The following is a 108925-nucleotide window of genomic DNA, read 5'->3' on the forward strand; positions in this document are numbered from 1 at the left end:
GGAGGAACCTGATGTTCTATGTGTAGTGGGGAGGAACCTGATGTGTGGTGGGGAGGAACCTGATGTTCTATGTGTAGTGGGGAGGAACCTGATGTGTAGTGGGGAGGAACCTGATGTGTGGTGGGGAGGAACCTGATGTGTGGTGGGGAGGAACCTGATGTGTGGTGGGGAGGAACCTGATGTGTGAAAGGATGCCAATGTGTATCCAGTGTGCTCTACTGTACTGTGATCAAACAAGATGGTTCGGGTAACCATTCATTTTAATACATTTATTGAGATTCTATTTGAAAGGTTTCAGGAGTGGAGAGGGATGTTTATTATGTAATATTATCAAGACCAGTGTTTGTTTAAAGTATTTAATCCTTGCTCATTTTATTTAGCCTGTATCATAGCTTAAGCTCTAAAAGGGCATGTTCAGGTACAAGCCTACATGCCAGCCAACATGATATACTGGTGGCTGCGCTATGCACACACTACACATCCTTTTATTCAGAGGATTTATTTATTTGAAATATCTACTGACAAAGCATAAATTACTCTCCTGTCCAAACCCAAATAAGTCAGAACAATCACTGTACAGTCAGATTTCACAGTATTTCTTACAGTATTTACACCTTTCTCAATGCTGTAGCTCACCCTTCAGGAACGGATGACTCCTAATACATCTATAAACCAGCTAACACTCCCACCTTAAAATGCTACCCCCCTCCTTTACAGTATCTAGTAAACACTTTTCTTAGAGTAAATCCAAATCAGTCAAAAAACAAAAGCATTGTACAAAAAGTAAAGAGACATAGAAAGAAAAAATCTAGTTATTTGTACAGTGTGTTTTCAAGTTAAGTCAGTTTAGTACATTCGCAAACGCAAAAAAGTTAATCTCAAATGAACTGCAATGCAAGCCTTATGAAGCTAACCATTTTGGTATGTTTATAGAAAAAGGAAAATCCACAACACAGAAAACGGGAGAGAAACCATGACAGATTCCAATAAATATCCTTTTCAAAACTGCTTAAAACATCTCTACTCTAAAAAAAAAATACCTACATCAGGATTAAAGCCTTTCATAGCCAGCACAGAATAGGATTTTCACAGGACTCATCCGTAAAAAAAAAAAAAAAAAAACACCCCATCAACAAGTTGGCCTATAAAATAGGTACTATCTTTTACTTCATTGAACCGATTTTGAACTTATTTTGAGTGTTGTCTGGAATGCTTTCAATAATGACAGCTTGATGAGCTCTTCTCCAAAGGTCAGGTCAGGTCAGGAAACACAAATGCTGTGCCCTATCTCCATATTCCAAGTGATATCTCTTCCCCTGAAGTACAACATACTGTCATATAATCTAATGGATATGATTTAGGGCGCTTTCAGCAAGACAATTAATTTGGTCACAATCTGTCTCTTTGGGAGCAAGGAAATGTCAGTCACTAATTATAGCCCATAATATTTCAACAATAAAGCTCCCAAGAATTAATAATCATTCTAGCAAAAACTCTGCTTAAAGCTTATAGCTTTCTGAGAAAGACCAGAAATGAACAGCCTAATCAATCAGCTAAACGTGCCTCTTGAAGACCTGTGCTTTGGTGAATCCAATATGTCCTCATGCTCATTTCATCCTAAACATTCAACTTCTCCCCAGCAGTCGGGAGGTGATAAGCAACAATCCCAGGTGGAGAGTTTTCTTCGATCTTCACAAATAGGAAACACGGCAGGGGTAACGTACCTTGGATGGGGACCTCGCTCTCACCTGTCCAGTCTCACGTGACAGGAGTGACAAGATGAGGAGAGGGAGCCAGTTCAGAGTGTTGGCATTTATCCCACGAGGGGAGACAGTAAGACTAGGAGGTACACGGCTCCTTCAGAGAACAGTAAAAAGCATTGACACTACATCAGGAGGGACTTCATTTAAATCTCGTCAGTGTCACCTCTAGGTGGCCTACTGGCCACTGGGCAGACTAATGGGTGCACCTCCTTTGTGTGGCTCTGTGGTCCTGCTGTGCTAAATTATTGATAGGCCCTCCTCTGTGACCAGGCCCTGGTGAATTATTCACCCTGACAGTAACAGAAGACATCCAGAGGAGGGGACAGAGTTCACAGCTCACTGTCTCCCCCTGAAGGGCCTTAGGGGGAAATGACATCATCCGCTTGGGGAGGGAGGGACTGGTTGTAAGTCATCGAATCAGATGACTTTATGGGGCCACACTTGTTTTAGTGGTATACATTTTTCTTTAGAAGAGTATGTGTTTGGAACAGGGAGAACATGGATGCAGAGGCACACCAGAGGGAAATGTCTGGCTCTCATAACTGGCAACCTCCAGTTCATATAGGTAATCACTGAACAATTAACTGGGATTACACATTCCTGCCCGTTTGAAAGCTTGACTGGCTCTGACCTGGACACACAGATTACACAATGCCTGGTTACATAAGAGTCTGGCTCCATCTTTGGTAAACTGAGGCAAGGTGAACACATAGGGAATAGGGGAGGGAGTAAAGTGACCCTACCAAGAAAGATGAATGTGGAAGTGGTGGTGAGGAGGGAGGGGAGGTGTAGAAGGAGGTCAGAGAAGTGAGGGGAGCAAGGGAGAGTTCAAAATGACATGGAGGGGGGGAGGGTTACATAGACAGAGGAGGCCTGGGCAACTGAGGTTGTGATTTTCCAAGTGGTCTGTGCACAAAGTGGAAAGTTTAACAGAGTGCATCGCTGTAACCATAAAAGCTAAAAAGGTGGAAAGCAGCCGGGAGATATGACAGGGCCAGACGGTGCTGTCCTAGAGCAGCTTCTGTGCTTTTAACACAGCATCCATCCACAAGGCAGCCCTCATCTACAGCAAGATCCTTCTACGGTGCTCTTATTGAGCACATACTGTCACTAGCACACCCCTCCCTGTCTAGGTCTTCTAGGTGCATATTCAGACTAGATGGAGATGGTCTAGGCTAGTCTTCAGCAGGTCCCACTATGCATGGAAATCTACCAAGGCTTCATCACAGACCTATTGGTGCTCTACAGCACAGTTTTGGTGAATGGATGGCTGTCACTCAAGAGTGTCATGGAAACAAGTTTAACTTCAGAGAAACTAAGGTGGCGGTTTAGCTGCCTAACTGGGTAATGCACATGACTGGGACAATCACTTCTTTCCAAATATAAATAAATATGAATAAACACACACAAGCAATCATGGCGTTTTTTGGAAACTATGAGCTTGAGTTTGGAGACTGAGGTGGAGCGAGAGCAGGAGGAATGAAAGAGTAATCGCGCTTGTGTTTTCAAGGGGGCCGGGTTTGGCTAACTTGTTGCGGTCCAACCAGACCCGGCCCCCCCAAGAGTGTTCTCACCCCTCACCCCACCCCAAAGCATAAGCCCTGACCTCCCCACACACCCACCCCCGCTGCTCTGCTCAGCTGAAAGTGCATCTGCTCCCCTAGTCAGAGTGCCAGTGATGGGAGCCCCTCTCTTCTTCTCCTCTTTCTCTTTTCTCCTCCTCTCATTCTGGGATCTGGAGGGCCATCACTGTAGGCTTGGTCTTGAAGTACTGGTTGAAACGCAGCACAGCGTAGCTGTAGGAGAGAGAGAGAGAGAGAGAGAGAGAGAGAGAGAGAGAGAGAGAGAGAGAGAGCAGACAAAATGTAACGAAAGATGGCAGAAAAGAGAAAGGTCTAAAACAGTTCAGACTGGAGGAAAGGCTGCAGCAGCTCAAACAATAACCCAGACCGCCACACTGACTGCATGTTAAACTATCTGACTAGCTTTCTCTGGTGGCTGAGGTACCACTCCCTCAAGTCATGACTGATAGAGTTGCAGACAAAGGGAGAGGTGAGAGAGAGAAAGAGAATGAGTTGGGAGAGAGAAAGGTGAGAAAGAGAGGAGGTGCTTGTATTTCATTCTTTCATAGCCTGTTCAACCTATGCTAACAGATCCATTTCCCCCATCCAGATGAAGCATGCACACAAAGACTATCTTACCCCAGGAAGTCAAAATCGATGGAGGAGTACTTTGCCTGGATGAGTGCCCAAAAACCCCAGAAGAAGTGAGATGCCTGCATGAAGAAGTATCAGTGGTCAGACAAAGGCACATAAACACAGGTTCACACACAACATGAAGGACCACTGTGTTGTTTTGTGGTGTGTGTGTGGGGGCGCACACACAGGTGTTCCTCACCAAGGCAAACTTGTTGACCTGGACGTAGAGTGTCTCCAGGTCACGCGGGCTGACCTCCTCTCCTTTCTTGGCAAACTGTTTATAGGCTTGCAGATACACTCGGAGCCACTCTAACTGCATCTCACGGCTAGGGTACAGCCCATAGTCCAGCTCACTCATCCCTGAAAACACACACACACACAGGTCAGCACATGCACACACATAGGCACACGCCCATATTCAAAGAAGGTGCTTTTGCTCACCTGCAAACTCATTAAAGTGGTTCCCGATGTCGAAGGCCTGGTAGTTGTAACTGGAGTATTCATAGTCTATGAAGCGAACATGACCTGGGTAACAGGCAGAGGACAGCAGAATAAAAAACCCACACATCCCATGAATAGGACACACTGGTGGTCCTCATTCTCTCAGCAAATGTCTGGGGGGTGGGGGCTGGGGGGCTGGAGCATTCCTGCCGCTGACAATGAGGTTGTAACCAAGGTTCTAGAGTACATGTGCGTACCCTCCTTGCTGTTGTGTATGATGTTCTTGCAGAGCAGGTCGTTGTGGCAGAGCACTACAGGGGAGCCCAGGGTGGAGAGGTGCTCCTTCATCCACGCCATCTCCTGCTCCAGCACGGCCTGGCTAGGAACCTCCTGGCGGATCCTGTCCACAGAGCCATGGGGCGGGTCGAGAAAGGAGAGAGGGTGAGGGAAGGAAGGAGGGAGACAGGGACAGATAGAAAAGGCTGCTTCACGACACAAATCTGTGTATCAGTTTCTTCCCTGGAAATGTTTTGACAACTAAAGTCATTGTATTAATACTAATTAAGAAAAAACGTGTGCAGGGGTAATGGATGAAGCTGACAGTTTTACTGCCACGTTATCCGTCAAAGTGTGTGAACATAAACAGCTTTTGTTTTTGCTTCAACAGAGTAGGTCTGTCTCTCTGTGGTGCTGATCTTCTAGGGAACGGAGTGTGTGTGTGTGTGTGTCATCAACGGGCTGAAGATGAACGTTTAACCCTTTGTGAGTGTGTGTTGTCAGCTATCAGTTTGCTGCAATGAGGAGACCATGTATGTGGTAATGGGCTTAATGGCTAATCCAGAGACTGTCACAGAAGGGAGGAGATGAGGAAAAAGACGAGAGAAGATATTCCCCAAGTCTTAACCACACCCTGTCACCAACAGACTAGCCCCTGTCCCTCTCCTAACACACTCCCCTCTCTCCCCCTGACTCGCCCAGCACTCTCCTCTCTTCCTCCAAACACTCCCATCTCCCTCACCCTTTGCCAACAGACTCCCATCTCCCTCACCCTTTGCCAACAGACTCCCATCTCCTTCTCTCTACCAATAGAAGTTCCCCTACCCTGACTCCCAAAAGATTCTCCCAACAGACTGCCCTGTCCCTGACTCTCCCAGCAGACTCTCCACTCTCCCTCCAAACCACTCCCCTCTCCCTCAATCTCTTCAAACAGACTCCCCCCCTGCCCCTGACTCTCCCAACAGACTCTCCCCTCACAATGTCTCTCTCCAAAAAGACTCTACCTGACTCCACATCCTTCTCCCAACAGAATATCAGCTCTGGTATTCCTGGGGGGAGTTGTAACTGGCTTGTGACTGTGTGTGTGTTTGACACAGCTGGACTGTACTGTGGAAGCGACTAATTGGGTGCTCAAGGGACCATTTCCCCACAGGGACAGCTTCATATAAAGATGGCCTCCTTTTTTTCTCCTTGCTCTGAGATGAGACAACTGGACAGGCCAAAGCTTGATGACGCATTAGCTTAATGTGTTACCCAAGAGAAGGAGCCTGGATGGTGTGTGTGTCTGTGTCGTCCAGGACAGCTACTGTATTCTAGCTGATAAACTCAGGTATGCAAACATCTGCTGGCAGGACACGTACCACTGCCTCCCTAATCTAGCCCATGGTTCTGATAACACTTGCATAATTGTTAGTACAGTAGACCTAATAGCCATTAGAATAAGAACAACTCCCCACAGAGTCCAGCTCAGCACAGCACAGGCAGGTGGCTCGGTTATGAAAAGGCACTTGGTTAACAGGAGGAGACCAGAGCCACAGACTGTGTGTCTGTGTGTGTTTTCCAACAGTGTGTGTGTGTGTGTGTGTGTGTGTGGGGGGGGTTGTTTCCAATAAAGGGGGCCATGTAAACCCTCAGAGAATGGCGAACGACAGTGCTACACCACGCTGGTCATGTGACTCTCCCCACCTGGCGTTGGAGGCTTGCTCGGTGAACTCGGTGGCGACCAGAGATAAATATTTCCGCATCTTTATCCATAGGTTGGGTTTGGGAATGCAGCCGTTGTGTGCGTGGATGGCATGGATGCGAGCCATCTCTCCGGCAATGAGTCTAAGGACAAACAAAAAACGTATACCATGTAGATTTGAATGCGGACACCATATCAGTAGATAAATAAGACATTGCCGTATTGATTCAAACAGACTGCTCCACTCTGGGGAGGGGCCTTTTGACAGGACTCGGGCGTTCCTACCTGAGCAGCGTGGGGTCCCTGACATCCTGCGTTCCCAAGGCGTCCCCCTGCATGAACTCATAGCAGATGCCATTCTGGAAGGTGCAGTAGAGACGTGGGGCACAGCCGTTAGCATGCAGCACCTGGGAACAAACACACACACACACACACGGGTTAACCGCTACACTTGGATACTAGACGAATGACAATCCAAGGCTCAACAGGAGTACACGGACAGGGATAGGCCACCTGGAAGCTCTTGAGCTCATTGTCTCGGTCCACTATGAGTTCCGTCTTGTTGCCGTACACCCGCACCAGGACCACATCTTCTGGACTGTCATCCACGTAGCAGCCTACCAGCTTATTGGTGGTTCCATCGGTGAATAACTGAGGCAGACAAGGAGAGAAACAGGAAGTAGGGGAGATGTTCTGATTACAGCTGCAGTGATCACGGAAGGTTCTAACAGTAGGAAGGGCAGTGTTTATTTCACTGGATCGTATGATGTGTTCCAATCAATATCATGCGGCATACAGTGAAAGGCTAACTGGAGGCATACAGTGAAAGGCTAACTGGAGGCATACAGTGAAAGGCTAACTGGAGGCATACAGTGAAAGGCTAACTGGAGGCATACAGTGAAAGGCTAACTGGAGGCATACAGTGAAAGGCTAACTGGAGGCATACAGTGAAAGGCTAACTGGAGACATACAGTGAAAGGCTAACTGCTCAAAAGCCAATGACTCAACTCCTCTGATGCAGAATACCTTTCAAAAAGGCCATAAGCTGGTCCGCTATTACAAACTATCCTGGTATTTTTACCAATGTGTTAAAAACAATGTAGGCCTATTATACATGATTCATGACACTTTAACAATGTTTTATTATTGATCATCATTGCCACCTTTCTGTGAAGTGTTACCAATAAAACCAAATGTGTGTGAATGGGACCAGATGACTGGAATTCCCCATTCTGCTGTGAATTCCACTGATGAGTGGGCCTTCAGATATCCCTGCAGCGAGATACCACACACACGGGTCCTCTTTCTGGCTCCACAGACCACACAGCCTGGCCACCCACTCATGCATACCAAGCATACCTCACATTGCTGACCACAAAAATGGGCACACGGGCACCCTGTTACAACCCACACACACACACACACACACACACGATTGTAGCCACATTATTTAACCCATAGGGCCTAGGCTATACCCAGAACACAATACAACACTAAGACCTCCAATATGGCACTGTTTAGCGCATGCTAGCGTGTGTGTGTGTGTGTGTGTGTGTGTATGAATGTGCATCCTTATGTGTTTATCACCTTCCACGTGTCAAAAGAGATAAGCTTTAGTAAGACTAAAGGTAAATATTAACTTCAGACCCGTAAATGACGACACACACATCAGGTTTGGCTGTGTTTGTGTAGCTTATACGATGGGAACCGAATTTATACTGGGTTTAACACAATAACCTTCTGTTGTAATCTCTTCTTAACACTGATTTAAAATCTCCATCAGAAATAGGCCTACAGGAGAAAAAGAACTGGGGCTACAATTGAGGAATGAGGTTTTGACGGGGCTGAATCCCATGCTATGTTGTAACAATAAGCAGGTGAAAGGTTATTGATGACGTGTGTATGTGTGTGTTGGCAGGTCTGCTGTTTTCAAGACCTGGGAACGGATGTTTGGGAATTGACACTGGATATTTACAGTAAAAGCAGTGACACACACAGAGACACACACACACAAAACGCATCCTGTTTAGGTGCTCTGGTCAGTCAGGTGTTCCTGTAAACATGTCTGCCCTTCTCATTACCTTTATCCTTTCAAATACTTCTCCAAAACAGATCCATTTCATTCTCCATATTTCCCTTCCCCTCTCTCTAACCATTTCCTCTCTACAAGCTGGCATCTGACTGTGTACAGCTGTCGGGCTATGTGACAGTGAGGCCTGACTGAGAGACAAAGCCAGGGTAACAAAGCCTGTTTGGGTGACTAGGTGTTGTCATTGAGAAAAACACTTCAGGCCTATACAGGCTGCAGACGGAGGTAAACACTGTCATGCTTCCAGTTGAAGGGGCGACAAATTCCTGGGATTATCCTCAACTGTATGAGGGCGGTTGCTTATGTGACCTAGGCAAATGTAAAATGTATGACTACTATGTGAACACTCATTCAAGTGGCAGACCATTGATCATATCATGTTTGATCATTGGTTATGAGCCAGCACCGGGGTTCCTCATGAAGTTAAGAGTGATCGGGAAGGTAAATAGTAAAATCTGTGGGATAATGTCTGTGATGTTTCGATGGCTAGATAGACAATACCAAAACATCTCATGCTACACTAGGTGGTGGCACAGTGGTCACTTGATCCACTTAGTTTGAATGAATTATGCAGTTCCACTTTCCATGACCGATGGATTCTAAAGCAGAGCAACAAATCTAACAGAGACCAGTAAGAGAGAGATGTGTGATTAGGGTTGTCTAATGAGTTTAAATGGGGATCCACAGGTTGTTGGAAAGGTCACAGGCAACGTTACAACTGCAATCAAACTCTGAATCAATCAACAATATGCAATCATAATTTGAGATACATGGAGGCCCCATTTACATGCAACCATTTAAAACCTTTAGGGAACGAAAGAAAGATAGGCTGCCTATGTCCATAACTTGGGGAAACAGCCTGGTTTTGATCCAGAACATACTAGGTTTTCTAGAACAATACTATCACCACGTCACTTACAGCTGGTTACTAACGTTGAGACAGATGAAGCAGTCAGCTGCCTGGCACAAGCCTTCATTATAGGCTACAACTCATCGTTTTCAGATTTCAATTGGCCTAATAAAATAACTTTATAGCCTAGCAGAGATAAGAGAGATTCGCACGGTACGTTTATACAATCGAAGACGATGACCGTGACGTTCCAACTCCTATTAGACCTTGCTTGGGTGGGGTGATGACAGCTTGTTAGCTAGCAATGTTAGTGGAGTGCATTTTGTCTAGCTAGCTAGCTAAGTAGTTTCAGCACTTTGAAAGCTTTTTATATTTGCACAAACTATTCATATTTACTTTCTCCAAGGCATAAATGATTATAGAAACAAAGACGAAGCTAGTTGGCCATCATTGGCTTGCTACCTGCTAAAATAGCTAGAGCTAGCTAGCTAGTGCTAACATTTGGCTATCCTATGCCGAGCCAGTTGAGGCTACAGCTGCATCACAGCTAATGTAACCTGCTAGCTAGCAAAGCTGTCAAACTAGCATCCCCAGCAGTTAGCATAACATCAATGTTACCTTGGTCTTGACATGGTTCTTGTCCCACGATGGGCGAAGCTCCTTAATGAGCTTCATTGCCCCATCCGTAACTTCGAGCTCGTCCACGAAAATCGGGAATTTTCTAATCACAGGCGACCCAACCGGCACGTGTATTTCCGTCTCCATAATATGGTTGATTGTTGTGTTCTTTAGCTAGCTAGAGATGTGTCTATATTTATTTTTTATAATTTACGACATGCATATGCAAGCTAGCTAGTAGGTTGAAACAGACTGAAAGAGTTTGCAAGAGGAGCTTAGTGGTGTATTGACGCTAAGCCGATGAGGATGCAGCTACGGATGTGAATACCGGTGATGACTCTCGTCGTCGGTTTTCTAGAGCCGGGTCAGTCAACGACACGATTTCCTACTCCTTAGCACCGCCCTCGCAGAATCATTCGATGCCGGTGGTACGAGGGAAGCTCTAGATGTAAACCAAATTAGTCTAGTAACCGGTGAAAGAGGTGACGCCCCCTTTTCAAAACACGAGTTCACCCGGGAAGAGCCGAAGTGGCTAAGTCGGTAGGACTGCCCGTGTTTTAAGGATCATCGGGTTCAATTTTGTCTGAATTAGAGTCTGTGAGTGTCAGAACAGCTTCAGTATGTGAACTCATGGCGCTCTAATGATGTAGACGTTCACAAAATACAGCATGTAACTTGCAACAGAATGCAAATCCGCCATACGTTAATCGGTGTGGGGCACCGCTGGCTGGTCCCGGTGTGCCGGAGAATTCAGTTCCCCGGTTCCCCCTTCCTTGCACGTGCGCGAAATCATTACGTTTTTTCTTGCTTGGTTGAGCTGAATGTGATTTATATAATCGCGTGTGTTAGTTTATAGTGTAGGCTACTCTACCTACTTTCCATGAGCATAAGGGACATTTCTTGATGTTGGTTAGTTAATTTGCACTCAAATACAGGCTTTAAAGTATAGTAAATTGTATTGCTCAATCGTTAGTCAGTCCCTGTTTTCAGAGTCTGTAACAGCTAGACTAGTGCTAATCCGTCTATTGGAGCCTAGTAGTAGCCTACTGTAAATTACAGTAGCGTATTTGAGTGTACACTGTATTTGAGTGCAAACCAACATCAAGAAATGTACCTTATTCTCATGGAAAATAGGTAGAGTAGCCTAAACTATAAACTAACACGCGATTATAAATCACATTCAGCTCAACCAAGCAACAAGAGAAAACGTCATGATTTTGCGCACGCGCAAGGAAGGGGAACAGGGGAACTGAATACTCCGGAACACAGGCAACCTAAACGGAAATATTATACTTGTTTAGGGAAATGAACCAGACACTGGCAGAATCTCTAGTCCGCTCAAAGAAAACGGACGAAATTGATTGGCGAAAGTTTGAAAAATCATGATGCCAGTGGAAATTAGGTGTTGATGTGGTTAATAGCTATAGCCTGTTTTCAATTGGTATCTAAAAACATTTTGATCCGACTGTCAGAAATATCCCCACCAAACTTGCCAGCCAGCTAGCTAAACATGTCAGAAGAATGGGTCATTTTGTGTGTGATCATTACCCTGCTATTGAGTCTTATTTTAACTACACTAGCGTACGTCATGTACTCGGGACTTATGTCGGAGATCAACATCCGGACGGGTTCACCGCCAATCAAGAATATCACAATTGCCTACAAATTTAAACAGGGACCATACAAAGAGTGTGGACAACTTTTTACTGAAAGTTGCAGTATTGGACCCAAGCTCACGTGTCTTGGGGTGTTTTACGATGATCCCGAAAAGGTAAAGCTTGTCAAAACTGAACCATAATGTTACCACACTCAAAGCATTTGATCCACACCAACACAATCTGGTTATTAATGGGTAACTGGTGAGATGAATGCAAATGCATTCAAATCATGGATTAAGGGCCGAAAGGCAGCATATACTGGAGCAATGGTGGTGCGCTATATGATGTGAATATTACGCAAATGTTTGCTGAAAATGTTGTCAAAGAAATATGCCTATATCCTTACCATGTAACGTCTGACTGAAACCAGTAGATGGCGGTAATAGCATGTGCTGTTTAAATTATTTCAAGGGGGAGGGTAGCTCATCTGGATTTCAAAATGACTACAGGCTCTATGCAATGCATATAGATTAGATCACGGTTGTCAGCATTCCATGTTATCTAGGATTTGAGACTGAACCTTTGCTTTCCTATTCATGAAATTATGAGAATATAAAGAAACTGCATTCATTCGTACAATGCATCACTGAGGCTGCCATTGTTTGACAACAGAGCTATGTTAAACATAAGAGTCAACACCAGACTAATGCTGGGCTAGGGTAATCACATAGTACCTTTGATACTTCAACAAATTTAGTTTATTCTGCTTAAAATCCCAAACCACTGGGAGGGAGGGAGTTGAAATGATTGAGGCTAGAAAAGTCAGATAGTTTAGATCAGAGAACATCTGGAGAAGGGTGTGGTGTGTGGATGGATGGATGGTTATCCACCTTCTCTCTGCGGTCGGTCTGTCAGCACTATGACCCCTATGGTGTTGAGATGTAGGGATCTCCCTACCCTTGGTCTGTGCATGCAGAACAGGGGGTCAAGGGCTAGCCTTTCTAAACACACCTTTTTCTGGGGCCTGTGAAAGAAGCTTCACTGTGGTCCCCTCCATTCCCCCACCTATGGCGCAGTCAGTGTAAACACCATCAACCTGTTGGACGTCTCTCTGTTGTTTCCTTTAGGTGTTTCCTTTAACCTCCTCCTGGTCCCCATGTGAACCCCTTGAGGGCCTCAGTCTTTGTATCTGTCTTCAGCAGGAAGACTCTTGTCTGTTTGATCGGTAGACTCCCAGATACCTAATCCCCCTCACTCTTTGAGGTCCTCCATGACACGCAGCACACGTTTAATTTAATACATCTTCTAAAGGCTCTTCTACATGTCTTCTTCTACAGTTATATTGTTTTGGCCTGAAAGACATGAGGTAAGGGTTGGGCCGGCCTATGGCGGCTCATGTTCATGTTGTTTAGCCTGCATCGTGATTAGGTAGATGCTATTAGCACCTATTTGTCAGTAGCCAACAATGTTATGCACCCAGGGTGAATAGCTAATGTGGCTATTTACACCCAGGTGTATATATAATGGCTATGACAATTTGTGCCCATGTGTCCGTAGCCAACCATGCTATTTACACCCGGTTGTTATTTTATGATATTTGCACCTGAACTGATCACTCTCCATTCCTGTTTGCATCCATCTACATTACTTTGCCTTTTACATGGTAAACATGCCTTTATTTGTTGAGGTAATGCGTTCATTAATCTATACTTTTCAAAATCTTGGGTACCCAAGACTTCTGCCCAGCACTGTATAGTATATCCAGGCTATCTATCTATAACAGTCTGATGAAAAGATAGGAGACGTGATATGAAAGTAAAGTTTTCGTTTATTTTGTTCAGAATAGTTGTTGTTGTGCCCTATCAGGTCGATCTAGTATGTTGCTTATTCCCTGGGGCTCTCCTGCTGCTGCTGGGCCATGGTAGGATCAGCATCTTTTAGCAGGGCTTCAGCATTCTAAAAGATACCATTCGAAAACATCCAGTGGCTCAATCCCATGGCACTTAGATCATCTACAAAATATATAGTACATAAAAAAATGAACAGTTTACTTCATGCTCCACCTTGTGTGGCATGAAGCAAAAATACTCCAAAATACACATTTTAAATCTGTGCTTTTATAATCAATACTTTTCATCAGAACAAAAAGGCAACAGCTTGAGCCATCTTGTTCAGAGAATATTGTATCGCATTGCATTGTCTTTTTGGACCAAAAAGAAATCTAAACTTTAGAAACTTTTTTGGGGGAAACTTTTTTTCATAAAATATTTTTCCAACCTTAAGCAGAAAAAAAAATCCCCCAAAATTCCAACCTTTTAGAAGCTTTTTCTTAAAAGTTTTTTTTCAACCAAAAAAAATCCAACCTTCCAAAACTTCAACCTTCAACCTTAAAGAATTCCAACCTTCCAAAACATTTTATTGGACCTTATTTTTTTTTTAAGAAATTCCAACTTTTAGAACGTTTTTCTTCTAAAGTTTGTTTTCGAAAATATTTTTCCAACCTTTAGAAAAAAAAAAATATCCTCAAAAATTCCAACCTTTTAGAAGCTTTTTCTTAAAAGCTTTTTTTCAACCAAAATAAATCCAACCTTACAAAACTTCAACCTTCAACTTAAAAGAATTCCAACCATCCAAAACATTTTATTGGACCGTAATTTTTTTTTAAGAAATTCCAACTTTTAGAAAGTTTTTCTTCTAAACTTTTTTTTGGAAAATATTTTTCCAACATTTTGAAACTTTTTGGGCAAAACATTTTTTCGAAAATATTTACATCAATATTCAATTCAAGAGTACTGCCAGATGAGCGAAGAGAGGGATGGGCTCTAAATGAGCTCAAATGTGCCAACAAATATTGTAATTAGCCTAATATGAAAATCGAAAATCGGTAGACATCCTCCAACACTAACATGAAAAGTTCATACTACACACATAAAACAAATTTTTCTTTAAGGTCTAAGTCCACTCTTCAAGCACATGATCAGACCCATGCCGGCCAGCATCAGCTTTGTGTCTTCATACAGTATATGTGCCTGGCCCACAGCATGGTCCTCCACAGCAACCCGATTGTATACTACCAGAGCTGAATGACTCTTCCCAGCTCTGCTTCAAAACCCCTTTTGTTTTAGTCACCCTCTTTTTCCCAAGCTTGCAATTAGCATTGGGTCCTAGCTTCTCTCCACCAAGTCACTCACAGCCAAGTCCTGATCTAAGTTAAGATAATTGGCATAATGATCTCAGCTCATTAGTGTTCAAGCTTCAGGATGTCATCCGTTCCCAAGGTCAGAAGCCCCTGTGAGTGCTCTGGGTCCCCTGGAGTGGGACAGACAGAGGAACAAAGAATGAATGGTGTTTTCCACTGGGACAAAACGCATTGATTGTCCATCACAGAATGTACAAAAGCACAACTGTGAAGCGGGTAAGAGGTTTCGAAGTGGCTTCCTCCTCCTGAGATTTTACACTTGGTCCCTTCTTTATTCACTTGCTCTGGAAAAACTAAAGACTCTATGAGAGCTCAACTTGGTTCTTACATGGTTGCCATAGATACAGTGTGGAGCAGCTACTCCTTTGCATTAAAGCAGCTGACAGATATTGTTGGCCCCTGCCCCTCTCACTAATCCCATCCTCCCCAACCCCCATCTTCTCGAGAAGTTCAAAGGCTGTGACTCTCTCTGGTTCTGCCCACCCTAGCCCCCTCCCTTTTGTTTCCAGCCTTTCTAGTAGCAGAAAGCAGGGAGATCACCACAGGGGCATATAGAGACAGGCATAAACGTCAAGTATTTTTTTTGTTGACATTCCCCAAGACTTTGGCCCAGGCCACGGTTTGAGGTCCTTGTGACCCACGGCTGTCATGCCACAGTGGTAGGGAAGGGTGAAGGGTGGTGAGATGACAAATCTGTCTGCTAGTCCCAGCAAGTGTTAAGGTAGGGTACTTGGGTCACAACAGTCAGTCACACAAAACTGGGTAAATGTGAAAAACAAATTACATCTCTGCTAGCTACTTCAGCTTGAATTTTCTTTTGTAGTGACAGTTGAATTGTGAGAAATGTTGAAACTTGAATGCTAAATATAGAAGAAATAATAGGCCTGTATCTTAGACCTGCATTTTGCTCTGCAAAGTTAGCCACAGAGTGTAATAGGACCAAGTAGTGGGAGTGTCAGGACTCAGAAGGTGTCGCGAGTAATACATAAGCAAAGTGGTGCATAAGCATAAGCAAAGTGGTGCTCCATTTCAGAGGGACATAGCACAAAGACAGAATGAGACAGGCATCGCTTTGTGCCTGATGGGATGTTTTTCTCCGGATGGCTGTGACCTCTATGTCCCCAGAATGCACCACCACATCTTTGTCAACAGAACTAAGGTCTTCTAGGAAGTGGCTCTCAGAGACCAGCTTAGTAGTAGGCTACATTTGTAGATGGAAGGAACATGAAAAGGCAGCTTGTGTACCAGGATGACTTGGCTGGACAGCAGAGGCTCAGAAAAAAGAAAGTGCTTTAAAGTAGATGTGAAATGATGACTGAAAGTGATTGCGTTTAGAGATAGTTTTTTGAAGTGTATGTCCCAGAGGGCTATGCTGGTGGCTGTGGCTATCTGTCCTGAGTCCTGCCTGTCCTGCTTTGAACCCTGGGATATGGGTAACTAATCCTCTCAACAGGAGCCTGCCACTGTGCCAACCGAATAACAAAAAAGAAGCTCCAACACTGTGTATTTTCCTCTATGCATGAAAACTAGGGCAAGGCTTATTGTTGACTGGAGACACCTTACTGTGGTGATATTACAGTTTTGTTTATCTTGTTACTCTTATGATTGACAGTCAGCATTTATTTAGAGCAGAGAGTCTGCTGTTGGGCAAGTTTAAGGCGGCTTGGCTGTCATTAACTGATGAAGAGAATCTCCACTCGCCAGAATATTCTTTCGCTTCCCTGCAGGGGTATTGGCCGGCCCTGTAGATTGGTGGTGTTCTGTGTCCGTCTTGTTTGGAGGATAGACACTGGTTTTAGCCCTGTGTGTGCGCTCTTGTGTGTGTAAGTATGGAGCCACAGGCGGAGCAAGGACAGCGCTGCACTGACAGGATTGTTTGTTAGCCCCACGCTCTGTTCTCAGCCCTCCTTGGGAGACAGGAGAGAGAGAGAGTCCTGCACTCCTGCTGTCCCTCCCCAGGCCTGGCAGTGAGAGGCAGAAGAGCCATGAGGGGTGGGGAGACAAAATAAAAGCTAGAACCTTGTAAAGGATACAGTTAGGAATGAGGAAAGATAGATTGATAAGGTTCCAGCCACTTGTGAAGGTGGCACAAGGATGACTTGTGACTTAGCTGTGCTGGTGGTGTCCTGGGTCATAGTGAGCCTAGTAGTGAGCATAGTGAGTAGCAAAGATTTCATGTAATGGGGAGGGGGGCATTACGGTACATGGAATTCTTGCTACTGGAAAATATAATTTCTGAAGGATTTCGCCTCGGTGTAACACTTCCTTACTCTTATACCTAGTTATAGAGATTTTACACCCATGGCATGACCCAGCTAGCACCGCAGTGTCTGGAGAAGGTTCGAATAGATCCTGGAGGGATTGCTTTGGTGGGAGATGTAATCTGTCTACACACTAAACTAGGCTGAGGTCTGGTCATTATGCAGATTCTCCTCTCTTGGGGATTGGAGTGTGTGTATGTCCCTATGAGTGAGTGTGTGTGTGGGAGTCTTTGTAATGAAAAATGACTGTGTGCTCTGCAATCCCTGCCTGCCTCTTATCGCGGTGCGCTGGCTTTGGCTAATGGGGACTGAGAGTGAGAACACTCTTTCCCAGGGGCCTTGGCTGGCAGGATTCACGGGATGGGAGAGATGGGACTCCTCATTACCTGCATCTTAGTGAGTAAGCACCACACTCTGCAGTTCTGCCCTCTTTACAACCAGAGCCTTCATCTGTTGAATGAAGGGGAAACCATAAAGGAGCTTTGTATAGAGAACCCCTCCTGGTGTTGACCCCTGTTAACCTGCAGGCCCCTGAGAAGGGACGGAGAAACGGAAGGAGTCCTTGTTGGAGGGAGGGATAACTTTAGTAACGGGAGCAGAATACCCACTTAGCGCTATACCACACAGAGAACATTTTCTGGTGTCCCTCGAGTCCTCATTTGTAATCAATTGCTTCTCTTTTTATCTCCTCCTAAATTGAGAACAGGATGCCCAGATCAGAGGAAGCAGGGACAACTTGCTAAGCAGCCAAGTGCTGCAATTAGTGCAGCTCAGGCTACTGAGAGTCTCTCTTAACACCTGTATTTCATTACAAAGCTGGTTTCTTTCTTAGTTTAGGATCCTTTGATGTATCCTCCTAGCCTGGCATCACCAGATCAATTGGAAAATAAGTATTCGTCTGGAACCTCTCAGTTCATTTTCCATACTCAAGGGGCGTTATCAATAGGCACAGACCAACGTGAAACATCATCTTGGCCGTTGATGAAACTGTGTTCCTCTGTACAGTCATGTCATTAATCCCACCCTATATCAGATAAACAGATGTGATTGGCCCGGCACTTTCCATGGTGGAGGGAAATCTGTTTGAATGGGAAGGTAGCCAGACCCATCTGCCAGGCCAAATAAACCATGAGCTCTCAGATTGGTCTGGTTCCCAGGCTAGTATCCTAGAGTTTTTTTTTTTCCTCAAAGCCCCTTTATTATTGTAATTTGTCTTTGTTACTCATCTGGTTTTGAAGGAAAAATCCAAATTGGTCATGTGGTTGACCATTTCTCATAGCAGGGAAGAATTTTTTTATATTCTTTCTTCAGCCTTTTTCCCTAGAGGATGGGCACAATTGAAGATGGGGCATAAGGGTTGTGTTAGTCCTCCTAATTGCTGCTTGGAATGGTGGCTGAATGAGTTTGTCTGTCTGCTAGAACACAGCCTTGCAGCCATGGAGAGTGTTCTGCCTGTTTAATTAGAGCTTTCGGACAGTAATGAGTCAGAAAGACATTGCAAGTGGGACAGGAAATAAAGACGACAGAGTGAGAGAAAGCTATTTTTAGACTTTACAGTTTTAGACTTTTAGACTAACAAAAGTGAAATGTGAATGGTACACCTCAACCAATAGTTTATCAAATTTGATCTGAAAAACATCCCTTGTCGCTCACTGTATCTCTATCTTTTTCTCTCCTGCTCTTAATCCCCCCCCCTTTTCTCTCCCTCCCCCACTCTCTCTCTTTCTCTCCCTCCCCTACTCTCCCAGGTGTCGAAGCTGAAGTGTCGCTATGCTGTGGGCAGTATCCTGAGTGAAGGCCATGGCAGTCCCAGTGAGGAGCTGCTAAAGCTCTATCAGAAGTTTGGCTTCCAGATCTTTTCCTTCCCAGAGGTTACCCATGTGGTCACCACTTCCTTCCCCCACAGGACCCCCCTCTCTGTGCTGCTGGGGGTGAGGCGGGTCTACCCTCGGCTTCATCGCTACATCAAGGTACAGTATGGCCACCTCTGACTGTATTATACAGTGTTTTCAACATCTATTCTGAGCGAGCAATATCTTTCCTATGGCCCCACTGGAAGTATTGTTGACTCACACCAACATTACACGTCTCACTTACTCCCTAGAAGCTTCCTGCATTTAGAAAATAAGAAAAGTACACTATCAATAACATTGACTGATCATAACACTGATGAAAACACCAGTGACTTATAAATGAACTCGCTCTAGGACAAACAGCTCCCAGAGAGTGGTGAGGTGATGTGGAGTGAGGTGAGATGGTGAGGTGGAGTGAGGTGAGATGGTGAGGTGATGTGGAGTGAGGTGAGATGGTGAGGTGATGTGGAGTGAGGTGAGATGGTGAGGTGAGGTGAAATGGTGAGGTGATGGGTGATGTGGAGTGAGGTGATGTGGAGTGAGGTGAGGTGAGATGATGAGGTGATGTGGAGTGAGGTGAGATGATGAGGTGATATGGAGTGAGGTGAGATGGTGAGGTGGAGTGAGGTGAGGTGGTGAAGTGATGTGGAGTGAGGTAAGATGGTGAGGTGATGTGGAGTGAGGTGAGATGGTGAGGTTAGGTGAGGTGATGTGGAGTGAGGTGATGTGGAGTGAGGTGAGATGGTGAGGTGATGTGGAGTGAGGTATGATGGTGAGGTGATGTGGAGTGAGGTGAGATGGTGAGTGGGGTCTCATTATTGCAGTCTGTCTAGGGTTCTTTTTTTGGTACACAGACACTGTAGCACCTGAGAGATCTCACATGCACTTCTAACATGCACTGTTCTAACAGATGGCTCTGTGTTAGGGTTGGTTGTTTATGTTTGATAATAGTCTTAGACCAATGGTTCATGAGAGAGGAAGAAGTCCTGGGGCTGGGAGTGAGAGAAATGTCCCCATGTCATTAGCCTGGGGGACAGGAAGAAGGGGTGAAGGACACAGAGGAGAAGGAAAGGGGGATGGGAGAGAGGAAGAGGAAGTCAGCAAGGGAATACAAATACCAGATGGAAAATGTGAAGAAAGAAAGAATTAAGCAATTTTACAGATGAAAGACTTGGCCTGAGAGATTGAGAGGATGAGAGCTAAGGACACAGAGATATACAGGGAGTAAAGGAAGTCAGGAGCCAAGAAGAAATCCCTGCACTCCTGTCAGCAGCTTGTATACACTCACTAGGCGCGACCCTGAGGCAGCTGGGAAAATGAGTCATTTAGGAGGAGCCGAGGGTTTGTTGAGAAGCTTTAATTATACAGCGTGGTTGCACAGGTGGCATCGCCGTGGGTAATCTTTGCTTGTTCATTTCTAGTTAACACTAGAAACGTTGAAAGGAACTGTTGAGACCAAATCCATTGATTTAGAGCTCCAGACTGCTGAGGACCTTGATTGTTGGTCTGACCCTGTTACCAGACCTCCCCTGACCTTTCTTGCAGGCCGAGACTTAAGGTTAGTCATATCCCAACCCCGATCCCAACCCTGACCCTGTTTTTAGGGTTGGGGGATTAGGGCTAGGGCTAGGAATACCCTAACTCTCATCCAACAGGCATTGGTTGAGGTGTGGTAGCATGGTCAGAGGTAGGATAAGGGGGTCACAGGTAACTATAACCCTTATCCTAATCTGGTTTTTCTTTCTCTCAATAGTAGTTGATATAGTAGCATCTTGAGACTAGTGCAGTAGAGTTGCAAAACACTCATTTTAATTTCTACCCCATTTGATGATACTAACATCATTTTTCTGAATAGCACAACCCTGTTTCCTTGATTATACTAAAGGGGGGAAACTAATGTTTTCATGGATATAAAACATGTATATCCTGTATATCTGTGTATAACAGTGTCCTAATTTTTCTATTATGGTCTGCAATCTCAGAATGCAGTGGGCTAAATGTTGTTTAATCATGTGCCTTGCTCTCTTTAAGTAATTTACCTATTTATAATATATACACAGTGTGTCATCTCCATCCTGCAAGAACATAGCCGTCCATGAGTCATTTCAGAAACGACAGTTTTCCTCTGAAGTTGTGGTCACGTGTCCAGTTATCCTCTCAGATGCTGTTATCTGGATGGAGCTCCCCCGTATATTAAATATTAAAACATTGAATTAGAATAATGCTTCATTTATTTCTTGTGATGCATTATCCATGAGAAAGAATTGGGCTTGACTCAGTCAGGGGTCATCGTAACCCTTGACCTAAGCACATGTCCAGAAGAGTTATTAGATGAGAGAGGGAAGAGATCATCCCAGCGTTAGGTTTGGATAAAACATTTTATAAGGGTGCTAGGCGATCCCCATGGTTACGCATCCAAACTAGCCTGACCATCCTCCCTAGTGGGAAATAATAAGTGGGATGGAAACCTGGGTTTGCTGAATTGCTAACGAATGGATGATAAACAAGATTGGTAGACCTTTTGATTTGACTGTAGTTCTGCCTGTTGGAGTCACTTACTGCAGATTGTGGGAACTTATTTAGCCATAACCGCATATGCCCCAGTGAAACACTCCCACTGATACATGTCAGCCTTTTACTACACACTCCTCCATATCTATGACCTGTACCTTGGGCTCAATTCAATATGTAGACAGGCTGACCCTGCTCTATTCTGCAATGTGACCCAGAGCCAGGTTGGTGGATCCCATAGGTTCTCAAGCCTTCAGATCTCTTTAATTTTTGATGCGTTTTAAGTCCCCTGTACCCTGGCCCTGCATTACCCAGGCTTGCTGGCATCACTCTGTCACAGGACATGAGCCTCCTGCCCTGCAGTCGGGTAAAATTATTAATGTTGTCGTCACATAGCGTCATTCCCACCGTTCCTATGTTATTGGCAGATATCAGGCCTCTCTCCAGGGAGGCTCCTCCTGCTCCCTTAGAGTTGAAGCATTGAGGTCTTTAAGGCTTTTAGTTGGTTATACAACAAGTGTTTTTGAGGGCCATACTGTTATTGGCTCATTGTGTTTGCATTGTACTGAAGAGGTCTTTTAGGAAAATCTGTGTCTGCTAACTTAACTTTTTGTATCCACTTATGAGAAACAGGTTGATATAAAGCACACTGCCCACCAGTAGTCTGGTCTCTGATGGTTGGTGTTCAGCTGAGGATTTTATGTTTTATATCCCGTGATTAGACGAAAGAATAAGAAATCCAATTCAGTTATGCAGCTTTTTAAACATATAGCTAGAATAGTTCTGGTGCATACCCAAGATGCTCTTGTTGTGGCTCAGGGACCTGGGGAAGGAGCAGATGAATCAGAAGGGTCTTCTGCCATACTGGAAAGGTCAGAGCGCAGACATGAACAGGTTCACTTGGACAAGTCCACAGGAAGGGGTTCCAGAGTTGTGTGACGTAGCTATATGTTGATGAACTGCGTGGAGCCCCATCTCATCCACTTCATACCTCATTGGCTATGATGGTTCACAGTAGTCTTTTATGTTAACGGCTAAAAATAAACAATAAAATGTTGCCGTGTTATATCTGTTTATCATTTCTAGTTTGTATATGGGTCACCGGTGTCATTGTGTCACTTGCCAGTATTGCTTCGTCCCTCACTTTCCCTCTCCAGGGGTCAATCTTGCTGTAGCCAGCTATGCCACAGAGACGCAATTGGATTGTACTGGTGGGAGGTATTTTTTATTATTATTTATTTACACATGGAAGATTATCTAGGCCATGCAGTCTATCAAAGGGATAAATACCTAATAGCAGGACTTTTCTAACTAGATGTTTTGATTTTGAAATGGCCTCTCATGAAAGATGCCAATAAACACAATTGAAATGCACGTCCTGTCTGATTGGCTCTGACTGAAGTGAGCTGGGTGATATTGTGTGCTGAGCATGTCTGTGGTGGTGCAGAGTCCCCCATGGAGGGACCTTTACAGCGCTGCTCATCTGCATTTAGCCTGCTGTCTGACAGACTCTTTGACTGGGCCTGATATTTGGCCGCCCACACCATTGGCCGGCCCTAATGTTTACTGTCTGCACTTTGCCTTTTATGAGACAAGCATGCTCACAGCCAGGCCTGGCATCTTGAGACACTGTTATGGTGGTGGCGGGCTAGCGGAGGATGAGGGGGGGCGTAGTTGTAGGGGGCAGTGTTGACATTCACGCAGATCTGAGGGCCTCTGAAACTCTGGCGACTAAACATTTGTTTGCTCCGGGGCACTGAAGTCTCTCACCAGTGCAGAGACTCTGAGCAGAATCTAAAGTTAGATTGTCTTTGTATTTTTGACTTTTTCAGATGATTGTCACCTATGGTATGTAGTGAACCTGCAGCGTTACCCAAACAGACGCCCACTGTCTGATAGGGCCTCATCAGTAGGGCAGGCTGGTCTGGCTGCTGGCCTCCTGGGTCAGACTCTTTCCCCAGCACAGCTGTTAGTCTGCAGGGCCTGCTCTACACTGGGGAATTCTACCCAATAAGAACACAGTTGCAAAGGTCAGGAAAGGACAGTGGGCGGGTTGTACAGCCAGAGATAGATGGATACACAGTGTTTTGTGAAGTCTCTACTCCTAAACTTTAGGTTTTATTTATCTTCGCCTGCCAGTAACGTTACGTATTTTCCAATCTAATTTTAACTTCACTTGGAAATGTTTGAGGTATGACTAGCCAAACACGTATAGTGAGGAAATGTCCTTTTTTTTTTTTTGTCAAATTGTAATGAGCCACACTAACAGTACCACCACATAGTGCTTTCCTGCCATCACAAAATATTTTCATTCAATACAACTTTATTGTAAGAACAATACACTGAGGAGGATAACAATACCTTGTTTGACTTATGAAAGATGTTTGCTTCTTCTAGCTTAACTCCAAAATCATCCTATGTCCCTTTAATTAGGCATGAGGTGTTGCGAGGGGAATCAGTCACAAATGGCTGTTCTCTAAAGAAGGAGATGAACAGATGTGTTTGTGTTCCTCCACCATGTTTTTGTTCCTTGGCAAGCAGCACCAGATTGATGTCATTTCCTCTCCTTGTCTTCCACCCCTCTTGGATCATCTCACAGTGGAAAGCCTCAGATAAGATATTACCATCATCTTGTCTAGATCCACGTAATCCCAGGCTCAGACTTGCCTTCTGCAGCCCTGCAGAATATACACAGGCCTCAAGGGCTGCTTGGTTCCTGATTCTCTTTTCAGAAATACAATAATATTTGATTGAATTTAGATTATTTCATAGGCTTTGCCCTAAAGTGTTTATAACATATGGGGTGGATGTGAAATAGCCCATTAAGGCAATATGGAGATTGCCCTAATTTACAAAATAGGGTTGTTCAGTATCCTGAAGTTGGTAGCCTATTTGTAATTATAACTGAGAACAGTGGATTACTCTTGACAAAGATATTCTTTGTTCTTCTTTACTCCCTCAAAAAAATGGTTTCCATCCAGCTCTAAGAGTGGACATTCTTCTTCTGTCAGGTAGTGTTACAGCAGGTGTGTGTGTGAGCAGGCAGGGTTGGTTCTGTTTGGCCCAGCCTGGGTCCACCGTGGCTGGCTGAATGACAGCCAGACCCCTCTCAACCACATGGGGCTGAGGACAGCTTGCCAGTCAAGTGCTCAAACATGACTTTTGTACCCGGGCCACTGGGAACCTGTAGACATTTGTCAACGCCAAATGTCACATTACAATATGATTGATCCAATTGAGATTTTATTCTGAACTGATGTGGCTCTGAATTAAGATAAGGCAGCAGGGCGCACCAGCATATTAAGAGGCCATTTGTGTGTGAGACAGCTTGCCATAGCAATCACTCATGGATGTAGTGGTACAGTGGAATGTTACAAAGGATAGGATGTCTGGTATCGGGAGAGGGAATGAGAGACTGAGAGATGGAGAGAGTACACAGGAGAAAGAGAGAGTGAGAGATAGAGTACACAGGAGAAAGAGAGAGATAGAGAGTACACAGGAGAAAGAGAGAGTGAGAGATAGAGAGAGTACACAGGAGAAAGAGAGGTATAGGCCAGGACTTGTGTGAGGAACATGGGGAGTGGATCTGGTGTGAGAAGGATATGTTCGCTGACCAAGGTGTAAATGAAAAAGGACACTGACCTCTGAGGTGAGAATGAACTGAGAGATTTCCTCTGCTGCCCGCTCCTATCTCTTCTCCCGTCTACACACTCTCTCTCTCTTTCTCTTTCTCTCTTTCTCTCTCTCTCTCTTTCTTTCTCTCTCTCTCTCTCTCTCTCTCTCTCTCTCTCTCTCTCTCTCTCTCTCTCTCTCTCTCTCTGTCTCTCTCTTCTTAACTCAAGTCATTCCAGACTATCTTGTTTCTCTACTGGATGTGGGAATTCCCTCACTCTTGGTGGTCCTGAGGACAATGGTAAACATCAACATTACATGACTCTCAGAAAGTACACCCAACTCCTTTTTGGATTTACATCTGTTTTCTGAGGGCTTATGAATACTCCTCAGTTCATTATTTCAAGTGGAAGAGTCAGACAGTCACTCTTCACATGGATATTAGACATTTCAGAGTTCCAGACCCCTCAGTGAATAATATAAATATCTCAAGTCTGAAGAGCTCACTTGATGGTCTGATGACAGCGCTGTTGGAGTTGAATGCAATCTTCTCTTCAGTACACAAGTCTGAGTGGGGCTCACGTCGCTCTGTGGCTTGAGAGGAGCACATACTAGAGGGCTGAGGGGAAACGAGGATCTAGTCTGTACCCCACTCAAGCCCTCCGTATGACAAGCTCCACATTTGACAGCCAGACACGTCAGCTATGCTTCACTCCACGCCCGCTGTGCTCGCTCTTGGTTTGTCTGAGGTATTTGGTTTTATTACCGGAAGGTTTGTCACTATTCACTGCTGCCATGCACTACATGCATAGCTAAGCTTCCAGGTAGCATGCCCTTCAATAGTGCTATCCTAATCAGCCCTGTGTGGTGTTTAAAGGCAGAGTTGGGGGGTAAGTTAGCAGACAGGCCCTTTTGTGTGTGTATTTAAACTGATGCGAGTCTCTCTTTCTCTGTTTCTGTCTCTCTTGCTCTCCCTCTCTTGCTCCCTCTCTTTTGTTTTTCATTCTCTCATTAACACGCTGTTGGATTCTGTTTATCACCCATCACAGTACAATGTCTGGCATCACTACAGTGGTTTTAACACACAGTCTCAGCATGGACAAGTGGTATTTGTCTCTTATTGTTCATGTTCATTCTGATACTGTCTTCCATCTTGGAAATAAAATAACAGGATATTTATTTGTGCTCAAAGGTTGCATTGACACTGTGGTCGCTGTGTATAGTAGCATGTTACATATCGAAATATGACTAATGGTCATATTTGTTTCAGATGGTGTGGGATATAGTGTTGGTGTTCCCTCTGCACACAGTTCCAGAAATCCTCAGTCTGTTGAGATGTTTCCAAGGCTTGGGTAGATGTTTGACCGTTTGTGAGCCCTCCAGTGGAGAGGCTCACAGACCACAGCTGTGCTGTAGGAAGCCACGCTGCATAGCCAGAGAAAGGCTTGCATCTCTTAATGCGCCAATTGCATCATCTACGTGTAATATCTTTCCATGTCAATGTAGTATAATCAGGTTTGTTTCTGCACAGTCATTGTTTCTCACATGGATCATGGTGATAGGAGTATAGTAGTGAGTGGTGACACACACACACATAATGTCATAGATTACCTTACTTTAAGACCAACCATGTTACTGTGGCTGGACAGCAAGGTAGCCCCCTTACTGAAAAAAAAGTACATTCATGGGATTTTCTGCAGGGTCCTCTTGAGGGATTTTCAGGAAACCAATTCAGAAGGCAATTTGGAACCAGTCAAGTATGAGCCCAACTGGAGGGGGTGTGGGTGCTAACAAAGAGAGGGGGGGGGGACCTCGTGCTTTAGCGACAGAAAACAGCAAAGATAAACAAGCTTAAGACTGTTCTGTTTTATTCAGGTCAGTGCCTTTCAAACATCCCTGTCTCCCTGTTTGGTCTATTTAGTGTGGCTGATAGAAGTTAATGGAACAGGATTTTTTGTTGTCATTTAAGTAAAGAGTCTATTGTGGATGGTAATCAAAAGATGAGTCAATTAGTATGTCATCAGAGACCCCTGTGTAGAATACCGGGGAACTTTTAGCTGTTGCACTGAAAACATGTTGCACTCTTTTTGTCTAGGGGTTTAAAGAACAGAAGAAGAGAGATGGACAGGTGAAAATCAACACATGCAGGAGTATGGGAGAGATAATGAAAAGAGTGATAGAGAAAGAACAGGGAGATTGAGAGAGAGAAGGAGAGAAGCTGTCTTGAGTCGTGCCTATTCTTGTGTCTTCTCAGATTGAGTGGTGTGTGTATCCCATAATCTAAGGGATTACAGTAATTACGGACACATTATGCGGCCATGTGTCACCAGACCCTTGAATTAGACTCTTGTTCATGTTGAGAACCAGCCTTCAACGTTGGCCTCCAGTTTTCCGCTCATCTCAGACACGGTCAGATAAGTGCAGGCTTTTAAGGCATCTCCTGTTAGCTGTCTCACCCTGACCTGGCATTCGAGAAGTTTAACTCCCGAAAGCCCTCTTAAATTCCACCAGAAGTCAGTTTAGACAATGTCTGTTATTAAGAACAGCTCCATGTCACCATGAGTTGTCTTCCCAACTGCTGTCAGCTTTGTTGAGTCCAGTGTCCCGTTCACTGTCACAAACGGGCAAAGAGGGTCGTTTTGGGTGCTGATTGTTGTCTTTTGTGTCAATGTCAACATCAGTCATTTGTCAGCACTTTTTTTCCTCTGTCAGAACCCCCCCACCCCCTGACAAAGAACTGAACTCTGCTTTGCCCCTGCTGCTCTTTCACTCTCTTTCCTTCTCTTATTGGTTCTTTCCTCAAATCAACTTTTCACGAAGCCTTTTCAGAAAATACTTTTCAGAAGTCTTTTCGCTTGCTTTTTTATTTTGTGTCCTTGTCGTGTAGAAGATGGGAACCCTGTCCTGCTCTCTTTAAAATCCTTCTGCCAAAGCCCTGGCCAGCGGTGAACGGACATGACTTGGTGTCCTACAGTCAAACCTACTGTATTCTCTCTCTCTTTCAGGGCCAGTGTTCTTGGGAAACAATGTATCAAATCAAGTCAGTGTTTGTATATTGCATGTACCACCAGTGGGAACAGAAGTCTTGTTTTAAAGCTAAATAAGTACGTTTTAATTTATTTATCTGAAGACGTGTTGTATTTGTCCTGAGCATCTGTGCAGCTGTTCCTCCCCAGGCTAGGAACCTGGAGTGGGAGGACACTGGCCCTTCCTCATCTCTTGTTCATCAGCTCCCTTGGGGAAGCTGGGAACACACAGCCTGGACACAGCCGAGGAGAGTGAGGCTGTGTGGAACTGCTAGTCCTCCGAAGTGAAAAAAGATTACACTAAAGCTCTCACTTAATACATTTAAATGAGTATGTAAGGATACACTTTTTCCTCCTAGGCTATTATGATAACCATGGCTTCTTGCTCATTCTTACTGGATGTTTTTTTTTCTTTTCTTCATATACCGAATGTTTTCAGGAATACACAGAGGACTTAATTGGAATGTTTATCTCAGTATGTTATGTTGTGCACATAATAAACTGCCTGTGACCTGTTCCTGTGTTTGGCTGAGAGAGCTCTCTGTGAGAAAGCCTGTTCAGGGTGCTGTGGGCATGCAGAGGGGATACTGCATGTCCACGCGTCCAGATGCTCTCTATGGAGAAGCCGTAGACAGAGGTTGATGAGATGGGTTAGGTTTAACATCCCTGTAATTATCAGACATGTGAGACCGGTGGTGATTGACTAGCTGGTGGTCTGTATATCAGTTATCGGTTATCAAACACATATTTCGGCTGCGTCTTGTAGAGATACCGTAGTGAGAGATTACAGTGAAAAGGAAATCTGTATTGTGTGTGTGTTTGTTTGTTTGTGAGCACCAGAGCCTGAGGTTGTGTACTGGCTATGCGAGACTGGAGCTGGGCTGTACCTGCAGCAGCTGTTTGTCCACACTCAGTCACGACATATCCCCTAGAGACCAGCACTGTCTGTCTCTGTCTTTCTCTCTCTCTTTCTCTCTGTCCCTCCCTCCCTCTCTCCTACTTTTTCCTCTTCTTTCTCTCTTCCTTAAAAAGCGAAACACTTATTAATGAGAAGCCATTATTGTCATCTCATTTTCGGCATGGTCAGACAGAAAAACAGCCAATTAGACACTCAGCAAACTGGGAGAGAGGAAACTGTCATGGACATTGGAATGTATCATGCCACCCACCCTCACAATGCTTCCTCTAGGCTGAACTTTGAAATCTTTACCCACCACCTCCTGCTGTTGACCACTTTTAACATTCTTGCTAATGAAGGGGACATCTCTGCATTAGCTTCTCTCTGCTAGCGTGCTCTAGATTGCTTTGTGCCAGCCTCAGTGTACACACCGCTGACATCATAAGGACTCAGGCATTGCTGCCACACCAAATATGGTGGACTAGCTTCCCAAAGCATGTGGAATTCTGTCAGAAAAGCCTACTAATTTTGGTGTTGTACTGTAGGTGAATAACTTGCGTACAAAAATGCGTGACAGCCTATGGTCATATGCAGATGTTTTCATACAGTAAAGCCATGAATATTTTATAGTGTTGTAATTACTGCCAGTGTTGTTTCTGCCAACTGGAGTTCTGTACCCTGGCAGTCACGGAGGAGAGCTCAATGCTGTCAAACGGGGGTTTGGAGACAGATGGTCAAAAACATGATGGAACTGAGTTATAAAGAAGTCTGCTGCTTTGCACACTGTGAATGCCTGTGTATGACGCATTCACATATACATTTATTCACCAATTCACCGACTCATTAATTCCATATTATTCAAATACATTAATACATTTGCTACATGGATATTGAAAGCATGATGTTCCGGCATAGCTGTTTCATAGTAAAGTATGCAGTGTATACATGCTTTTAGGTGTGAGCTAAAGGATGAACATGGCAATTAGGGCTGTGTGTGTGTAGAATACCAAAATGCGATGAATTAAAAGTTAATGAGCCTAGAGCAGTGAGTAGGTCCACCCCCCACTCTGGAGGCAGAGCAGCAGGGTCCAGCCAGCCAAGCACAGCTGAAGCTACAGAGATGTACTCGTACATTAATGACAGAGTGTGAGGATGGGGTGTGGGTGGCTGTGTGTTTGTGGGGAGTGGTGAGTAAGAGAGACACATAAACACACACTGACCAGTAACCCTCTGGCATCTATTTTAATAAACAGCATGTACCAAAGATAACTAAGAAGATGTGCAGAAGCTTATCTTCAATTATTCACCATTTTATGCAGAATCTTATTTGAAAAATGCATTAAAAGAACACACCAATGCAGGTATTGCAGTGGTCATGTGGTCTTTCAGAAATAATACTTATCTACCACAGCCCTCGCAGAGAACATGGCTTGATCCAGGAGTTCCTCATGGGATCTTCAATAGTGCATCGTGATACTGGATCTTACTGCCTGCTGACGATTATTGGATGGATGGGTTCATCATCTATGTGGTGTTCTTTCATCTCAAGCCTGCCTCCATGTTACCCCCCCCCTCTTCTCTTTCTCTCTCTCTCTCTCTTTTTCTCAGGAGAGAAAGCTGTGTGCCCACCCATTCCTAGAAATCTACAGGCAGGATGTTATCCATTACATGAGTCCTCTGGCCCGCCAGGGCGACTTCTATGTCCCGGAGGTGCGCCAAGTGGAGATGAGGCTGTCGTCCGGGAACAATTCCGAAGATGACAGGAGCTCTGACATCACAGGTACCAGAAGAGCTGCTGCAGAGCATGAGCCCGGCTCTGTCCTCTACTTTCTGGCTACTGTGGTTTAACCCTTGTGTTATCTTCGGGTCGTTCTGACCCATCAGTCATTGTGACCCACCGTCGTATTGCGACAACTTTACCGCATACAAAAACAAAGTGAAGCATTTTCTTTTAACCGTTGGGCTGTCTCAGACCCCCCACATTGCGAAGGTTAAAATAAAATTATTTTTATTTGTTTTGTATTGGGTAAAATTGTTTTAACACAACGATGGTTCGTTATGAACCTTTGGGTCATGTGACCCGAAGGCAGCACGAGGGTTAAAGACCATTAGTTAGTATTCTCCTGAAAAAGGACCAGTCCGTTAGTGTGCCTAGGGCCATTCACCGCTTGGATTTACCTGTGGATTTATTAATAGGCCTGTTTGCCCGCATCAGAATGTGCATGAGCACAGGTAGATTGCCTAGGGAGGCTACAGAGTGAGGGGAATAGTGATGTGACAGTTTTACACATAGTGCTTTGGACTGGTTGCCAGTGATTTGGAATGGTAGGTCAACCCCTTCTTAGCTTGTTTACGCCACAGACGAGCCTTGCCCACACACCAAGAGAGTTTAACCTGTTGGCTTGTTAACAAAAACTTGAACCACAACTAAATATACTATCAACATTTGTATTTTTTATTTGCACTTTCAGGAGTGTAATGGGATATAAAAGTGGCACAATGGTGGCGCAGGGGTTTGTTGCTCCTTTAATTTGTTGCTGAGATAAGCTCCTACTGAGTGTGCCAGTGAGTGACAGCGTGGCAGGTGTTAATGAAAGGCCCAGATCCAGAAGGCACTGGGGGGGTGTGGTGCCACTCTCTCGGGCGCCCGACTGCCTCCATTAAGGACCTGCTGCTCCCCCAGACCAGGTGGGACAGGAGGGCGTGACGAGGGGGCGTGACAGCAGCACAGGCCCAGGGTCTCTTCTCCTGAGATATCCACCCAACAGAGGGACATCACAACCAGTTTGGTGTTTTTGTGAGAGGAGAAAGAAGGTGTCGCAAACACCGTCTGTCACAGTGCATGTTGTTTACAGCATGGACAGGATGGAAAACAGTGTACAATCATGTTCAGCTGTGACCTGAGTAGTCTAGTATAACTTAACATTCAATGTAGATGTAGCCATGTTTTTTTTAGCTTCTCTCCAATCCAAATGAACTTTACTCTTACTTAAATGCAGTAAGTATCCATTTTACCAGACCATAATGGTTATGTCAGTGCCCCCATTCTTTCTCCATGTTAGGGATGTCACAGATAGAATCTGTCAGTCAGACTGTCTCCCTCTTTGTGATGTCACAGATAGTCTGAGTGACAGACATTCTGTATGCTTTTGTGATGTCACAGATTGTCTTGACTGACTCTGATGTCATACGTTGGTATAGATCAAGCCTTTGATCAGTTTTGCTAGGTGTTAGACCTTCTAAAAACCTCTTTCTGATGTCATAAATATAAGTCACTGACATTCCATATGACTCTATAACACAGAGACAATCTGTTTTGTGTCACCTTTCAAGTGTCCCTGGGAAACTAATCAAACTGACACGATGGCTTCTCTCTTCTCCCTCTCTATCCACTAAATCAGACCCCCCCACACACACACGCACACACACTCTCTCTCTATCTCCATCTCTATCTCTCTCTATCTCACACACACACACACATACAGCTCTTAACCCGTCAGGTGAGCCATAAATCCAGCCTCAAGCCTGCCAGAAGACAGCCACCAGGCACGCAAACACTAGACATCCTGGGAATAGCCAGGCTGGAGGTGAGCTGGAACAGCACGCTTTTCCTTTGGTTGGCCTACGGTAGAAAGCATTATCCCCAAGGAAGTCATTGGTTTCCCAAAGATTTTTTTTTCTCCATTAAATAACGTGTGTTTGGTGTGTACGAGCGTGTGCGGGTGAGTTAGGGTGTGGGATGATGGGGGGAGTTAGGGTGTGGGATGATGGGGTGAGTTAGGGTGTGGGATGATGGGGGGAGTTAGGGTGTGGGATGATGGGGTGAGTTAGGGTGTGGGATGATGGGGTGAGTTAGGGTGTGGGATGATGGGGAGAGTTAGGGTGTGGGATGATGGGGTGAGTTAGCGTGTGGGATGATGGGGGGAGTTAGCGTGTGGGATGATGGGGGGAGTTAGGGTGTGGGATGATGGGGTGAGTTAGGGTGTGGGATGATGGGGTGGCGGCAGGTCATGTGACAGTCTGTGCCAGTGCTGCCGTTTGGGGTGACTACAAAGTGGGAGGGAAGTAAAAGGTTTGAGGCAGTGGTTTGTCAGAATCTGTCATCATGGCCCATGGCGCTGGCATGCTGTACTGATGTGATGTGAAGGAACAGACTAGTGACAGAGCAGGAGAATACCAGGCAGTATGTCGCGTGTGGATCCTCTCCATGTTTGATGACCTCCCACGCGGTACAGGAAGAACATGGTCCGGGCTGGTGGACTAGAAGGGCGTCACCACTCTTATCACCGCTGCACACACTTCATGTAGACAGAGACACTCTCTCTCACTGTGTTGGATGGGGAGAGCTGCACGTCTCTTTCTGTGTGTGGGCACCAAGTGGCTGTCAGTGCTGGGGCCAAGTAAGCCTCGAAATACTTCTACATTTGATGCCCGAACACCCCCTCTCTCTAGCTCTTTATCTTTCTATCGCTCTCTTTCTTTCTCTTTCATGTGCTGTAGGGCCTGTTCTTGTTCCGTTTCTCCTTTGGGACTGATTGATCCACACGCCAAACCAACACACCCACTTGGACAGACATGTTGTCCACATGACCACCCATGGCTGCATAGCTGAGTGAAACCAAGTGACAGAGACACATCTAGAGCTTCCCCATTGCCAGGGTCACAGGCGTGGTGCCGAGTGGATGTGATGTCTAGGCCTGTGACGGGATGATAATGTGACAGGCACCTGTGTTCCAGTCACACACTGGGCTGAGCTTGGCTAGATCAGTGGAGCATTGGAGCCTTCCTGGACCATCAGTACCATCTGGACCATCACTACCCCCCGACCCCCCTCCTCTCTCTACAGCTGGGATGTGTACTGCAGAGTGGACCGCCTCATTGGGCTGAGGGTTTCCATCAAGTATCTGTTGTTAAGCATGTAACTGCTTTGTGTACGTGTGTTTGTCCCTCATCAGTGTCTACTTCACACTTTTAAAACTCTTAAATTTCGAAAACTCTCAGCTGATGCTACAACGAGAGCCAAAGACTTAACATGGTAAAGAAACCAGGCAGGATTTTTTCAGTTGCAGACAGTAACAATGGATCAATATCGCCTTGGCGGCTGCTAAGACTGTTGCCTGAAGGCCATTCTAGACCCATCCTCTCAGATACTGTAGCAATTTTGAACTCACAAAATAAGGGTATCATTCCTAATGTGTATTTTTTTCTTTGAAGACTGATTCGATTTTTGAGAGTTGCCAAAGGAGAAACAGTGTTTAAGGTAAACCCTAATGTGACCAAGCGTCGGTTCAGCATGCATATTTCTGTTCTTTAACTTCAGATTTCTCCTTCTCCTATCAATCAAATGCAAATGAGCGGAATAAGTAAATTAATCAGTGAAGCTCTTGGAGAGATGTTCATATAGATGCCTTTGAGGACATTTATTAGGATAAAAAGGTTTAGTGTGTGTAGTAGGCATCTTGCGTCATGTTGTTTGTGAGCAGCCACTTACACACTCATCTAGTGATACAATTGTTGTGTCACTAGATTGACACAATACAAATGGCTGAGAATCACTGTATTGCAGAACCAAATTCAAAAATACTTATTTTTGGTCAAATGTTACAACACCTCCAGTGCTGATTTTGACATGGCATTTAAGAGACACAAAGTCATCATCACTCTGCAATAAGTGTGAATGATATCTCACCTTTTGACATCCTATCTCGGATTTACTGTAAATTGCAATCCGATAGAGCTAGCATTCTGTCAGGTTCTCCATCTCTCACGTTTTCAAGAAGAGATGCTTAGTCACCGTCAGACTGCATGTCTTGAGTTCAACTTACGGCTTCAGACATCTCCATCTGGCGTCTGGTAGGGGTGCGGAGATGTCTCAGACCAAAGCAATTGTTTTTCATCAGACACTTCTGCGGAATTTAGAGACACACCACCCAAATGTATACAAATGGAAGGTGTCAGAAATGGAAAATAATGGGCCAGTAAACCTGTGAAAAGAGAGAGAGAACTATCTAATGTTTGACGGCGAATATGCTGAGCTCCAATTAAAAGGCAGGAGGTTCTGGGGCTGTACGGTTCCATCAGGAGGTTCTGGGGCTGCACGGTTCCTTCAGGACGTTCTGGGGCTGCACGGTTCCTTAAGGAGGTTCTGGGGCTGCACGGTTCCTTGAGGAGGTTCCGGGGCCGCACGGTTCCTTCAGGAGGTTATGGGGCTGCACGGTTCCCTCATTAACAGTGAAGAGGGTGAATGTTGCTGTGTGTTAAGGGAGTTCCACGGGACAGTTCAATAGGCACTTTTACAAAACTCAGACACTGGCAGTGCCACTGTAATTAAGAACCAACACAACCAAAACTGTCTTGTGACAAGTGGTGGATGTTGGACACTTTTTCTCTTCATCCAATGTTATAAAATAAACATACATGTAGATGTATAATTACTCTCAATATCCTCTAAGATATTACTTCTTTTTTTTTTCATCTTGAGTAGCCTCTCATACCTTTTCCGATGTCTTACAGATGTGCATTGTTGAAAACTAAGAACTGTGATCTAAGAAAGGGTAGAGAGAAATTCAAAAGGTGAAGACTGACGCAGAGAGAAAATAAGAATACAATTCCACCAGTCTCCATGCATCTTAACAGTCAATGATCTCTTCCTGAAACGTGTGTGTGTCTCTCCTCAGGTGCAGACTCAAACAGTGAATACAGCTCTGGGAGTGGTGTTCTGTTGTCAGACAGCAGAGAGTCCTCTCTGGCTCTCTCTAGAGAGGCCTCTGTGCCCCGCCAAGACTGGGGGCCAAGGGACCACCTCAGTGACCGCAGTGACTGCAGCTCCACCACCTCCTCCTTTGAGGCGCTAGACACCGCCGATGAAGTGGAGATGGGCCCAGACCAGGACCAGGACCATAACACCAAACACCGGGGGGAGACCCCCTCTGAGGAGAGGGGGGTGGGGGCTGAGGAGGAGGAGTGAGGGGCAGGAAGCCTGGGGCCCAGGGGGAGGAGCCAGGGAGAGAAGGCTGAGATGAGACCTGGACAGCCATGTTAGTTATGCATTATCAATGCTTACCATTGATAATATGAACTTGTGATTAGACAAGCTGTAATGGGAATCACCTGGTTATGTCCATATGAGTAATGTCCACATGTGCTAACATAAACAAGCCTACTTGAAAACAACCAGCAGAAATAAATCAGGTAACCTGAATATCTTGAAATAATCTTGAAATAATAAATTAATATTTTATTAATAATAATTCGTCTCGATTGTTTACATATTTTACTTGATGCTATGTTAGTGTTTTACTGTTACCTACATGGTAAAAGTGTCATGATTCGTACCATTGTCCAAGTATTTTGACCACTATCCTGTAGTATAAATGTGATTATTTCATTTTTTTCACATTTTTTCTGATTTGGCTGTATTGTATTTAATCCACACAACAATCAGTTGTTTATATTGTATTTTTGCCATACATATTTACTACCTGCCAAAACCTCAACATTGTGATGTATTTTTCAGCTGTAGATATAAATATTGTGACTGGGTAAGTGTATGAATGTTGAACATCAGTATTAACCACATATCTTTTAAGAGCTCCCTTGCAAGCCTATTTGGATAATTGTTTCATCAGTAAAGATTAGCCGTATGTGGTCATATTGACTCAAATTTTAAAATATCCAAATCTTGAATCTGAGTTATGTGGAGAACAAATCTTCTCTAGTATTTTATCTTTGTACTCGAAACTATAGACCTCGAAGAATACTGACCTGCCTTTGGACATATCACTATATATTGTTATGTGAACTGAATTATATGTGCATGTTTTCATGATTTGTTTTATAAAAATGTATTTTTTAGAACATTTTAGACTCTTGGGCTATGTCTGGTTCTTTGTAGATGGTCAAAATGGCCCAGTGGGCGGGGGGGGGGGGGCATTTTGACAAAGTCTCTCTGACTTTGTGTAGCACATCTGATCAATCCAGAAGAACGATGACAGCAGCGACAGAGTATTAATATTCATTCAGAACATGATAGAAAACGAAGCTCCTCTGAACGTCCCCCACTCTTTATCTCACTCACTTCTCCTGTCATCATATACCTGTTTACCTCCTCTACCATCTCTCTTACTTACCCATCTATGCTTCTCAATCTCTGTGTCTCTATCACAACCACTTCCCCCCACCTCCAGCCCTCCTCTGATGCACGTGTCAGCCTGCTGATGTTGAGGCACCACCTGGTGGGGCTTAGCAGGGTGTGGATGTCCAGGCATATCCGCTCAGACAAGCGGCTCCACCAAGCTAGCTCCACAGAGACCCTGGTTGCATCCGCCCACAGAGACAGGGGGGCAGGCAGAGGGAGAGCTGGACAGAAAGACATCACAGGGGGGATGTAATAGTCTGTCATTTAATAAAGGATCAGCAATTCAAGTCTTATGCAATTAGTTTGTGCATTCTGGGCTCCTGCATGTACTGTATGCATGTACTGATCAACATGCCCCAACCCACTTATAGAAAGATGAATAACACACAGGCAGATGTCCATCCAAACGCTCTTTGCGTTCTCCCTGGTTTAGGTGTGAATATCTCAAATTAAACAGGGCTTCCAGAGCATGGTAGACATAACATGTTTATTTTCTTTTTTGAAAATGAACAGAATTGGAACATGAAACAATGGTATCCGTTAACAAACACAGCCATGGGTGAATTGTATTAGCTTTTGTGTGTCCTACATAAAAAGCCCACATACAGTAAGAGCAAATCATCAGCCGATCTGCCCACCTACGAACACGCTGATCCCAAAAGAACCTCTAAAGATCCTCAACCAAAAGCCCCGGCGCTTTCAACATTGTTTCTTCTATCATGAGTTTCCCTCTGCCTGACAGTGAGATGTCTCTTCTCCAACTCAAATCAAGGAAAGAAAGTAGGTGGGTGTATTTGTTCCAAGTCAATTTTAGATTGCCACAACAACCCACTCTGATAAAAACTATTGTATGTTTATCTAAGCAAGCAGAATAAACTCTTTATTCTTACCATACAGGCGACAGGACTATAGGGGAGTAGGAGACAGTGTGAGGCAGAGTTGCATGATCACCAAGTCAGAAGACACCCTGAACCACAGAGGCTCTGCTAGCACCCCTATGTGGCTTAGGTCAGGTAGTACCATAGCCAGTATATATTTTCACTGTATGAGTCATTACTGAGACACTTTGACACCTCTGGGTGTTGTTCTTTATTGAGCTTGTTAATGGGGGGGGGGGGGGGGGGGGGTTCTATTTTAAAATACATTTTATGCGGTTTGAAATGTTGCCTTTAAGATCGTCAGAAGATACAGCTCACAGTATATAATTCGACATGGATGGCCAGACATAAAAATCCCCTCGCAGTTGATGCACAAGAATGTCATTGTTGTTTTAGTCATTGTTGTTTTATATATATATATATAGATAGATAGATAGATAGATAGATAGATAGAGAGAGAGAGAGAGAGAGAGAGAGAGAGAGAGAGAGAGAGAGAGAGAGAGAGAGAGAGAGAGAGAGAGAGAGAGAGAGAGAGAGAGAGAGAGAGAGAGAGAGAGAGAGAGAAACAATGAGACTAATTTATGATTATCTTTTTTTATCCTGTTCTCATTTAAAATAGTGGTTGACTACCATGGCCCTTCCGATGTTGAGTCAGTTTAAGGATCTAAAACACTGACCTTACATCAAGATAGAGAGCAACACCCCTGAACAGTCCTGCAGTTAAAGTTAATGGGTCCAAACCATCTATTGTCTAGGGCATAACTATTACGTGACTTACAAGAGCTTGAACATTGATTGAATGACGCTTAAATTAGGCTATGTAAACATAACAGATGGCAAGTATGAGCCATAGTTTTTGGATGCCAAATGTAAAATTGATTTTTTTTTTATTAATAAGCGCTTTCTATAATAAGCTACTCAAAGTTTAGAGTTGATCAAATTCGCGAATTCGAAAACTTGTTCACGACTGCCGTCGAGATCAGGCTAGACTGCAATTTGCCACATACTGTTCTGCAAGTTGTCTTACGCGCAAGAGCAGCTTCCTCTACTCATTCCACCTCGGCAGCGCACGAGAAAACAATGGTAGGCTTGTTACAAGTTTATACTGTACCACTAACTTATTTTTCATTGAACTTTACAATTTCGCGGCATGAATTTATGATAAAAGACACTAACGGTAGGCTACATATGAAAACGTACAGTATAAACTCTGAATCGATTAGCATATTGAACCCAAACTCGATCACCATAATGATATGATTACAATTTTGAAGCGTGAGTCAAATTTGTACGCTAGGAGTAGCCAAGTTTATGACAATGGGAAGTGGAAAAAGGCAACTCATGGTGAAGTATCTCCGAGTTTTTCGGAGCTCATTTTCAGTACCAAGGACAGATCCACACCTGTTTCATGTACTGTAGGCTATGCATTCATCTACGCAAATGTTTAAAGTTACACACCACCGGAAACCATTCCACAAGTTCTTTTGCAGAGGATTTCAAACGTCTGCTTTCAACTTTTAGGGAAAGGACATCCACCGGGGTCGGATGTGTGAAAATTGTCAATCTTGATACCATCAGAGGAAGACTTTAGTCTACATAAATCCGGTAAGAATCACATTTGCATCACGTTAGCTATAACATTCAGCTTTCTCTGAACTGCACCTCCTCCCCCAAAAAATAAATGTATAGAATCAGCTTTTCCTCTGCTGCAAGGCTTTGTTTCCGTGCTATCACAAATTATTGTTGATAGTTGGTAGGCTACAAGAGGTCTTCCAATGCATGAATCTATCGTGCATTTGGTTTTTTGGTTTTAAATCACAGGGCAAATAATGAAACCATGTGTACGGAAACAATGCGCTAATGTTATATTCTATGTATGGTCAGCAAATCATGTAAGATACATTTACCTTTGACAATCTCCATAGGTTTTCTTTTTAATTTCAATTTGGAACAAATGTCGTAGTATATAATTTAAGTAACCTATTTCATCAAACTATTTGTCTTGACTGATTTTCAATTAGCAGGATACCTGTCTCCCATTCTACCTGCTACTGGTCAAGCTAATTGTGCAATAATGTGCATAATGTATTATTTATGAAATTAACACAATTTGTGTTTCCGTCTAAAACGATCCTGTGGACCTTTATTTACTAATTATAGTAACGATTAATAGTAAACAGGCTAGAAAGAAGGAGATGAGACATGAGTCAGAAAATGATGAATCGAGTGAGACGACAAACGACAGGGAGAGGTATAGAGTTACATACAGGAATAGCCTAATGTCCCAATTTATTAGCGGTAAATCATGACGGGGTAGCCTACTATACAGATTAAAGTTAAAATGTAATATTTAGGAAGGCTAGATTACCGAGATACATTTATTGTAAGAGAAATAAGATAATTCTACAGTGAGCTACACTGTTTAGAAAGATGGAAATAAAACAATAGTAGGGTACAAAAAGGATGGATAATAGACAAATGGCATGACAAAGATAGAGGATGAGAAAGTGAATGAATAAGTGTGTGACTTCTCAATGTTTGGGAATTCTAAATAAAAATTGACAATTTGGAATGTAGATGAAAGATGAATGACAATAGGGGGAATTTGGGAGGTATTTAAACATCTGCACTCATCTACATTTGATTTGCAGTAGATACCCTTTGGTTTAAGTAGTCATCAGTTTAAGAGAACTTGTAATGAATTGAATAGGGAGAGAAAACATATTTCTAGATTCAAAAAGTATGCAAAACTGCACATTTTGCTTACAGCAAGCACACTAATACAATGGATCTGTGCATTTCAATTTATATTTGTTTAATCAATTAACAGTCTTCTTGATAGAATCCCTACAAGTTATTTGTGTGATTATGGTTAATTTCTAATGTAACTTTATAATTATATAATATTTTACTTTACTTTTTGTTATGTAGATACATTGAGTCCAGTGAAAACACATCATGTATTGTGGCAAATACGGTAGATGATGAAGTCACATAATGAAATATGATCATTTAAGTTAAAAATCCCAAATCTATGTTTGAAGTGAGCTCACTGCATCCGAGTGTGTGACAGTCATGACCCAGATTTGACAGTATGTTATTTATTCAGTTTACTAAAAAGCTGAAACTCTTGACATTTTCACAAAAGAAGAACTGCTAGAATGTTGATGTACATTCAAGAGTTCGCAAGTTTATGTCAGCCTCTAAATATACGGGAAAGTGCTGCTGATCAATTGTTGAGTCATACATAGCAGATGAATTCTAATGGGGAGAGAGAGAGAGAGAGAGAGAGAGAGAGAGAGAGAGAGAGAGAGAGAGAGAGAGAGAGAGAGAGAGAGAGAGAGAGAGAGAGAGAGAGAGAGAGAGAGATTGTCTGTGTTTTCTTACAGGTGCAATCAGGTTTGTGACAGTCATGAGTCGCTTGCTTAATCGTTGCTTATTGTGAAGATGAATATGTATGAACATATTGAAACATATGAAAACATAACTGGAAGTCATTAGGGTGGCACTGTAAACATTAGTTGGTACAGATGTTTATCTTTGACAGACTGTCCCAGGAGAAGGCCAGCGTGTCACAGTCTTATTGCCATTCATGCCCATAACCCATAACCCATGCATTAGGGTTAGGGTTCCTAGAGGGGTGGAACATTGTTACCTAATATCCACCTCATTAGTCACTTGCAAAAAGTTAAACAGAGCTGTTTTTAAAGTGGCCAGATAGTATATATGTACAGATTCTGAAATCAGTAACACTTTGGGCATGAGTATGAAAGTGTGTACATTTTTTAACTGCTTTTAAATCTGACCAATTATTTTGAAAGGCAGGAATTTATTGGACATATTTCACCAGAGTTTGAGCAGGAGGGCTGTGAGCAGCTTGGCGGTGGGCCTGAGGTCTAAGGTGCCTTCTGGCTCCACCATGTGTGGTGTAATGGTGCCCGTCTCCATTAGGAAAGAGGTCAAATTTGTCAACTGACTCGTGACATGCCGGCTCACAACCTGGCCATGATGCTCCTCCTCACAGCAGGAGGGCATCTGCCTGCTAGGGCCTCCTTTTGAAGGTGACATATCCCCCAATTCCAAACCCTCTCTTTCTAACTCACCCAGGTGTACTAGACTGCCCTCCTGCTGTGTGAACTACTCAGGGGAAGGTGTGATGTTTGTTTTCTGAATTTCACTTTGTTAAAGCCCTCGTTGCCCAACATGGGCATGATTTGGTTAAGCTTTTCATCAGTTTCATGCTCAACTGTTGCCAATTTACTGTTGACTTCTGGACTCTTTGTTTCAGCCAACAACAGACAATGGAGTATGGGAATGTATTCTATTAAGTGACTACTAAGTGACTGCTGTCTCCCATGAACGGTTAAACTGGATATGCTGTGTAATAGATGAGGGTTCCAAGCCAAGTGAAGTGAAGTCTTCTCATTTTCAACTTCTCTTTCAAACGGAATAAGTGTGTGCAGGGAGGTAGTGGTTCTCTTGGCTGTCAAGTATGAGCCTGACCGACTATACTGCCGCTAGCCAGATTTAATTATGTGATCAATGCTCGAGAGAAGCTACCTTGGAACTGCCTTGACTGTCAACATCAGGTAAAATGAGTCTCTCTTCGTCTGGCTCCTCCTGTTTTTAAAAGGAATCAAGAACCTCGCCACTGGTTATGCTGTCATAGTGTAGTGTCATTTTATATATATCAACCTCTAAAATGGTCCAGCCTTTGCATATAATTCATTCAATATGCACCTAGATACGTGTTGTGAAAGTTTGTTTGGTGTTTAGCCAGGTCTTAAACCTCCCTGTGTCCTTGTACACTTTCTCATTGGGCTATTAGTTTGTAACGTCAACCAGTGAGAGTAAAGAGCTCTCTCTGAGCCCATCTGCTGTAGACCAGTAGAGAAATTCCATTTTTTACGTCAATTAAACATTTTGACTGACCTGCCTACACTGGTTTCTAGTTTGCTCCCTCAGAGGAAGCAAGAAGGAACGTCTGGCACATATGCCAACACCAGGTTGTGTCAACCCTGACAACCCTTAACATACCCAACACCTGCTGCTATACACCAGACATATCCAACTGGCTTTTAGGCCTAAAGAGCTGGCCCAAGAGACATGTAAGAGACTAATAAACAACGTTCTAGGTTCAAAGTATTGCGATACACCGAGATGAGAAGTTAAAAATGAAATGAGATAAGTATAAGAGCATAAAAGAGATTCCATCATCACACGATGGTCTGAGTCCCACAATGTTGCTCAAAGCCAAGTCTCTGTGAGGACAGATTCAGCAATCACTGCTCTTGTTCTCCTCACAGGGCTTCACCGGGTCCACCACCCCCTGCTGCCACTGTAATACACTCACACACCACACACACACTGGGAAAGAAAAAAGTCTGTCTCCACCAACAGTGTGGAGGTGAGACACATGCGCTTGCACACACACACACACACACACACACACGTGGTCCAAATCAATTAGTATGTTTTGCTGATCATTAAAAAATCTGCACAGTAGACGATCTTCAGTGGTTTCTATTATTCATCATTATGTAGTATGCATATTACAATTGCCCCTATCTGCTCACAAAACATTGTACCTAATGATTCTGTGATTCCAGATTCTCTCTCCTGCTCTCTCAAGCCCAGCTCTATCAGCCAACAGATACCACAAACTCCTAATTAGAAGTAAACCTTAGGTTCCAACATTATCAGAATTTATATCAGTACTCTTGTCACACTGCCCACTACTACCCTGACGCCCATCTCCGATCTTTTATCCAACATGTTTCCATAGCAACACCCAGTTTTCAGAAGAGATCCCTGTACGTGAATGTGTCTGTTAGCTCGGCAGGAATGTGCTTCTTGATGAGATTCATGCCTTAGATGTATGATTTAACATAGATCAGTCTGCATCTGTCCTCATCAGGTGGAAATGTAGAATTGAATGTGCTGCCCATCAAAGACTTCAAAGCACTGTTTGTTTTCTAATGATCCTACTGGAGTCAGTCCACTGCCTGGGTATGCAGGCTGGTGGTGGCTCCTCTCAAAAGCTAGATCCCCTAGGATCTGGGTTCTCTGGACAGTCTAACAGTTATCACGCATCAGCAATGGAATGCATCATAATCCGTCGATAGCTGGTAGCTGACTGCTGTCAATTCTTTGATGCTGTCACATACAGTATCATGTAAGCAGGGCAGATCTCCTACTGTCCAAACTCATGTAAGAAGTCAGTGTCCATGTTTCATTATTAGAACCAAGTGATCCAATTAGTCCAGTTGATAAGCTAAATGTATGTTCCCTCAATTAGGGTTTAGCTGCATGCCCATGGATGAAGTGATTCAACTCGAAACAGAAGCAAAAATCTATTGATTGACTTTTAGGTGTGTTTAATTTGTGGTTTGGCTGCATGGGCTCTTTTTTCAGTAGATCTCTGTATGTATTTAGGCATCAGCAACAAGCACTTCCTGTTGAGTTTCCTGTGTTAGACTTGTCTCATGCCAACCTGCAACTACTGCTGATACTAGAAACATGATTAGCTCTGAGTTGTAGGAGTAGAGAATGTTTCACACAATGTTGTTTATGGTTATTAGTGTAAAAATGTACTATTTCAAAGATACGTACAGGCAATTATCTTCTCTGCCTGTTTACACTTTGTACATCATGATGCAGTTCACAAGATGATGAATGTTCTGGCTAAGACCGTTTTTTAACTTTTTAACTGTGATTGTAAGAGTTTTTTTAAAGCTAATATCCATCCCATCCCCCAAAAATCTTCACTAATGATTTGACATTTGTTTTCATCATGTCTGATTTGGCTATATGTAAGTGCAGGAAACATCTGTGCAATTTGTATTGCTTATGCAGTGAAAGTACACCGCCTCACCTAAATACAAAGGATCTAATGCTGCAAATACAATCAGAAATTTAATTGATTCTCCTTTCTCCTTTTTTCAGAGTGTAACGTGTAAAGATGCTACGGTTGTTGAAAGAAAACCCCAGAGTGACCCACCCTCAGAACCTGTAATATCCTCCTGCTTCACACTACTCCACCAACACCACCATGCCAACCGCAGGGCTCTGTCGCACTCTGCAGGCCTCTGGGTCTCCCTTCTGGATCATTCTGCTGCTGTTCTTGGACATGGTGACCCCAGGGGTCCTGGCCAGCCCCCGGTTCCCTCCGTCAGCCAAGCGGGAGATCACCATTGACGGTGACGTGGTGATTGGAGGCTTGTTTCCGGTGCATGAAAAGGGAGAGGGAGTGGAGGACTGCGGTAAAATCAATGAGCAGAGGGGCATCCAGAGACTGGAGGCCATGTTGCTGGCACTGGATGAAATCAACTCCGATGATCGTCTCCTCCCTGGACTCAAACTGGGGGCCCATATCCTGGACACCTGCTCCAAGGACACCTACGCCCTGGAGCAGTCCCTGGAGTTTGTGAGAGCCTCTCTCACTAAGGTGCATGAGCCAGGCTTCATCTGCCCTGATGGCTCCAACCCCATTCAGGATGACGTGCCCCTTGCCATTTCTGGAGTCATCGGGGGCTCCTACAGTGACGTATCCATTCAGGTAACTTTACATGACCACCCATCAGGGCTCTCAGGGTCAATCCTCTACCCTGTAGTAGTATGCAGCTCTTCATTCTATGGGCCTGCTTCACTACCAGTGTCATGTATCACTACTAAGAGGAATGTGGATGAAGTAGAAACCCTGTTAAACTGCACAATAAGTTTGCTATTTGTGACCTGACAAGGTCAGATAGGTTTCCTTTTTGTCTTTTTGGTATTTATTTGCTTGTGCATGTCCAGGCTACAAGAAGAAGGTCTATCATTGAGCTTGTTTTTAGTATGGCAGTTCTGCTCACGTTTCACACACAGCGTGGGGAGATCCAGCGCTAGCTGACGCATCAAAGCTCCACTTCCTTAATTGGTCCCAACTGAGTTGCTGTCATGTTTCCATTTCATTATTAGCAGTCTACATTCAGGCACATTCCCACTGAAACCTTGGTGTTGAGTGTGTGTTCTGTGTGTATTTGTATTTTGTGCACATTCCTTTTACGTGTGTGTGTATGTCCGTCTGTGTGTGGGGGTTGGTGTAGAGCGCAGATAAAAAAGGGATCACCGGATATGCTTTTTATCCCCACCTCCGCTGAGCCACAGGAATTTGCCTTTAGCTCCTTTGTGAGTTTAGCTACGACTGAAATAATTATCCACCGGAGACGCCTGTGTGTTTGAAGCAGGCGAGTTCACAGGGACCTCCATCACTTTGTCAGCGCCATCATTTCCGCCACACGGACAAAACCGACCTTTCACACACCTGTGAAGAGATGCTGGAGGCTTGCTTGATTAAATCCTGTTCTCCACATACAGAGGGCATAATTACTGTGTTCCACACGTAACGGAGCAAAGAGCCACATTTGAATAATTCAACACTGTTGCAATGGGATATGATGGGTAATGATTATGTTGATAGGGAAGGAGAGAGGAGATGAGGTGATGCTGATGGAGTGGTTCACGGGATTTGTGATGGAATGTGGTGAAATCTCTGATTCCATTAGCAGGATCCACGTCAGTAGAGATGTGCGTAATCATAATACGGTCACACTTCAGACAAGCTCTTCTATCAGACCTGGACAACGTGTGCTTTGAAATGACGACCTATTGGATGACTGATTATATATTCACTTCTTTTGTGACGTGTCTGTACATTCAGTCCAAAGGATACAGTTGATCTGTATCTGGTTGTTCAAATCACTTCATAATGTAAATCATGACGGTTTTAATGATCAGCCAATGCTATAGTGTAGGAATAAACTACATCTCAGCTGCAGATGCCACAAACCCATCAGGCAACACAACCAGGCTGTGGGGGTCCTCTTCACCATGGCTCCTCCAGACTCCCCCCCCGCTGAGAGAGCTGGGCACTTTGGATCCACCACTCCTCGACCAATCAATGACAGTCAGGATAGGAAATGTCCTCCTTTGAGACTAGGAGAAAACACTTTTCTTCACGGTGAGAGAGCCTTTAGAGGTTCAAGCACATAGCTTTCAAATGTCTCTACATATGAATTAAAATGCATGACACTTGTCAGTGATCTTTTGTCAATGCACCCTTCATTGATTCACTTCTTTGTGAGTGGCTCAGATCCTTTGATGCAATCCGTTAGAGGGTCTGGCTGCTGACGCATTGCCACTGGAACCCAGAGGAGCTGACTGACTGTTTGAGGGGAAGGGCACTGGGGCCAACTTTTCCACAAGAGAGCTTTGGAAGAGCTCCTTTTCCCATCTGTGGGGGGCAAAAGGAGCACAGAGATTCTTGGCAGCGACCTGTCCACCTGATGGCTGGGAGGATGCTGCCCCTGCCTGTCACAGAGGTAAAGGGATGGCAGAGAAGTAGGGCGTGAGGAGGGGGGGGGGTACGTGCCTGTCTGGGACCGTCTTATGTCCACAAGGACCACATGGCATCAAAACGAGACATTTCAAGCCCAAGTTCATACAGGTAGCTTGGTGAATACATTGCTTTACAACTCCCTATAGGTTCTAATTACCTTTTACATGCTCATGTGCAATAACATTTAGTCATTTAGCAGACGCTCATATCCAGAGCGACTTGCGAACATGTAATTATTTATTGTCTACTGTGCTGATGTTTTAAATGACACTGAGTAAATAATTAAGTCAAATTTTATAGTCTTGGTAAAAGTCTATAGCTTTTACCAACATAGTGTTTGAGAGTATAGCACATACTATACTCCAAACCTGCATAACAGAAAGACAGAGAATGGAAGATGTTGACTGAGGTATGTGTTCACTGGTTTACAAATTCTGTTCAGAACACTTTGCATTAAGAGGAGTATGTGTGAACTTTTCCAGCCTAACTCCCAGCAACAGAAACTCCAGGTGAATACCCTAGCATCTCTTTGTCAGTCTAGATGATTCAGCCCTGTATGAGCCCAATGACTGCTCTGTCTTTGTAAAGTCAACTGTTTTATTTCCTCTTGAATGTCACAATGAAGCGTTTTTTTTCTTCAATAGTGTCTGCTTGTCTTGACAAAGATACTCCGGTACTCCTGCAGCATTCTCATTAAATCTGTTACAGATGGTGTCTCCTAATGAGACGAAAATAAAACAAACAGCAGTGTGGCCATTAGACAGGACAGGACACTTGTCTCTTCTTCACAGCCATCTAAGGTGATGTGTTTGGAGAAGATCCCTTGTGATTTTTAAAGTTCTCTATTGGTAGCAGTGTATTTGTGTTATGAGTTCTATTACAGGCATTTTCTAAATGCTGACAGTATACTGGGGGAATTAAGAAAATCTCTTTCGGTGGGAGCATCAAAGGGTCTTGTTTATTGTGTGGTACTCTATGTCTCTTAGCCAGCCCCTCTCCCACGTTCTCTTCCCTGAACCTGTTCTTTTTAAGCTGAAAGTTTTAGCACATTTGCATAGTGCTGCTCAGCTCTCTAATTAGTGTAGAGGGAAGATGGTGTGAGGGGTGTGAGGATGGGTACAGTCAAGACACAAGAACACAAGAAAGGCATTCATAAAGTCAGCCATTCGATTTCCACTACGTGCAGCCCTCCAGTCTTTGTTGTCCTCTGTCAGAAAAGTGTTGTTTTTGCTTTCCTTTGTTCACAAGGTGACATGGAATAAATTATCATATTTTGATACAGAAACTGTGGGTGTTCCAGAGCATTGTACGTTTAATTGTATGTCTTAAAATCCATAACAGGAGTATATCCTCTTGTCTAAGCTACCATGGCGATACAGAAATACTTCTCAACTCTTTTTGCTTGTAAAGGTGAATCAGTGGCTACATTTAGACCTGTAAAAGCACAACAAAGCTTTTTCTCATCAAGGTGGCTGAGGTCAATCCTGTAGTTAGAGTTGTTTGTTTGGCAGGATGCAGTGTTGATAAATGTAAATGGCATGTGGTGAATGTAGGTGCCTGATAAAGAGTTTCATCAGCAGAACCACACACCCACGCACACACATGCTCACTCTGTTGTGTGGGTTGGGTTATCACATAATAAACTAAAATTATAAAAACATGAACCATGTTATTGCACAGACCTATTGTCAAATTAGAAAATAATAATAATAACAACAGCAATAAGCGTCTCATAAGACCAGGGACGTGCACAGACATTTGGAGGGGCTATTGCTCTAACACGAAAAAAGAGATCAGCATTATCTCCATTACTTCAAAAAGTCACGTGTGGAAGAGTTTTCACTCTCCTTCACTCGCAGTGCACCGGCGTGAGAATACAAACAATGCCATGTGACTGGGGGCAGAGGGCAACTGACGTTATGTTGGCAAAATGAAGGAACACAGAACTGGATAATATTGCAATTTTATGTTATTTAACTTTACTAATGATGGGCTTATCGTATTGACGCAGCCACAATTTATTTTATGCATTTTATCAGGGCAAATGGGCTGTTGCCCGGGCAACAATAGCTCATACCTCTGCACGTCCCTGAGTTATAGCCATAACCCTATCTGTGAATCTAACAACCTAACCCTAAATTTCAAAATTAGGGTTAGGGTTAGGAAAACGGCTGACCTCAAGCCTAACCCAACAACGGGGTTACGGTCAGCTGTGGCAGCAGAGTCAGGATCAGGATGAGTTACAGCCATAACCCAATCCCTAAGTCTAACCCTAACCCTAAATTTCAAAATTAGGGTTAGGGTTAGGAAAACGGCTGACCTCAAGCCTAACCCAACAACGGGGTTACGGTCAGCTGTGGCAGCAGAGTCAGGATCAGGATGAGTTACAGCCATAACCCAATCCCTAAGTCTAACCCTAACCCTAAATTTCAAAATTAGGGTTAGGGTTAGGAAAACGGCTGACCTCAAGCCTAACCCAACAACGGGGTTACGGTCAGCTGTGGCAGCAGAGTCAGGATCAGGATGAGTTACAGCCATAACCCAATCCCTAAGTCTAACCCTAACCCTAAATTTCAAAATTAGGGTTAGGGTTAGGAAAACGGCTGACCTCAAGCCTAACCCAACAACGGGGTTACGGTCAGCTGTGGCAGCAGAGTCAGGATCAGGATGAGTTACAGCCATAACCCAATCCCTAAGTCTAACCCTAACCCTAAATTTCAAAATTAGGGTTAGGGTTAGGAAAACGACTGATCGTAAGCCTAAACTAACAATTTATTTTATTTAACTTTACTAATGATGGGCTTATTGTATTGATGCAGCCGTAAACATTTTATTCAGGCTCTTTCTCCAGAGGGTTAGATCAGCCAATCAGGGCAAATGGGCTGTTGCCTGGGCAACAATAGCTCGTACCTGTGCATGTCCCTGCATGAGACTAAGTGTAAAGCTTACAAACAGCAAGATCCCATTGCTCTTGCTCACACTTGCACAACTGCCACACTAGATTGGATTTTCCTAAAATCCATACTCTGAGGAACCAAAATCTTACTTCAGTCTCTATCCACTGGTGTACACTCACTGGTGACTTTGAACACAGACCATCGGGTCAATACAGTTACAATAACAGACACCATGGAGCTTCAGTCAATACAATATACCTCAGGATCACATCTGGTCGATTCATTATGATAGGCTATGTTTAATGTAAACAACAATTAGGCTATTGAGATTCCCTGCTATAAAAATGTTTTTTGTAGAAGGTCTTGCATATTATCACTATCAGTTAGTAATGGACATATTTTAGTGCCCAAGGACATCATAGCCATTAAAACCCTAAACATTTTTCCAGCTTCTTTGATAGAAGGTATGATTTGGAGGCATGTAGCAAAGCTGGAGTCTGTCGCTGCATATCATTGACTAGATATGGGACTGAACTTCCTCTCACTCCTATTTATATGCTTGGCAAGGACCTCTGGGACATACAGATGGGATTTCCATGTTGAAAGAATCATGACAGACACACGAGCGAGAGCCTGCATGCATTCAGCCTGTCCTCCAGCTCGGTCTGGTTCTGGTCCCACTCCCCAGAGCATGCCTGGGGTGGCCATCCAGAACAACGTCTGGTGACACATCCTCTTTCTGCTTTTCTGTGTAGAGGAACCACACCAACGAGCAAATGATTGCACACGTTGGATTTACTAGTCCAAATATACCATATACTCTATTTAGTCAAATATGCTTGCAACGTTTGAAGTGTGAAGAAGATACAGTAATTGAGTCGGAACATATTTTGCTTCAAGCTGCAGCAACACCATGAAAGGACCCAAGCCTGTTTTGCTAATGATCTAAGGACTGAAACCGTGGCTAATTAATTGTTATAAAGATGTACATTTGTAATGAGTGGGTTTTCTGCAGCTTTAGAGATGGAATGACCCATGGTATTGTTTCCCTCCCACACAAACAGTTTATACAACCTCTCTGCATTGTGAACAGTGTATAGGATGGCTGAGCCATGCTGCCTGGCTCCCATGGGCCCATGGCAGGGTTAAAGGTCCAGAGAAGGGGTGGGATAGACCACACATCTGAAGCTGTCCATGAAACAGATCCTACATAATTTATAGGGAATTGAATAATGAACACCATTTGTAAAAGGTTAATTAGCTGAAGACCTGATCAATTTTTCAAGGGAGAAGGAGAGAGATTTTCTTTCTTTTTTTTGTTGCATTTTTTTGGCAGAGAAACTAAAGATAGAGAAACACAGGCATGTCACACACTCCAGTGCTATCCGGATTGGTCTGCTGTCAAGATAGTAGTTTTTCCTGAGTCCTTTGGTGACAACCAACTGACAGTTCACTGTCTTTCTAGAAGAAGTGGTTGAGGGATCCATGCGTGTGTGACTGGCTCAGTCTGGCTGGAGACAATGAAACAATTGAAAACAGTTCCCATCGAAACCTTAATCACAACAAATAAAGCCAATATGTTGCTAGAAAAAGTCATAATTTTGATAGAAGTTGGCAGTTATTGCTTTTACCTGTTAATTCTGCCTCCCTATGCTATCCCATTTCCTTATAGTGTACTGTTATTACTGGATTTATAATTGATATTGCATATGGTGACCCTGTACTCCATATTCAAGCAGAGAAAATGGGATGCCTTAATGCTGTTGTAGACAGGGGGCAGGGTGGCTGTCTGAATGCATCATATTTTCTTGAGGGTGTGTGGTGTGCATGTGCTCTCTGCGGGGCCTTGTCCTTGGGCGGTTTTAAATGGAGCTGTCAAAGTGGGTTAAGCACATGGCTGTTCTGAGATCAGGGTTAATGTCAGTCAGCTCATAGGGAGACTGTAGGGAGAAGCACTCGATGTTAACATCGCACTCAGCATGCTTGACTCCATCTTCATCCCTGATGTTCCACTGGGTCAAACTAATTTAAGAGATGTATCCATGGTGTAAATAGCCCAGATATTTGGAGGTGGTACATACAGGCACACTGGCATGAACAAGACAGCACCAACTGGTGTCAGACGTATGTGAAAATCATGCTTTCATACAATCGTGTGGTCAGAGCTCTACACGTCAATGGGATTTCCATCATCAGTTCCAGTCACTCATAAGGATTTACTCTACTGACACCAAGGCTGTAATCATAATACATATTGGAAGGAGGGACACATCCCCCCCCAATATTCAAATCTGGTCAAAATGTCCCCCCCAATATATTGATATAAAAATATAAATGTGCTACGCTACGACAGGCAACCACGCAAGCCGAAATTATCATTAAAAAAATATTCGTCCCTGGAGGGCTGGAGGAGAACAATTCAGACAGCACCAATCACCTATGGGAAATGTTTTAATGTTGAGCAAGAATAGAACAATACACTTCAGCCCTAAAACCCAAATATGTTTTTGACAATGGAAGAAAAATAAATTGGTTAAACTTCTCATTCACCGTCTACTGCTCCCAGATAAATTGCAGTAAATCACACAATTCTCCTCATCATTGCACTCAACAACACCCACTGTCACTCCCACAGGAAAATCTATATGTTGTCTGAGGTAGTTCGGCATAATAACCCCATGGTGGTCTGTATTGATAATAGATTAAGATACCAGCATGTCTGGGAGTATCTGGACTGAACAATCTTCTATCACTCTCATATGTTTGGTGTTATTATTTTTCTCCATCTGTGGGATTTGTGGCTCTTGCTTCTGGCAAGAAGGCTTTCTGAAAGGGTTGACAGTTGGTAGACAGATAAAATCAGTTGTTAGAGTCGCTTCACCTCCTGCTGGACATTAGCAGACAGCAGCCGTGTACCACAGCTACTGAATCACCCTCAGGTCCAGATTATGTCTGTCTGACTGGAAACACACAGGCAAATAATACTTCACAAATTATGTATGAAAATTATGTGTTGGTACCGTGATCTTATTGTGTTGATTATGATGTCATATTTTACTGAGATAAAAGTAAAGTACGGTTGCCTCCTGTTCTCTTCACAGGTGGCTAACCTGCTCCGGCTCTTCCAGATCCCTCAGATCAGCTATGCCTCCACCAGTGCCAAGCTAAGCGACAAGACCCGCTACGACTACTTCGCCCGCACTGTGCCCCCGGACTTCTACCAGGCCAAGGCCATGGCGGAGATCCTGCGCTACTTCAACTGGACCTACGTGTCCACCGTGGCCTCAGAGGGTGACTACGGCGAGACAGGAATCGATGCCTTCCAGCAGGAAGCCCGTGCGCGCCAAATCTGCATCGCCACTTCTGCTAAGGTCAGCCGCTCCATGAGCCGTGTGAGCTACGACAACGTGATCCGCTCGCTGCAGCAGAAGTCTAACGCCAAGGTGGTCATCCTGTTCACCCGCAGCGAAGACGCAAGGGAGCTGCTGGTTGCAGCCGCTCGCATGAACGTCAGCTTCACCTGGGTGGCCAGCGATGGCTGGGGGGCCCAGGAGAGCGTGGTGAGGGGCAGTGAAGCCGCAGCAGACGGAGCCTTTACAATCGAGCTGGCCTCGTACTCCATCAGGGAGTTTGAAGATTATTTCACCAAGCTAAACCCATACACCAACCGGCGTAACCCCTGGTTTGAGGAGTTCTGGGAGCACCGCTTTGCCTGCAACCTCAGCGAGGCACACTGCACTGAACACAGCCTGAGGGACGGCTTCTTTGAACCGGAGTCCAAGATCATGTTTGTGGTGAATGCTGTCTATGCCATGGCCCATGCCCTGCACAACATGAGACAGGCTGTTTGCCCCAACTCCACCAAAATATGTGATGCTATGAAACCAGGAAACGGAAGGAGGTTCTACAGGGAGTTTATCATCAAAACCAAATTTGATGGTGAGTGAAACAGATAACACCACCTTTATCAATGTTTTTTCAATTTCAATGTGCTTGTGGATAAGGACACAAGATCTCATAATTACATAACACTGTGTCTTTATTACCATGAATGTTTTGATGAAGAAAGTGTTTTGTCCGTCTCTTCATAAACGGAGTGACTAAGTTCAGTTAAGTTCTGGATTTTAATACGTATTTATCAATATGCAGATTGGGAGAGAAAACCAGACCTCTGACAATAAATGACAACACAACACCAGGCTTAGGTCTCAATCATGTCTCTCCCAGCTCCGAAAGCCGGAGGACCATCTTTTATAGGGCACAAGAATGTAAACATAGATTGTGACAGTCAGGCAGTAATGACGTTTCAACAGTCTCAGAGAAAGAGATTCTCTGCTCCCAACACATGACAACTCTCAGACTAGAGAGTTCATAGTTGGAGCTCTCCTTGTAGTCATGACAAGGAACGTTTAGCCAGTACTTTCTCCTGACCCCGAACATCTATTAACCCTGACACATACACACAATATACTCTTATTAATAGCAAGCTTACATGAGAACGTACTAACTAGTATCCAATGACTAGTTCTATTGATTAGTGAATAATGTAAGCACACAGGAAATCCCAATTTCTTCCACAGTTTCCTCATAGTGTCTAAATATAATTGAAAATCTAATCATGAAAATTGGTTCAATCTGAAGCAAATACAGATTTCAAATGAGCATAAACATTTTCTGATTATGTAATGTGCAGAGATGAAACATTAATTAGCAGGGCAAGATCAGCAGAGTCAATTATAATTCTGAGAGCTAGCCAATGTGCACTATTTTATCAAATCTTTACCTTTTCAATTAAAAAAGTGATTTTGAAAGCAAAAGGATTTGGATGAGCCAATTATGACTTTGTACGTTTTCTACCTTTGTGTTCTATGTGATTTTTTTCCTATGTATATCTTGCCCCTTTGTCCTGATTAAATTAATTTGATTATTGAAAAGGAATTTGTTCTCTGAAGTCAACATGAGTGATGTGTCTTCCTTCCAGCGCCCTTCAGACCGGCGGACACCGAAAACATGGTGCGCTTTGACAGCTACGGTGACAGCCTTGGCCGCTACAACATCTTCCACTATCACAAAGAGGATGAGCGCTTCGTCTACAAGAAGGTGGGCTACTGGTCCCAGGATCTGACCCTCAATACCAACCTAGTGTCCTGGAAAGGCCAGGGCCCCCCCACCTCCCAGTGCAGCGACCCCTGTAAGAAGAATGAGGTGAAGAGCATGCAGCCTGGAGACGTGTGCTGCTGGATCTGCATCCCCTGCCAGCCCTACCAGTACCTGCTGGACGAGTTCACCTGTGCTGACTGCAGCTTCGGTGAGTGGCCCCTGGCCAACCTGACGGGCTGCTACGACCTGCCAGAGGAGTACATCCGCTGGGAGGACGCCTGGGCGATCGGGCCGGTCACCATCTCCTGCCTGGGAATGCTCTGCACGCTCTCCGTGGTGGGCCTGTTCTACAAGAACAATGAGACCCCCGTGGTGAAGGCCAGCGGGCGCGAGCTCTCCTACATCCTGCTGCTGGGCGTGCTCATGTGCTACAGCATGACTTTCATCTACATAGCCAAGCCGTCCATGGCCGTGTGCACGCTGCGCCGCCTCGGCCTGGGCACCTCCTTTGCCGTGTGCTACTCTGCTCTCCTCACCAAGACCAACCGCATCGCCCGGATCTTCAGCGGGGTGAAGGACGGCGCCCAGCGGCCCAGGCTCATCAGCCCCGCCTCCCAGGTGGCCATCTGCGGGGTGCTGATCTCCTGCCAGCTGCTGGTAGCTGTGGTGTGGCTCCTGGTGGAGCTGCCGGGGGTCAGAAAGGAGGTGAGCCCTGAGAGGAGGGACGTGGTCACGCTCAAGTGCAACAGCAAGGACTCCAGCATGCTGCTGTCGCTCACCTACAACTGCATCCTCATCATCCTCTGCACCGTCTACGCCTTCAAGACCAGGAAGTGTCCGGAGAATTTCAACGAGGCCAAGTTCATCGGGTTCACCATGTACACCACCTGCATCATCTGGCTGGCCTTCCAGCCCATCTTCTACGTGACCGCCAGCGACTACAGGGTGAGTGTGTGTTATTGTTGCGTGTGTCAAGAGAAAGCATACAAGGACCAAGTGCCACCTCAGGATCTGGCTGTCAGGAAAAATAGGTCATCTGGCCCAACAGGGCTGTCCCACAACTGTAGGTTCATCCTTGAAAGCAGTGGGGGAGGAGGTGTCGCATGGGGTGCTGTGAAAAGGCCATAGCCTTATGTCTGTGCTGTAGCTAGGAAGACACTCCGAAACACCTACCAAATCTTATGAGGGATTTAAAAAGAGAAGAAACTGGATGGACTGCTAGAGAAATGAACCTGTCTCATGATAGAACATTGGTAGAATCATTAAAATTGAAATAGTTTTGGCTCTGGAACAGAGACCTTGATGTGTTGCTCTGTTTGTGTGCCATTAATAATGATTGCAGTGGGCTCTGGTTCTGCATTTCAAGTCTGGTTTCGATAAAACATTGGAAGTATTCTATGAAAAGAAAGTATTCTATTACATGAAAGCCCAGCTGTGTTGTCCATAAAATCGTTATTAACTCTCATAGATGGATATTAAACATACCAACGCTTTCAGAAGCCTTGAAATAAAATAGAAACTTTGCTCTTGATCAAGCCCCTGAGCACGGTGAAGCAGGCATGCCTTCTCCATCTGTGTAAAAGTACAAGAATATAGATTGTTACTTCTAACTGATTCATTTCCCAAGTGTTTGAGTATACTTTACATTTCAGACTTTTTCAAACCAACCTTTCAATCCATATATGTTTGTACAATCAAACCTGATCCTGAGGTTGTGGCTGGGTCCCAGCTCAGGGAGCTCACACTGGAGCATGAGAGAAACCTTAGTCACTGTCCAATAGTTATTCAAATGGTCAACAGGAGTTCACTGGGAACTAGACTGTTTGAGACTTTATTGGTCTGTATCATGTAGGTTACTGTTGTTAATCAGAAACACATAGCAACCTATAGCCATAGCTAGTATAAGCATGGTCCTGTTTCCTTGAATATATGTCTGTGTATTTAGCTAAGATATCCTATATAGTACACTGATTTAACACCAAGCTGTCAAGTAAACAGATGTGTCAGGCACAGAATAATAAGCCAGTGGACCAGGGAGGGGCAGATGAACAGATGACCTCCAGTCAGCTCACATCATCAGCTGGGTCATAGCCAGACATGCTAGTATGCCCCACTGTGTTCAAATCAGACCAACTCTGCTTTCCATCTCCCTGTTTCTCAAACAGTAAAGAGCATCTATTGCTCACAGCTGTTGCTCAGTCTCCTCCGTCTCCATGCCCCTTCAGGTGCAGACAACCACCATGTGCATCTCCGTCAGTCTGAGTGGCTCCGTGGTCCTGGGCTGTCTCTTCGCACCCAAAGTCCACATCATCCTGTTCCAACCTCAAAAGAACGTCACCACGCTCAGGGGCACAGCCAACCGCTTTGGGACCACGCTGTCCGCATGTGCGTCTGCGCCCGGCTCCAGCTACTCCAAAGGCAGTTCCTCCAACATCCCCATACAAGGTATTACTACCCTCCTTCCAGATATTTTGTCAACGACATGTAGCATTGATGAGTTCACTTGTGAGTTGTCAGCACATACATAAGTTCTGGAAAACGCAGTTCCAGAACCTGGAACTGTCTTGTGTGTTTCTTCAGGCTCGGCCTCTAGTTACGTGCCAGCCGTGTGTAACGGACGTGAGGTGGTGGACTCCACAACGTCTTCATTGTGAAGATTGATCTGAAATGGTTCCTCCTCCAAGCACAAGCCACTACTCCGTCATCAATCACTCCCTCATGGAGCCGGACTGATGATGACACAGCCCCCATGGCTGGTGTGACATGGGTGCTCCTGACTGTGAAATCTAATATGTGAGACTATAAGTAATGTATGTACTGTAAAACATTTTTGTAGATTTAGCTGGCCGTGGTGTCCTTGGTTTCCAGATAGATGTGGTTGAATGCACTGCACATTTTTTTTTTGTCTGTTTTTGTCAGAGAAGTCTTGTGAATGAGATGGTTGTGAAGCAATCATGATGTCTTACAAAAATATGTTATCCTGTTCTTACAGTGCTGTGAATATGATATCCAGATGTTTATTTCCTGTAAATAATTCACAATAATGACTAAATGAAATTGACCCCTTCTTTTCAAAATTAAATGACATTAGCTAAACTGTAGTGAGAGTAAATAAAACCTAGACGACTACACAATATAAAGGACAATGTTTCAACGTAGAATTTGGTGAACCAGTTCGTGCTTTTTTGTAATTTATGTAAATAAAATGTTTTTCTTTTTTAATTATTAAAACATGAGGCCAGTGTAATTCATGTGACTTCAACATAACGTGTAAAAACTGTTACAACTGTTGTATTTATACATCAAGACATCCCAAGAAATTCCCCTGAATAAACTACACTGGACATCGGTCTCAGCCTACACAACACCTCAGCCTACAAATCTAGGCTAAGCCGACACAACTACTACTATACTTTCACTCTTAAATGTAAAAAAAAAAAAAAAAAAAAAAAAGGATTTACATAGAACTGTCTTAGTATAAAAAGTGTATTTGTCTTAATAGTTCATGCATTCATGTTAGTCCTAAGGGAACAAGCCATGCTATAATAACAGGCACTTTTCACCCCCCGGTACCTGCCAGAAAGTACTTTATTTTCTCCATCCGGTGCGATGTCGGTATAGATGGAGTAAGCTGTTAAAAGGATTTCCTTTTCAATTGTGACATCTCAAGGGATTCCCATGCCACAACCCATAGGGCAAGCAGCCTAGTCAAAAGAACACAGGTCTGTACAAGTGATAAAATCATGCATCACATTGACATCCTTATAAAGACAGTGGATTTTTCTGAATTAAACATAAGTCTGATACTCATTAAATTGTGTAAATAATTTTATTTACAAAACAAAATTGCATACACAGATGACTACTTAAATGATCAAATAATATACTATTCTCCCTCAACTCCCTCAACTTCTTGCTCAGGGTTTTGTCTTTTCAGAGGAATGATGTAGAGTCCATTCTTTGCTTCTTTCATTCTCCACCAGCGGCCAAGCCTGAAATTAAATAATGTATTAAACATTAACTACCAGATATGACATTCATGTTTGTCAGGATGAGATTAGAGTGTAGAAATAATGTATTTACACAGTACATTACTGGGGGAGGTATGAGTGAAACCACAGTGCCCTCTAGTGAGACACTATTGAAACTACATACTAAGCAACAACTTCACGCCAAAAACAAATCAAAACAGTATTTCAGAAGATGATTCTACAATGAAGGTGGTGTAGCAGTTGAGAGTACCTGTGCTCCTGTCCAACTCCTGCAACCAGGAATTGGCCTGTGCTGGAGAATTTTAAACTGTTGACAAACCCCGTCTGTTAGAGACAGAGAGAGAAGATAACCATCAGCAGGAGCCAAAGCCATCATTGCTGCCACACCTGTGCGTGTACTGAAGATCAGCACAAGTCTTACCACAGGCACAGTGAAGAGACGCTGCAGACCTCTGTAGCCCTGGCTACACTTCCACAGCTGAACCTCTGAGTTGTGAGAACCTGAGGAGAAAACGCCCCCATAAAAGACAACTTTGAGTCAAAAGTAAAAGGACAAGCATGTATCTGGGAGTCTGCTACTAACTTGGATTGCTTCATTTCTACTCAAAGTGGAATTCAAACGAGGAAAGGGAAATGCCCTTGTGGTGGTCTGAGTGTGTGTCTAGACAGCATGATTGAAGGGTGCTGTGTGTGTCGGGTCTGTTGGCCTGGTGAAGGACTCTCACAGCTGGAGGCACCTGAAGCAACGGTATCAGAATTCTGCAGTGCCGCCACGGACGCCACCCAATAAGGCTGCTCCAGCCCCGCATCACCATGGCAACCGTGAGCCTGCTTCACCGTGCTCAGGGGCTTCTTCTTGTTGACACTCCAGAGGGAGACGGAGCTGAGAAAGAAGTAATTTGGAACCAGGGGGGGGTCAATGCCTGCGCTCTGTAATAGGATCTCTTGTTTTATTTAAGAGGACTTTTAAAGTTGTGCTCCCTTACCCATCATCAGCCCCCGTTATCATGTGCTCCTCGTTAATGAGCTGGATGCAGTCAATGGAACCCCTGGACAGTACAAAACAAGGAAACAGATTAAGGTCAGGCCTACTAGTGAGCACAGACACCTTGCACGTCAAGGGGGTGACGAGGGGGGGGGAGGGCGACTCACTCATGGCCATGGAACACAAGCTGGGATTCTTCAGCTATCTTCCAGACCCTCACTGTGCGGTCCCTCCCCCCAGAGGTGACACATCGCTCTCTACTCCCTCCATCCAGGCCCGTGATCACATCCTGGTGCCCAAACCTGGGGGATAGAAACACAGTCACTAACACACAAACACTTGGAGTGGCACACACACAAACTGAGAATGTGGTTAAAGGAACGTGTCATGGGACCTTTAAAGGAACGTGTCATGGTTCATCCAGACTTACAGTGTTTCCACATAGGCGTTCTCGTCCACGTTCCACACCTTGACCGAACGATCGTGAGAGGCGCTGTAAAGTTCATGGGTTCCTCTCCGAAAGGACAGACCCTGAACAGGACAGTTGCTTAGTATGACCCCTCGAAGAAAAACATCCATCCAAACCATGGCATGATATGACTCATGAACAATGGGGATAGAAAATCAACAGGGTCAAAGCAGACACTTTCTGCTTGAAGGTGAAGACATCTTACCGATACAGGACCCCGATGTCCTGTGAACTTGTATAAGTGTTTACAAGTCGCTGCCTCCCAAATCATGATCAGTTTATTCATATCTCCAGTGGCCTAAGGAGGGATGCAGTGTTCCATTCTTATTCTGTCAACAGCATTATTTGGCTTCATAGCAGATGAGCTGGTATAAAAGGCAACCACCTTCAGCACTGAACACAAGTGTGCATGGGCACTGTACTCACCAAGTATTTTCCATCTGATGATATGGCCATACATAGAACATGGGCTGTGTGTCCCACATGACGGTCCTCGGTTCCTTTTCTGCCGCCAGCTATAGTGTGAAGCTTTTTACCACTCTCAACATCCCCTGTAGGTACAGATTTGTGAACATGATAGTCTTTGACAGTGGTCAGTGTAGCAGTCAACGTCCAGGTCAGTTAACTAAATGTGCAAGCCTAACTTAAGAATCAAAGGCATACATTTGATGATGGAGCAGTCTTTGCCAGAAGAGAAGATGTTCTTATCGTCAGGGGAGATGACCAGGCAGGTGACGGGCAGCTTGTGTCCTCTTAACAAACGGATTTCAGAGGCGACTGGTGGAAGGAGCTGGAGACCATCACAATAACAAAAAGTTAAACAATGACACCTCCCAAGTGGATCAAAGACCAGATCCAGATAAATACCCCAAACAACTCATTTAGAACATGATTTGGCTCATGACCATCTAAGACACTTACATCTTTCGCAACCATTCGCTGGAGCTTTCCTTTCTGTTCAAGCTGAAGAACAAAACAGTGAGGTGATTTTGAATATCTTTTTGTTATCATGTTTAGAAAGGACTACACCTTTTCCACAATTTTAACATGCTGCCTCATACCACTTCATCTTGGAGTCTTCCAGCTACCAGGTCCGTCTCAAACAGCTCCTCCTCTGCCTTGGCTTCTTCTAGTGGACAAAAGGAGAAGCTAATGTATAAAATCCAAATCTCAGTAACTGGTGAGTTGGTTGTCTTTCTGAAGTATAACACATTGATACGCTCTTACCCTCGTCCCTTAGTTGGTCAAGGTAAATTTTGGCTAAACGTAGCTTCTTCTCCTGTGGTGTCTCTTCAAACTCCTCTTCTTCGTGGGATTTTCTTTTCCTTTGAACTGTGTGACTAAAACAATGTGTTAATTGGGTTGATAAATTAAGCTTGGATGCCAGCACATTCCAATTAAGTTATTTTATATTGTCCTATTCTGTGTAGCAAGGCCGTTACCTCTCTGTCTCGGAGTCACTGGAGATTTCTTCGTTAGTCTTCGAATTCAACTTTTTCGCTCGACTCTTGTTTCCCACATCCTTCTGTACTACCTAAACAAATTGATCAAAACCGTTTCATTTTAACTGACATTTCAGGAGTTATTTCAACTACCTATCAATGGGAGCAGCTACTTCTTGCCTTAGACCAAGCTAAGCAGCCGGCTAATGATAGCTTAAGAAGCTAGCTTTACGTTTCATACCTTTCGTTTTGCGCCTGCTGAATTATCATCTTTTTTGGAAAATGTTGCGTTTCCTTTTTTCTTAATGAAGAAGGACGACATCACGAAACAAAAACAAAAAAAAACTGTCTAAACAACTTATATCGCAAAAGAATGTACAGGTTCAAGTCACGCATCCACATCCATGATCCACATGGGTTTCCTCATTCTCAACCAAACTATGAACATAAACACATGGAACCGCAGAGAATGTTTTGATTGGTTGATGGCGTTTTATCACTTTGTCACGCCCACTCCAAATTGCTATATGGCCCGCCCCTTTAGAAAAGGTATTGGACTATTGAGGTAGTAGGACCAACAAACATATGTGATTGGCTGGATTAGATAAAACTACGTTGAGCAGGAAACGTGTACATGGGTAAATTCTTTCCCGGCCCATACAACTCCGTTCCCTTCTAGTTGCGGTCCAACTAACTAACTAATAAATAACGAGCAAAGAACGACGTCTTTGCTTGAGATTTTCATAAGCACAAATTCCCTGATTTGAAGTCCGCAAACCGTCTGCAATTAGGGGATACATATTGACAAACAATAGCACTCACAATCCAAATCGTACATGGGACCGTATAATACACTGCAGTATTGCAGTACTACTAGGCTACCGTACTTCCTCTTTACTTGGTAGTATTTCCATTTACTGCAGAAGATTTGGTTCATTGGAGGCTCCCTTTTAGCATTAACACTGGAAAACGAAATTGGAACCACAGGTAGGTTTACTGACGAATACAATTGTATTAGATACTATACATCTCAGTGTTTCAGCAAATGGTCGTCTGTGATGCTACCTTCTGTACCCGAAAAACTATTCTGGGGTTCGCAGTATCAATATGCATAGGCAAAAAAGATTGTTCCTAAAATAACCTTCGCAAAAAATGACAATTATTCCCATTATGTGGAGTCATGGGGATAGTTTGTAGATTAATTCTAATTCTGTAGATTAGAATTGCAAATCTGCCACAGATGCTGGCGTTCATTTTCTCAATTGAATCACATGAGAAAATCCCCAAATGGTTTTCAAAAAGGACAACAAAAAGGACCCCTGTTGGTATTTTGTTTCACAAAACAATCCTGTATATTCTAAAAAGTAAGCAGTTTCAAAGCTTTATTTTAATGTACCAATATCTGAGTGATTAATTCAATGAGTTCTTAAAGTTTCCTAATTGAATACTGTAGGGCCAAATAGGTGTGTTTACTGTTCGTTGTGTGCATTGCAGCTAGTGGAGACATTTCTACTCACACCAGCATGCCTCCAAAGAGAGAGGCATCAGAATCAGTAATTGGCACTCAGCCAAACCTCAAAGTGACGAGGATAAGCACAGAAGTAGAAGAGGATTCTGGTGAAAATGCAGAAGAGAAATACAGAATATCAAATGATACCATTTATCCAGCCTTTGAGGTGAGTTATCCATCCTATGGGAGATGGGATCACATTTTCAAACATGGTGTAGGCCATGATAACCAAGTAACCTAAGTTATTATGTTTTCTTGCTTACGTGGATGTTTTGACTTTTTGCCTCCTTCAGAATGAACCAATTGGTTTTGAGGACCATGAGCCAAGCCAGGGAATGAGAACTGATACCATAAGCCTTTTAATGAAAATTGACCAGCTTCAGGCAGAACTCAAATATGAACGCAGGTGTAGGATCATGGCAGAGAGAGAATTGAGACAGCTTAAAGGTTGGTACTCATGACTAATTTTGATAACATTATTTGGGGGGGTACATATCCCAACCAGGAGACCATGTCAACGTCACACATTCACATACTCTAATGGATCTATTAACGACAAATTTAAAAGAAGTTAATCAAGACCACAAGATTATTGTAATGTAACTGTCAGTAATACCTTTTCAGAGATGAATGACCTGATGAGCCAAATGAGACACACAGCACATGACCTACGATCTGTCTTAGACCAAGCCAGACAGGGGACTGATGGGACTTCCCAGAGCAGTGAAGGGGAATACTTCCCCTGTGTCATTGGCCAGTCTGAACCAGTGGCAGAGGTGATGTCACTCAATAATACTTCCCAATCTTATTCTCAGGCCCAAAATACACATCCTCTCCAGGGTAGTAATACATGCATGTCTTTTGTATGGAAGAATGATTTTAGATTTAATCTGAAGAGAGTGTAGAGCAAAATCCTTGAGGATTAACATTGTCATTGTGTTGGTTTTGTGAATGTAGCTTTGTGCAATAAAATGAATCACTGCATTATTCTTTAGGATGATGAAAACCTCCTGCATCTCTCTGGAGGCCTGAGAATTCAAAGAAACCTGTATGAGCGTGTTGCGGAGATCACTGACTTTAGGAAGTACATTTCAGCTCTGCTGATGGTGCTGTTTGACAGAGACACCCTGGCCACCCACACTTTGCAGGGCAGGCGGACCAACATTGCTAGAGAAGACTCTCATAAGCCTCCCCTCCCACCAGACATCTTAAGGGGCATCATGGGTACTGGCTGCTGTTTAGCATACATAAAAACTATCTGTATCTGCAGAATGTTTACTGTACAGCTGCAATAATCTCCAAATTACTTTGGTAACGCTAATATGTGTCATTGTCTTCTCTTCCAGAGCATGTTAGAATCAAGTTTGGAGTGGACTACAGTGTGATACGAACTGCCATTAGAACCAAACTGAACAATGAAGACAAGCTGTTTAAGAAGAGATTGGGTTTCCGTTAAACCAACATGTGATCCAGGGGCGTCGTTAGACCCTTTTTACTGGGGCACGTGCCTAAGTATAAATCTGCTGTGCCCCAGTATAATCTAAAGTTTGAGTTTTAACAATTTACTTTATTAGTCAGTGCATTAATTTAGATTGATAATCTCTGAAAAAATAGACGCAGTATCCAAATCAATGCTTGTAAAATCAAAGCAGTTTAACCAAAAACACAAACCGATGCCCACAGAATTCCATGTCAGGGCGATCTGAGCTTGCCAAATAGCCACTGCAGCACGCACACAGAAGTCCAGGTGTCGGACTCGGCACACAAGTCAGAATTGAGAACTAGAGAAAGTTTCTAAATGATAGGCCTACTGATCATCATATTTTGACTAAAACATAAAAACAAAACAAAAACAGTATTTGCGCCCAAATGAATGCGAAAGAAATGTGCACGCTCGCATTAACTATTGATGTCCCTGCCAAAGCTGATGTCAAACAGCGTCCCTGAACTGCTGTATAGTGGGTTAAGCAAGCAGAGTTTATATAGCCTATAGTGCATTGTGCGCAGCAAGTTTGAAAGAAAAAAAAGGGATATGAACAGGGGCCTGTGTCCCAGTAGAGTTTTATGTCTAACAACGCCTCTGATGTGATCCTGTTATAATGTAACATGCCCAGGTGATACCTGTACATGTACTGTATGTGTCTTACAGTATTAATGTATAAATGTGTACTGTTCTTAGTTTCAGGGGACCATTTGGTGTCAGGTATTAATTTGCACCTATTGTCACATGACTCATTTTAGAGTTAACAACTAGCCTTCACAATGTTTTACAATGTAACACTGCAGGTCCAAAATTGTTATTTGTTCTGATGATGATTGTTATGTACATTAAAACTAGCACAGATTCACTTCATTTGTTGAATGCTATTATGACTGTTATGGTAGGTATGCTGTACTGCCCTTTGTAGTAATGTACTGTGCAAAGTACTGTAGATAGTAACTATGTTATGTTCCAGCAGATGGCAGTGTGCTCTTTATAACCAACACTTACGTAGGTGTGGGATACATCCAAGTCTTCCAGGTATGTTGTCTTGTTAAAAAATGTCCTGCTAGTACAAAGTCACATTGTATTGAGAACCATATATGTATATATGATTAAGGCCCAGTTTCCCAGACATGGATTAAGCCTAGTCCTAAAGAAAGACAAATAATAAATGAAGATCTCCATCGAAAACGTTTTTAGTCGAGGACAAGGCTTAATCCATGTCTGGGAAACTGGGCCTTAAATTCTGATTTCTTAGGTTTAAAAAAAATAATCTTTTGATGTTTAGATTCTTAGAAAATGTTTTGATTAATAGACAAAATCACACATTATTAATACAGGGTGTGGAAGTCTATGTACATCTGTGTATGTTTAGTAAGGACCCAGAGGAGGTCTGCAAGGACAGAACAGAGAACTGTGTGTGTAGGCAGAGGCATAGTGTACAATGTGTGACAGTCACTGCCATATACTAAGAGATGAGAGTAAGGGTAGGCGGGCTGAAGAGGGTGGGTGTGGTTTCACAGAGCATCCTCACAAATGACTGTCTCTTGAATGATATGCTTCCTACGATGACCAGAGTCTAGCTCCTCCCCCTCACTGTGGCAGCTGTGCTGTCTCTGTGGTCCCATTACACATCATAGGCGCTGCTCTGACACCCATTAACTGTTTACCAGCTCAACTCAGGACTTTTTCTAAGTCGGACCATCCATCCTATTATCAATTGCTCTTCTCTCTAAAACAATGGTTGGACAAGGTAGCAGGGTACAATCACTGGGCTCAGTATCAAGTGATTGTTGAGACCTTCAGAGACTGACTGGCAGGGTACACCTATTGTTACACAGCTGGTTGGCTGAAACACCAGTGACTCAATACTGACCTTGATGCCTAATAGGTTTACTCAGGAAACAGAAACTCCTTTGCCCTGCTGTTTGGAAGCATTCCACCTTTAATATCTCAGGGTGAAAAGAGTGGAGAACAAACCAGAGGCTTTTCAAACATCGATTTACAGCTCATGCGACAGGTGAGTTAACTGCCGTATTGATTGTGTTGCGGGGGTTTCCTGTGTGAGCTATTGAAAAGTTTGATTTACATCCAAGACATGTTGCAAAGTTTCCCTTTTTTAAAGAATTGATTCTACACTTGTATTTATTTGTCCTGAAAAGCTTGAGCCTATAAAAGGTGGGCCAAGCAACAGACACAAAATAATCGGCAGTTTGGTGTACACAAAAAATCTGTTTTGGTTTAAAGCTTTGGATATACAGTATACTGCAGTATGCTACAGGACACTCATTTGATATGATCAGACCATTATTGTTTTTCTGATGCTCTTAGTGCTTAGGGGGAGTGTGAATAGTAGGTGTATAAAAACCTCCCTGAGAAGGTCTGTTTGGGTGAACCTTAATTGCCATGAACTGCATGAAAAAGATGCGTCTGATTATTGGTTGCAGATGTTTTCGCTTTGTGAATCATTGTGGATCATTTAAAAACAGGCATTCATAACATTCTCTCAGCCCTACCAATATTTAAGTTGTTTTCTATTGACACCAACTGACCTAAAAAGTGTTTACATAAGGTCAATAATATTTCTGTTCCCTTAACATTTCAAAAAGGTTGGCTAAATACAGAATTTGGCATCAGCTATTATATCAAGCAATGCCACTGTTAACGTACTGCATCCAGATCAAACTATTACTTTTTGCAAGGCTAAAAAGGGCACAAGCCAGCTGGGGCCTAGGACACAACATGATGTTGATGAAACAGGAGAGAAATAATGACATCTTGCATAACACGGCTGTTCATGCATTAGTACATCCTGGGGATGAATCTTTTTTTGAACATGGCATGCCGATCTCTGTCCATCAGAGAAGATTATGGGGTGTAGAGCATCACCAGATCACTGGTTACAAACACATGCATTTAGGACACAACCTTGATGGTTACAGTACATGGTGTGTTCTGAGTATGGATGTGAGAATGGGAACGAGAACGAGAAGCTTTCTCTGACTCTTATCCTCCTGACACGCAAAGGCACGTACTGTCTGTGGAGATAAAGATGCTTGGAAGTCAAATAACAGATTAGGATATAACTGAATGATGCAAGTGGGTTGATGTAAACACACATACACCTCACGCACATCCTTTTCAGCAAGAGTGAAAGTTGGAAGGTCCATGATATCAAACAGCTATCAGTTTCAATGTTTTTGACTGGCGTGACAACCTCCTCCTGCTAAGAGGCAGTGTCTTTGATGGTGGCATGCAGGGTGACACTGAGCACATACTAATCAATGCAGCCAGTTCCCTGCAGCTGGGCTAAAACAAGAACGCTCATTATCTTTCATTTCAAAAGGTTAGAGAAGGATGGAGGAAAGAGACAGGGTGTCCTCCATGAATTATTCCTATTGATCAGGCCCCTGTCCTCTGACTAGAGAACACTGAAAGAGAGAGAGAGAGCAGCAGTGTCATCAGAAATGCTGTTGCCTTGTCCACACCTTTAAAGAAATGGCAGTTATCAGGTAGATATGAGACTTAAGAAGATAGACCTTACATTTTGAGAAGTGATTCTTATATGCCGTAGATCATGCATTTAACTGGCAACTTGTATTGAGCTCCCTAAATGTGAATGTGTTTCTTGTTTTTCGACAGGGACAAGTAGACAAGTAATTTGACTTGTGATCAGACAGATTCTTCTATCTCGTCAGTGGAGAATGGAGGCGTGTGGGAAACGGATGTTTACTCTGAAACTTTCATTGTGAAGGATGGAGGAGGCTGGTTCACCCCTGACCCCAGATCTCAACGACACAGCAGCCAATGACTCTCTCAGCCTGTGGAAGCCCCTACCCTCTGCTCCCAGCAGGCAACTGGGTACCCTCCCTAACGCCCAAACCCGCTTTAAGGACCTGTCAGGGATCTTCTTCATGGTGACCCTCAATGTGCTCGCCCTGCTTGCCAACACTGCAGTGCTTGTGGTGATCATCAAAGCCCCTCACCTCAGGAAGTTTGCCTTTGTCTGCCACCTGTGTGCAGTGGACCTGCTGTGTGCTGTGCTTCTCATGCCCCTGGGAATCGTGTCCAGCTCACCCTACTTTGCAGGAGTGGTGTTCACCGTACTGGAGTGCCAGGTATATGTCTTCCTTAACGTCTTCCTCATTGCTGCCTCCATCTTCACCATCACGGCCATCAGCGTGGAGCGCTACTACTACATCGTCCACCCCATGCGCTATGAGGTGAAAATGACCTTGAAGCTGGCGGCTGCTGTCATGGTCCTGGTTTGGGTGGCGTCTGCTCTGCTGGGGCTGGCGACCATGTTTGGATGGCCGAACTATGGCAGCCTGAGCACCATCAGCGCCACCCACTGCTCTCTGCACTGGAGCCACAGCGGCCACCGGCAGGTCTTCTCCATCCTCTTCTGTGTGGCCTGCTTCTGTCTGCCCGCCGCGGTCATCTTCGCTGTGTACTGTAACGTGTACAAGGTAGCGCGGTTGGCGGCGCGCCAACATGGACCCCTGCCCTCTTGGACTACCAGTCACCCCAAACGGCGCTCGGACTCCATCAACAGCCAGACCACAATCATCACCACCCGCAATGCCCCCCGCAGAGCAACCAGGGACAAGGCCTTCGGAGGGGGCAAGGCTGCCCTCACCCTGGTGGTGATTGTGGGCCAGTTCCTACTCTGCTGGCTGCCTTACTTCGCCTTTCACCTCCACCTCACACTTAATTCCTCGTCCAGAATCCCTACTGACCTGGAGAACACTGTCACCTGGCTGGCCTACTCCTCCTTCGCTGCCAACCCCTTCTTCTACGGACTGCTCAACAGGCAGATCAGAGAGGAGCTATGGAAGCTGAGGTGCTGCTACACCGCCAGGCCCGTTCAGCTGGCTGTGTCCAGCCACGAGGGCTCAGCACATGAGAACTTTTTGCAGTTCTTGCAGAGGACCAGCTGCACAGTGGAGACCCGTGCCAGCTTTGCCCTCCCTAGTCCCCGGACCACCCTGGACCAGACTGGGCAAACCGGCTTCAGGATACCAGGGCAGATACCAGAGGAGTTCAGTTAGAGACACCGCAGGACTGTGGCACCCTGCTCTGGTGGTTGTTTAAGAATAAGTGTAGAAGTGTCATACACAGCACAACATGACATCAGTAAAATCTTTATGTTGATTGTGTCAGTCATTTAGTATTGTGGTTGCATTGTTCTATAACACAACTGAGGTGCATTCTGATTTAGATCATTCAGACAACAGTTTGTTACTGCCACATGACTAATAGCAGGACTGATATACGACTACCACTGTCTCTTTCTACTTACATTTACAAATAAATAGAACACTACTTCTGCAAATATATATGTTTTACTTTAATGCTGATGAAAACTTGAATAGCCTTAATTCTGCTGTATCATGTAATATAATTTTTTTCTATCATAAAGAGTGACAGGTAAATCTGACATACAACTTAATTTGTATCATACTACATAAAATTCAGGAATTTTAATAATACATTAATTCCATCAAGGTTGACAGTTGAGTGTGGAGAACATGACATTAAATTCAAAGGTAAGGGGTATGACCAGTGACTACATTATCTGTTTTAGTATACTTGCTTTATTTTTTGCTATATTCTGATCTGCCCTTCATTTTTAATAAGACACAATGCTGGTACATTAATGTTGGACTAGTGTACAAATCAGCTGTTATTACTTTTATTGTGCAAATAAACTCCTATACATTCAAAGTGTTTACAATGATTTAATGAGTTAAGCAGAAATAATGTTATTGGCATTATTATCTATCCTTTTGAATATAAAACTGTAAGTGTGTGAATCTGGATGTACAGAACAATGTTTCAGCAGCACATTCATGAAAAGCCTTAGACTGGCAGGGCTCAATTAACACATGATTATATAAGCATAGAAAATCTGCTTTCATAATAGCTCAAAGTGAACATAAAAAAAACAATAAAATAGAATGCTAAAAGCTCTAAAGTCAGAGTTAGCAAATCTGTTCCATTTAAAAAAGTTACTTTAAAGGCATTGGTGTGTAACGGAGAAATAAGGTCGCAATAACAGGACTTTGCGGTAATACCTGTATTGTAAACAATGACATAACCAGAGGAAGTGTGACACTTGGGTCCCCCTGCCTCAGATCATCATCACCTGAGTACTAAGAGGGCACTCCTTCTTCACGCCTGCAAACAATGAAAGCAATCAGTCCACTCCCCTCACTCCTTGCTAAGTCTTTTTAACATTATACTGACATTTCTGGGCGATTTTCGGATAGACTTTCTGTTATATACTGACCTTGTTTTGCCCCTGACCTCGTATCTGCTCCACCTGTATAATTCTTAGACGCCGTGATCCAGACCCTTGCCTGTCCTGTGGAACCTGAACAAGCCTTGCCTTCGTTGCCCAGTCCGCCCCCATTTGACCTACGCATGTGACCTGACTACCCTTTTGGATCTCCTCTCTGGCTCTGATATCTGTGTATGACCCCTGCTTGTCCAACTATGCTCAAATGAACCCGCACTTGAATCCAGTACCCTTTGTCTTGGGAGTCTGTCCCTTACAGGAAGATACGAGTCTTCAGCCCTGATTTTCAGATTTGCCTCTGATTAGGTTACAGTAGCTTTGTTAATGATAATTGTATTTTTGGGCCGAAATGCTTTTCCCTCCCTCCTTCCCACACAGACAGACAGATTAGGTTTAAGGGATAGAGACATTGTGGTCACACAGAAAGAACATGCTGAGCTAGATTTTTTTAAATTAAACTATGATTCTGAAAACACATGCATAAATGAATAAATAAATTGATAAATGGGCACACGGGGAAGCCTCCGATTTGCCCATCAGCCTGTGTTTTCATGGAGATGCCAAGAAAGTAAAATGGGGTAAGTTGTTTTGAAGAAATTGGAACAAGGCGTATTGTCACTGTGTAGGAAGGTGATGCATATATTTTGGGGGTATTTTAGTAATGAGCAACATTTGAAGAAAGAAAAAATGGGGTGTAAGAAGATCCTCTGTTTATTCAGCAGTGTTATGATCAGCTTTGATTTTTCCCAAAGGCAGCATGTCCACACAGTTATATGCACACACACACACACACACACAATCAGATACAAAGCAGGTCAGGACATTTATTGAGTTCACATTGAGAGGCCAGTATTGTAAAGTCTTAAAAGCATGATAACATAGTGCCACTTTATAGCCCTTTGCTGTGGTGTGCAAATACACTGAAATGACGATTGTCACCTGAAGAGAACATTTACAGAGATGGAGTATCCAGGACAAACAGAGACAGAGCATTCCGGAAGCTTCCCCCTGGGTAATCTGAGGGAGCTTGATAATCCAGTTGATTGATCACAAGGCCAGAGCAAAATCTGATGAAGCCATGTTAGAAACACACATAGAGACATAAGGATTAATGTTACATTTTAGGATTAACTGAAGGATGATCTGGCATCAAATGAGACACCACTTTCAAGCCTGGATTACGTTTTCCTTTCTGCATATTTGCACAGACTTTTCTCTTTGCATACTGGGTTCATATGCTGATTACGCACAAACACATACACACAACAAAATATGCACTTCTTGTTTGACAAGGATTTTAGGTAAGCATCTTTAAAATATTATTTTATCCAAACGTTATTCCATACAATTGAATGAATATCATGTTTTGGCCTCTTATTTGATTTAGTTTTGAAAGCCATCTTTTAAATCATTTTTATTACCATTAGACGTTATGTAACGTCGCCACAGTAACATCTCTTCTCTCATCTTATCTGTTCCTGCAGAATAGATTCATCATGACTGAAAGTACCCTTTCCTGTCTTCATCTCTGCTTGAAATAGCTGTCGAAATGGAGTTTGTCTGAAAAGAAATGGAAATGATCATATATTTATGATTTCAAGAGGTAGTGAAGTAGATAAAGGAACAGTTCAAAGAGCGAACCTGCTCTGGCACATCAGTTCCGCCAGGCTTGTACACATCTCATACATACACATGAGCGACCCTCACAATGAGCCAGTAATTAAAGTGAAGGACCAGTCTCAGACCTCCAATGTCTATAGAACCAGAGCTAGACCATCACAACAATTGGGTGTCCCTTTCTCAGGCAGAATTCAAAGTATATCAAACAAGTCTCTCCAATTAGAGTAAGAACATTCACAGGTTGTGGCTCAATCAGCATAATTTACACTGCTATAAAGTTAATCTGTTGTGTATTTTTTTACACTTAGTATTGGAAATCGTAAATCTTGTAAGTCGCTTTGGATAAAGGCGTCTGCTAAATGAATATATGTAAATGTAAATGTTTGAAAAACAGGAAGAAAGTAATGTCATTGATGACTTTGCCTCATTGACAGTATCTGTCTGTCTGTCTGTCTACATGATCTGCTAAATCAAAAGAGTCAAAGCAGACACGATGAATCAAAGCTGTAGGGAAGGAGCTCTGGGTGTGATTAATGAGCCTGTCGTATGGAGTGTCCCAGATTACATTAGACAATCTCTGAAAGTGTGTGTGAGGCAAGTTACAGTCCGAGAACCACGTACACAAACAACCGCTCTCATACCTGCATGCAGAAGGAAGCAGGCCTAACCATACTGTGGTCATACTGTGGGCTATGTTGAGAAGACTCCATTCAACACTTCACATGGCTGTCTTTTTTATGAAACACCCACATTGCCTGACCCTCACCGACCATGAGATTAGAGTTAGTACCTGACCTGGTGTGCTGTACCCATGGATACAGCCAGACTAGCAGGTGCACAAAAAGAACACTGTATGACATCATTCATATCCCACATAAGCTCTTGGCAGAGAGAGGAAGAGAGAGAGAGAGAGAGAGAGAGAGAGAGAGAGAGAGAAACGCATCTTTAATTCATCTAGCCTCTCATCTTCCATCCTTGCCTCCCTGACATGACATATGAATGTGACTGATCGTCGTCCAGGTCATAACTATTCACCAGCTACCATGAGCCCACATGTGGAGGGTCAGGTGTGCGAAAGCCAGAGTGGCAAACACATGACACACATACACACACAGTCCCTTTCCTCTAGCTCCCACAACCCCCCCCCCCCCCCACCCCACACACACACACACACACACACACACACACACACACAGACACACACACTCTTCCATCCAGACCATCTGGCGAGGTGTGCAGACCATTAGCATACCACTGTCTCCAGCTATAGCACACACAGGAAACTCTCAGTCATCAATACATCATGTTCCTTCTGTTTCTCTGCCTGGTTAAAGTTATCTCTTTCCAGTGAGCACCACGCCATCTGCTTTCTACTGTATACTGTTGTAGACTTGTAATTCTTCATACAAATAAACTATTAATAAACAAACACCTATTTTGGAGTGGTGATTTTATATATACAACACTATTTACAGTGTTACACAAGACTAAGATTAAACATCAACAGTGTGTGCATCCTGTCTTTGAATGCATTTTTGTCAGAGCCTGACTCAAGTTTGTACATGGCATGATTCTCCAAAACTTAATAATGACTAATAATACCAGTGTGAGGATGATCTGTTAATGGATCCAAAGGTTAATAGAGAATAAGGGATTTTCCTGAAAGCCTGTTGCGAAATGAAGCTCACACCTGGGGGAGAGAGGTACGTAGCTGAGGACAACTTTCCATTTCACATCATCGTGTCCCAGAGGAGCGAAATTCTCTCTCCCCCTCCTTCCCTCCCTCCCTCCCTCCCTCCCTCCCTCCCTCCCTCCCTCCCTCCCTCCCTCCCTCCCTCCCTCCCTCCCTCCCTCCCTCCCTCCCTCCCTCCCTCCCTCCCTCCCTCCCTCCCTTTCTCTCTCTCTCTCTCTCTCTCTCTCTCTCTCTCTCTCTCTCTCTCTCTCTCTCTCTCTCTCTCTCTCTCTCTCTCTCTCTCTCTCATGCTTACAGAGGTTGACAGACAGTACCTATAACTTGGAGAAAGCAGTAGCCCAGACACTGCTGCCTCTGCTGACTGATGAACTACTTCCTCACATTTTAGACAGACATTATTCTCTCTTAGCCTGACCTTCATACCAGAGGCTTCCTGTTTCAATTGAAATATGTTTTTTTTTACCAGAAAAGTTTGAGGGTAATGTTGTCTTGGTTGTATTCATCACCATTAGATATTTACAGTAACTTGTGTTTCTGTGACCAATCTTGATCCGCATGGGTGGCACTCACTGACAGGAACAGCAGGAGCAAGTCTCAGGTTGACCCTCGCCACCATCTAGTGCTTGTAGTTCTCACGCAGGGTGAGTCATGTAAAATCATACAATACCTGTTTAATCTGCATAACTCCACAATATATCTCACAGCCAGCAATGCATGTCATAGTGTAATCTGGGGCTACACCAAAATGAAATAATAAGCTGTACCCTTCCAGTTGTTGTTACCAGGTCAATGTTTACAGCAGAAGAGGAGTACTTGCAGAAGCACCAGATCATGTTTCGGGTGTGCCATACAAACAGCCTCTATAAAGATAGCTCATTTTTACTCAGGAGGCCAAAGGGGGCACTGGGGGCTGCAGACCCCCCAAAGTAGTGAACCTCTTTTCATCTTAGAGAGCCAGAAGATGTAAAGATCTCTACAGACATTTCAGACCACATATCAGACTCCACACCACACACACAGTGCCCAACTTACAGAACACAAGGATGTTGATGAGTCTCTGCTCTATCATTACCTACTTTACTGTGAAACATGTACCACATATTTCTTCCTTGTCAGCTTTTGCAATTTGCTGTAGTTTCCTTTAGCTATTTCCTGACAGTTCTACTGCAGGTTTTAATAAGATATGTACAACTGTTTCCAGTCAGTCCTCCACACTAGTATTTATATCCCCCACACCCTGTTTCTCTCGATCTCCCTCTCTCTCTCTCTCTCTCTCTCTCTCTCTCTCTCTCTCTCTCTCTCTCTCTCTCTCTCTCTCTCTCTCTCTCTCTCTCTCTCGTTCTCTCTCTCTCTCTTTCAGGACACTGGGAAGTGATCCTCTCAAGTCCGCCAAGCTGGAAATACCGACCAGGCCACAGTCACTTTCCAAATTTAACCCAGTGAAGTGGTGGGTCCAGGGGCCTGATTGGTCACCCTCTGTTGGATAGTATCAGTCTGGCAGTGTCACGCTGTATTACCAGGAGCTAGTCTTTTGCTCTGCAGATCTGTAAGTATTGCTCTCTCCCCATGTCCATATGGACACCATGATGAAGGAAGATGATACTGAGGAGACAGAGATAGACCTGGGGGATTCTGAACCGGAGGATTCAGATGAGCTGGAGGAGCCGGAGCCCTTATGGAAGGCTCCTGCAAGGGAGGAGGAGGAGGAGGACATGACATCAGCGTTAGTGGACATCAGTGATACCAAGCCTCTGCTCAACATTAGAGACCCCCGGGGAATCAATGACTGTCTGAAGGTACCTGGCCCACCGTGGACAGGATGACACGACTGATTAAACTGTTGACTGTCTATGTTATTTCATGAATTCAATGGTTTAAGTTTTATTTTATGATCACATTCAATATTTTAAAGATATTTAGTGAGCAAAAAACGAAACGAAAGTGTTTATCAAGAAAAAATACCAGCTGCATTCTGTGATTGTACTGCCCTCTTGTGTGCGCCAGCCCAGTCACAGTTTGGTAGAACAATGGATGATGATGGTAGATGAGTTCACCTATCCTCGGTGACCTCCTCTGTGACCTCCACTGACCTCTGACATTCCTCTCTTGGCCCAGGTCACCTTTGAGGATGTGATAGCAGAGCCAGTGTCGGTGCGCAGTGGAGACAGGGTGTGGATGTGGAGTAACGCCCTGTTTGAGGTCACTAGGGTGTGGATCTACAGGATTGTCACAGTCCTGCTGGCTGTTCCAGTGTCCATCCTCTCTGGGCTCCTCTTTGCCATCCTCAGCTGCCTCCACATCTGGTGGGTCTGACGTCTCACAGCCTACTGGCTAACCCTGACCCAGGATGTGCACCACCAGCCAATGTGTCTCCGAGTTTTTTTCTCTTCTAGTTTCTAACAATGTGTTGTTCTCCCACCATGACAGGATGGTTAGCCCCTTCATTCAGAGTGTCCTCATAAGCACCAGCTGCCTGCAGGCGTGGTGGAGCATAGTCCTGGATGTCGCCGTGCGTCCCTTTCTCTCCAGCGCCGGCAAGTGCTGTGGAGGCATCAGTGTTCACCTGGCACGGGAATGAGAGGATCTCTGTCACATGTGGGACTAGGTTTGGGATGGTCCCCGATGCAGTCATGTGCTGTGTTGTCTGGCTGAGGGCCTCTGGGTGGCCTTACTGTAGGTCCGGGCTTGAGCCAGGATGTCTGAGAGCTTTCACTGACTGGACCTCTGAGCTCTGAACAGACTGGAGACTTGAAACAGTGTCTGATGATATACATACATTGGTAAATCATGGTGTGAGGTTAAATACCTACATTGGTATTACATGTAGCACCTTTATCAGAATTGCATGCCATTTGCATATTGCGTACTTGATGGACATGCTTGGTTCAGGTGCACTTCTGACATCTAGATTATTCTCTCAATGAAGACTCACTACAGTTCAGTACCAAAGTCATTAAAAACAACAACTGAAACATTAAAACATTACTGAAACTGTGCCAACTTTTATATCTTATAATCAGAATTTGAAAATGTTTTGTGATAGAAGAACAACCATTGGAATTAACATCTCAGAGATTCTATGAATATAGAGTTTTTGTACAGAGTTTATTGACATGGAACCCAAAAATCATCATCATAATGTGATACAGAGAGCAGGATAATACAGTTCATACAGCACGACTTCATCAATGTGTATGTATACAATGTGCACAGTATGTTATATATGATGAACTTCAAACACAGAGTGTGGGTCTGTGTTTCATTCCACTTGTCCTAAGGCCCTGGTTGGATACATCCAGGCCGTTCTCTGGACAAGAGAGCATCCACACACCATGAGGTGAGCGGGAGTTCATCCTGTACAGGTCTACGGTTCGTTTACTTAAGAAAAGCTGTTCATACTGCAGACTTTTAGCTCTGCTGTGGACCCATTGACATTCCATAGTGTACCAAGGCTCTTTGTAATAAATTTGTTGCAGGCGAATAGCCATATACCCATGTTATAGAAAACAGATGTGACTACAACACAGTACATATTACAATTTGAAACACTTTCTACAAAGTGTGTGTCACAAATCAACATAATAAATGTATTTATGCTCTTGCATTTACAGCTACATTGGTCTCTAAATTGTTATACAAGTAGCAACAATGCTGCGTCTAATTGTTTGTGTTACGTAAAATAAGAATTGAACGCCTTTAAAAGTTTATTGCCACAGTCATTCAACCTGTTACTGTAAAATGTTGAAGCTAATTTGGTAGGGTTGATTATTACTGCAGTGCAATCCTATGTGTGGACAGACTGCAGCTTCACAAACACAGTGCAGTAATTACGGTTGTGACTTAGCAGGATGGTGTGAGATACAACACAGTCTTGCGTCTCCATTTACAAGATTGTGTCGGGTTCCCATGTGAGCTACTGTATGGGGTGAAGACAAAGAATGGGTCAAATTGTGTGTTTGTATGATAGAGAAAGAGATAGCTAGATAGATAGACAGAGAGATCGAGAGAGAGAGAGAGAGAGAGAGACAGAGAGATCGAGAGAGAGAAAGAGACAGAGAAATAAAAGAGAGAGAGTGTCTATGCATGTGTGTGTGTGTAGATGTGAGCAGAAGCCCTTTGACAGGCTGGGACTGGCAGTAAGGCTGGCATTCCATGAGTGACATCACACCGAGTGTAGCCTCAGACGCCTGCACGCAGCCCCTCCCTGTCCCACTGCCCATTGTGACTGGCTCTGCTCCTTTCAGACACAGGCCAGCCGAGACTGAACCCCCACTCTCCTTTCACCAGCAACACCAAGGACCAGCCACCCGGCCCTGCCCGAACCCTCCACCCTCCTGCAGCCTTCACCATGGCTGAGATCAACCACAATCAGGAGCAGAAGTTCCGGAGAGACAGCCACACCAAGGAGATAGACCTTATCAACAGAGACCCACAAAAGATCAATGAGGACATAGTGAAGGTGCAGTACTGTGTGTGTGCAGTGTTCAATTGAAACTAATACAAAACCTGTTCAAGTATGCTACAGAGCAGCTTGAAGACCATCTTTTGTGTGCTTCTCGTATCAAAATGTATTAAAATAGCTGTCTAGCTTCAGTGCATTACAGAAGGTTGGCTAAAGATACCAGGTCTATTTCTAGGCATAGAAAAGGGTGTGCTATACATATGGACTATAAGAGAACCTCTCCGTATATTTAGTTTGAAATAATCTTGTATTAATTGATCTGTAAAGTATTATTTTCAATCTACTTGATCTGTCTATTATAGCAGGTTTATAGAAAGCAAACACTGAACAAACTGAGAATACCAGTGCAACTATTTGTGAATGGACCCCTTTGAACAAATACTGTATACTCAGCTCCAGTCTGCTTCTGGTGGTGTTTTACAAATACAGCTTGGCCTTTAACAAGGTATAGTTGCAATCCCAGGGCCTTTTAATTCTATAAAAACATTTACCCAAACACTTAAAGTTGCAATTACAGTTAAACTGATATTTCAGAGAGGCCAGCCTAGAAGTCTTACATTAACTCATGTGAAACTGAGTAAAAAAAGTGTGTGTCAAGTGTGTGCCTGCTGATGGCGTACTCCCTGCCTGATGGCCTACTCCCTGCCTGCTGTTGCAGGTAGACTTTGAGGATGTGATCGCCGAGCCAGATGGCACCCACAGTGTGGACGGGGTGTGGAAGGCCAGCTACACCACCTTCACCGTCTCCAAATACTGGTGCTACCGCATCCTGTCTGCCGTTTTGGGCATCCCTGTGGCTCTACTCTGGGGATTCCTGTTCGCATGCCTGTCCTTCTGCCATATATGGGCCGTCATGCCCTGTGTCAAGAGCTGTCTGATCGAGTCCCAGTGTTTCAGCCGTATCTACTCGCTAGCTGTGCACACCTTCTGTGATCCTCTGTTTCAAGCTCTGGGGAAGGTCTTCAGCAATGTCAGGGTGGTCTTAAGCAAAGAGGTGTAAGACTGCCCCGTGGCACACTGTAGGTGTAGCAGGATTGGTCCTAACCTGGGTCTGACCTTCTGGAAATATCAACGCTTCACTAAACAAACACTGATGACAAGAGAAACATTTGTGTATTCTGTGGTTGAAGCTTGGTAACAAATTGCCTTAGAGCAAAACCTGCAGTCAACAAGACCTTACTCGGTAACGTGTCTTGTTTGTTTTTACTGCATTTATTAAATGTCTATTGATAGTTATGCCATTCCGGACACTTTGTTTTCTACTCCTGACGGTCACAAAATAAATGGATTTTGTAATGTTTGTGTTTCAGTGGTACTTATGAAGGTTGACACTCAAATAAACAAATGACTGTTGTACTTCTCTGCATAATGGTATGGGAATCTAACTTCATCCACATAAACAGAATTTGTAATTGATTGGAAAACTCCTCCCTATAAGACTTCAGGGTGAGCTCAGTCATGTTGCCAACATAAATAAACAAGCATATCGCTGTTACTAGATGTATCTTGGTATGTGTGACTGACATGGAAATATCAGATATGGTAGTCAATAGGACTCCCAACGTGATTAGCCAGGTGTCTCCATAATGTGTAGCAGAGAAGACGCCAAGTTTGTGAAGTTCCACCCAGTAATATATCAACAAAGCATGAGGAATGCTGTTATCTGATTCTTTTGCATACACAGAGCTAATCCACATGATAACAGTGTCATTACTGTATGAATAGAGGTATAAACACGCAGGGGGTATCTGAGAGGAAAAACCTCCAACAGCCTCTCTGATTATGTATTTCCACCTTTGGCCACTAGGTGGAACCATCTGGATGATTGTTAGGCTCTTCACAACTCTGATATTGCTGGTAGATGAGCACCCACAGGAGTCAGGACAAGAAGAATGTAAATGATGCTGCTCCTTGTCAAACAAACTTATTTATATACAAAATATTTCTTCTGTAATCCATACATTTATTAGGTTCCATAGAAACAGCTGGAAATAGTACAAGGTGACTGTCCACAGATGACTATACCACAACATGAGGACAGCAAATTACTGATATATATTATAAATACTGTATATATATACACATATAGTATATTAATAAAGTTATTGTGTATTTATCACTGTTAAATGATTCACATACATGCATTTTTCTAGTGTACCATCCCTTACAGCACAAATACATACACAGAAAAGCATTTTTATTGCATAAGTAATGCAACATTTATGGTGATGTAGCATTTCAAAAGCTAGTAAGCATGCTATTTACAAAATCGAAACCAATAATATTATATTATAAACACTGCTTAAAATGCCTTTCCTTCTAAAAGCAGTCATGTTATCTGTGTAGATCAGTATGACTTCACATGCTTGACATTTCCATTCCTTCTTCATTCATTTAGTCTCAGTTGAAAGCAGACAAGAGTGGGCTTTGACATGAGTCACAGTATACATCTATAGTATATATCAAGGGTTTGTCTTTATGAAAAATATGGATACAGGCAAGTTACAACAAATGATCATAGATTGTATTTTTAATGTAATTTTCATAATTGGGTTCATAGAATATTCTTTGAAATTAAATGAAAGAAAAATTGCTGGATTTACTAACCTACCAAAATATGAATGTGAAAGTTTCCTAGGGAAACATATTGTTAAAATAGTCACAGAGTGTGACAGAAATGTTTCAGGACATATTGTAATCTGTACAGTGAAAAGACTGACTGGATGAAAGGTGAGTCTTAGTCATCTTATTAAATGTTCTCACAAGATTGGGTTCTCTCCTATGTTCAGTCAACTATATCTTGGCTACCCCATTCCTGCACTTACAATAGCAGTCACACTCATCTGTGATGGTCTTCCCACTTAGATGCTTCCCAATGGAAATACAGTCTTTGTAAGGGACAGTTAGTACTTGTAGTACTTGTCAAATGTATTTGAAAGGTATTTTTCGATGAAGAGGGTTATCTGGCTCTCAGACGTCACTTACAAGACTTTCCAACATCCTTGGCAATTATGGGTGGCTTTCAAGATCCAGCTGGATACATGACCTCCCAAAATACCTGGCTCCTACGGCTGAATGTACTGTATCTATTACATTTTCAATTTGTATATCTTTCAGGATGTCTGCACAAGAGAAGCAGGCTCATTCTTGCTGGGTATCTGTCTAACAGTAGCAGTGCATCACTGGCCCCTTCTTGAAAGCTATAACCTGGCCCCTACTTGCCGAAGGTCTATGTAAGGGACTCAGGGCATCATTGGCCCCTATGTGTTAGAGGTCTGAGTGAAGCTCCTCTGGCTGCTGGTGTTCTTGATGACAAAGGTAGAAGAGGTGCTCTTTCTCGTGGTCTGGTGCTCCGAGCCACACTGGGGGGCCTTCAGGTATTGGCTGGAGCAGCAGACCAAGCATCGAACCAGGTCATGGAACAGGTGACCAGCAAAGAACATGTAGATCCAGGGGTTACAGCAGCTGTTCAGACTGCCCAGCAGCATAGCAATGATAAAAGCCATGTCTAGAGAGACAGAGGAGAACATGTTATGGAATATGGGTCTTGCTATGCATAACTTTATATACAAAATTGATGGCATTAACAAATGTACAAGTGTTGTGGAATGAATTATGTTTTTCAACAGGACATTGTTTTTGTAGCTCCTCATAGGAAGCTGTTTTAGAACAGAGCTTGTAATTCACAACAAGTCTAGAGATTTTTAAATATTTGATTCTCGTTAAAGTATTTAATTACTTGGAAGAATGTTTTTCCCAAGTCAAAGTGCAATTATTGTCACTTTAATAGACATTCATGATCTGCTATCATCATCATCATATCATTGCTGCTGTTATTCATCAGATGGAAACTAGTGGAGTCTGATTCCACATAAATCTAAAAACATTCACTGTGTCTGAGCTGAGGCTGTTACTAATCATAAACAGATTTCTGGGTGTTACAAATGCAATTTGTCAGTAATAACAAAGTGCATATGGATTGCACCCAAAATCCAAATTACAGAGCGAACCATTTGTTGTAAAAGTTCATAACATTTAAATAATTTGATTCAAATCCTTTAAACTCAATCACTTGATAAATGTCATTGCAATCAGACATTACTGTTTTGTATTGGTCGCGAATTAGACCTCATCGGTTCAGCATGCAACTATCACTTTTTCTTATTGCTAAGATACTTTTATTGTAATAAAACCGAGAACTGGCACTAGATCTCCATCATAAGCTAACAAGCACAATGTTATTCTTTATTTGCAAACCAGAAAGTCATTCTCACATTGCTTTCACACAAACTGCAAATGCTTGGCACAAATTTTGAACATTTAGGTCTCACTGATACAAGTTACAGTACTACCATACCTATGAACCTATTCTGTGTGCACAACTTCTTTGGACAATTGTATGATACAAAAACTTTTCGTTCCTTATTCTATTCTCTGTTCTTTTATGTTACAGCATATCCGAATATGATAATGTGATATGGTATATGATACTGTAATTATAGCATCAACAAATGGCTCATAAAAAAGGTTGAAGTGTGTTGATATATTGATACAGTAGCTTGTATTTATTTGAAATTGGGGGATGATTGAATACAAAACCTTGTCATTAGATGTCAAGTTGAATGTTTTGATGAGGGTAAAGTAGCTGATATTGTGACATGTATTTTTTGTTTTTGAGTCTGTGCTCAAGTTTGCGGGTACGTGCATGTGTTTTGAAATAGTGAAGTCTGTTTGTGCTCTAGCAATCCAGAAAACTGGGATAGAGGCTGTTATGCTTTAAAAACTAACCTATCTCAAGGGCTCCCAAGCAGTGAGATAGTTTATATAACCAAATGATGTAGGAAACAGAAATAGATTAAACATTTAGAGGACAAAAAAGAGCAATTCTCTTTTAAGCCTTCTAGCCTTGATGAGTTCTTCTATTATTGAAAACGGTCATAATCTGAGTATTTTAGACATCATCAGCATTTACTCTACATGTTTTCCTGTTTCTCAGTCAGTAATAAACCTTGACCTGTGGTAAAATAAATTGGTTATGGGAGCTGTAAACGTTTGCAAGCAATAAGTAAATATTAATCATTTAGAAAAATGCTATTAGGAAAGTACTTAGATAACTAATTTGAAGTTGCTCTTCCATGCAGTTAATTATGATTGAATAATGCTGCCTTTTTAAAAACACTAACTGATTAGGTTTCAGAATGTTTGTTATCAACAGTAAACTTTCAAACTGCATAATTTGCACTTTGAAACAGATAATTGTTAGTTAACATTTTTTAATAGGGCTCAACAAGGGCCCTGTCCTCCTGGAATTTATATATGGAAATTGAAAACCTTCCAAACAGACTATTTTAAAGACTATACTAAGTATACTGTCTCTGTACATTATTTAAAGGGCAGGGGTGATTTGAGGGTCTCTTTCCTCTCTATTCTGTGGACGCCTGATCTTCTACTAAGCAAGAGTGAAGATTTTTTTTATGCTGTCAGAATTGCCAAAATGTTCCTACGCTTCCTGGTTGATTTGAAAGGTTCTTCTTCGTGTCCAAAAAGGTGGAATAACATCAACCAGACTCGAAAGACAAACTGGTTATGAAAAAACAAAACCTAGTCTTAAATACGAGATTGAAATCTACTTGACAGAACTAATGCGTATTAAGAGGAGCTTGTCTTTGCACTTGAGAGTTCAAAAGGCTGGATCATATTAGCAGCCGCATGCCAATTAAATCACCTTGGTTACACATACATTAAAAGTCATTTTCTGACCATGTACTAATCATGCATGATCTTTTTTTAGTATGCCAAATAATGTGTTCTCAGCGCTTGTGCCTTCCAGTATAATTGCCTCAATTTGTGTCCTTGAGTCTCTGTTTTAATTAGGAATCAAGCCAATCAACTGTGTGAAACATGCTTCCAGGATTTAGATAACAGATTGTTGTGTGTGTCATTGTGCGTGACAGAGTGTCTGCTGAGGCTATGAACCCTCGCAGACAACAGACCTTATATAATAAAGAGTGCTGCCACTCAGGTGCATGAGAAGCAATTAACGAAGTTGGATTACCTCATGTCGCTTTCTCACTGTCCGCCACATAAATCACACATGGAACAACAGAATCCCTCTACACATTAGTAAACCTGACATTCACTTCGAGCCAAGCTGACAAATAGGTGTGCAGTGACGGCTTAGACAGAAAGCTGTGGAATTCATTACCAGACACTGCATCATTCAAATGGCTCTGCTTTAGGATAGAGAAAGCCCTTATCTAATGTGTTGTTGAGAATAAACGATTTGGATACAGTATACAGATTGGTTTGTTGAGAGATACTGTACAAATAAGCCATTTAAACCTTCCTGTTTACTGTAAATAGATCTTGGAGAAATAAATCTGATAATTTTGGGGAAATCATTAAAACATTGTTACACCCAGACATGACGTCTCAAAAGATGATTTCTAACTTTACCATGTCAGACTTTGACTCTCTTACTTTAAGTGTGCCAGTGAAATATAGCTCATTGGCTGGCTAACCTCTGGAACAGTAGTTGAGATTTCCCTTTCGAGGCAAACTCTTGAGATAACAGAAGAAAACTATGTTATTTCAGGGAAATTACACACATCAGCCTTCAACCCTTTGAGACCTCATGTGAAGAAAGGAACACTTTGATGTCTAGGCTTGCATACATTCTCTAGCGCCTTGACTTTGAAATGCATTGTTGCATTAGAACTTTGCCATCTTTTCACTAATTTAGTTACTACTTTGTGGGTTTAAACAGCATAGCCTAGAGTATCTTAATGAAGCTTAAATGTTTGTCTGAATATTATTATATAACTGTATTTTTGTGTCTAGAAGAGATAAACCTGATCGGACGTAAACGGATAACAGAAGGCACGGTGTACGTGCCTTCTGTTGCTGGGTAGGCCTGTGAACGTCAATATGATTTTTAACAATTTACATTTTGAGATAGTTCAGATAGACCTACATTTAAAAAAACTATAGGCTGAAAATTGCGGTACTACATGAATCTTTACCAACCTGTATCAAATTACTCTAGTTGGCTACACGCTGGAAACTAAACATTTAACCAATATCTGAAGGAACCTTTTTCAGTTTAGCAACAGGGACAACTGAGTTACCCATTTCGATGTATGCTCTATTATCGCAGCTTCTTATATATTATGTCATCTTTCAAACGCATCGTATGATGTAAACGGCCATTGAAAATAATCCACATTTGAAGTGCTTTAGCCTACATGAATTTAACTGCATGCCACACAGCTACAAACAAATTGTACCTTCTCTGGGCGCAGCTGGATCCCATGCTGACCACATTTGTACGAAGAAAAAGGGAGTCCAGCAGACAATGTATGCAAGGACTATTACAAACGTCATTTTGACGGTTCGAATCTTGGCCTTTGAAATTAGCCTCACGCTACTCACACGAGAGAGAGCCACACTCTTGGATGCCCTTGGTGTAAGCGACATAGACTGCTCTCGACGAGTTTTTAACTTAAAATTTTGCCATATTTTAAAACTTATCAGGCCATAGCAAACACTCAAAATTGCCACTGGGATGATGTATATTGTCAGACTAATCCAGGTGACATATGCCTTGTGTCCCCAGGGTTGCACGAAATCCCCCCAACAGTCATAGACTCCATTGCCAACTTCCTTTAGGGAAAAAATGTATACTTGAGGGGTACTAAATATGAGACTTAGCATCCAAGACGTAATCACATAGAAACAGTCCTTTCTCTTGTGTAAAGATCGAAGAGGTTGGCATATAGCTAAGCACCTGTCAATGGACATTAAAACTAGCATGTAAGTTGAAGCAAACATGCCGACCACTTGTACATATTTTACTAGCCGACACAACAAGTCTGGTCCATAAAAACGGAACGTGATATCCCAAATTAGTTGCGGGAGGACTTGAAAAATAGCGACCACCAGATCTGCGATGCTAAGGTGCTTCATGAAGTAGTACATCCGAGAGTGGCTATGCTTGCTGGTGTGGATAGCCAAGAGGACGCAGATGTTGCCGGCTAGTGCGAGCAGCAGAATCAAGACGAGAACGGTCACTTCCACTTTGGCCACTTCCTCATTTCGTTTTAAGGGGTTCATCGTTTTGTTTCCAAGACCAGTCTCGTTTTTACTACTCGAATTGCTCCAGGAGTCATTCATCGCCCAAAAGTCTCGGTCACTGGGAAGATTCTCCATCATGCGTAAAAGTGTCAATTTGGCGAGACCAGAACACCGGTCAAGCTATCCAGAGCCCAGCAAGCTGCTTCCAGTAGTGGAAATGGTCTGGTTGACTGTAAGCTGAACTTCACATTTTTTTTCACACAAGTTGGATATTTGCATTGGTACTTTTACGCGCAGCCTTCTCTGCTTTAGAGAAGCAAAATAAACTGAAGCGGTGTAGGGTAATTTGAAGGAAAAAAAGTTAAAGTTGGAGAATATCACGCACTGCGCAAATATTATTTTCACGGTTGATCATCCTAACCGCAACTACAGAATCAACATACCTTCTATTGAAAAAGTTTGATAAATTGAACTGAGCACCTAAACAGTGCAGCCGTCGCGGGATGCCGTGTAGAGTCAGTGAAGTCTGGCGCAGTGGTTCAGCACTGTGAGCCAAGTTGAGCAAGCAGCGACCCTCCCTTCCTGCCCGCGCACAATTTGTCCCGTATCCTCTACCGCTGTCTCCAGACTAAACGTCTGTCTCTAGATGGCTGTCGTCCTTAACAGCTCCTGACGTCCATTTATCCACACAAATGGTTTCGTCATCCAGATCTGTTTACAGAAATAAAATGTATCGAATACACAGATCTCCAGCATTAATTAACCGCTAAACTTGGGAGGTTGGGGTATATTTATGGTGCTTTGACTTAATAATAATAATTTAAAAAGACAACAGTAAATTGGAAAATGCAACCTGTTTCTACAGTTTTCTCAACCTAAGTCAACCCCGTTTCTAACTTTTTTCCATACTTGTTTAACAAATAAATAGAAACATAAAGCACATATTTATTTGGTGTAATTCTGCTATTGGAGTGGGTCTAAAGCACTTCAAAGAAATGATTTGAAATGGATTGTCCCAACGTGACAATTGGAGGATATGCCCACTTCCGAGCTACATGCCCTGCTACTATTTCCACCAACTGTGGCATTCAAACAGGTTTCAACAACATTTCTAAGGCATCCCATTGCTTTGTATTTTTTGGTTTGGTTGATAATGAACACCAGTGAGGAAGCAGATAAGAGTGCTTGTGTCAGTGTTGTCAAGCTAATGCTATAACCACCACTTGAGATCAGGTGCTAATTTAGTGTTGTGCGGCAGGTCATGGGAAGGTTGATTACTCTGTCTGGGAGAAAAGAGAGCCATTAGGCTGCTTGTGTCGTGGTGAGGCCTGCTGAATGCCACCTTAACAGGGCAGGAGATCACCACTATTTATCACAGCGCTCACAGATGAAGTGAGATTGTTATCAGTGAGAGTGATTATCTTCTGGGTTTTCATGTCAGCCATATTCAGTCCTTTGCAAGTTAATATCACAAAGTAATCCTAGATCCTCATTATCCAGTGATGTTCTGTGGCCAGTCTTATCTGGCCAGTCCTACAAGTTCTGTGCAGTCCTTTTTCCTGTCAACATGCAGATTTGTGAGATCACACTGTAAGTCTTACACAGATAGCACAAAAGGTGACTGAATGCTGAGTGGAAAGAAACAATGTCAGAGATGATGCTGCCACCTTACTGTAGTTACTGTAGACACAGGGTGTGTCTGTAGTTTTTGTACTTTTGTATTTTTTTGCATTATTTGCTGTTTTAAAATGCACCGTCTACTCAGAACTCTGTTATAACCATCTTCACAAAGTGTTTTGTTACCGTGGACGCCGATAAAAAGGTTGAAAGTAAGACCGGTGAAAGCCTGATGTGCTGACACTCGATTCTCACATTGTAAGAAGCCACTTAGCAGAGTATTGCAACTCACTGCCAGATGAAAGCAGAAAACATGGACGTAACTCCATTTACGCCATTGTCGCTCTGCTCAATTAATCTGTATGTCTCTGAGAGGAAATCTCCACACACTCAAAAGGGTTCACCACAGAACCATTTGTAATAGTAGAAAACTCTGAAGAAGGTTCCAGGTGTGCCTGATTTCAATTTAAGAACTGAAAGGGTTTTACGTGGAACTGTAAGGTTTTAAATGTGATATTTCTCACATGGTAATACTGATATAGAAAAAGGTGCCACAGTATGAATAATAATGATTTGTGTGCAGGTGATTTACAATAATAAATGATGTTATATTAGAACATAATTTTTTTGTTTGTTATTCTTGTTACCGTAAATATAATTCCTCTGACTGACAAAACCTTCATACAGTTTTAGAAGTATAACAAGAGACGGAGCTGGTAGTTTGAGTGTGGATGTCTGTTGCAGGCAGAGGGGGTCTTTTCCTGAGGTTTCCCGGGTGGAAACGTGAGGGGCGTGGATGTCAATGGTCAGACCATCTGGGGTTTGGATCACATGCTCATTGAAAGGAATGCCATGTTTTAAAGGTCAAATTCCTCTTTTCTATGCTTCAGATGTTGAATCTAACTATCTCAAACAGCAGCATCAACATTACTTCCATCATAGAATGTAATACTGTAGGTGCCAATCACTCTTCTAAAGATGAGGATTCAAATCACATTCAAAGACCAATATTTATGCACACCTCTTGAAGTGAAGAGCATTCATCCACAAACACAATTTTCAATCTACGTGGTCATCTCTTTATATATTGTTTGAAACATACAAAATGGTAAAGGTGAGCATTATTTTACAGTAATACCTTTGAACTTCAGTACCAGTAATTTGTAAAAAAAAAAAATGCTTTAATCTCTGTCACACATTGCACTGATTAAACCGTGCGCATGTGCACAACTTTCTGAATTCTGGTTTTGCCTTGCATCCTCTTTTGGTCTCGTTCTTGTGTGATTTATTTGTTCTCTCTCCAATTACAATTTTCTGAGCATTCATTAGAGCTTCTGTTCTGTGAAACTGCCTTGTTGTCCTTGGTATCCCAGTCTTATTTCCTTAATCAAAGAGATGCATGAATATGTTGATCTGTTCTCTGAAGACTTTGATACGGTGCGAATGCAGAATAAATCACAGGATCTTATTGGGATATCGTATATATTTTTCTCAGTAAAAAATAGTTTTTGTCCCCTATAAACATGTTGTGTAAGTTAATAAGGCCCTAGGAGAGCAACATAGACAGCTCAGCGGAATGTCAAATTAATATTTTTGCAGCGGCCCACTACTTTCCAGCAGAATTATGTTACAGAAATCCTCTTCCACCCAATCACCTTCAAGGGCTCTCCTCCTTGGCTTATTTTCTGAAACTTTTTGCATTAGACACACATATTAAAACAATTGGCAGAAATACATGATTAAATAGGATACATTTTAACAGATGGAATATTTACCACACTTAAACAAATGTATCTGAAATTCCACTGAGATAGACAAAAACATGATATTGTTTGTTAGATTAGATGTCAATACTGCTCAATGTAACATGGCTAATGTATGTCCCAGAAGCTTTATATTAACATTTTAAGTCGAGGGAGCATGAGATTAATCGGATTTGGAACGATTGGCCTCAACAGTATTTCATAAAAAACATCTTGAAGGATATGTGAGTGCATGCGTGTGTGTGCATGCATGTGTGTGTGTGTGCATGTGTGTGTGTGTGTGTGTGTATGCATGTGTGTGTGTGTTTGCTTGTTGCCATGCCTAGAAGGAGGAAAGTCTGAAGGCGGAGGATGAAGACCAGACAGAATACAGGGTAGATATTAAATTAAGTAATTGACAAATTATATGGAAAAAAAGAAAAGGTGAAATTGGACCCCTACTTTTGTCTTTGTGACATCTCAAACTGGGTTGGCTGATTTAGCAACAAATCTTAAAATGTCCTTGGGTGAGGTTGTTTGTTGCCTCAGCAACACACCTGCATCACTGCTATGAAGAGAAAGTGGCTCAACTAGTTTAAAGATCATTAGTGTCTGTTAGATATGAACATGATAGCAGGGTAGCATATGGCCATCCATTTCTTTCTGCTGCACTTTGGTTAGGTAAACACCTTTATGCTTGCTTCTGTCCTGAATGAAGTCTCAAGCTAAGCAGGTGTAACAGTTATGTTCTGCTCTTCCAGTTCATTGTGTTTGAGTAGTACAATCCTTATCACAGGATCACTGCATCTCAAGTCTGTGCTCTACATTTTATTGATCTTATTTTGGACACAATGTATGTGAATGAACATACTTTCTGTCCATTTCTGCTGCACGCACAGCAATACAATGCAATGGATCTTCACAAGGATCCACACAAAACAGAGAGGCAGTGTAAGTGTCTCTTTGGCATGATTTGGAGGGATGTGAAAGCATTACTATCTCAGTGGCACAGGGCGAAGCCAAGAGGAGCTAGATATTGAGCACTGTATCAAACCTACCAAACCAGTAGAGACTTCAGCACTGATCAGTGAGCCCACAGGACTGACGCAGAGGGGCCAACCCTGGTCTTCTGATCACATGCTGCTGCCCTGTCTGTGGGAACTGTCCCCAGTGGACCCCTGGCTCCATGATCATGAGAATGCCTGGAGAAGACAGCCCCTTTCCTTTTAGCCTGTTCCAGCACCTGCCTGGCCAGACCAGGGTGATTTCCACTCCCACCCTCCTCCTTATCAGTTGGCTGTGAAGCAAGGCCGTAGCCATGGAGTCAACATTGGGGGGTCCGAAATCAGCTGGGGAGTCTGAGGGTCCTCCCCCTGAAAACTTTTTTCGTTTAGTTATGAATATGATTACATTTTTTATGATAATTTCGGACAGCGTACGTGGTTGCCTGTCGTAGCGTAGCACATTCATATTTTATTTTTATTTTTATATCAATATATTGGGGACATTTTGACCAGATTTGAATATCGGGGGGGGGGGGGGGGGGGGGGATGTGTGGCTGTAATTATGATTACGGCCCTGCTGTGAAGAGAGGTCGACGAGGTTCCAAATGTCAGCTTCTCATACTGTGCATCATAGCTCATGAAACGTTTTGTAATACATATAATATTAAAGGTGTAATCAATAAACAGGATTATTGTAAAGGAAGAGTGTAAAAGTCAAATAATGCATTTCTCAAACTTGCTTTAAAATCATTGGTGTAGGATGATGTTCAGTCTAATGAATCACTAGGTCATCATGAGGAGAGAGCATCTGCCTTTCCCATGAGGTTGAATGTGGTGTTATCATTCCATTAGACCCCTAATCCCTCAGAAAGCCACGTCAACACATGAATCCTTATTTTACTTTTCAGTCATAATATCTCATTGATACAGTATTTCCTGTGTGTTTCAGTGACCCTGAACACACTCCAATTGGTAAAGTAACAGATTTGGTGTGGAAAAAAAGCAACGCTGCATGCACATCCTGACTGTGTTTAAATGAGACTTGGTTTCACTCTTTGGCAGAGACGGTGGTCCACTCCTCCATGTTGAAATGACAACCTACTTATCATTACAACCAGGCGTTTGAGACAAGAGGAAAGTCTTGACAATTATAACTTGTCAATCATAAGCCCAGTCTGCCTGGATTCCTGAATGCTTCCCCCACACATTCCTGAAGCAGACCCATGGATGAGCATGCTGTACTGTAATAGGCAAACAGGCGGAGGTGGAAGGCGATTAGGAATAATATTGTCTTCCCCTTTACCGTAATTGAGGAGTGAATTGTAATATAATTTTGATTATTAAAAAAAAGTTTAACAAAAATAAATCTACAAATTTAACGTTTACTGAATCCATCCCAACAAGACAAGGTGGTTCACTTAGTCTAAAGTCCTCTCCTTTCATACGTACCTCATGCCCTTTGTCCAAGGCTCAGTTGGGTTCTGTATTTCTGTAATAACCTACATGCTGCTAACCTGTGTACCCTCAACAAGAATGACACAACCTGCATTACACACTCTGACTAAACATCCTTTTATTTCAACAACAAAACTTGTTGATGCCCAGAGTCTCAGAGCCATATAATGCATTACTGTAGCAATGGAAACCCCCAGTCTGATGGATAGCCTTGGACCGCTCCAACTGTTTCAGACTTGTCTCTGAACAAGAGCCATTAGCCAAATCCTGTTTATTATTCCATGAACCAGCCAAGCACACGTTATTTTGGTCATAATAAACAACTGTGAGATGGGTGAAAACTGCCCTTCACACATTGAACAAATAACCCATCTGTGAGACGCATTGAAAGTGGAAATTAGCAGGGATGTTGGGTTCTGTCTGCCAGAAACTGGGAGTGTGTTTTTCAAACCAGAGGAAGATTGCAATGCAGAAGTGTGTGAAGTTTGAAAGCACAGTTCAAATCATAAGTGCCTATGTACCAGGGATTTCAAATCCTTTTAACCAAGTCTCCACTTAAGGAATGGGGGGATTTGAGGTGGGTCAATGATGGATTAGAGGAGAGTGGAAACCTCAAAATGTTTCACCAAAGCTTTGACAAAGTGCCCCTGTGAAACCTTGGACATTGTTGGTTTGTATTTGTGTGTTGGGTGTCTTTGTGAGTTATGCAGTGACATGACTGATCAACTGTGCTATATGGCTTTCATTACAAACATCCTTGGTTTGTTTTCTTGTTAATGTTCTTCTCATCTTCCTGGTAATCGTCCTAACAACCAGCTACTATTACAAACAACCCGTTTTCACATGTTGACAGTGGTTTTTCTTTCCCTGTATACGTTGGATGTCAACTCCTGGTAGACATTTGTTTTGGAGAACCCTTTAATGCTGGATCACGTGTCATGATTTTGTATGCACAATTACATCTTATTATTCTATAATCTATAACAAAGCTTGATACCGTTATTCATTATGTGATATGGAACTTTGTTTTCAGAGGTTAGAGGTTGCCAGTTTTTGTGACAGCCCTCTCCTGGGGAGTTGTAACTGCATCCTTGTCTGTCACCCTGTGAGTAGTTTGGCCTTGCTGTGTCCCAGAGACTGACTGGGCGGGACAGAGAGGCATACAGGGGCAGATCTGCTTCTGCTATTCACAGTCTGTCTTAGGCCTTTGGTCATAAACCACAACCACTCCATGAGTTTATTGTTCTATCCAGCATGGTGTCCTCAACAGCTTTGTCTAGTTGGTGATGGGCTATGACTTCCTGGGTCCTGTTATAGTACGGTACACACATTTGGAAATGCAGGTCTCTTTGCAGCTTGCATGCAAATGCCCTCTCTTTGACATGTATTGTACATGACATGAACATTATTGAGTGTTCATTTCACTGGATTCAGATGCAGAAGTTAACTGCTAGTCTCTCCTGGACTTGTTCTACTGTGTACCTGTTGTATTTTCATTGTATTGTTAAATACTGATTCTACTTATCTACACATGAGGACACTTGTCTTTAGATACAAGTCATCTCAAAAACAGTAACTACCGTAGTTGGAGTCATTATGAATGTTGGATAAATACCAAAAAGTTATATCCTGACTTAAATTGAACAAAAAATCTCAGATCACCAGGCCATTTGATTGCCTATTTGATGATAGGGATCAAATGTCAATGATTAAAGTCTCTCATAGCAAGATGATAAATTATTTAAGCGCATTGATTGAAAGTGTTCCAATCACAAATCCTTCCCACACATCTTCAGACATGACTGATTACTTAGTGAGTTCTTGATTCCTGATTAACCATAATAATACATTCGTTTACGCTCCATTTAAAATGACAAAAGCCTCTTTTGTAAGTCTAATAGTATTGCAGATGAGATGAGCAGAAAACTATTAGTCATCGGAGGGATCAGAAGATGGGGAGACAGATGATGGAGGCACATAAAATGGAGGTTAGATCATGTGACCATACCCATCCATAGACTGCCTCAGGATGTGAAACACCAGTCTGATTGTCATGTTGAATGTTTTACCAGTCAGTGCTCGCTAGCGTTTTCTGCTGTGGTGCGCTGCGGAGGCAGCGTTGAGAAGAGGGACGCGATGCGGCTGAACAGGCTGGTGAAGAGAGCTTGTTCTGGGGTTACATTTACATTTATTCATTTAGCAGACGTTTTTATCCAAAGCGACTTCCAAGAGAGAGCTTTACAAAAGTGCATAGGTCAATGATCATGAACAACGAGATAGCCCCAAAAACATTGTGGGTAGCCAAAACATGAAGCATACATTTTTAAAAGCAAATAAGTGCCAATGGGAAGAAACATACGATCACGTAGTTAAACAAGTTACAATTAAACAACATGAACCTCAAAAGTGCAAGAGTGTACCTGTAGGAAAGCAAGCAACAATAATATAATTCAAAGCGAGTACAAGAAGTTAAATCAGTTACAGCTAACCAACAAGTCCCTCAATAAGAGTCACAGATTGATGAAGTATTTTGTCTCCTTGGCCATACAGCCTACACAGCAATGGAAGAAGTGGTATTGAATGTTTACCTGCATTCATAATACATGGATTTGACTGCTAGACCTTTCAGCTATTGGCTATGTCAAAAGGTAGGGAATAGAGCAGAGAAAGTGGGGTAAAGAGGAAAGCAGAGGTTACAGTTCCATGCTTCAGTCCATGTCTCTGTGACAGTGATTGCTTTGATGGGTGGCGTCCACACAAACCCTGCAGCATCAAGGCTAACGTGATCCAGTACTGCATGTGAGCCCTGACCCCCTCGCCACACACATGCTGCAGGTATGGAATCAGAGAGTGACTGCCGGTTTACACTGGTGCTGGGAGCAACTCCGGGCAGCTGGAGCAACAACACACTGATCTGTTTTCATTCTATCTCTGGGACCTCTTTCTCTATATACCCGTGACAGAATACAAGCCAAGGAGAATTGTATTGCACTTACATCATGGAACGTAAAGACAGTCACAACAAAATCATTTATTTTACAAATAAGATAACCGATTAGGTTACCTGGAGTTTCAAATGAGTTGATCCCAATAATAAAACAACAGGAAATGTACAATTTGCTGTGTGTGGGAGTACATTTGCTTTGGCAGCACATTGCTTTTGTAACAAATGGCCAGTAAGTTTATATGAAAGCATTACTTTTAGGTGACTACTGAAGTTGTGGTAACACAGTTTTCCTTCAATCTTTGCATGTCATCATAATTAATCGGTTTGTGGGGGAAGATAATATTTAATTAATTTACAAATGTGGAAGAAGAAATAAAAGATAGAAGAAGATAATTGGTCTTTACTTTCCACACTTCACGGCCAAATTGGAATTAAGTAATTGGTATACATTTTTCTGTGGGTAATTTGTGTTTTAATGCATTTCAATCATGCCCTGTTTTTATTAACAACTCTCACTTGAATTCAGTCTAGTTTGCACTATATTCATAAAAGAAATGAAGAAGACTCCTTTAGTAGGAGTTAATACTCACAAGAAGCATCATAGGATTTGAATGATGTTGCAGTCAACACTGGAACCATGTTCATATTTCTATTAAATTTGAACAGAATGCTGTTATGATGCATTACAGGTGTTGATAAATCCCCCTGGCTTCACCTTGCCCTGTGTTTGTGGCTGGCAACAAGCCATGCCCAACAAGCTACACCACCTCCATTTGGAACAGGTGTGGTGACATTCTCAGTGCCACACGCAGTTATCACAACAATGTGACTCATGGCAGGGCCCCCTGCCTGTGCAACCTTTGTATAATACTAAACATCCCTCTAAAAAATCCCAAACATTAGAGTATATTAATAGTTCTAGATATAATCCACCAGTAGGACATAGTGTGGAAGATATCTGGAGACTCCCAAACACGCATTGCTGAAAGGAAAAAGACTTGTAACACTTGTATGTATCTCTTCCACTCTTTATCTTTTGTTGTGAAGACTGTTCCTCAGTCCAAATGGACGTCATCATGGTATGGTATCTAATCACTGTTAAGTAAAACGTTGAAACACAGCCTCAAAATATGGACCTATTTGGGCTTGGATTGTGCTGAAAGCACACAGGATGAATAGCATGAAATGCATGTAATGAGCCCTATTTTAAGTGTTTCTACTTAACACAGGCACCTTGCTAATCCCACACAAGTGGGACTCAGTGTTAGTGTAGTTCAAGGGTAGGATTATCTACAAGGTATTAACTGTACCACTGAACACTTACAAGGAAAAGGTTTAATAACAACATTGTGTAGCTGGGAAAGGAGTCAATGACTGGCTTGATTAGCATTCTTTGGCCAAGTCCACCTTTTAAGATTCCGGTCCCAGAAGATGAAAGTGGGTCAGTCTTACGGGCTAACAACCACTGATCCGAGCTGTGCTCAGAGCTTTGCTCCCAGCAGGTTCCTCGGAGTGAACTCTAAAAATAACTTGCCAGAGTTGGTATCCAAGCAGTTAGAAAATACTTTTCAGAATATATTTCAAATGATGGGTTAAGGTGAAGCTCTCTTCTTCTACCCGGACTCAGACTGTGGAGGATGAATGTGCACTGATGGCAGATTATTCCCCTGATGTCATCCACCTCTTGGTAAACATCATAAAACAAACGGTTGTGCTTAATTGAAGCAACTGTATGTCAAAAGGGTAACATCAATCAGTCCAACCTGTGAGAGCATCCTTTCAATGGCCATTCAAGCAGGTGGGCTCTGGGGCTGGCGAGAAACCAAGGGCCAATCTTCAGCTCTCGCTAACAGCTGTGAAGCTCTCCCTATTTTTTAACAAGCAGCTTGGTCAAATTGCGCACATTCAAGATGATTATGGCACTGTTCTGTGTCCAGATTCACTTTGCATAAATCACACAGATCCATAGAGCTACATCAGCTGTGTGCCTCCCTCCAGCTCATTAGACATCGCATTTTCCTCAGAGGAGATTTGCTGCCACCTTTGTTTATCTGACTCACTCTGTCTGACTCATTAATGTATCTTGTAATGCATTACTGATAAAACATCTCATTATGAACACCTGGGCTTTATTTTTACATTGTGATTTTATTCATGTACGGAAGGCCTGGATATCCAAGTAAGAATCAAAAGAATGTCACAGCAAATCTTTGCAGCTCATCCATGATGGCTGTCAATTAAGAGGATTATGATGTGATAATCCCTCTGGATGTGTATGATTTAGACAACACAAAATTACTTTGATGTTGTTAACATTGGTCACACAATCTGTTCTTGCATCTGTGCAAAGAAGATGCACAAAATCCTTGAGAACACTCTTCCTGGTTAGTTTGGGATTTTAGCATCTAAACTTTCAATGTAGTTATTTATTCTTAATTTTACCAGAGAAGTTAATTGATCCTGCAGCCATTGCACAGCTATACAGTTAACAGCTAGAAACACACAAAGCTTGCATTAGCAGAATACATAAACTATCCAGCAGTATGGATGACATGTTTGTGTGACATATGATACTGCTCCGTTGGATGCAAAGACAATTCCTAATATGGCAGTAGCATAATCTTCTCCTACACATCTAGGAGAAAAGTCAGTCTGATCCTATCGTTCAAGAACAACACAAGAAACTACAACTGACTTTCACTTTAAGGTCTCACAATCCCTTCTCTGCCAACACATTCTTGATTAAAAAAATATTTTGACTGGAAAATTTAATTTACAGCATGCCTTGTGGAATTGGGTATCTGTTTGACAATCTCAAGCCTTGTTTTCATATGGTACACATTACATGGCCCATTTTGCATGACTCTACTCTTGCCTTATCTAGTTGTTGAAGCCATTTTATTTCTCTCTGTCTTTATCAAGCTCAATCAGAGAAGGTGTGAGGAGAAGTATTAATAACACTGTCCTCTGGTCCAAACCCACATACTGTAGAAACTTTGAAGTGTTGGTCAGAGAATAAAGAGAGTAGTAAGTCCTCATTTTGTTCAAAGTCTTTCAAGCTGATTTCATCATAGTGGCTACTATTCTTCATTTAGCTACATGAAATACTTAATTATTACCCCTGGGACTCTGTCATGGGATATTTTAATGACCCTTGATCTAATCCCCCTGAATGTATTTAACCATCCCTCTGTAAATAAGCATCTGTTTAGCTTGGTCACCATTATGTAACCAGACATCTGAAGAGATCATTACAAGGAACTTACAGAAAGCTGTACACAATTATTGTTCAGAACAATTTACTTACACCTTCATATTATATCCTAATTCCAGCCACAGCTTACATTTTGCAGTCAATGTTTTGTGTAAAATTAGAATTTTTACTTTGAGCAACATGATTGAGTAGGGCGGTATATGTGTGCTTTCCATTTACTTCCTTAATCATGAAATATTTACCCCCTGCATCCTTTTAATTTCACAGAGAATAAAGAGCATTACAGACTGGGATCAGGGTGAAGCAGCATTCACCCAGCAATAAGATGTCCGCCTTGGCTGGGTAATAGAGATGAGGGTGGGATACTGGGCAGGCCTGCCATGCTGCATTGATTTCCTTCTCAGGGGAGAGACTCTTGATTTGATTCTCATGGAACAGAGTGCTATGTGCAAGTAATCCAACCAACTCCGAAAACCAAACAAACTCACAGAAACATTTCTTTATTTTTGTTCTATAACCAGTGGAAGGGTAGATTGATGAAAACGTGTAAAATGTTATGTTGGTCAAAATATTGTCAATACCAACTCTAATCATCATTATGGCAACTGTGCACTATCTATGTACCATGTCAGTAATCAAAAGCCGTCATCTTATTTTTTCATGCTGAACCCAGAAGGACTGAAATTCTTCAAATAAATGTAGATTCAAAGCCTTACTTATAAATGCCTTACAGTAGCCTTTGAAAAGACAGCATAGATAGACCATGTGGAATTAATTAGCTGGATGGAGACAGGGCTCAAGATGTAAGACTTGCAGAGGATTGTCTTAGGTAATGTCTTGGTTAAAAAGTCAAATGTTACTTCTAAAAGTCACAATATTTCAAAAATGTTTAGTACAACTTCCATGTCTTTCACATTCTTGTGAAAACCAAAAGACAGACATATCCGATCTGACCAGAATTTTCACAGAGAAACCGTTCTTATTTAACCAGTTCTTTCTTCCCAGGTGATTCAGGGTGCCTTTATCTCAGTGTGAACTTTCTCTGTGTGCAGGGTGATATGACAGAAGCATTGGCAAACATACCAGAAGGTCAGTGTAGGCTTGAGCAATACATCATCATGACTTATACCACTGAAAATTGTTGGTATCGCTATATATCATTACACATCATTCCTCCTATCAGAAACATGTGTTGAGATTTTTTTTCCATATCTCTTTTTCTGTTTTGGCTTCTGTGCTTTTGACACCTCAATATATCAATAACATGAGAGTGATAGGGATGGAACAGAGGTAATGAGAAGTGTGACTTTCTCCATAGAGCAGTCATCTGAAAGGTACAGATGTGGCCTTTAAACAGCTCAAGGGAAATAACATCTCAAAACCCAAGTAAGATGCGGAGTATTCGATCAGAAACTAAATCTGTATTTATCAGTTTCAGGACATAAAACATTACACCAAGAACACCTCTCTAAACCATCACTGAACCTCCACCAACTACTATTAACTATGCTGGTTAGCACAACCATCTACTCTTTTGTTACCACAGACAAAAAACAAGAAAATTGGCATACACTGAATTGAACTCAATTTGAGTAAATTGATGTTGTCATTGCAGAACAGACAAAGATCTGTCTGTAATATGTTGTGTTATAACAGTAGGTAACACTCACACATCTCATTTAGTCTTTTTTCACAAACTGTTGAAATGCTTTAGTGAATAAGTGAAGGATGTGTGTACTTTTGCCATCTCTGCCCAGGACTCAACAACATAAAAATTGGCACATTTCACGTGGCAGGTTTGAAAAGGTCCCCCGTGACATTTAAACCAAAGGCAATGAATCAGGACCGACAGCACAGAAGACAAAGTAGCCCACATTTGATGGCTATTTGAGTACCATCAACATAACATGAAAAAAAAGATTGCCGACATTTAGAAGCTGCTGGAGTCTGATAACCATGTGCAGCGAGACCGTGACCACTGCGGTCACAAATCTTCACTGAAGTTTTGCAGTAGTCATAAAAGACATGCAGACATTCATACAAGGTCAACAATTTGCGAAGTGCTGATAAAAAATTTGAAAGGTAGAATGATCTGCCTAGACCAGCATTTATCTTACTTAGTTGAGTATACTATGTAATACCATCATTAGGTTACTCTAGCACACATCTAATGAGCGTAACAATAATTTTGAGGACTTCCGTCCTTAATGGATGGGATCTTCAGTAGTTTAATGGGAACTTGAGACTGAGGAAATGTTTTAGGACTTCCTTCATGTTTGACTAAGTGTTGACATTTTGTAACTGTTCATTGACTATTCACAATAACTTTGTTCATTATTTAAATGAACTAATTTAACTTTTTGTCAAAAGACATTGGTTTTCACATTAATTATCAGGTGACAAATTACATCCACATTAGCTAAAGTGCAGAAGTATGTATGTTCATCCTATAAATAACCAGAAAGTAAACAAATCAACAGACAATCAAAGACAGATGTAACCATGGCTTTGGTAGCAGGCAATTCATTTACATTTAGTCATTTAGCAGACGCTCTTTTCAAGAGCGACTTACAGTAAGTACAGGGACATTTCCCTGAGGCAAGTAGGGTGATGTGCCTTGCCCAAGGACACAACGTCATTTGGCACAGCCGGGAATCAAACTGGCAACCTTCAGATTACTAGCTCGATTCCCTAACCGCTCAGCCACCTGACTCCAATTCATATATTACCTCTTTCTATACAATTGAGACAACCATCAGAGAGCATGCTAAATGCTTGATCATATCTATAAGTACAAAAAGCACTGTAATTGTAACTCCTTTCACCAAAACAAGCTTTCCATAATCACTGATTTAAAAATGTCTTCCCTTAACGCCATGACAGTGTTCTACTCAATGTCTTGTCAGCACTCTTACACTATTTCAATCTTTTACTACAAACAACAAATGCAATTGTTTTTGAGAAATGCTTCTTTTAATTGTGCATTAAGTATTCCTGAAGGGTCCAGATCTACAACAGAGGGGTTAGGAGCCACAACAGTTAGGATGTCTGTGGGATGAGGAGTCTTTTCCCCAGGCTCACACAGAGACGTGTAATTGAAGGAATAGAGGCTTAGACTGCAACACTAACTGTGTCTACCAGATGCATGTCTAAGAGAATGAAATAAAAACCTAATTTTTCTTCTCCCCCTCCAGACAGTAACTTCTGAGATGTTCCAGTGCAACAATTCACAACCTGACAGGTTGGCCTCAATTGAAAGCAGACACATCCTAGAATCCTCTTTTCATCACTCATATAAGCTATGACCACACCATGATCTTTGTCTACCGGGAAGATTCTCACCAAGAATCTGTTCTTAAAAGGATCTTTGACTTAGAATTTTCCCCTGCATCAGCTACTGAGACTGTTGAGATGAAATGTGTACCGAGGTTAGTTCTCTGGGATCCCTGGGTCATCAAAGGCACGCATCATGGAAGTCCTGTGTACAGCCTCTGTGGTGTTTGCAGGCTCTTCACGTGTGTTAAGTATGTTAGTGTTGTAGCTGGATGCCCACAACCTCAGGACCTTCCACCATGACACAGGTGGACCAGTCCCCCAGAGGAGCTTGTGTGCAGTGTAGCAGGGGCCAGTGTAGCGTGCCCCAGCTTGGTCTATAGGTCATTAGTCGTGTCTTGCCTCTGGGCGACATGCATGTTGCTGATCAGCAGAGCTCTGAGTGAGCAGCCGATCTCTGAGTGAGCCTAATGCTCTCTGGACAGCATTAAAGGCTACAGATGACATTTCCGTTGCACAGTTTAAGGTTTGAGGCCATTTGAGGGGGATGGAGAAGGGGGAGGTAGAGAGCTCAGTTTTAGGGAAAACTTGAATTGTCACTCTCCAGACACTTTGGACAAGGGCTTTCAGGAGCAATAGAGAGTGACTTAGACGTTCACTCCGATCCATACTTTGACCTGTCATGTATGCTCATTAGTCCCGATCTGGACTTCCTCTTCTTTAGATCAATGCTGTCAGAAAGCTACTGGTCTACCCCTCCATTAGTTCCTGTTGGAACGCCTTGAGCACCAGTTCATTTGCGCTCTGGCAGACAGGAATGCCTCACTGGCATAAAGCCACAAAGTTAAATGAGGTGTTAAGTATCCAGTTTTATCTGGGATTATCTAGGCTCCAGGTGTGGTATGGAGTCAACCGGGTGCATGGAGAATGGCAGGGCCACGGATCGGAAAGTATGCCTTGAAAGGTTATCGCTTAACCCAACAAGAGGGAATACTAACGGTTTCTTCCAGGGCAGTTTCAGAAATACTTGAAATATCAGAAACAGTCAGTATACTAACTAGTGACAGTGTATATTCCTCCCTTCCTCACCTGACAGTAAACTCTTAAACAGTACATATGTTACAGGATGCAGGCATCTGTTCTCAATTGTTCTTAGCTCATAAATGAGTCTCTTGATAAGAAAGGAATCCTCCAAAGAAATCATCTTGTTTAGACTGAACATATTGTGAGATCTGTGAATGCATGACAAGTGAGAGAAGTATCAGTGGAATTAAGCACTTACAGAGATTTACAGGTCTAAGTTTTTTCATGAGCCGTAAAAGTACCAAATATCACTGTCCTAAATGACGCTAGCATCATCGGATTTCTGTGAAAGTAGTTCTGTGTGCGGCTGCTTCAGCCTGTTCAGTGTCCAGGTCTCGCTCATTCCATTTTACAGTTTGCAGAAGTATGAGACAGCATGAGAGTATTCTGTTCGCAAAATAGTTTAGAGCCAGTCAAACATAGGAAGTCTTGCTCAAGGCTCTGTGCAGACCTACTCGTAGGCACTTTGAAGAAAGTTAACATTAAGCAACTGAACCTCAAATTTAGAGTACTGTTCTTACAGTATGTTATATTACATTTACATTTAGTCATTTAGCAGACGCTCTTATCCAGAGCGACTTACAGTAAGTACAGGGACATTCTCCCCAAGGCAAGTAGGGTGAAGTGCCTTGCCTAAAGACACAACGTCATTTTGCACGGCCGGGAATCGAACCAACAACCTTCTGATTAATAGCCCGACTCCCTAACCGCTCAGCCATCTGACCCTTAGATGTGTACCAACACATGCTAACTACACTTAAATAAGGTTCAAGTGAATGATGGACAAGAGCAGTGTTAAAGGGGTCCCTGTAAAGCATTTTAGTGGAGACAGCTGATGAAGAAATGGAACGATGAAAGCTAACTGAGGACACTTCATGCAATAATAAAATATAATTCAATAACATCGCTAAAAAAGGGTGAAAAACTCTAAACAGTTGTCAGGCCCCAAGCCAAAAAAATGCAGATTTATGGGAAACAAACATTGGCTATGTGTTTGTTGTTGCAAGAGGTTCTTGAAAAAGCCATGGGTAAAAGTGGAGATCAGAGAGCAGAGCGTAATGAGACAAAGTGTGTGTAAACACACTGGATCCTTCATACCTCAGCTCCATGGGACTGACTGTCTTTCTTGTGGCCTGATGCCACCGTTGCCCAAGCAGTCTTGTTCTCCATAATCCTCCACAGGAAGGCTAAACAAACAAACATCCCTTGTGAGTTTGAAAGCCACGTGGAATTCTCAGTCAAATGTGGGAAAGGAATCATACATCTGTATTTGATAGAAAGCTTAGAGACAGATGATACCCGTGAAATCAATGCAGGGGACTCTCTCATTGTCGTGACGCAGTGACAAGGCTCAGAGCCACTCAGGACTTGTGAAACTTGATCTGTATAAAATCTTAGCTGTGCTATTCACGGCTGTTTATGGAAGAATGGGCCCACAGGATGTAATTTGTTGCACAGAAAGTGGCTGTTATTCAACGGATGGAGGATGAGAGACAAGAACTAGAAAATATACGGCAGGGTGAAGGACTTAAAAATATAGAGTAATGTACTCCTGCACCGTGGCGGACACGAGTGTGGTATTTAACACATGGACAAACGCTTTCACTTCTGTATAGTCCAATACAGTCACGTATTGTCAGAACCCCTCCTGTTGATGACCCTGCCCTGACCTCACTGTGAGTTTGGGGTGTTGCGTAAAGAGGAAGTGTCACATTAACTCTGTTACACAACACCTGATCTGGGTCTCACACTGTGCCGCATCCCTGAACACATCGATCACAGAAAGAACTCCCCTGCACTCCAAAAGGCCCCTCTATTAAAAGTTGTTTTTTGATAATGTTCATGAGAAAGTCATTTTGGACTTCATAATGGGTATATTATGGTTCTTAATTCATACGAGAACAGACAATTGTCACCAGACATGCAATTACAGTTAGCAATGATCCATGACACTGAACAAAAATATAAACATAACATCTAAAGTGTTGGTCCCAGGTTTAATGAACTGAAACAGAACAGTGCAGGCATTTTACAAATTGATTGCAATCCATAGGTTACACCCCTTTGACTTTAATTAAGTGATTCCCGTTTATGAAATATGCTTCAAAACCTCTTTTAAATTGTTATGTGTATCAGTTTTATTTTAGTTCAGTATACATTCCCTTTCTCAATCAAGTCACAGATACGCAGCCCCTTCCCCTAGCTCCTTCAATTCATCCCTGCCTGTTCTGCCCGGATATTTATGGTGTTCCAGCAGGCGTATCCACGTACAGCTCTGAGGGCATCACTGAGGCCTGGGGAGTGAGAAATGAATCCCAGTGATTTGTTGGAGGTTGGAAAAAGCCGTCTTGCTAGTGAATGGTTTGGCACTTTGACACATGCGGCTGATCATCATTCATAGCCATCTGCAGTTTCACTCCCTCTCTCCCTCTGTCTCTCTCTGTCTCTCTCCCTCTCTCCCTCTCTCCCTTTCTCCCTTTCTCCCTCTCCTCTCCTTCTCTCTCTCTCTCTCTCTCTTTCTCTATTCCTCTCTCTTTCTCTCTCTCTCTGTCCCTCTCTCTTTCTCTATTCTTCTCTCTCTCTCTTTGTCCCTCTCTCTTTCTCTATTCCTCTCTCTCTCTCTCTCCTCCTCTCTCCAGCTATCTCTCTATCCTCCTGGCAAAAGGTCTAAAATTCGCTGGAAGTCTGAGCTGCTTGGTTCCCATTGGCTGGCAGCTCCTCAGGACCTCCCCTCTCCCCTGCCCCCTGCTAGTCTCTGACCCAGGGCCCAGGTGGAAGGGAGGGAGCCGGGTACCCCGCTGGCTCAAACTAATCAGAAACAGAACTCAGAGCCCTAAGCGCTTCATATTCTTACAAAATAGGGTTAGATCATTCAGGGTAGGTAGCCATACAATTTATATTTCACAAAACCAGAACACACATACACACACACACATACATCAATGTACATTTCAAGTTCAAAAATATTATTTTTCCTGATCTCTGGCTTTCCATGTACTGTATGGATAAAGGTGCAGTGCAGAGAGAGCTCTCCCTCCTCTGAGACTACCACTGGTCCACGGTGCCAAGACACGTCACTCCCAAGGACCTCTGCTTCCAATTCTCTCAGCAGGATGAAAAGAAATGGTTCACACCCCCTGGCCCTGCTCTGACCTCTTGCATTCACCTCTCACAAGTAAACAGCAAGTCGCTTTTGTCTCCAGACCACAATGTACACTGCACAATATCCAGACCATGTCTTGTTTTTCTCTCCTTCAGTTGGTCTGACAGTAAATATTCTGCCTTCATTTTACACAAACTGTCCTCCACAGATGTACCTGTACAGGAAATGAAGCACTTACTGTCTATACTGGTTTTATGTAACCACAATGTACTTTATACTTTCTCAATTAATGCTGCTCATATGCTAACTAACATATGCTGTTATGCTGTGTGTGAGAGAGGGCTGACTGATGCCCTTGATTCACTTTTCTACGCAATAAAACTAATGAGGTAGGAGTAATGTTTAAAGTCTCTGTAATTGCATGGCGTGTTTGGTGTGATAGACCTCCTACTGATGGCTGACAGCAGGAAACCCTATCTTAATGGTCAATTACCTTTGGGCTAAATAGTACTAGAGTAAGGTAGGCTCAAACTGGCAGCAATCAAGTCGAGCTAATCAGTCACAGCATGTCTTCCCTTCTGGCCAGCTGCATAACACAAACCACCTGTTATCATTGATCCATTTGAAAAAGTTATCAGTTACTGTGTTTAGTTACTTGTGGCTCTGAGTTCAAATCACAGGCCAGGGAATAACATCCGAGGAGGACTACAATGAATATGTCCATTACTTTAGTAATGCATTAATCATTACTTTTTCCAAATCAAGATCCTAACAATTCTTCAAGTTATCATCTTTTTCTTCACCCAGTTCAACCTTTAAGACTGTATCTAATCCCTGCTTTGATGCACATGACAGCACTCACATTGTACATATTACAGAGTTAATGAAGCCACACAATTGTTGGTGGGCTGAGGAGGTGGGTTTATTTTTCATAGAACAGGAATCCAGACAGAGGGCTTGTCGTATAGTGTTCAAATCAATAATGGTAGGCAAGGTTTATTGCTGCTTCTGTTTTAAGTAGCTTCTTATCAAGTAATTCCATGTAGGCTGACATGTACTGTACACAGCATACAAAGTCTGTTCCCTGTGCGTTGTTCAGCATGCTCTTTTTCAGGATATGAGGTGTTCTTGTAATGAATGCTCCTTTATTGATCTGAGAGAACATGGGCTTGAAGAAGAGGAGGACAGGAGATTGTAATAACTCATATCAGAAAGCCCTGACACACACACACACGCACGTATACACACATCCTCCAGTTATCAATGTAGCTGCTGAGAAGGCAGACAGTCACTTCATCAAGCTATGGCAGCTTGTAGGTATAAAGGTTATCACAGCTTCATATGGACGGACATAAAGGTCCATTGTTACTGTGCTCTTTCTTTCTGCCAAAGCTTAAGTCGATATCAAAGGGGTCTGGGGAGGCTGGAGCGGTCCGATGAATTCCCCTGGACAAAACATCGTTTTCGATGCTGGGTTCCATAAGCAAATACAACATTCACTTATTACAGGATTGCTTAGATTACTGAGTGCTGTGAAACAATCCAACATAATGTGCTAATGTGCGGAAGCTGCTGTGGTATGCTTGTAATGCAGTTCTAAACTTCAGTGCTTTAACATTCACTGAGCAATCTGTGAGTATATGCAGAGTATGGAGAGAACAGTCATTCACAGAATTGAGAATAAGGTTTGCGATCAATCACTCTACTTGTGGAAGGCTGCAGTAAATTAGTCCATAGTAATCAGTGTGCAGCATTTCTACTCTGACTTTGGTTCCTGAAATTGATTAATAATCATTATCTCTGTGTATCTGCTTGCTTACAGTGACAATTCTGAAAACAATGGCTTGTTCATGATGAGTCTAGCTCTCAACGATAAGGACAGTTATTGATGACTCCTTCTCAGTCCTGACAAATCTAATGACTCTGTTCATTAATTCAGGCTGATAGGTGTGGCTGCAGTGTTTGTTTTAGAGCGAGAGCCCGGGCCTTCTCCTGGAGGAGGTCTGCATGGGTACACATGGGTGTGACGCCCGGCTGTGACTGGATCTATCATCACGTTCTTCACTTCAGTTGATCCCAATCAGAGATTAGGAGGGCTTTATGATGAGATGACACAAAGCCTATGCTTCCCCTTTATTATTCCTTTCCTTTCCTATTCCATCCTTTCCTTTCATTTGGTTTCCTTTCTC

General features: G+C 42.9%; 8 protein-coding genes across 10 annotated transcripts; 5 read left to right on the forward strand and 3 right to left on the reverse strand.

Moving 5' to 3' along the window:
* Positions 1 to 3399: 3399 nt before the first annotated feature.
* etnk2 (ethanolamine kinase 2) lies at positions 3400 to 10202 on the reverse strand. Its single transcript, XM_067232755.1, has 9 exons — positions 9920 to 10202; positions 6876 to 7013; positions 6648 to 6769; positions 6365 to 6505; positions 4660 to 4802; positions 4403 to 4486; positions 4161 to 4321; positions 3965 to 4038; positions 3400 to 3559 (listed from the first exon to the last, which is right to left on the reverse strand). The coding sequence occupies exons 1-9, from the start codon at positions 10064 to 10066 to the stop codon at positions 3487 to 3489; spliced, it is 1083 nt and encodes a 360-aa protein (XP_067088856.1). The 5' UTR covers positions 10067 to 10202; the 3' UTR covers positions 3400 to 3486.
* A 1026-nt stretch (positions 10203 to 11228) lies between these two features.
* LOC136948450 (testis-expressed protein 264 homolog) lies at positions 11229 to 35844 on the forward strand. The gene is made up of 4 exons (XM_067242505.1): positions 11229 to 11690; positions 18726 to 18947; positions 30486 to 30657; positions 35555 to 35844. The coding sequence occupies exons 1-4, from the start codon at positions 11430 to 11432 to the stop codon at positions 35842 to 35844; spliced, it is 945 nt and encodes a 314-aa protein (XP_067098606.1). The 5' UTR covers positions 11229 to 11429.
* A 9099-nt stretch (positions 35845 to 44943) lies between these two features.
* LOC136941427 (metabotropic glutamate receptor 2-like) lies at positions 44944 to 57922 on the forward strand. Its single transcript, XM_067233882.1, has 5 exons — positions 44944 to 45450; positions 53270 to 54107; positions 55150 to 56213; positions 57494 to 57713; positions 57813 to 57922. The coding sequence occupies exons 1-5, from the start codon at positions 44944 to 44946 to the stop codon at positions 57920 to 57922; spliced, it is 2739 nt and encodes a 912-aa protein (XP_067089983.1).
* Positions 57923 to 59078: 1156 nt separating this feature from the next.
* On the reverse strand, positions 59079 to 62568 carry rrp9 (ribosomal RNA processing 9, U3 small nucleolar RNA binding protein). 2 transcript variants are annotated; one of them, XM_067239117.1, is made up of 15 exons: positions 62398 to 62568; positions 62157 to 62248; positions 61942 to 62054; positions 61776 to 61843; positions 61636 to 61677; positions 61378 to 61504; positions 61141 to 61265; positions 60920 to 61012; positions 60676 to 60776; positions 60413 to 60547; positions 60247 to 60309; positions 59998 to 60143; positions 59682 to 59761; positions 59511 to 59584; positions 59079 to 59260 (listed from the first exon to the last, which is right to left on the reverse strand). In XM_067239117.1, exons 1-15 carry the CDS (start codon positions 62476 to 62478, stop codon positions 59155 to 59157), a joined length of 1446 nt encoding a protein of 481 aa, XP_067095218.1. In that variant the 5' UTR covers positions 62479 to 62568; the 3' UTR covers positions 59079 to 59154. The 2 variants fall into 2 exon arrangements, with proteins under 2 accessions (XP_067095218.1, XP_067095210.1); XM_067239109.1 differs by having other exon boundaries at positions 59986 to 60143.
* A 493-nt stretch (positions 62569 to 63061) lies between these two features.
* Positions 63062 to 70859, forward strand: LOC136951373 (probable G-protein coupled receptor). Of its 2 annotated transcripts, XM_067245728.1 has the most exons (9): positions 63062 to 63143; positions 63651 to 63832; positions 63960 to 64113; positions 64291 to 64442; positions 64662 to 64890; positions 65013 to 66187; positions 67041 to 67169; positions 68575 to 68661; positions 68792 to 70859. In XM_067245728.1, the coding sequence occupies exon 9, from the start codon at positions 68905 to 68907 to the stop codon at positions 70198 to 70200; it is 1296 nt and encodes a 431-aa protein (XP_067101829.1). In that variant the 5' UTR covers positions 63062 to 63143; positions 63651 to 63832; positions 63960 to 64113; positions 64291 to 64442; positions 64662 to 64890; positions 65013 to 66187; positions 67041 to 67169; positions 68575 to 68661; positions 68792 to 68904; the 3' UTR covers positions 70201 to 70859. The 2 variants fall into 2 exon arrangements, with proteins under 2 accessions (XP_067101829.1, XP_067101838.1); XM_067245737.1 differs by lacking the exon at positions 68575 to 68661.
* A 5264-nt stretch (positions 70860 to 76123) lies between these two features.
* Positions 76124 to 77759, forward strand: cav4a (caveolin 4a). The gene is made up of 3 exons (XM_067235125.1): positions 76124 to 76559; positions 76879 to 77066; positions 77191 to 77759. Exons 1-3 carry the CDS (start codon positions 76338 to 76340, stop codon positions 77339 to 77341), a joined length of 561 nt encoding a protein of 186 aa, XP_067091226.1. The 5' UTR covers positions 76124 to 76337; the 3' UTR covers positions 77342 to 77759.
* A 282-nt stretch (positions 77760 to 78041) lies between these two features.
* On the forward strand, positions 78042 to 80523 carry LOC136942280 (caveolin-3-like). The gene is made up of 3 exons (XM_067235134.1): positions 78042 to 78100; positions 79051 to 79222; positions 79884 to 80523. The coding sequence occupies exons 1-3, from the start codon at positions 78096 to 78098 to the stop codon at positions 80223 to 80225; spliced, it is 519 nt and encodes a 172-aa protein (XP_067091235.1). The 5' UTR covers positions 78042 to 78095; the 3' UTR covers positions 80226 to 80523.
* A 657-nt stretch (positions 80524 to 81180) lies between these two features.
* On the reverse strand, positions 81181 to 87450 carry oxtrb (oxytocin receptor b). Its single transcript, XM_067260317.1, has 2 exons — positions 86512 to 87450; positions 81181 to 82733 (listed from the first exon to the last, which is right to left on the reverse strand). Exons 1-2 carry the CDS (start codon positions 87434 to 87436, stop codon positions 82486 to 82488), a joined length of 1173 nt encoding a protein of 390 aa, XP_067116418.1. The 5' UTR covers positions 87437 to 87450; the 3' UTR covers positions 81181 to 82485.
* Positions 87451 to 108925: the final 21475 nt, after the last annotated feature.

The sequence above is a fragment of the Osmerus mordax genome, chromosome 1, assembly GCF_038355195.1.
Source record: "Osmerus mordax isolate fOsmMor3 chromosome 1, fOsmMor3.pri, whole genome shotgun sequence".
NCBI lineage: Eukaryota > Metazoa > Chordata > Actinopteri > Osmeriformes > Osmeridae > Osmerus > Osmerus mordax.

Excerpts from the sequence above, each read along its gene's own strand:
- cav4a (XM_067235125.1), top strand. The coding sequence starts at position 76,338 with ATGGACACCATGATGAAGGAAGATGATACTGAGGAGACAGAGATAGAC. Across the intron at positions 76,560-76,878 it reads GAATCAATGACTGTCTGAAG|GTCACCTTTGAGGATGTGAT; the intron begins GTACCTGGCCCA and ends CTCTTGGCCCAG. Across the intron at positions 77,067-77,190 it reads CTCAGCTGCCTCCACATCTG|GATGGTTAGCCCCTTCATTC; the intron begins GTGGGTCTGACG and ends CCACCATGACAG.
- LOC136948450 (XM_067242505.1), top strand. The coding sequence starts at position 11,430 with ATGTCAGAAGAATGGGTCATTTTGTGTGTGATCATTACCCTGCTATTG. Across the intron at positions 18,948-30,485 it reads GGCTTCATCGCTACATCAAG|GAGAGAAAGCTGTGTGCCCA; the intron begins GTACAGTATGGC and ends TCTTTTTCTCAG. Across the intron at positions 30,658-35,554 it reads CAGGAGCTCTGACATCACAG|GTGCAGACTCAAACAGTGAA; the intron begins GTACCAGAAGAG and ends GTCTCTCCTCAG.
- rrp9 (XM_067239109.1), bottom strand. The coding sequence starts at position 62,478 with ATGTCGTCCTTCTTCATTAAGAAAAAAGGAAACGCAACATTTTCCAAA. Across the intron at positions 61,266-61,377 it reads AGACTGCTCCATCATCAAAT|GGGATGTTGAGAGTGGTAAA; the intron begins GTATGCCTTTGA and ends CTGTACCTACAG. Across the intron at positions 60,777-60,919 it reads GACATCGGGGTCCTGTATCG|GGTCTGTCCTTTCGGAGAGG; the intron begins GTAAGATGTCTT and ends TGTCCTGTTCAG.
- oxtrb (XM_067260317.1), bottom strand. The coding sequence starts at position 87,436 with ATGATGGAGAATCTTCCCAGTGACCGAGACTTTTGGGCGATGAATGAC. Across the intron at positions 82,734-86,511 it reads TCCAGCTGCGCCCAGAGAAG|ACATGGCTTTTATCATTGCT; the intron begins GTACAATTTGTT and ends CTGTCTCTCTAG.
- LOC136942280 (XM_067235134.1), top strand. Across the intron at positions 79,223-79,883 it reads TCAATGAGGACATAGTGAAG|GTAGACTTTGAGGATGTGAT; the intron begins GTGCAGTACTGT and ends CTGCTGTTGCAG.
- LOC136941427 (XM_067233882.1), top strand. The coding sequence starts at position 44,944 with ATGCCAACCGCAGGGCTCTGTCGCACTCTGCAGGCCTCTGGGTCTCCC. Across the intron at positions 45,451-53,269 it reads ACAGTGACGTATCCATTCAG|GTGGCTAACCTGCTCCGGCT; the intron begins GTAACTTTACAT and ends TTCTCTTCACAG. Across the intron at positions 56,214-57,493 it reads TGACCGCCAGCGACTACAGG|GTGCAGACAACCACCATGTG; the intron begins GTGAGTGTGTGT and ends ATGCCCCTTCAG.
- etnk2 (XM_067232755.1), bottom strand. The coding sequence starts at position 10,066 with ATGGAGACGGAAATACACGTGCCGGTTGGGTCGCCTGTGATTAGAAAA. Across the intron at positions 7,014-9,919 it reads AGAACCATGTCAAGACCAAG|TTATTCACCGATGGAACCAC; the intron begins GTAACATTGATG and ends TGTCTGCCTCAG. Across the intron at positions 4,487-4,659 it reads CATACACAACAGCAAGGAGG|GTCATGTTCGCTTCATAGAC; the intron begins GTACGCACATGT and ends CCTGTTACCCAG.
- LOC136951373 (XM_067245728.1), top strand. The coding sequence starts at position 68,905 with ATGGAGGAGGCTGGTTCACCCCTGACCCCAGATCTCAACGACACAGCA.